At 35.0% G+C, this 144,179-nt stretch overlaps 9 protein-coding genes and 1 non-coding gene across 17 annotated transcripts in view; 3 read left to right on the top strand and 7 right to left on the bottom strand.

Moving 5' to 3' along the window:
- The window catches only part of pstpip1b (proline-serine-threonine phosphatase interacting protein 1b), a 24,841-nt gene extending 24,446 nt beyond the window's left edge, over positions 1-395 (top strand). For all 3 annotated transcript variants that reach the window (XR_012382514.1, XM_073907116.1, XM_073907117.1), the window contains one exon: positions 56-395. Coding sequence is in view for 1 of the 3 variants with exons in the window: in XM_073907117.1 (XP_073763218.1) it covers positions 56-138 (83 nt within the window). In the remaining 2 variants the exon portion in view is untranslated. The remainder of the gene's footprint in view (positions 1-55) is intronic.
- A 2,369-nt stretch (positions 396-2,764) lies between these two features.
- tspan3b (tetraspanin 3b) lies at positions 2,765-8,062 on the bottom strand. The gene is given in 7 exon segments (NM_001082866.1): positions 2,765-2,990; positions 5,119-5,202; positions 5,283-5,435; positions 5,516-5,617; positions 5,699-5,773; positions 5,875-6,066; positions 7,882-8,062. Coding segments are annotated over 7 exon segments (762 nt in total). The 5' UTR covers positions 7,945-8,062; the 3' UTR covers positions 2,765-2,897.
- Positions 8,063-10,406: 2,344 nt separating this feature from the next.
- Positions 10,407-12,188, bottom strand: nmbb (neuromedin Bb). The gene is given in 3 exon segments (NM_001128756.1): positions 10,407-10,574; positions 11,728-11,915; positions 11,997-12,188. Coding segments are annotated over 3 exon segments (411 nt in total). The 5' UTR covers positions 12,166-12,188; the 3' UTR covers positions 10,407-10,520.
- Positions 12,189-31,126: 18,938 nt separating this feature from the next.
- On the bottom strand, positions 31,127-51,861 carry alpk3b (alpha-kinase 3b). 2 transcript variants are annotated; one of them, XM_021471946.3, is made up of 14 exons: positions 51,457-51,861; positions 48,949-48,987; positions 46,278-46,399; positions 46,071-46,188; positions 41,551-44,122; positions 37,568-39,299; positions 36,680-36,824; positions 34,985-35,112; positions 34,827-34,865; positions 34,442-34,716; positions 34,280-34,368; positions 32,687-32,904; positions 32,548-32,596; positions 31,127-31,828 (listed from the first exon to the last, which is right to left on the bottom strand). In XM_021471946.3, exons 1-14 carry the CDS (start codon positions 51,591-51,593, stop codon positions 31,564-31,566), a joined length of 5,928 nt encoding a protein of 1,975 aa, XP_021327621.2. In that variant the 5' UTR covers positions 51,594-51,861; the 3' UTR covers positions 31,127-31,563. The 2 variants fall into 2 exon arrangements, with proteins under 2 accessions (XP_021327621.2, XP_017212548.3); XM_017357059.4 differs by lacking the exon at positions 48,949-48,987.
- Positions 51,862-55,215: 3,354 nt separating this feature from the next.
- On the bottom strand, positions 55,216-96,192 carry frmd5b (FERM domain containing 5b). 2 transcript variants are annotated; one of them, XM_693389.10, is made up of 14 exons: positions 95,612-96,192; positions 74,815-74,919; positions 71,631-71,673; positions 71,440-71,518; positions 71,247-71,344; positions 70,978-71,101; positions 70,748-70,835; positions 67,896-67,984; positions 67,734-67,797; positions 67,535-67,626; positions 66,213-66,287; positions 65,998-66,066; positions 65,800-65,906; positions 55,216-59,521 (listed from the first exon to the last, which is right to left on the bottom strand). In XM_693389.10, the coding sequence occupies exons 1-14, from the start codon at positions 95,711-95,713 to the stop codon at positions 58,941-58,943; spliced, it is 1,716 nt and encodes a 571-aa protein (XP_698481.1). In that variant the 5' UTR covers positions 95,714-96,192; the 3' UTR covers positions 55,216-58,940. The 2 variants fall into 2 exon arrangements, with proteins under 2 accessions (XP_698481.1, XP_073764681.1); XM_073908580.1 differs by lacking the exons at positions 71,631-71,673; positions 74,815-74,919; positions 95,612-96,192 and having other exon boundaries at positions 70,945-71,101; positions 71,440-71,491.
- Positions 96,193-97,291: 1,099 nt separating this feature from the next.
- Positions 97,292-98,635, bottom strand: tmed3 (transmembrane p24 trafficking protein 3). The gene is given in 3 exon segments (NM_001128668.1): positions 97,292-97,614; positions 97,698-97,943; positions 98,391-98,635. Coding segments are annotated over 3 exon segments (621 nt in total). The 5' UTR covers positions 98,532-98,635; the 3' UTR covers positions 97,292-97,380.
- Positions 98,636-99,212: 577 nt separating this feature from the next.
- Positions 99,213-108,204, top strand: si:ch211-107o10.3. Of its 2 annotated transcripts, NM_001199300.1 has the most exon segments (8): positions 99,213-99,307; positions 99,673-99,846; positions 100,516-100,656; positions 103,735-103,926; positions 104,259-104,420; positions 106,332-106,448; positions 106,551-106,749; positions 107,631-108,204. In NM_001199300.1, coding segments are annotated over 7 exon segments (984 nt in total). In that variant the 5' UTR covers positions 99,213-99,307; positions 99,673-99,770; the 3' UTR covers positions 107,728-108,204.
- Positions 108,205-108,930: 726 nt separating this feature from the next.
- Positions 108,931-109,009, bottom strand: dre-mir-184-2 (microRNA 184-2). Its single transcript, NR_030243.1, has one exon. It is a non-coding gene; the product is annotated as a microRNA 184-2 (primary transcript).
- A 12,047-nt stretch (positions 109,010-121,056) lies between these two features.
- Positions 121,057-129,657, top strand: wdr76 (WD repeat domain 76). 2 transcript variants are annotated; one of them, NM_001198567.1, is given in 15 exon segments: positions 121,057-121,192; positions 121,712-121,873; positions 121,977-122,045; positions 122,127-122,219; positions 123,125-123,177; positions 123,325-123,436; positions 123,525-123,623; positions 123,724-123,764; positions 123,884-124,034; positions 124,155-124,310; positions 125,313-125,425; positions 127,247-127,345; positions 127,491-127,643; positions 127,962-128,015; positions 129,230-129,657. In NM_001198567.1, coding segments are annotated over 15 exon segments (1,662 nt in total). In that variant the 5' UTR covers positions 121,057-121,141; the 3' UTR covers positions 129,486-129,657.
- A 115-nt stretch (positions 129,658-129,772) lies between these two features.
- znf710b (zinc finger protein 710b) overlaps positions 129,773-144,179 on the bottom strand; it is a 15,410-nt gene continuing 1,003 nt past the window's right edge. The window contains exons 1-5 of one of the 2 annotated variants that reach the window (XM_021477854.3): positions 136,802-136,967; positions 133,373-134,908; positions 131,258-131,449; positions 130,998-131,169; positions 129,773-130,904 (exon numbers count right to left, since the gene is read on the bottom strand). In XM_021477854.3, the coding sequence (XP_021333529.2) occupies positions 130,726-130,904; positions 130,998-131,169; positions 131,258-131,449; positions 133,373-134,908; positions 136,802-136,846 (2,124 nt within the window). In that variant the 5' untranslated portion in view covers positions 136,847-136,967 and the 3' untranslated portion in view covers positions 129,773-130,725. Of the gene's footprint in view, positions 130,905-130,997; positions 131,170-131,257; positions 131,450-133,372; positions 134,909-136,801; positions 136,968-144,179 lie in introns of those variants that run through there. The other variant, XM_021477855.3, reaches the window with a different exon arrangement.

Here is a 144,179-nt window from a genome sequence, read left to right on the forward strand (position 1 = left end):
TGTTGATGTTTATGGAAACTTGCTTAATAATGCACAATTTTGTTTTCTTTTTCAGAGGCGTTGAGAAGAGCACCAAATAAAGAAAGAAATCAAAAAAATTTAAATTTTGAAATACACTTGTTTATCTTTTTAAAGTAATTTGGATAACAAAATGCCTGCCATTTATGATGACATTGATTCACAGTAGTTTTAAAGCTATGTTAATAAACAACTAGTTTAACATTGTAAAACTATTTTGTTTAGGAGGTAAACAACATTTCTGTTTACCTTGTGCACCCCTTTTTATCAGTTAGTGTCAGTAAAAAAATCTCCATGTGCTGTGAAAAAACTGTAGACCCCTATTAGTGTTCATATGAATGTCTTCAACTGAATAAATAATGAAAAGAATCTTGAGTCATGCCATTTTCAGTTATTTTTTTATTTGACCCAATACATACGTTAAAGTAGGTACTTTAATAGTCATTGTTACACTTCCGCTAAGAGAAATGAAAAGGTGAATTAATCAAATATTGTATAAATACCTGTACATTTCATGTGTTGATAACTGTATGAGCATCTTCATGCTACACTGAACACTGTGAGCACTGTATGAGAGTTGTTATTAATGACCTTTTACATGTTTCTGACCTATCTGATAAAGTAAAATGTAACAGTCAGGTTCCAGAAGTAAACGCTCCATTCATTTTCTCCATAGGGAATATTTAAAAAAAACATTTTAAAACAATTCCAACAATGAGAAAGCAGTAGTGTGTAAAGCACACCAACTAAAATCTTTAGCTCTTACCACTGCCATGAAGCTCTTTCAGTATTTGTACATACTGTATGGATATTTTGTAATAAAATTTAAATATATTGTTTCTATAGATACAACGGGTAACTTAAACTGAACAGTTTAATATGAGTTCATAATTTTTAATTTGAGGATTTATAATGTGCAATAGCTTCATGAGTTCCTCATTTAAATGTTTATCCTACATTTGCCTCCTTGCTTCAAATTAAAGTTTGCAGTGTTATCATTCTTCTTGACGTGTAGCTAAAATTTCTTCAGGGCCCATGACACTTTAACAAAAAGATCCCTTGGAAAAAAAATGACTGGGGGAAATTTGTTCTGGAAGCAGCACTGTTAAAAAGGTGGGTAAAAACGAATGCAGCCTATGTTGTTCTAATGAAAGACGTTTAAAAAAGTTAATCAAATAAAAATGTAGACAGCAGAGTTTTGTATTGTTTACCCTCAATTTTAGTCTATTAATTTACTGTAAATTACTGGACTATTTAAAGATCTTAGCATTGAAGAATTAATTTGTACTTTGTAAAAAATAAAAAAAAAACAGGATCAAAAACATAATTTCAAGAGTTCACACTTAGCTGATGATTGATTATTAAGCATATTTGGCATGCTGTCCTGGGAGAGAGCCCTGAGCTCATAAGATCCTCGAGCCTGGGGGTCCCTCCCATTTGCAGGGCGAGAGAGGGGAGTTTGAGCTCAGGCAGGTCTTAACCTCCCTTATTTATGGCTAATGACAAATTAGAAATTGCCATATAGAGATATACTGCTGGTTAAGAGCTCAATGTAGTGCCAATTCAGATTGATAAATTAACTTATGACACCTCTTTGGACTGTGGGAGGAAACCAGAGAACCCAGGGAAAACCCACGCCAACATGGGAAGAACATGCAAACTCCAAACAGAAACGCCAATCAGCCTGTTAAGGACCTGAACCAGTGACGTTCTTGCTGTGAGGCAACAATGCTAACCACCATGCTGTCCTATAAGGGAAAGGAGGAGAAGTAGGGGTGAAAGGGGGATTATTCAAGGCAAAGATAACTGAAGTAAGAAATTTGGTTATTTATAGTTTGTTAGGAATCATCTGATTGATGAATCACGTGTTAGCTAATGCAAGACCAGCCCTGATCAATCATAAGCATGTGCTCCTCTCAAAATTAGTTCATAAATAAACTTCATTTAACAGCAACCATTTTGGTTCCACAATTACAAAAAGTTCTTTATGAACCCATGCCCTTTTCATCGTGTGAACAACAGCATTTTAATTTAATCTAAAGAATATTTTCTAACAATACAAATCTTATGTGAAATGAAAAGGTTGTAAAAGACTCTTAGTCGAACCATTCATGCCAATAAAGAGCTTTTATTTTATTTTAATTTCCAGCAGGGGGGATGCAATTTAATAACTTAAAATTAAGCTCTGTAATTTAAACACACAAAATGTTGTTTTTTTTTCACAAAATTAAACATGATGACTGTACAATTGTTTTAATGCCAATTAAAAATATTATATTACTTTTTATTATGAAAACCTTATTTTAATTACACATTATTTGTTTTCACAATGTAAGAATGCAAACCCTGAATGAGAGGCGAGGAAGATGCTTCAAAATAATGTAAATGCACACAATTTTGTAACAGTTAAGTTATCTTTTTGTCCTTCTTCTTCATTATAACTAAAAAGGGATTACTTCTACAACTCGTACTATAAATAATAAAGGAGAAAAAAATCTAAACTGTCAGCCAGTGACTCAGTTTAACATTTCTTTGGCCAAAAAACCACATAAAATAAAACATATTATCACCATGACACATGGAATCAATTAGTGTAAAATGTTTACAATACAATAAACGACTGAATGTTGATTTTCTGCTCTAGCAAATATCAGTAGTGTGGTAAATAAAGGAACAATCAGGTATTTTATCAAAGTTAGCAACATAATCCTATCAGTATGGGGCTATTCAAGCTGTCAAAGCTTTCTTTTTTTTGTCAAACAAAGCTATACTATATGTTTTAATACTAGTGTAGAAAAGTGGTAGCCTGATTCAGATTAAACCTGTACAGTACACTGACTGGGAGGACCAGCCGTTCCCATGATTCCATGCAGTACCACTCAGGCATCTACACCCGTGTTGACGAGCAGCTCGTATGCAGGGTCATGACCTCTACGGCAGAGGACCACACATGCACAAAGCAGCCCAAGCATCTGTGCAGGAAAACAGAAAACAATAAAGAAAACATGAAGTACAGTGCATTAAAAGACTATGATAATCCTGTATTTCAATTGTGTTGTCTGTTCACATCTGACGATCTTGAACATTTAATCATGTCTGACTGAAGACCAGAGATGCAAACTGTAACTGGGAACTCTTTATATTTGAAAGCCAGTGACCAATATACAGGTCTGTAAATGAAATTTTAGAGAATGATTACATAAACACACAATATATTATACAGCTAGTTTTGTTTTTAAAATTGTAAAATAGTTACAGCTAGGTAACGTCCAAAGATTTTGAGGCACTACGCATTATCAATATTTGTGACTTCTGCAGCCATGGTACTTCAGAAACGTTTCTGATTATTACCCTGGAATGAGAGTATAGTTCCTAGTCATATCTAAATAGAAAGTTGCGACTTTTCAATTTTGTTAGTCTTAGTACACAGTGTAACTACATAAGACTAAAACTTTAAATAGAAAAAATATCAAAACCCTTTGGTCATTTTTAAGTGATATGCTAATGGTATACTCCAATTCAATGATCTATGCTAAGCTAAAAGTTACCCCACCTGACCCAAAAATCAGCTGAATAGATTTAGAAATGGTAAAACTCAACTGTTTGACATTAGAGGAACTGTAAAATTCACCCATTTTTTTTTAAAGGAAGGATTTATTAGCCAGTATGCTAATAAAAATATGTTTTATTACCAATATATATTTTTTCTTAGCAGCCCAAGCATCTATGCAGGAAACAGGAAAGGATAAAGAAAACATAAAGTACACTGAAAGACTACATATAATGAAAAATTGCATATAATTTGTAAACATCTAAATATCAAACATATTTTTTAAAATGAAAGTGTTCTTTTATGGATTTATTAGCCACCATGCTAAAAAAACTTTTTTTAATAGCAATATATATTTTTTATTAGCCAACAATATATCATTCATTACCTTTTTAAAGGAGAATGACAGCACTGACGTCTTAATAAACCTGTTTTTATTACCAAAATATTACATGGCTCTCACGAATGCTTGACTTTGATTGGTCAGTATGATGTGATAGCCCAGTGATGAGATTAAATGTCTGCATGATCTTGGAAGTTTCTTCCAAATTTTAATCTTTTTTTCTTTATTGTGTATATTGTGTAATTGAGGGTGGGGTTATACTCTATTTTAATACTCCCCTTGTCATCTTTAAATTGTAGAAAAATAACAGTTGGAGAGAGAAGGGCTAAAGCCCCTGATATACTTCAAACAAAGTTCTTTTCATTCTTTGTTTTTTTTTTCAACACTTCTTTCAACACTTTTTTCAAACAATGTGACACCCCATGCTGACACCTCAAGCAGTGTTGTAAACATGAAAGCCTTCAAAATGTGCACTGTGTAGTTTGAAGATCTCCAGAAAGGGTTATCGCCAAGCATGCAATAAAGAAACCTGAATTCCACTTTGGAAACACTGGCGTTTACGCTCCAAGTACAAGATGGTCAAAGAAGGAGGAGTTCCTGAACACACCCACTGATTGCGTAATCAACACTGACCAATGGTAGTTCAAAGGTATTAAGAAAATGAACTCCCTCAAAATGTTTGCTCTGGTGAGCTGTTTCAAACTGCTGAAACACATTCAAAACCAACTTTGTTTTAGTTGGATTTTGATTAAAATTACATCATTTCAGTTTGTTCTTCATATTTGTAAAGTATATAAGGGCCTTAAGGATATTCTGCCAAAGCCTACAAATTGACAGCTTAGACAACAACTTGTAAATAAAGATTTCAGTTGTGGATGAAAGATTATCAAGGTGGATTAACTTAAAATATCAGTGGATTAACTTAAACATCCTGTATTAACTGGTCACCTCGAGAAGAACACTGTGAGCTAACAAAGTAGATTTTGTCAATTTTGATTAAATTAGGAATCTTTCATACACGCGTTTTTGCTATTGAGTAGCTATGAAACTGTTACTATGATATGTTAGTTTGAAGTAAAGAAAATACAACCATAATCCGGTGTTTCTATTTTCTGCTATTCTGTTTTACCTTCCCTGTGTGTACTGCTAAACTCACATATTAGACCATTTTTAAGACCGCTGACCTTAACTGCAAATGAGTTTTTACCTGTATGGCAGCGAATGTCAGTGCAGCCAAAATGACATACAGCATAATGTCCTTAAGCTTCTTGACTACAAGAACTTCACACCCCTGTGACAAATACACCGCATTAGTTATCATTTCATAGTTCTGGACTGCAGCTCTGTAGAAAGTGTGTGAGTGTACATTACCTCTGGGTAAAGGTCTCCGGGACGCATTAATGTCCCGGTGCAGTTGCTGATGGTAGGTTTGCAGCAGCTCACTGGAACACTGTTGTTTTTGGACTCGATAAACCAATGAGTGTTCATCCAGTCAGAGTAATTATGAATGCCACAGCAGTGAAGCTAAAAGTGAAAGATTGTATAGTTTAGATTAAACACATGAGAGAGATGACAATGAGAGGAAACTTACGGCCTTACAGTACCTGTCTCTGCACATAGTCAATGGCCCTGCTGGGAGCGTCTGTGTTTGTGCCTTTGTATTCATTATATACTTTCTGAATAGAGTGATTCACCACAGCCTCGACCTTTCAGAGGAAAAAAATGCTTTAATATTAATACTTTCTTACTTATGCATGCACATATACTTGTATTTAATTATTTCCAACCTTGGCTCTGTAAATATAACCTAGCACCACCACAACCACTTCAGTTGCAAAGACCAGAAGCAGCACTGCAGAAAACTGCAGAAAATAATCAGATGAGAAAAATCAGGACAGATTCGGTATTCAAAATCATTAAGGCTGTACGTGTGAAAGTAAAAGGGTGTCAGTTTGTTGTTTACCGTGACCAGGCCACAGCGGCTTTCTCGAATGGTGGCACAGCAGCCGATGAAACCAATGACAAAAAGAAGAGTGCCGACAGCAATGATCACCATTGCAGGAATGAAAGTGTAGATATCCTCAAAAAAATGATCGTAATCATCATATGTTATAAAAACATATGCTCCTATGTAGCACAGTATACCTGCCGCAGCCTGGAAAGAGAGCAAGTGAAATATTGTTAGTTCACAATCACACTTATATTGACATGTAGAATAACATTTGTAATTCATTCCTTCATTTTCTTTTCGGCTTAGTCCCTTTATTAATCTGGAATCACTACAGCAGAATGAACCGCTAACTTATCCAGCATATGTTTTACACAGCATGTCCTTCCAGCTGCAACCCATCACTGGAAAACATCCATACACACTCATTCACACACATACACTATGGACAATTTAGCTGACTTAATTCACCTATAGCACATATTTTTGACCTTGTAGGGGTAATCGGAGCACTTGGAGGAAAACGGGGAGAACATGTAAACTCCACACGGAAATGTCGACTAGGCTCGAACCAGCAACCTTCTTGCTGTGAGGTGATTGTGCTACCCACTGCGCCACAGTGCTACCCAATGTTTGTAATATTTTATTTTAAAATATATAGTTTTGTGTAAAAGATCTTTGTTTGTAATCTCCATTTTCTAAGATTATGTTATCGTCAATATTATTATAATTATCTCTCAAATCAAACATGCTGCTTTAATTCCTAATTCCCTAATAATTTTTATACAATAAAAAATGCATGTTTTGTCTATAAAATGTATTATTTGTTTTATTAAAAATTGTTTAATATGTCAATAAAGTATGTCAGTGAAAATGAAAAGTCAAAAAGGGCTTTAAAATATTTTAGTTTTTTACTGCTGTTCTTTCTATTTATTGTTTAAGTCAAATAAAAAAAATAAACATTTGATTTCGTTTAGAGTTATGTCAAGGTTTTTTATGATGTTAAATAGTGTTGCAAACTGTGTTTTGGAAAAAAAAAACATATATAAAGGTGACAACACCAAAACCAAACATCAAAAATATCACATTTATTTACTGAAAGGCTATCATGTAGCATGTGATGTTTCAAGAATACAGCCTCTTCATCAGTCGAATTATGAGGAGTCATGTCACACGCTATGTGATCTTTTAGTAAATTAGATGTTTTTGGAGCTTTGATGTTGCCGGCTTTATCTTTGCTGTTATGTACATATTTTGGCTGAGCACCCCTTTGAGATCAATGTACATGCTTTTGTGCATTTAACTGGAAATCATACATTTTTAGTTATTTTTCATTTCAAACCACGCAATTATATACAGTTTAGATATTAGGCTAACAGTAATGTTAGGTATTGATTTAACAATAAAGTACTAACAATTTAATCAGCTACAGCTCATAAATAACTGTAATTTAGACTGATATCTCTGTTCATCTCTATATCAAGATATTTGAAGCACTAAAAAAGCTTTAGTATTTTCTGAATAAATAAACAACATAATGCTACAAAAAATCCCTTGCATTAAACCCCCTGTGCGATAATATTGTGGAAAGACATCTTGGATTTTCCTTGCCATTGCAAACGCTAGTGGATCTTATTTTATAGACAGATTTTTGTATGATTGCGCATATAAACTAAATCTACAAACATACTATGCATTTTATGCTTAAACAGCCTTCATTAGATGATTTTGTTTTGATTGTGATTAGATAACGTTATTCGTTGCATCCATCGCCTTTACCAATTGCTCTGTACGTGACACACTGGGGATAAAACTGACAGAAATACAGAATTTTACCGGGTGCAATTTCCGGTTTAGATTCATTTTATGATGTTTTAAGTTAAACAACATATTTATCTAAAAGAATGTCAATTATGATAAGCATGTAAACAACAGCTCGTTCGCTGTAGCCCCTCTGCGTCTCTGCAGAGCTATGCCGCACACTGCCCGCTAATCGCTGCATCCCTGCTGTAGGTTACTTACCCAGAAAATCAGATTGAGGAAGACGAGAACCGTCTTTGAAGAGATCACGCCACATTGTCCCATTTTCACGCTGGCTAGTATATATTTTGATCCAGAAAGGGAAATTCACGTTAATAGCAGCTGCATATCGTGAGCGAGATTGTCAGGCTCCTGTAGTCAACAGAGCATCCAACTGGACAGCGACAGTCACGTGTCCCACTGACCTCAATACCGCGAAGAGCCGAGTGCTGTTAGTTCACGCAGGCGGTAAGACACAGTCAAATGGCGTATTTTAGACGTTATAACTCTCTTTCTAGCTTTAGAACCTGCACCAGCCCCAGTGGTGTTCATGTGGTCATTTGAGTTATACTGATAAATATTAATTTTCAGGGTTTTATATAGCGAGTCTGAAGACAGACTCGCCACTCTGACTGATTTGTCATGGTATTAGGTTTTTGAAAGCTAGCCTTATTAGCCTAAGTCATATTTATTAGTTTCAAATAAATAACATCATATTTTTTTAGTCATTTAAATCACATTTATTTTTTTACTTTGATTCTTATAGGTTATAAATATCTGGTTTCAATTAGGAGCAACAAATATGTGGCACTTATAGGACTACTATCATTTGAAAGCAGGAGAAACTATTTTTCTTCTATTTGTCTAACTCTCTTAACAATAAAAATGCAAATACAAATTACTTCCTTATAAAGACTTTAAAAACAGAAATGTGAGATATGATGTCATGTAGTGTCGTGTTGAGTAAATGGAGGACAGCTTTGGGTCAAACTTATGACTATTGTTCTCGTTGTTTGTTCCATTTGCATTGTTTACATGCTAATGAGCTTGAACTGGAATTATGTGTTGTTCTGTTATGCCACACCGATGCTTAACTGTTTTCACATTGACGTAATCATAGACCAAAATTTGACCTACAAATAGCTTATACAGAGCAGGCTAGGTGTTAATTAGAACTTTTTGTACATTGCGTACATTCTTGGGGCAAGATAAGAGCACAGTATTGAGCAATGTGTCAGTTTTTAATCTTGCTTTATTCTTACTGTACTATAGTTTAATGCTGATATCATACTTCCATTATTGTCATCATATTTTCATTCTGTTTTAGTGGTTGGAAGTTTGAAAGCTTTGTCATTTTCAACTGTTTGAACTGCTTGAGATCATTCACACAGGTAAGTGTATTTCTGCTTTTTGTTAGCTGTTCAATCATTGTGTTTATACACTCCTACACTCTTTAAAAAGTTCCAAAATGTATTTTTTGCTGCAGTTCCAAACTAATTTATGAATTCAAAAACAAGTCAAAAATACTGACACTCATTACCAAGTTTATGCACCTTAATTTTAAAATTTCATATTTTTTATTTTACAATTATCTTTTCTATGCTTTTACATTATATCTTATTGTACAACACAGTGGTCAAAAACTGGTGTGTTTATTTGTGCTTCATACTGTAAATAAATAGATGTTATGAAATATATTTTACAAGAGCAAACTAAATGTTATATTGTTTAAATATTATAGAGGTATAATATAGGCCACTTTCTAAAACTTTTTCATTCATTCATTTTCTTTTCAGCTTAGCACCTTTATTAATCTGTGGTCATTACAGTGGAATGTACTGCCAACTTATCCAGCATATGTTTTAGACAGCGGAAGCCCTTCCAGCTGCAACCCATCACTGGGAAACATTCATACACACGCATTCACACTCATACACTAAAGACAATTTAGTTTACCCAATTCACACCACATGTGTTTGAGGGGGGAATTGGAGCACCTGGAGAAAACCCATGGGAACAAGGGGAGAACAACTTTGTGGAACTTTACTGTGGAATCTAATTTTTCACATTAAAAATAGCTGCAGCAGATATCAAGGACCAATAATGCAATTTAAAAGCTTTAAAAAACAACGGAAAACACCCCTACATTACAAGGTACAGTAAATTTCTATTAAAATATATACTTATAACTGTATATATAACAGTTAACTATCACTCTACATAACAGAATCGTTTTTGGTTGTCAGTGAGCAATTCGTAAATTAATTAAATGAATACTTTTGTGTAAAGAACATTTGGAAAAAGGATCTTGGGTTACACGGAGATTCTTCAGATTCTTCACCAATAACAGATTTTTATTATGTATATGAGTGTATCTGTACAAATGTAAACATGCTCTAATTTGATACCGTAAAGTTCTTTTTTGATTGATAATTTTTAGTGGACCTCATTCAACTATGAAATCTAAAATAAATCAAATGTTCTAAATCCAAACCTCTTGTCTAGCACCTGATTTAACATTTAACACCTGATTGTTAAACCACTTGTTTAACACCTGATGTAAACAAACCTTCAATAAATAGTGACATTTCAGATACAAATTATGACACTTTTAACATTGTAGTTGCATGCAGGAGCAACTGACTTCACGGATTTGGTCTTTATTTAATACAAATCATTGAAAAAAATAAAACAATTCTGGACATCTTCTAAAAATAAATATACAAGTATAACTTGTTGCTTTTTTATGACATGGAGCTGGTTAGGCATAGTTATGAAACAAATTACAGTTGATGAAAAAGCAATTTCAAATTCCAAGTGAATTAAACTGTGAAGATCTCAGCTGACGGAAGTCATCATCATCATTTATTGTCTTGAATGTAGCTTTCTAATATCTTCATTAATATTGCAGTCTCCTAGAATGACCAGAAATCAATGTCAAATGTTGATTATGTTCTGTTAGTGATTGTCATATCAATAATAATATCAGCAGTTTTTTTGCAGTACTGACATTTTACCCAGCTGAAAAAACAGCATATGTTGATAAGGTATGTTTTGATGCTAGTGTTTATTGAAGTTTTAGTATTTAGTTTTTGAAAATTTCGTATCGTACAACACTACTTATATGTTGGTGCTGATAAGTAAAGGATCAGTGGAACCCAGCTGTACACTCTCAGAAATAAAGGTACAGGAGCTGTCACTGTGGCAGTACCTATTCTAAAGGTACATGTTTGTACCTAAAGGGTCCATAATGGTACCTCAAAGGTACATTTAAGGCACATTTGGGCACTGATATGCACGTTTAAGTTACCACTGCGGACTCTTTGGGTACAAATATGTATTTTTTGAAAAGGTACCACCACAGTGACAGCTCTTGTACCTTTATTTTGGAGAGTGTATGCTTTTTTCTCTCTCTTTTTTTTGTTGTTGTACGCTATTGTTTAAAATGCATTGTATCAACAGGGTAAACAAGCAATATAGTTTAAATCCTTAAACAAAATGAATTAAGGCTCTATTAAAAGTACTGAGAAAACAATTGTATGACATCTCTCATATTTTACTGTACAGTGGGAAAGAAATGATTCATTGGATTTACTAAATTGTTTACAAACAATCTATATGGGCTGATTTTAAACAAACAAGTTGAACGTTATAAACGTTATAAACCCATATAAATTGTTGCAAAATTGTTGCAAAACAATTTATATGGGTGTAATTTAAATGAACAAACTAAATGTAGCAATGTTCAATTGAAGGGTTTAATCTGTTAAAATTCAGAACAAATACATTATTTACAACCACTTAACATAAAAAATGTAAATCCAAGAAATCTTCTTTAAATCTTTTTTTCTGTGTAATTTCCTTAAAAAAGGTTTAGTAAATTCAATAATATTTTTCAATGTGTGCTGTTGTTCAGTGTTTTCTTCAGCAAGGTAAACAAACAATATAGCTTAAATCCTTGAACAAAATGAATAAATGACTCATTAAAAGTAAAAAACAATGATATGATGTCTCATATTTGATATCAGACAGCTTCAGATGGACAGAATGTGCAATATCGGTTCTTACCGGGACGTTCGGGCGGATGTGGCGCGTGTCGAGGTGTGTTTGCAGAGCGACTCTCAGCATCTCCTGGAAAACATCCTCGGGCTCGACCTGCCGGGCGTTCAGCGCAGCCTCGACGGCTGTCATCGTGGACTCATCCTCGGTCGGCAAGTGCTTGCTGTCCACGACACTTTTCTTCCCCATAAAATGACCTTAAGTGTCAAACCACATTTCTGTTCTATGTGTAAAGCACGTTAAATGTAGCACAACAATAAGTTATGGATGCATCTCACCTGTTGCCCATAAATTTCCTCTGGGGTTTACTTTGATCTTTGCAACTTTGTTTCTAAGTTCAGTCAAGTCGAGGCTCACTGACGACGTTTTCGAAATGTAAAAAGAGAAAAGCACAAGGTATGTGAGGAATCCACAGCAACAAAACCTGGATACGCTTGGACTGGACATTTTTGAACTCTGTCGGTGTCTCCTTCTCGGTGTCCGTCCCTCTATTAGGGCTGTCGGCGTCAGATGTTGTTTTTATATCGGGCGGATGGGAGGGATGACTGGGTGTCGTGCACTGTAATGACTTGTTGCGTTCGTTTAACGTCCAGCGAACAGATGCCGCAACGCTGTCGATCACAGCAAATCATCAGGCTCGTGACGGGAATATGAGGGAGCCTATGGAAAAGCAATTATCACTTGCCAACCGACGTGTGATATAATTTTGCAGACTCAATTTCTTTCGAACTGCAGAGTTCAGTTCAGCACCATGGACAACACTCACACCACACGTTGCTCACATGAGAGGAAAATCTGTTGAACTTGGCGTCCCAAAGGGTTTCACTTTTTACAACAGAAAAAAAAAATCAAAACCTGCTTATAAATTTCAATATTGATAACAAAAATAAGTATTATAATAAATTAATGACACATATCAAATGTCAAAGTTTAAGGTAGAAAAACTGAAGTAGTATTTTCATGTAAACTTTAATCATTTTTTTTATTTCACATTTAAATGTAAAATCGGGGCGCACGGTGGTGCAGTAGAACGATCGCTTTAAAGCAAAAAGGTCGCTGGTTCGAGTCTCGGCTGAGCTAGTTGGCATTTCTGTGGAGTTTGCATGTTCTCCCCGTGTTGGCGTGGGTTTCCTCCGGGTGCTCCGGTTTCCTCCACAAGTTTAAAGACGCCACCCACACACACACACACACACACACACACACACACAAACACACACACACACACACAGTTCACTAGTTCACAAATAATTTATAAATATAAATATTATATGGTAGCACAGTAACTCAGTGGTTAGCACTGTCGTCTCACACCAAGAATGTCGCTGGTTCGAGCCCAGGCTGGGACAGTTGCCGTTTCTGTGTGGATTTTGCATGTTCTCCTTTTGTTAGCGTGGGTTTCCTCTGGGTGCTCTGGTTTTCCCCACAGCCAAAGACATGCTATGAGTGCTTCTAATAAGCTTAATTGGCTGTAGTGTGTGTGAGACTGTATTGGTGTTTCCCAGTGCTGGGTTGCTGCTGGAAGGACATCCACTGCATAAAACATACAGTATGCTGGATAAGTTTGCAGTTCATTCTACTGTGGCGACTCCTGATAAATAAAGGGACTAAGCCGAAGGAAAACAAATGAACAAATGAATAAATATTATATATTATGTGTGTTCAGATTAATATTGTGTATATTTTTAAGACATTTATAAAAATAAAAAAGGTAATGATACTTAAATAACAAGAACACTGAATAAATAAGTTGTCATTTTTACCCTTTTTTGATTGATGATTGAATGGTTGGGTTCAATTGATGCTATTACTAGTCATTTTTTAATGTCATTTTATAATTATCACAGCGAATGTTTTGTTCATTACACCACAATGTATCCATATGTTTGTTTAATACAAAAAAAGGCTTGGTTCAGCAATCTCATCTTAAGTCTTGCAATATAGTCAAATTGTCAATACTTTCCAGATATGGTATGACATAAAGCTGACTCAAATACTCTAACACACATAAAACACAGTTTGCATTATATTAATGGCAGTCGCGTTCATTAAGGGTGCAGTAGGTGATCTGCCATAATGGTAACCGTTAGCATAATAGCTATGAAAACACCTCACCTGCCGTCTAAGCCACGTCTCCTGAAATCACGAAAGCGCACTGTAAAGATGATAATAGACAAACCACTAGAATAGATTATGTCAGTTGCCAATTATAATACTTTATAGTACTTTATAATACTACAATTCCCAATGAAAAAACTCTATTATATCTAGCACTTTTTTCAGTTCAAGCTAAACTTGTCATAATGTGCAATACTTCATGCATGCAAGGATAGCTGATCTCACTCTCTCACGCGTTTTGTCCTAAAGTGACTTTGGTGTTTGGTCGGCGGCGTGCAGGAATTACACTTATTACTAAGCCATAATTACGTGCTATTTCAGAACAAATATTTTAAGTAGCAAGGTAAACAATATAGAAGTCCCAGCTTGACAATGTTAAAAAATGAACCAATGTGATGTGAATATAAAACTTAATCTCAGTAAAGCAGGCTAGATGGAATAGCACTATTTACTTATGTTTTGTTGTTAAACTAAATAAAAATCTACATTATTGATGCAAAGGTCACTTATAAAACAAAAGAAAATAGTCACATCAATCTTTTGCCTGAAGATTTCAGTGGCTGAACAACACTTCTGTGCACATAACCCATTCATAAAACAACACAATCTACATCAGCTTTAAAACATATTATTACCTGTCTAAAGGAAATACTTCAGCCATGGTGTGTCATCCTTCATCCAGCGTGCAAAAGTAACTCCAATATTCATTTAGGATTTTAAAAAGTTTTGATTCAACATTTGTTTTAGCATGCACATGTGCACGGAAATGGCAGATCTGCATGAACAGTTGTGCAGATGTACAAATCGACATTTGTTGAGAGAGGGTTATCAGAATTTTGGAGTTATCGGCCTGACAATATTTATTGGATGAACTGTTTTGGTCTTTTGCCTTAACCAGAATATAAAAATGCATATAAACACGTTTAGATCATTTACTTTAATCATTACTATTGGAATGTGAAGAGACTTTCAACCAGCACAACAAAAAAATGTTTCTGAAGACAATCACCTACTGCAGCTTCAAGAGTCAATTGCACATGCTTTATTTTCAGGATCACTTGTTAAACAGTAACTTCATCATTAATGAAATCAACTCTTTGAAAGAAGATTTTATCCAGTTCTCCTCATCTTTATAAATTGGTTTGCCCCTGTGCATGTGTGTGTGTGTGTGTGTGTGATGTTTCCTTCACAGTTTCCAGCAGAGATTGGAGGAAGAGGGTGAGGACGCTGGATGAACTTGCCAAGGGTTGAAGGTGAAAATGCAAAGCCATTACCACCAGTGACACCTCTTTTCCCCATGGCTTGACATGAGACCATAATAGTGCAACTCCAGTGAGCAGTTTGACTCATTTCTTTTTTCTCTCTCTCTTTCTGCAGTTCTAAATACATGGGCCAGTGACTCATAAGGGACTCACTCAGCATGCCATAAAACTCAGATGTGTGGAAGCTGATGATGGCTGAATAATGCTGAGAATTTAAAGGTGCTAAACTTCTCCTGCCTCAACACCTATCTTTATGATAAGCCACATAAGAAGTAAGCTGTAGTAAACAGAATCGGAAAGAGTGTTAACTTCAGCCTGTCCTGCCTCTCACCCCTGCCATTTCGACTTTTACACACTTCTTCAAGTGTGAAAGGGAAAGCAGAGTGATTCATGTTTTATGACGCTGCAAGTGATAAACACAAACTAATTATCACGTGGCATTAGTACTTGCAATTTTTAATACGTTTGCAGTGATGTGTCCTGTGTTTTGACAGGATAAACTGAAGCTGTAGAGGCAGATCAAATTGGTCTCAGAGGTAAGAAATGTTTATGGTATTTTGCAGTACAGGAACCCACTATATAATTTTCTTCAAGTGCCATGCACTTACGCTTCATTAATAATTAAATAATAATTTCATACAGTGCACTCAATGTGCACAAACATGTTCGTATTTGTAATACTTCTATTTAATTTTTATAAAGCTGCATATAATTACATCTTTACTTCATTTCAGTTACACTTTACAGTATTAACCTGTGAATACATTGTACTTACCTAGGAAAAGTTTACTTATAAAGGTCACTACATGGGACAAGAGGTACATTTACAGTAGTTAATATACACTAAAGAAATTAAGCCAGTTCAACAACAACAAAAACATAATCCTTATTTCATTTTGCTTTTTCTTATTCACTCAACTTTTGAAAACATCAGTTGCATTGATCTAAAATGTCTGAAGTTAAATAAACAAAAAGAACTTATTTGGAAATTGGTACTAAGAAATAATACATTATCAGAACAAACAAACATAGTTTAATCGAGAGAAAAAAAAGACTAACACAGAGACAAATGACAATAAAATAGACAGAATTAGAAACAGGACAAGCAGGAGGAAAAACAACAATAATGGTAAATGAGAAAAGGATCAAAACATGGCAGGACAAACAAGAAAAAATGCTTTATAATGTTTCACAGGGAAAAACAAGACTCAGCAAAGTGTATGTGTGAATCTTTACAGTCTAGCTGTGTGTGTGTAATCAGGAGACCAGAAACTGGTTCCTCTATTTGAATTATACTGTAGTTTGAGCATTTGATCTGTCATTTAATTATTGCAGGATTTTGTTGTTCATGAAAATTAAATATCAAATACATTTGATTTCTCATTTAAGAATGCATTTTGAATTATTATTCGATTGCTTGATTTTTCATTTGGGTAGTTGTTTTAAAAGTTTGATTTATTATTTGATCTTTTTAGGCATTTGAATTTTCATTTGAATTTTGTTAAGTATTAGCCCACCTGATTATTTTCCCCCCAATTTCTGTTTAACGGAGAGAAGCTTTTTTCAGTACATTTCTAAACATAATAGTTTTTATAACTCATTTCTAACAGCTAATTTATTTTATCTTTGCCATGATGACAGTAAATAATATTTTACTAGATATTTTTCAAGACACTTCTATACCACTTAAAGTGACATTTAAAGGCTTAACTAGGTTAATTAGGTTAACTAGGCAGGTTAGGGTAATTCGGCAAGTTATTGTATAATGATGATTTGTTCTGTAGACAGTCGGAAAAAATATATAGCTTAAAGGGGCTAATAATTTTGTCCTTGAAAAGGTTTAAAAAAATAAAAACTGCTTTTAGCTGAAACAAATAAGACCGTCTCCTAAAGAAAAATGGTATCAGACATAATTCTTACTTCAACTGTATACATAACAGTTAAATGCAAACAGTCTGTAGGTAAAAAAACATTTACTGTAGGTAAATGTAAGATAAAATTCAAATTAAAAGTCTTTCTGCTGCTGTGCCCTGCCAGAAGTAACAAGTTGGCAGAAGCTCACAAAACTATTCTTTTTAACTTAATCAAGAAAATTTAGATTTAGCTTATGTAAACGTGTTAAATGTAGTTGTACAGACATTTCTACTGTTTTTTGCCAAACCAAAGTCATTTAAAGTAATTTTTTAAAAGTATTTTAAACTTTTTTTCATAGTTTTTTTTTACAATGTTTATGTAATGACTATTCATTCATTCATTCTTTTATACATTCATTCATTCATTTATTTTCCTTGGACTTTGTCTCTATTTCAGAGGTCACCACAGCGGAATGAACCGCCAGTAATGCCTAGGTACATACATAATATGTTCTTTAAATATGAAACAAAATAAAGAACTAAGAAACATAAGACATAGAAATGTAAAATATACAAATGACATGGATAACAAAGTACAAACATTACAACAACAAGCATTTCTTAGAGTACATCAAATGCAAAACTGAATAAATGTGCCTTCAACTTTGACCTAAAAACCTCTAAAGATGATGCCTCCTGAATGTACAAGACAAGACTATTACACAAGTTTGGCCCTACCAAAGCAAACGCACGCTAACTGTATCCCTTAACCTAAACCTGTCCCTAACCATAAGTACATTATACCTATTATGACAAGTTGCATTAACACTTACATTATTAAAATATACATTATCTATTGGCAGTGATGTTTCCATGAAGAAACTTTAACATCCACAGGTTACACAAATGTTTCTCTTTCTAAAGTACAGAAAAATTCTGAGGATCATTAAAATGTTTTTCATGCTATGAAATTAATGGTTCTTTAAAGAATACTTGTAACCGTTATATTTAATAGTACTGTATAATAAGGAGTGGCACCCAGTAAGGTCTTGTTTGTTTGACAATAGTTAAGAAAATGATATTAAAATGATATGACGACAGTGCATTAATTCAAATAATCAAATGCAACTTTGATATTGAACAATTTTATTAACATTAATTTCAATTGAGGAATTACAGTATGTATCTAAGTATTGTAGATTGAATACAATTGTTTTTCTGAACAGCCATAAAAAGTTGCTATTGGTTATTTAAGGTTTTGAATGTATCATGCATAATAATGTGGGAATGCATCAGATCTACAAAGTAGAAGGAAATGTCCTCCAGTACACTCATTGCAAAAGAATTGATAACATGTTGATAATTGATAATGATTGATAACACAACCTTTAAATCACATCCTTCATATTAGTTCAGTTCATTGGACAAATATCTATTAATGGGTACAAAAAATGTACAAAAAATATGGTTTTTTTCAACCCAAATTTTGGTAAAACATAGTCAAACCCAATTTCTGAGTTGAATTTGTAGATAAAAATATAACTTAATGGTTTCATTATACAGCATTTTATTTAATTTTTGGTTAAAACAACAACCTGATATAACCTATAAGGAATAGGTGTAAACTGGCCTGTATAGCTTGTTTCAGTGGGGTTAAATATTATTTTGATATATAAATAAATATATAATTTCAGTGCATTTACAATGAGGTCTTTACTTTAAGAAATAACTTTATTGAAAAAAATGTATTTCATTTGTTTTGAAATATTGTTTTTTTTTTGTTCTTCAAATTGTTAATTACATTTTTACATGTTTATTTAGAAACCTTTTGTACCTTGTACCTTTTATACCGGTGACTTTAAAAACTTTTATTTTTTGCTTCAGATTTAATTGTCACAAGGTACGTCTTTCAGCCTATTTAACCAGCGATAATGTGAAATAAAAGCTTCTACAGTGGATTGCACTCTGGAACATGATTTATATCTGAAATATCATTCCCCAGTGAAACACAGATCTACTTCACACTTTACTGATACATTCCTAATCGTGCTGACAGTCTCTTACCTGTTTATAGTGAGAATATAGATTTATTTAGTAGAATGTTTATTTAATTTTTATTTTGTAGAAATGCAAAAATGCATTGATTTCAGATATTTGATATTTAATATATGTGATACATCCAAGTATGGCACATGGTTGCATAAATAAATGCTGACTCTGCTTTTAGTGGACAACACATTACGTGAAGTTGGTTGGTTTATTTATAAACTAATTTTGAGAGGATCACGTGCTCATGATTGCTTGCAGCCGGCTCCATTATTCAATTCATGATTCACCAATCAGACGATTCCTAAGCCACTATAAGTACCCCAAGTTCCATATGACAGCCATCTTCGTTTTAAAGAATCCCCCCTTCTACCACTACTTCTCCTCCTTTCACAGATGGGTGGCACGGTGGCCTAGTGGTTAGCACTTTTGCCTCACAGCAAGAACATCCCTAGTTCTAGTCCTTACCAAGCAAGCCGACGTTTCTGTGTGGAGTTTACACGTTCTCCCCATGCTCACATGGTTTCATATTGGGTTCTCTGGTTTCCTTCCACCGTCAAAAAACATGCAACCTAAGTTAATTGACTAATCCTAATCGGCATCATAGACATGCCCCTAGTAAATGGTTATCTCTTAAGAGCAATCATTATCTGTTAATTAGCTACTACAGCAGGGGAGTTCTCGAGATCTACCTGAGCTCAAACTCCCCTCTCGCCTTGCAAACGAGAGGGAGCCTCGGGGCAAGGATCTTATGAGCTTAGGGCTCTGATCTCCCGGGACAGCGTGCCAAACAAGCTTTATAAACAATCATCAGCTAAGTGTGAACTTTGAAACTGGGTTAATAGAGAGTATTTTCACAGGTTGTTAAATGTCCATTAAAGCACCACAATGTGAAATGTCAGGGAAAGTAACTGATGGAAAAGTCATTTTAAATCAATGTCTGTTTATATGGATTGTACACCTCCTGTAAAATATAACATATCTCTTTCATTTATGGTGTTAAAATGTTTTAAACATCATCTCAGAACTTTTTAATGTGCCTTTTATCAGTTTTTATCCCTATCTTTAGAAATGTGGCGATGCACACTCAAAAATGACCTTTGCTGCATCTTTAAGCTACTTATTTAAAAAAAGTTGTAACAAAATTTTTATTGTTTTATGTACATTCCACATACATTTTAACTTTAACTTAAAATAACTTTGTAAAATTAACTTAATGGATTTGTGTTGAAAACATGAAGCAATTGTGTGGAAGCCAGAGTTTTTTATAGTGTACATAATAGTTTTGTTGCTTACAATCACTAAATCAAAAGCAAGTGTTTTATGTATACAACAACCTTAATACTGCATTCAAATATATATATATTTTTTCCTTTATTATTGTTGAACCTTTTAATGAGAAAAACAAAAACACTAATTAATAATAGTATTTCCACCTATATATCAGTGAGTGCTCATGCTGAAAATGCAGAGTAAATATTTCCAAATGCTTGTCTTTGTTATCGTGAAATGCTGTTCTAATTTCCTGCAGGGATGTTTTACTATAAAGGAAATTATTATGATCATCAAGCACATGCGATTAGGTGAGGCTGACTAAGTAAATGACGAGTATGCAATTAGTCACAGTGAGTAGTTTTAGTAATCTCTGGAACAACAAGTCCTGGCCAAATTCTTGACATCTGCCATTGTTTACTTGTGATTGAACATGATAGCTTACTTTATTGACATTTGCGAAGATATCATTGGATGTTTCAGTTTCACAACAACATCAAGTGAGTTATCAAGAGCAATGGATATTGTAGAAGAAACACCTTCATGGACAAATATTTACCACTTTAATTGCTGGGCTGGTTCCCATGGTACATCTGAAAGGTTGAGTAATCTTATCAAACTAATATGTCACACTCCATATGTTACGCTAATTGATAAAAGGTAAGCGGGTACACTCTTAGAATAAAAATAAAGTTTGGAGAGGGAATGTTTCATTTTTATTTCAATTTTTTATGTTTTATTTATAAATCTCAAAACACATTGCAAAAATATACAAAATGGACAACATTAACATGTAGCAAAAAGCAAATACACTGAAGAGTCTTTTGAGCAAAAAAAACACTAGTGCAATCTTACAAACAGAAATTACAGGTCTACAATGTGCTGACCAGAACTAGTATCCAGTACTAGGCTGGGAGCAGGGGGTGGGGACTCAATCAGAAGGAGCAGGGTCAAGCTGTAGAATTTGTACTTGTTTGTAAAGGGGTTCCCACAGTTTAACTATAATAGTGCTAAAGGTTGGTGAAGAGAAAAACAAATTTTCTCTAATTTTATAAAATAAGAAACATTTCTTATCCAGCAAGTGTAAGGACTGTAAGGGCTCTTTCAGTTCCGAAGAATTAACAGTCTAGCCAGAAGGGTTAAGAAGACTAAAGTCTACAAAATTAAAGGGTAAAGTGTGGCTGGGTGGCAGACAACAAGAGGAAAATTTGCCTCCAGAAAGAAAGCAGAGAAGGACAGGACCAAAACATACTGTAACTAAAACTAGTAGCTGAACCAGAAGAACAATGTTAACTGACCCAGCCGTGTCTGTGAGTTACATTATTAATCTTAAGGTAAAAAGTAAATCCATGCAACAACAAAAAAGCCTTTATTAAAATGTAACTACCGTCTGTTAAATGATTATATAATAAATATTATAAGAGGAGAACAAAATTAAAACCTACCCTGTACTACATACAGTATTCCATTATATTTGGAAGTACGTCATCACACTGAAATAAAAACCTTTGTCTTGTTTTTTATTATCATTTTAGCAGTATAAATCCTAGCCATTTGGCGAAAATGTGTTGTTATAAAAAAAAATTATATTTTCAAAATCACAAATCCTTTGTATAAAGTGCTTTATTTTTGTAAAATGTATAATATTTTGTAACATGTTTTCAGGTTTAGCCTGTAGAGTAAATAAGCCAACCAGCACATTTTCTCCTTGTTTTTTTTTTTTTACTTTTGAGAACTGCAGACAAAATTGATAAACATTTGTGCTTATGATATTGTGGGTGCCATGTGTGTATTAGTGTAATATAAAATGTGTTTTTTGTCTATACTGAGACATTTGTATGTGTGGAAGTGTCAGTTTGTGAAATTAATGTTGTTTCTTATCACTGACTTATCCAATTATACAAAATATTAGTATAAGAAAAATTATTTTTAGATTTTACAGTAGATTCTACTGTAGAAATCTGTATCAGTGAAAGTGTAAAAAATATTAAATACTTTACATGTGACTGTATGCACAAGAAAAAGTTAAAACAAAAGAAGTTAAAACAAACTGAATAATATTTTTAAAATCCACTATAAAGAACCTTTTACCCAGTAAGAAAGTTCTGTGGATGATAAAGATTCTTCATGAAACCATCAATGCCATTAAATAAATAAATTTAACTGTACCTACTGTTCACAACATTTCCAATGTAAAATTTTAGTTGAGTAAATCTTTCTACTGCATTGTTTAAAAATCAAACAAACTTTTAAGAAAACTTTTGCTTTATATTGTAATTCAACAAAGAAGTTTTTTTCTCAACCGTGTGAACAAGTCAGACCTTTTGCAAGCAAAACTTTATTTTTCTTTTTTCCCATATGAAGAGTTGGCGAAGCTTTGTATTGTTTATGTACATCTGATCACAGAATATGCAGGTGGATCTATTATCTACACCCAAATGAGTCTTAGTAGGAGTTTCCGCACTGTTTGCACCTTTATTGCACTGTTTGCATCTCATGACACATCATTAAATCCTTTGACAACACACACCTGCGCTGGGTTTTGTGACTCATGTTCAGCCAGACAGAAAGACAACTTTGACTGAGTCATTCCATGATTGTGCCAGTTCCTCGACGTCAGTTGTTGGGATTTTTGTTACTTATGAAATATTGGAAACATATAAAACATGAAACAAATTTGTACATACTGTAATATTTACAAGAAGTTGCAGAAATCTGGCAAAATATTTTCGAATACTTGAAAATTTCAGTGTGTTTGAGAAAAGATATAGTCTTTTTAGATCATTTGGAACAGTGTTTCTTAACCACATTCCTGGAGGACCACCAGCTCTTCACATTTTTCTTGTCTCCTTTACCAAACACACCTGATTCAGATCATTAGCTCATTAGCAGAGACTGAAAGACCTGTAATGAGTGTGACAGACAAAGGAGACATCTAAAACATGTGGTATTGGTGGTCCTCCAGGAACGTGGTTGAGAAATGCTGATTTAGAGCAACTAAAAATGGATATATATATATATATATATATATATATATATATATATATATATATATATATATATATATATATATATATATATATATATATATATTTATATATATATATATATATATATATATATATATATATGTATATAAATGGATATAAACATTACATACATAAATTGTATGTATTGTTATTTAATACTCTAAATTATTTTTATTATTATTGTTCATTTTGATTAAATGTCATTAGTAGTTTGTTGAACAAACCAAAAAAACCAAAAAAAACAAACAAATAAACACTGTGTTACATTTGCTAGGTCAGTATCTGCTAATGAAGTGTACTATCCACACACATGACATCATCGATTTCATTTCGGGCATTTATTCAGACACATCACAACAATGGCAGCATTTTTCATGAACTTTGAAACCTGTTTTCATATTCATGTGTTTTCAGTGACAAAAATGTCATTGTCATGTTAATGCCTACCCATCATTGAGGGATAAGCAATCATACTAAATTGTACAAATGAGATCGTACATATTCTTACGAATTAGCCACTACATATCAAAAAGCTTTGAATTGCCATGAGATTGTGTTGTGGTTTTTTGTTGAAGTTTTCTGAGAAAAAAGTTTTCTGAGAAACATTGTTGTGTAAACAACCCCTTAATTTTTTTATAGCATTGTAAATGAAGCACAAGCAGGAACTATCAAATAGCTGAATGTTTAATTGCTTAAAGATTTAAAGCGTGAGCTGATGTGGACAATGAAGTTTTGGACTTTGTTTTCCCTTAATGATAAAAAACTTCATTCAAACTGTGTTTACTTGTGTTATCTTTGACTACTATTGCAATTAGTTTGATGATCTGAAGCATTAAAGTATAACAAACATGCAAAAAATAAGAAATCAGTAAGGGGACAAACACTTTTTCACACCACTGCATGTGATGTGTGTTGACAGCAGATGGTAGAAGCTCAACAACAGAAGCTGCTTTGAGAAAAGTGTGTTGGTTGTATTGATTGTGTATTGATATATAACTGATAATACACAGCCAGTAGCTCTTTATCTCAAAATAAACACTGAATACTCCTCCTGAATGGGTTTATTTTGTGATAATTGCCTCCTGACTGTATGTTATTCTGCTTTTATCCTGACTATGAAATATTGCCATCACAGTGTAGGATGAAATAATTGAAATATGTGATCTTGATAAAAAGATGTATAAAACAGACGGCTTGGTAACAGGATAAACAACACAATAATATTAATAACGGCCCTGTTAAACTCTGCTGTAATCAATACCTGGGATCTGTGACAGTGTAGTTTGTGTTTGTACGAGGGTCAAAGACAAAAAAGCTTTCAGAGGTCTAAATACAGCTTTAAATTTTTCTATTAAAAACATTCACCTGTATAATTATTTACAGAAGAAAAGTTATTCAAATGTATGTCAGGCATGTTTACAACTAGAATCATTAAGAAACATTAAATAAACAGTTTACAAAAAATTTTAGTTCTGTCACTATCCCTGTACTTGTTACAAATCTTCATTCTTTAAATAGAAATAAGCTAAAATAAAATGTCATGGTACAGTAGCCATTGTACACTGTAGACATTGCACAGCCATTGAACACCATGTTATTCCTATGGTAATTAATGGGTAATATGAACTGCTTGTTTACCATGCAGTAAGGCTGGGAGGAGAGTAGATGGGGGTTGGGAGTAAATATCTCTTTAATGGACCATATTTAAGAACCACAGCGCAGCCTCAACTTATTTAATTGTAATCTTAAATCTTTAAACTTAGCCTTTTTATTTTTATTTGAATTTTTATTTAATCTTTATTTAAATACACCCATGTATAAGCCCAGCAGTTATAAGAGTTTTGATAGAAATTAATTTGTCTATTTTACAAGGTTAACAATGCAGGAAAGAAGTATTTGAAGATTTTATTGTAAAACAAAAAGAACAAATAAAAGTATACCAAACTTTGTTTTAGTAAATGCGTTTAATGATATTTGAGGTTAAACTAAATGGTTTACGTGGGTAATATTACAAAAGGTTAATAAATAAAAAAATGTACGTATGCTGTCAAAATGACAAAGATGTTGTCAACATGCTCCAAAAATGTAACAAAATTTATCAGGAAAAAAGCATGATTTGACACCATTAAATTATACGAATAGTTTCTAGTCATATGCTTTTAATTTTTGTAAAATAAAAGTAAATTCAGCATTTTACTTTATTCTTTATTTAAAAAATTAATAAATATTGTAAGCATTCGTTTTCACATAAATCTATCTACTATGATTTAACACTTTTAGACATTGTGGTGGCACAGTGGGCAGTGCTGACACCTCACAGCAAGGTCACTGGTTCAAGCCTCAGCCGGGTCAGTTGGCATTTCTGTGTGGAGTTTGCATGTTCGTCCCATGCTGGCGTGGGTTTCCTCCGGGTGCTCCGGTTTCACCCACAAGTCCAAAAGACATGCGCTATAGGTGAATTGGGTTGGCTAAATCGGCCGAGTGTATGTGTGTGAATTTAACTGTATGGATGTTTCCCAGTAATGAGTTGCAGATGGTATCTGTTGCGTGAAACATACTGTATGCTGGTAAAAGTTGGCGGTTCATTTCGATGTGGCGACCCTTGATTAATTAAGAAAATAAGCCGAAGGAAAAATTAATGAACAACATTATTATGCCTTTATTATATTAATAAACAAATATTAAAGTAGACTTATTTTATTGTGATACTTTAAATGTCTTTGACCCTTAAAAAAACTAACCATGCTTTTACTACAAATAAAACAAATCAAAAATACAGTGGTATGGACCACTGGTAACTTAAAACCAGGCACACACACACAAACACACACACATGGTTTCACATACAGTGATGCTATTTGTATTGTGTATTTCTAATTGACTTGAATAAATATCTATTATCCCAAAATTTACCAAATTAGCCCACAATGATCGTCACAGAAACCTAAATTATTAAGCGCTGACTTATAACCTTTGATCTACTCTAGAATCTTTTAAAAAGCATTATCATATAATTAGCCAGTCATGGATTCATTCAAGAACGTTTAGCCTTTTCTGTGGTTGAGATGCACAGCGCAGAGGCTGTGAGATTGTTATCTGAATGTCAGAGCAACACACAGTTCACGCATGCACACGGTCTGCAGTGCCAGATTATCCCGGTAGTGACAGGTCCCACATAGACGCACTCGCTGCCTCCAACTTTACTGGATAAGAGATAAAAGTTGCTAAAATGCCAGCGCTATTGTGACATTTCACAAGCTTCGAATGCTTCTAATACAATTCCATATTTAGTGCAAAAATTACATCCCGCAAGTCATCTTGATTATTAAAACGATGACAGTATAATAGACCAGCATATGAGTTTTCCTCGAAAAATTTCGACCTGACATTTTAATTACATGGTCGAAGGTGGATCTTTTAAAGGGCACCTATCATGCAAAATCAACCTTTGGAAGCTTTTGGGACAGAAATGTGTCTACTGTAGGTATAGTGCATACAAAGTCATATTGGAGTCAAATAAACACAACAAGTCTCTTTTTTTATTCCTGATGATAGACTAAGATCGGCGAAACGGTGGCTCAGTGGTTAGCACTGTCGCTTCACAGCAATAATGTAGCTGGTTCTAGTCCCAGCTGGGTCAGTAGCCATTTTTGTGTGGACTTCATTGTTCATCGTTGCAGTAAACTTCACAACAACTACCTTTTGTAGGGATGGTTTACAGTTTAACCCAAAGAATGACCAGTCTGGTAGATGAAGAAGTGCCGGAGTCACGAAGCCAGCTTCAACACTCGCAATGAGTTCCTAGGCCGCTCTGTTTACAATCACCAATCAATAACAATTATACTCTCACATAACGTCATTAACTGCGTCATACATATAGGTGTTCCAACCTGATTGGTTAAAACACAGATAGACTAGAAAAAATTTCCACGTGGGGTTCGTGCGTACAATTCTGAACAATATCTAAACATAAACGTCAGACATCCTTTAGACTGATTAGAGCTGACTCCAGACCTGTGAAATTGATCAACAATCAAATATAACACACACACACACAAAGTATAATCTGTTTCTTATCCAAGGCTGAGTGTACTCTCAGCCGTCTTAATCAAAACTGGTTAAAAACCGGTATAATCTACATTCAGGCAGTTATAATTACTTACTACACAAAGTCTATCTTGAATAAAAAGTAGAATCACTTTAAAAGATTTAACCGTAAAAATAGCAAAATCACTTTAGACATTTTAGACAGTATTAACTCATAGAAATAACAATAGAAACAGTTGCTTCCAGTTCTCAGCCCTCAGTTCCACTCAAGGTCTCCGTGACCTCTGACCTAGTTTGATGGCTTCTGAAAATAGGTATAAAGAGACAGGCAAATGCACTGAACATTCTTATATTAAGCAATGTGTTAACTTATTCAATAATTAAAATCAATTCACAGTTAAATACTGAGAAACAGTATGATGAGAAGGATAAACGTTGGTCCATGATGAGACGGATTGGAAAGCAGAAATCCGAATCTTTCACTTTAATAATCATTACGAAACTTCCTGGTTCGATCTTATAGTCCAGTGCATATTAAGTTTATGCAAAGATGCGATACACATCATGAGGTGCGTATGACATGACTGGAGTGAATGGCATGGCGCAAATTGACTGTTTGGTCGGTTTGCAGTAATGTGTTGTTTGCACAAATCTAAAGTTTTAAAATCTGAACTTTACCGAAAAAGTCATGCCAAGTTAACCAATAAGGAGCTTGTTTTGGAAGCAGCTGTCTCCCAGCCAGGTGCTCCTAGAGGAGTTGAAGAAACTTTCCAAGCTGGGTGTGCCTCTGAAGGATTTGATGGACTTGACATGACATGACATGAGCAGAGCTACTTTCCCAACAAAATCCATGTCAGTCATTTTGCAATAAAGCTTTAGTGATTTTGTGTATGTTGTGCGGTGAATTCACATGTGGATGAAGCAAACTTTATGCGCAAATGAAGCAAATCTTGGTCGAGGTCTGGTGTGAACGCTCCATTACTGTGGTAGTTGTGACTGTGGGTCTCTATCATGTCTGAGTTGTCAGCATAAACACATTGTGCTGTGTTTATCATGACATCTCATGCTGGGTATCCTCCTTTTGAAGATACAACCTTGAACAGTGGGTGGGGGAACCAGCTCATTTTTGTTTAAAAGCACAGACATAAAGAAGCTACAATTTCCTTGACCCCAAAATTGACATTTTCAAGAGGGTGTAATAAGTGATCTGATGGGTATTTTGATCTGAAACTTTACAGACACATTCTGGAGATGCAAAAAAACGTGTTTTACATATTGTAAAAAGGGCAGAATTGGTGCCCTTTAATTCCCACATGTGGAGATTTATTAGTTTGCCCGTTGACACTCAGTCTAGATTCATTTTGAAACTAACCCTTATCAGTTCGTAGCTTTCCCCATTAATGTGCTTCATCATGACGTGAGCAGACAATTATGCATAACTACATCCTTGGGACTATAATTAGGCTCCCTCATGGTAGGCATTTGCAAAACCATTGGCAAGAATATATATTCGTTCATTCAGCTAATTTATCACAATCAGAGTATATAACAATGTCTCATCATCACCAATGCTCCGTTGGATATGTGAGACTATGTTAATGCATTCCACACACTCTTCTCGGATCCTGTCTAGATTTTGGAATGTTTCATTTTGCATTCATAATGTTTTTTTTTTCATGTGTCATTTTTTTTTTTCATTTTGCTCAAACATGAGATGATTGTTAACATAGTTTGATAACATTTCTGTCTATTTTTGAGGAAAACAGTCTCTAAATACATTTAATGAGTAACATACATGTTGAATACAAAATCCATAAAGCCTTCCTTTGAGATATTTTTTCTGTGATGTTTAACATAGCAAGGACATTTTCACATATTTTTTTATTTATTTTTTCTTCTGTAGAAAGGCTTATTTAAATTATTTTGGCTGGAATGAAAGTATTTTTTTAGTTTTAAAAAATATTTTTAAGGTCAATATTATTAGAAATATTATTAGAAACAAAATAAATAGCAGTCATTTGCCTACTTAACCTAATCTGCCAAGTTAAATGAATAACCTAATTAAGCCTTTAAACTGCACTTTAAGCTACTACAAGTATGTATCTTGCAAAATTACTAACAACTAACCAAATTGTATGTTCTGTCATTGATTAAAAATTATGATTAAAAGTGTGTTCTCCACATTAAACAGCATTTGGAAAACATATTAAGAGTAATAAAAAAATTATAATAATTAAAAAAAATTTAATAAAAGGTCTAATTGTTGACTTCAGCTGCACATTAATTTCCTGATATCTCAGGACATTTCACGTTGTTTTATTTTTTATAAATAATTGGTCCAGATTAGATTTATTCTAGTCATGTGTGAAAGCGGTTGCATTAGTTCTGTTGACTGGAAAAACGTCCTCATCATTTGTTTCTACAATCACAATTTACTGCATTAAGATGACTACTGTTCATTTGTTTACTAACTTAGAATTACCAAAACACAGGAAAACATGTTTCACTGACCCGTCTAATGGCATTTAACTGTAATTTAAATATGTTTGGATATTCAAATCACATTCTGGTGATGTGACTCTTCCTTACTTCTCTTATAAACAATGTGAAATAGAGCAGATTAATTCAATTACTCTTAACTTAAAGCTCATTTAATTGACTATTCCATTCCGTGACGATAAGTCAAAGCTTTTTGTCTTATAAACGTTTGTTTATATAAGACCGAACATATGAAGGATTTAATTGCCACAAATTTTCCTATTAAATAAGTCTTGTCACATATAATTGTAAGGGCCCATTAACAACAAAGGCCAATAGTGATTACAATAATTATTTCATTATTTACAAATGATTCAATCAGGATTTAGTAGTTTTAAAAGGCTACAAATAGAAGGCAAAACAGACCAATATAGATTAAAATTTTAGACATTAAACTGAATTCTTGGATGAATACTATTTATATATATATATTTTTTCAGTAGTAGTTAAGGATATCTACTGGTTATATCCACATAAATGCAACAACAAGAACTGAAATTAGATGCCATGATTCTTTCAATTCCTCTCCTCTTTAAAGCATCTTATCTACACAAAAGCTTTTTTGTACTGGCTTTACATCATATAGTAGAATGTTTGCATCCAAACATCTTACAAGACAACTTTAATCCAAGGCTTTTTGTGTTTTTCCATCTTTCGAGATCAAAATCTACATAGTGTTGACTTCACAGGTTGTGACGTGGCAGTAGACCACAGTAACCGATGACAAGATGATGTGTCATGATATTCATGAGACTGTATGTTCTTCTCATATTTAGATTACATTACATTTTCCCACTTTGGTATTTGATATTCTTCTTTGTTGGACTTTTTGGAGATCAAAAATAGAAAAGCTGATTTTAAGATTTCCCTCTCCTTGCTTTTTTATCTCTCTTCACCTGCATGTGAAAGTTCTCTTTGTTTAGCTTCCATCCCATTTTCACTGAGGCCAAAGGCAGATATACTGATGGATCTCCTGCATATTCTACATAACTAACCCAGTGAGATAAGATACAAAATAAAAAATTGCATGGGATGACAATCGATTTAAAAAATGTCATCTCAATCTGTAGCTGACATTCAATCAGTTTCTTGTTATTTCCTCCTCTCACATCAAGCTCAGGCCAGGTTTGGAAAAAAATATATATATACTTTGCTTATTTAAAAAAGAAAGTTCTCTGATTCTGACCGCCTCTTTTTGTTTGTAAAGAAGCAAATAATTTCTTCTGAAAAAAAAAAAAACACAAAATATTTTAGAGTGTGTATTATGAAATACTGAGGCATTTTAATGAGCGTTCATTAATTTAATTTCTTAAATATATATTTCAAGGGACACATTATCCATGTTCAATTAACAAATGGAAATAATCTAAGCAGTAAAAGGTCAATAATAACTTAATCTAAATTCATGTTTTTAATCACTATTTACAAAAAAAGGACATTAACCAATAGCATTAAACTTTCTTAAGAAACAAAACAAAAAACATACATACAAAAGCTTTATAGCTTTACAATGGATTCTGCTGGGATCACTGCAACTGGAAATATATGTTATGTTTCTGGATTCACACATTTCATAAAAAAAGTGTATTCTGATATGATTGTATTTTAACTGCAGATCAGTGTGATCTTCGGTAACAGACAGATCTTCATATTTTGGCTTAATTAAAACATTTCCATTTTGAGTTAGGTGGAGGTCTGAGGGTTCGGTTTGCGGGATAGTTTTGGGCTTTTAGTGGCCTTGCGTGAAATTTGGGGACTGGAGGAGTTGTCTGCAATTCTCCGTTGTAGCAGCGGGCTGCTGGAGCCCTTGGATCGAGACGGAGTCTGAAGGGTTTCTGGGGTTTTGAGAGATCTGAGGTTTAAGAGTCCACAGAAGTAATTACACTGATGCTGAATCTGGAACTGCTCAAAAACCCGTAGATTAGCTTCACAGGGAAAACCCTGATACCTGTGTCAAAGTAAAACAACATGAAAGCATCGTGAAATCACACCATAATATCAAAGCTTTTCAATATACTGTATATAATGTTTAAATTATTTTTAATAATGTTTAAAAACTATTTAAAATATTTTAATGTGTATGAAATAATGTTTTTTGTGTGTCTTTTAGTCTTTCATGTGCACCAAAACACAAGAAAAGTAGTAATTTCGACTTAAAGACTTATTTCTCCCAAAAGTTATCAAGACAATGTACAATGTATTTCTCAGCTTTTATTTACATATGAACAAAATCTTAAGTCAGAATTTGCCAGGGGGGTGAATAATTTCGAGCTTGACTTTATATTTGTAGGAAAAGCCAAAATGACAAACTTTGGCAGATCCATTGATAAATGCATTCTCAAGAAGGTGTAGAAAAAATTGTATGCAACTGCAAGAACAAGTAAACGATGTCTGCATAAGTGATATTATTATTGTTAAAAACCTTGAAATGTCATGTTCTGATTGGTCAGACGTTCTGACTGACCAATCAGAATCAAGTATCTTTACAAGCCATTTCAGATAAATCAATCTAAATGTATATTTGTCATATTTATCACCTCATCTGTCAACATATTGCAGAGTTTGTTTGAACATATCCTTATTATTTTGATCAGATGCTTTCTTAGCTGAAATTTCTGTTGTTTATTCAATCCGACTTTTAAAAGTACTACAGTAACACATACTCACCCCTTTGACCTGACTGCTACTCCAATGTTTGTCAGTATTGTGTCAACTCCTGCAGCATATTAAAAAAACAAAAAAATCATTTTCAACTAAAACTAGCTATAAACCATGCAGAATAATTAGACTGGTATAATAATTTTACCCTCAAGTCTTGAGAACAGCACATTTCCGCTGGTCCACTGGTGGATCCAGTGCTGGAGAGATGAGCACTTTTGTCCCACCTCTGACTTCTCATTGATTACCAGTGATCCACTGCGATCCAATCCACAATATCGCACATAGACCCCTTTAAGCTCTGCCTCCACTGTTGCATAAGGAACACTGCTTGCTGGCCAGTACGTGAAGTAGAGAGGAATTACCCTGAAAAATACACATAGTGACAGTGACAAAACATGATGTGGAATCAACTAGTATCCTATGCTCTTAGACCTTGATGTACTGTGATAAAACAATATCATTGCTGAGGCTACACTGTTAACAATTTCCTGTAAAATCTACAGTAACTTACTTGCAGCGGTTCGCCAGTGACTTACTGTAAATCAATTACAGCAAAAGCACTGTATTTACATTCACAGCACCACTTATCATGCTGTATACGTATTTAGAGTATAACGTATGTGTATCTTTGCTGTAAATTATACAGTAATTTTCACAATGCAACTTTAAAACTTATTTTATTTGTTTAATTAGCAGGGACAGTGTACATTAAATAAGCATTTCTGCAAATGCACCAGAAATAGCCAGAAGGCTATTTTTCATCTGTTGTCCCTGAAACAGCCTAAAAAACAATACAAGAATTATACAATCAATCAAACAGAGTTAAGAAGTACTAAAATAGACATAGTTATGTAGATGTTAATAAAAAATGAATATATGTATATACAAATTAAACTAAAACACCAACATTTTGTAATAGAGATAACAATAGTTGACTGACACATTTAAAGAACAGATCATTAAGAGGCACAAATGGAAACATGCTAGGTTCATTCTAATAAAGATGATGACACGCCTGATTCTCTACAAACCAGATTTTTAAATGTTTTTTGAATATATTAAAGGAGTTTATATCTCTGATGCTGCCAGCGATAGAATTCCGCTCTTGTGCAGCTGTAACTGAAAAGGCACCCTGACCAAAGGTACTTTTCCGGAGTGGGACAATACAGTCTCCTCGGGCTGCCCCCCGTGTTGCTCTGTGTGTGGTGTTCCTGATGTTTACAAACTGACTGAGAGGTGGGGAGGACAGACCATGAATGATTTTATGCAACAGACAAATGTTTGAATACCTAATGACAATTTTACAAAATAACAATTTATCTTTTTGTAAAACGTTACAATGATGATGTCTTCGAGGCTTTTTATCCAGTATTTTATTTGTCTGTTTGTTAAGTGACTCTGGGTTTTAGTGATGTTTTGTTTGCCTGTGACCAGGTTGTTAGACAGTAGGTTATATGTAAAATAATCATTAAATGCATGAATATTTTAACTGCCGGCCGTGATAAATGTGACCTTATGAACCGGAAATTAGATATATTAAATTTAACACGGTTACATACCTTTTTAATTTGTGATTTAAAAGTTAATTTAGAGTCAATTTGGACCCCAAGATATTTAAATTGAGTTACAATTCAGTAACATACTGCATATTTGTCCTACAGTAAAATACAGTTCATATATACAGTTAAATATTGTGTAATTTACAAAAATAGTGTAGAGAAAAACAAATCTGGCTTACTCCAGCACTCCACCAAAGCTCTCTATCACCCTCGTTTCTGCAGCAAAGATTTTGAAATACTCTCTGGCCAAGTTCTGAATACGACACTCCTATAAATGACAAGCATGTTAGTAAAAAGTTTGAAAATGTTTGAAATTTACCATTTGTAAAACCTTCTGTCACCTGTTTTGTGATTTGGAGATTCCTTTCAGCCAAAACTATCTCCTCTCTGCTCTCATATGCAATTGGGCTCCGCACTTTCATAAAACACGAGCTGCCTGACTCAAACACAGGATCTAACCCATAGATGACTTTCAGGCGTCTGGTTTTGTGTTCGCATCCCAGTCCAACCTGAGCTTCTTCTGTTGTGACGCGGCCATAAAACTTTGAGCCCCAGCCGCCTGCATCGGAAAGACCTTTACTGAAGATTAGTGGAGTCATCTCAATCTCCTCCCCAACTGCGTATGAGAGAGAGAGAAATGGTAAAAGAGACAATGAGATTTATTGTGTATATTCACAGAGTGAGTGCAAAAAAGAAGACTGAAAAGCACTATGCAGTTTTTATTACCTTCCTGGTGCTCCTCACGCACGAACATATTAGAAAGAACTGTCAAGATGTAACAGACAACAGAATTTTTTTTTAAACTTCTGCTCTAAAAAATCTGAAAGAACTGTTTCTAATTGGTATTTTTCACACAGTAGAAAGATAAGAAGAACATATATTACATTCTGTGCTGAGATGGTACTCTGTGGAGTCTTTGCCATATTCGTTGGTAATGGTGCATCTGTAGACTCCACTGTCTCTTTTGGACATCTTTATAATAGCTAAGCACACTTGAGCCTCATCTCCTGCACTAGAACAAAAAACAAAACAATATACCAGCTGAGTACATCGATATGTTCAGCTTTACAATAATACACCTCTTGTTATTGAACAATTAGCCTTTGTGATATGTAAAATTTGTACATTAAAATACATAAAACTAGCTTTTATTTGAGGTTAATGGAATAATACACCCTATTTTCTTTTTTTTTCATTAATAACCATCCAGAAAGTGTATAATTTGCCTACTTTTTTATTTAAATATACTCCTGTTGTCACTATTATAGTGGTATGCAGGTTTGCACTGTATGTCACACAACTCACTTATTAGAGTCAATTGTACATGTAAATTAGACCAAGATACGCAGTTGTAGCTGATGTTTCTCATTGGTCATGATAAACAGGGAAAAACATGGCAAACGTTTAGGCATTTTTTGTTTATTTATTTTAAATAAGAAATAAGAAGTTATCCATTTTGAATTTTGTCCTATTAATGAACAATCCATTAAAATAAATTTATTTCAATTAGGCAATAGTTCACAAATACTCATGGCAACAGATTGTTCCTATAAGTCTTTTGGAACTGAATTACTAAGAGAACAGATTTTTGAGTATTTTGATATCCTTAAATTGTTTTTTTTTTTATTAGACTAGTGATTTACACAAATTCTTGCATATTTTTTAACTGGACTAGTAATTTATACAGATTGCATGACATTTTGTTTGCTTCCAAGGACAGCTCCATACAAAGGTGTTTTCTTGGTATGATATCAGACATGAGTTTTCTCATATTTACTGCAAATTAATAACCCATAGTAAATTATTAATTAATTTTAGATTGATAGACTCAAATACATCAGAAGACAGTAAGTAAAATTATTTTCTGCGGGACACCACTAGGGGTCAGTGAAACTCTAGGAAGGTTTTTATTTTTATTTTTTATTTTTATTGCATTATAACACAATTACAATGAGGCAAAATTCGAATAACAACTTTCATATACATTTATAGAACAGAGCACAAATAATAAAATCAATAAAATAGTAATACAAAAAGATACACTTAAACCATAGAATAGACACAGAAACACAACTACACTTACACCGGCTCTTCTATTAATTTAAATTTATTTCAATAAACTTTACAGTCTTCTTTCACATTTTGATTGTATCAACTTTAAAGATTTACTTTATGGCCAAAAATTCATTTTACTAAAAATAGTGGTTTTGTTTTAGGGCACTTGCATTTATGAATATAAAATTTCCCCAAAATTAGAATATTGTTCAATACAAATTGAATATTAACATCTTTCCCAAATAAACCAAAGAAAATATTATTTTTAGAAAATAGGGAGGACAACTTGAAAGAAATCTTTAACCACTCGAATGACTCAGACCAAAAGGTTCTGCTATTAAACATTCAAAAAATAAATGTGCAGTCGTTTCAATCTCAACCTCACAGAATGTACAATTGTTGTGAACAAAATTAAATCTATGTGTAAGAAACTCTGAAGATGGGTAAATATCATGATTTTTTTTTTTGAGAGGTAGCTTTAGCTTTGAGAGGTATTGGGAAAACTCTAAGAGGGTGTACATTACCTTCTTTTTATTTCAGCGATCTCCACTTCATCCTTAAACCACCTTATGGTTGAGTCACTTACTATGTTGAAAAACTGACACCAGAGTTTCAGATGTCCAGAGGCATCAAACACCTCTGGTCGGATTTTGCGGATAACCTGAGGAACTGCAGGGAAGAGTAAAGAAGTAGATATATAAGACAAAACAAAACGGCAAAACAAAACAAAGCACCATGACTACGAGTTTGATACACAAGGAATGCAAGGTGCACCCAAAATGCCTGAATGTAAATTTAGCAAAATTTGACTTGATTTATGGCTGTTTGTCACATTATTGTATGTTTTTTTCAAGTATTCAAGCATGCTGTTAAAGGGGTATTTGCACACAGACTTTTATTTTCAGTCAGCCAGCCACAGGTCTTCTGGTGAATTCCCATACAAAATCGCTGCGTTTAAGATCTGATTTCTTAAAAAAAAAACAGCCATCTTCTCTTCCTGGCTGAGAAAAACCACAGCATTAAATAATATTTTTCTGCACCATGTCTTTACAATATAGAAATACATTTTACCCCAGTATTTTCAATAAAATTTTTGCACTCGCCTAATGGCGCCTGTGTTTGATCGGTCTTTCAAATCTTTTACATTTGAACAACTAAATTAATTAGACAAAAAGTCTGTTTAATTAATTGTATTTCATTAACATTACAACATCTATGCTGAAAAAGAAGCTTATGAAATTGAAAATAGTCACTTAAACCTTTCACCAGAAGTTCATTATTGGCTGAAAAACACAAGCATTTTTGATCAGAGAATTCAGCTCTTCTATCAGTTGTGAACTATTGTTTACAGTGATTTTTATAGCCTCACTGCTGTAAGTGTGTGTTCAGCATCTATTCCATCCCATCTTTACCTTTGAACTGATTTTCTTTGTCTTTCTCTGTTGATTTAGGCTTGCCGTTCTCAATTCCCACAGGTTTTGGCTGGTCATTCAGGACAGTCCTCCTGGTGAGGCGAGGGGACTGCGTTTCCAATGATGTCATCAGTGGTGAGGTACTGACTGATTGTGATGTAGATGCAGGTTGTGATTTCAATTTGTCCCCCTGAAATGTATCCATATTTGCTTCTTCAATAAATTTGGCCATTCCTGTTTCACTTTTGTCTGTTTTAATCTTGGGGAATGATGTGGTTTGATCTGTGCTGGTGGTAAGTTCACTCTGGGTAGAGTTGAACACCCGATTGCCTGTATTATTCAATGGGATTTTAACTTTGCAAGTTTCAGTGTGTACTTCTGCAGAACTGACTTCTTCCTCACGTTCATTGTTGTCTTTATAGTTTGTATGAGGTGCTGCGGTGAACGTAGAACATCGGTTTGACACCTCAAGCTCAAATGCAGCTGACCTCAATAGTTTTATGAAGGAGCCAGGATCAGTTTTAAACGTAAGATCTGTTTTTGTAAGATCACTGGTTTCAGTTAAATCAGATTCGTTTGACTTTATGCATCTGTCAGCATTTGGATTTTGGATAGTGTCGTCTTTTTGTGTGGTAAAGTCTGATGCAACCTTTTCAGAGGAACGATGATTTAATAATACTTGAATTGGATTTTCTTGACTTAGTAGTGGTTGATCAGGCTTGTTGACTTCAGAGACTTGTGAATTCTGCGACAGATCAAACTTCTCATTATGCAGACTTTCAGATTCAATAACGGCTGTGGTTTCGTTAATGCTGTCTGTGCGATTGGAAGTATTTGTCACATTAGAGGTTACTGCATTTACTTCAGTTCTCATTTCAACAGTGCTATTTTGAGATGTGCTATCTACATCTGTAATATATATTGCAGGAATGGTAAATTCTGTGGCTGAAGCTTTTGAATGTTGGGAGAGGAATGTAGAGGGTCCAGAATGATCATTAGCTTTTTGTATAGGGTAACTTTGTATCTCTTTATAAGTTTTTTGGGGTGCTTCAGATGTGGTTGCATTAGACTGTTCCTTTATGTTCATTTTAACAACGTTGTCTGTAGCTATAGGAGAAGATCTCTGAAGTTCTCTGTCATTAGTTTCTTTGATTGAAGACCCATTCATGGTCTGTTGTTGAATTACATCTGAGCAAATTTGTGCAGATTCTGCAGCAATGTCTTTAATAGTGGAATGGTTTGATTTTGCTGTCAACTTCTCTTTAGAAGTGCTGCTCTGCACATTTGAGTTGATCTCATTTTCGTCCATATTTTGTTGAGATGCAGGTCTTGTTTCACTATTGGGTTTATCTGACTCTTTAATGAGTTGGTTTTCAGCTTTGCTTTCCTTCTTACAAGTGTTGGTTAATGTTTCATCTCCTAATGAGGGACTCATTGCTGTGGGAACTTGGCCGTTTTGGAGCTTGTTTGAAACATGACCTGAAGAGATTTTGTCACTCGGCTGAGTGTTTTGAGGCCCAGTGACAAGTGTACTGCGCTTTGTTGATGCCGCAGACGGGTCACCTGCTGTCAGCTTCTGTTCCTGTAATGCACTGGCACTGACATTGGCACCTGCAGTGGCCTGGTGCATCAATGTGGGTTGCTCTTTTAACTCCTTGGCTACTTCCTTATGAGTTAGAACATCTTCATGAGTTAGTGGCTCTGTGGGCTTGGTTTGAGTATCAGCTACAACCTGAAATCATAAAAGTATATTTTTATTTTTAGAAACTTTAAGGGAATAGTTTGGCCAACATTGAAAACTCTATGAAAGTTTAATAAGACAAAAGAATGTTTCTATTTGAAGACTATATTCCATCTGCTTGTTAAGTGTGTGTGACGTCATGCGAAGTGGTTTCCAGATGCAAGCGCTCTATCAAACTGTATGGGGCACTCAACCGATGATAATAATAAACTTTACAAAGATATACTACTTTTGAAAATCCCAATCAAAATATATAAATAGGGAGTTTGAGCTAGGGTTCTTAGAAAGGAAGGAGGAGTAGGGGTGGATGTTGGGATACTTCAAAACGAAGATACCATGTAAGATATTATGGTTATTTGAACTTAGAATTGACTGATTGGTGGATTGTGTATTCGCTAATGCTGGACCAGCCTGTGTTCAATCATAATTTTACAGTTAAACTATTGTCATTTATTTTTAAGCATTTTAAAATGTAAATTATTACTGTCATACATCATTTTCAGCATGATTATCTTCATTGTCATATGACCCATCAAATATCATTGCACTGTGCTGATTTGATTTAGGGCTGGACGAATAATCGAAAAGTAATCAAAATCGACATTCAAAACCTATAATCCATAACATTTTTCCAGGTCGATTTTTTTCAATTACTTTTCCTACTGCATTTGGGGTCACATGTCCCCACTCTGTTAAGCCTTTAAGACAGCATTTTTTCCTTTATAATAAAATTATTATTTACAGTAAAATATTTGTTTACAGAAAATGCAAAAAATGCAGGGGTTATTTTATCTAAAAGAGATACTGCTGATTTTTTTACTTTTAATTAGAAAAACATTAAAATATATATTTTTTCCAAAAGTGAAAGCTATTTATTTATTTATGAGTAAAAATGTGATTATTTGTTTTAGGTAATGTGTATTTTAATTTCCATTGTTCAGCATTAATGTCCAATAAATAATCAAAGATAATAGATAGTGTGTGTTTACTTTTTCTACTGCATTTGGAGTCACATGAGTTGTCTAAAATTTCAGATGTTCAATAATCAAGTTATGAATTTCAAAATTCTTATTAAAAATAAGAAATTAAAATTCAAAACAATTTTTAACGGAATACAGATATTTAGAATTATGCAGTTGCAATTGTCAATAATTCAGTTTAACACAATTCACATTCAGATTGTTTTGGCATATTATTAGCTCCATATATGTGAAGGCTGCGCCGTCCGTACACATGCATGCGCTTGGCAGAAGTATAATATCATAAAAAAATAGATTGATTATAGGTTTGATTAATCGCCCACGCCTAGTTCCACTCACTTAAGTAGTAGTTTACCCAAAATTGAAAATTCTGTACCTAACAGAAACTGGTTATACCCAACCAATTTGAGCTTTTTCTTCTTTTTGTCAAACACAAAAGAAAAACAAAGATATTTCTCATACAACATGATTAAACCAGATGCTCTGTTTCGTCTGCACTGTACTAATGCCAGATCCCCGACCACTGTAAATCTGCAGGGAGATTTTGCTTCTTAGCACTTGAGTCATTAATCTAAAATCAACAGAACATTGTGTTAGCAGAACATCTTCAATATTAGCACTTGATTATCTCTCGTTTATCTAGGATAAAAGAAAGAAACAGACAAAATAAGGGGATTCAGCTGTACTTTGTTTGACACACCCATGTATTACATAATCCAAATGCTCTGGAGTAATTATATGATTATTACAAGTTAGAAAGGGAAGCCACCTGTTTTCGGTTGACCAAGTCTGTCTGAGCTTCTTATTTAGCATCCATTGCCTTGGGGAAGCTGTTGCACTGGCCATATGTAGAGAGTATTTTAAGGCTTTATGAGATCAGAGAGGAATGTGGGATATTAAAAGGAGAGCAGCTGGCCTGTCCACAGCACCTACAGCGTGCACAGTAAACTCGTATTTTTGCATCTGCTTTTAACACGTCATGTGAAAACAGGTGATCGGAGACAGCAAACATATGTGATGGATCTCAGGATCAATATACTTTTGTGTTCCCTGAAGCCACAGCGTGCATAGGGGAATACTATTATTGTCTGTGACTCTACTTGTGTGTCATTTCAGATGGGTCTTGTCACATCATCAAAGTTGTGCTTGCGGCTCTATTTATAGTTTATGATTGTGGCTAAGGAGGGGGTATACTGGACTCACTATCACTGGGAACATTACACCCGCATGAGGTCACGGCCAGACCATGAGGAAACACTCACCGAGCCCCGAAGAGGGCGTCCAGATACATTCCTCTCCCCTGTGTCCACATTGACGTCATTCCCGCCACAAGAATGAGGCAAGATCTTCACTCGTGTACCTACTTGGTTTCTATTTCTGTGGTCATCAAAGTCCACGTGCTTGTTGTCTGCATGTCTTAGATTGCCATTCTCTAGCGACTCTTGAAGTTGCGTGTCAGATGATTTAGTTGGGTTTGGATTTTCGACAACCTTGTTTATCTGGTTTGTTGTGGAAGTCTTCAGCAAAGTGTTATTCTGAGTTGGAATGGGTTTTAGGACTTTCTTTGATTCTGAGGCACTTTCTTTGATTGTCTCTGGCTGTTTATCATTTGTTTTTGTGTCTATTATGTCCACTTTTGTTTTAGATTTGAACACTGATGTTTCTGAAGCCCCTTGAAGTTTCTTTGATTGTCCGTAAAGCTGTTTGTTTGGGTTCACAGAATGTTTTTCACCAGTTTTTGTTTTTGTTATGTCCACTTTGGCTTTTGATTCAGTCACCGATGTTTCTGAAGCACCCTGAACTGTCTTTGATTCTCCATAACCCTGTTTGTTTGTGCTCACAGACTGTTTTTGACTTGTTTTTGTGTCTATTATGTCCACTTTGGTTTCAGATTCAAACACTGATGTTTCTGGAGACCCTTGAAATTTCTTTGATTGTCCAAAAACCTGTTTGATTGGGTTCACAGAATGTTTTTCACTGATTTTTGTGTTTGTTTTGTCCATTTTGGCTTTTGTTGCAGTCCCTGATGTTTCTGAAGCACCTGAAACTGTCTTTGATTCTCCATAACCCTGTTTGTTTGTGCTCACAGGCTGTTTTTCACTAGTTTTTGTGTCTGTTATGTCTACTTTGGCTTTGGCAGACACTGAGGCTCCCGGAGCTTCTTGAGCTTTATTTGATACTTTGGAAACATTTTCATCTGTATATACTGACTGTTTTTCACTCTTTATTGTGTCTTTTACATCCATTTTGGCTTTCGATTCAATCACTGAGGCGATCTTTGCATCTTGAGCATTTTTTGATTCTTCTGTGACACTTGTTTTTGTATTTGTGTTTGCTGACAATTTGTCACTCTTTCTTGTGTCTGTGATGTTCACTTTGTTTCCATGTTCCATCGCTGAGGTGATCTTAGCACTCTGACTTATCTCTAACTCTTCTGAGGCACATTTGTTTACTTTTACTGGTGTTTCTTCAGTTGTTTTTGTGACTTTATTGAGCATTTTGTTTCTAGATTCGGTCACTGAGGCCATCTGAGCACCTTGAGCTCTCTTTGATTCTTCTGAAACACTTTTGTTTGTGTTCACAGATGGATTTTCAGTCTGTTTTATGTCAGTTTTGTCCGTTATGTTTCGAGATGAAGTCATTGGAACATCCTGAACTTTCTTTAACTCTTCTGATACACTTTTGTTCAATTTCTCTGTAAGTTTCTCAGTTGTTTTTCTTTCTGTTATGTCCGTTTTGTTTTTAGGTTCAATTGCTGAGGCATTCTGAGTTCTCTTTAATTCCTCTGACGCATTATTGTTCACTTTTACTGCAGTTTTTTCATAGATTTTTGTGTTTGTTACATAATTTTTGCTTTTTGTTTCAGTCTCCGGGGTCATTTGAACATCACTGGCTGTCTTTAATTCTCTCAAGGCACTTTTGTTCACCATTACTAACTGTTTTTCAGTTGTCTTTGTTTTTGCTATCACTGTTTTGTTCCTAGATTCTGTCACCGAGCTGTTGAGAGCACCTCTCTTTGATTGTTCGATAGCAGTTTTATTCACTTTTAACGACTCTTCTTCAGTTTTCTTTCTGTTAGTTATATCTATTTTGTTTCTAGATTTAATCGTTGAGGCAATTTGAGCACACTGAGCTTTCTTTGTTTCTTCAGAGCCACCTATGTCAGCTTTTACCAACAGATTTTCTTTCTGTTTTATGTCTGTTATGTCCATTTTGTTTCTTTGTTCAGTCTCTGAAACCATCTGTACCTCTGTCTCCTTAACGGATGTCCCACTCTCAGTCACCATCTCTTCCCTTCTTCCATTTGGTCTATTTTCCTTTCTTCTCTCAGTTGAGATTTTGACCTTCTTCTTAACATGTTCATTAATCTGTTCACTTGTGGCATTGTTTACAGTATCATGGATATACGTTAGCTCTTGTCTGTCTTTTTCTTTGTTTGTAATCTCTTCAGAATTCGAGATGCCATGAGGCACTGCTGCTGACTCTTGATTAGGAGCACTGAGTCTGTCACCTAATGAAGGTGTTTGACCGAGAGCGTCCACCTCCACCCCTCTATTCTCTGAAGGACTGTGAGCTTCACAATTTGGCTGTACTCTTTCAGGGCTGCTCATCCTGATGTGCTCAGAGGATACTGGGACAGTCTCTATACCTGTTCTTCGAGTCTCCTCCTGTTCACGGCGGCGGTTCTCATTTCGCAGTTTAAGCTTTGCAAAATAATTTTGATGAATCTTGTACTCGCTCATTGTTCCCACTTCCAACACTCCTGAACAGGATACGATGCCTCGACTGTTCTGTGCTGAAGCTTGGTAAATTGCAGCATCATCCAGAGAGCAGCTACAACAAAAATAAGCACTGTAAATGTAAGGAATTAGTGATATTTTATAATTTTCAATATAACAGTACCAATTTTCAGGATAAAAAACGTATCGTAATAATAACAGTAAAATATGCAATAAATCTTTGCAATGATTTATTACAGTAGCATATGCCAATACAATTTTATATTTATGAGCTTGTTTACAAACAGATTTAGTGACATATTTTTATTTTAAATTCACTTTGTGATATCAGACACAAGTTTTAAATCACTCCTTTTTGATCAATATATATTTTATACATAAATATACTTTATGTTTATTAAATACCCAGGAAGGCTTGAAGAACTGAAATAATCCATTTGTTTTTCGAATTCTATAAGGACATACTACTCGGCTCGCATACTGATTTTAGCGTACTATATAGTATGGAAGTATGCGGTTTCGGACGCAGCCTTTATCTTTTTTGCTCTGCAGCAGTGATGTTTTTTTCAGTAATCTATATGTGGAGATTATGCGAGAGGGCGTCCTCTAGCGTCCAGTATGAATTAAACAGAAATATCATTGTAATGTGTTATCATAACACTATTTCAGAAAATTCTGCTTTTGGAGACTATGGAGCCAGATCAGCACATTTAAATTAAAACAGCACATTTCACAGCACATTTCAGAAATCCACAACTCCAATTCATCAATTCAAAAGTAAAAAGAAAAAATATTTCCCAAATGCTGACAGATATGCATCTTATCTTAATACATTTAAAATGTTTAAACAATTATGTACATATAAAGTTCTTGGATTACTTTCCTTGTACATTTATGAATTATGTTAGATCTGTTTATGAACCACTAAATGTGCATTTGAAAATGCTCACAGGAGGAGGAGTCCTTTGAGTTTGTGTGTGGTATTTTTTAGACCTTCCTGGCAGGACATGATTCATACATCTATTTTTTGGAAAATATTCTGTTTAGCCAATCGTGGTTAGTTTTTAATCCACCAATCAAAAAGCTCCTTACTAAACAAACTCAAGAAGCTCCACCATTTAATCATTATTATTATATATAAAATAATTTGTTTTAGCTGTAACATTAAATATTTGTAATCAAAATAAAATCATAGTAAGGTGTTTTAAGCAATTTTATCTCAACAGACTTGCAGAAATATTTAGACACATCTAACATAAGGCAAGGCAAGGCAAGTTTATTTATATAGCACATTTCATACACAATGGCAATTCCAAGTGCTTTACATAAACAAGAATAAAAGAAACAAGTAAAATAAAAATAAAAACAAATAATAAAAATGCATAAAAACAAAACAAAACATAAAAACAGGTAAAATGTGATATGAAAGAATGAAGAAGAAGAGAAAAACATAATTCATAAATGTACAAGGGAAGTAATCCAAGAACATCATATATACATAATTGTGTAAACATTTTATTTGTATTTAGGTAAGATGCATATGAGTAAGCATTTGAGAAATATTTTTGCTTTTTACATTTGAATTGATGAAGTGTGTTATGAACTGAAGTTGTGGATTTATTAATTGAGCTGTGATTTTTAAAATTTTATGAATGCAAATGTATTATTTTTGAGACTGATCTGGCTCCATGAGGGACCCAATCTTCTGCAAAGTTTATTTTCTGTCTGGTCCTGAAAAGCTTCCTGAATAGCTGCTTGGGTGTGTTTGATTATGGTTATATGGTTGGCCTCTGTTGTATAGTAGGCCAGTATATCCAGGAGCAGGGTTGAATATATATATATTCTCTCAGGGGATTTCTAAATTTATTTATCTCAGAAGGTACTTATAAAATATATTGTCATTAATATTATTATTGCAATGAATACCAGAAATATATCATAATATCTCATATCGCCCATCCCTAATGAAAGTATACTACTAAATCATAAACAACATTTTATTTTGTTATTTTGAGAAAAATGTTTCTCAGAAAAGAGCATACTTGTATATTTGGAGTGTGTGTGTCTTGTCATCACGTGAAATTTCATATTTGGGCAGGCCGCAGTATCTGTCCAGCTGGATGTCGTCTTTGTACCATGTTACCTCAGGAACTGGGTAGCCTGCAAATGTGATGGGTAAAAGCCAAGAACTTAAGATTTAGAGATTTTTCTGTCATAATATACATTGATTTCAGTTTTTGCTTTTGTACCTGAAACCACACAGCTGAACTTGACATTAGTCTCTTCAGACACTGCTTTGGATTTTAAGGTGGACTCAAATGTTGGCTGTATCTCTTCGGTTAATTGAGCCATGACACTGCACAGAGTGCTCCTAGAATGGATGTAAATATTGCAGATGATCTGAGGCTATTTGCAAAGAAATTTTTCATGATCATCAGCACCGCACTGAAATCACAGTGAGGATTGTTAGCATTAATGGCATGCAAAAATATATTTGTGTTTATACTGGATAACATTCGAATTCTATTTGTCAAGTTCATTGTTAGTTAAATTAGCTTAGTAGGTGTTGTGAGACTGCAATTCAAGGTATTATGATGTAACGGAAACATTAATGCCCTTACAAGTATTATCTAATATAGTGACATCACAAATTGATTGTTTCTTTAAAATCACCACTTCTATGTCCGTTCTGAATGAATAGTTTTGATTATAAAAGCATGATATTATATGAGCAATATCACACGAGCAGTGCGAAATGGCTAGATATCAGCACTGGTGGGAGGCATGCGTTGGCACTGCTACAAGTGTGATATTGTGTTTATACAACAGTTTGATGGCATAATTGTGTTTATAAAACTGAAAATCAAACACGGAGAGGCTAAAACCCTTTTGTATGAGGAACTACTTTCTTCCGCCATTCCTTAACATCTGCAGCTGATGTCAGAACAGCAGGAGCCGTTGCTAATTCACCAAAGTCATTTTAGAGCTAGTTGTAATTGTATGAACTGCATAGTTGCAATCTAAACAAATAAATTCTCACTTGAAAAAGCCTCAAAAGTACATTATGTTGTCCAACAGCTGCAATATATTTGTCAAACTGTAGTTAGTTTATTCATCTGCTGTCACTCTATGTGTGGCGGAGTACTACACAAAAAAGAGGAGGCTGTACGAGTGCTGTTATTATAGGCATATTACACAAGGTATATCCAGCTGCAGAACTGCAGACCCACACATGTTTCAGACAAACACACAACCTAGCACACAAGATCTAGGCAAACCATATATGGTTAATGACGGATCAGTCTTCTTCTATTTTTTTTTCTATTTTAACGACGACTAACGTCTTCGGAGCATTTTCGCCACCTGCTGAATTTTACAAATATTGCGATCAAGACAGCCTGTGTTATGATTGCCATTCATTAGACTTTGAACAGTTTGGGTTTCCTATTTCAGTCATTATATCATTTTTATACCTTAACTATCATTTTAACATCTCTGCAGATTCTGAACTCAAATTATGTAAGGAAAAATATTAAGTTAAACACCTATGATTTTATTCACGTATCCACATACACAAAGAAAACATAATAGACCATCTGATTGTATAGGATCAAATAATAAACTAATTCAGGATCTTAATGTTATCATACTTAGTTAAAATCATTTTGTAGTAAAATGTAAAAAAACAAACGTGTCACATTAAAATGAATTACTATAGTTAATAATTTAAAATTTATATACTTATAAACTGATTCATTTGTTTGTATTACTATATTTGTTGCAACTATATTTATCACAAATTAACAGTACTTTACACCATATAACAATATAAAAACAACATTTTACTTACTATAAATGACTATACATATTTAATGTTAGAAATTATAAAAAAAAACGTTATCAGAAAATTAAGCTAATAAATACTTTTCAGTCGCTGGAGTAAAATAATAATAGTGTTATACATTTATTTAATGTGCAAAGATTTTTTATTACATATAAAGATGTATTACAGCCTATACATATTTGCCATTATTTCCTTCACTATAACAAATCCATTATATAAATGAAACCTGTAATATTTTGATCGCTTATATTTCTCTGAAAAATGATTCAGCAAGGCCAGCAATCGAGTATCTGCTATATTGAATCTGTCAGACAAATAATGACTGATCATCTATGATGACTGATAGAAAACTGTTCAGTCATATTGAATGCCGATCAGAAACAATGTTCCCCATTCGCCGTATTTGTGGAATATTATACACTATTGTTTATTGTGTACAATATTTATTAACAATATATATATATATATATATATATATATATATATATATATATATATATATATATATATATATATATATATATATATATATATATATATATATATATATATATAAAATATATTGATGACAAGATCTGAGAAGATGCTAATAACAATATCCGTTGTAACCATATTTGGTGTGCCTAGATCACGTGTGCTGGATTGTGTTTGCCTGAAAACGTGTGTGGGTCTGCAGCTGGATATTACTGTATCACACGGCTATCAGCCAATCTGATTCAGGAATCAGACAGAACTGTTGTATACAATGCAATAAATGCAAAACATAAAAGAAATATAAAAAGAGAAATATTGCTTATTATTGTAAGATTGTACATTTTGGGGAAGCTGTTATCTTGCCAAATTATTTGTGTGCATTTAGCATACTTACAGCAGCATTTTTTCATTATGAAATGCTAATAATATAATCCCAAAATTGACTTTTTCTAAAAATCTGCATGGACAAAAAAGTTTGATAATCAAGAAACAATATCAAACTTAAAAATGACAAAACTTTACATTGCCCTTGTGCTTCTGCCATAACTTAAAGGCTGCAAGCATTTCAACTTGTTAGTTCTGGTTAACTGTTATCTGTTTACCTGGATGGCTTGAACTGAGAGAGTCTATGGCCAGCATAGCTAAGCAGAGATGAAGCAAGCACAGCAATCCATCAGTCATGCGCGCAAGTTTGCTTTAGTGAAGAACCAAATCAGACATAATCATATGCATATGTATTCTGTATTTGGGGAATTCTACTGACAAAACTAATTTAAATTGCAAAGTCACAATTTTTTGTATTCATAGCAGAGATGTCATACCTATTTCAGTATTTAATATTAAAAAACTTTTCTGTGATAAGTTGTTGTGCACTGCTGTATGCTAAAAGACATTTATTATGAGTGACCATGCAGACTATTTATTTATAACATTATGACCTTCACGCAAGCCTTTCCAGAGTCCGACAGAGCAGTTGTGAAGCTCTGAACTATTGGCAGTAAAACAAGGAAATCTAATCACTTATCTCTACTTAGAGAGGGAACTGATTCTCTAAATCACACTGTGTCACAATTTGTAGGTGAAAATATTCTTTTTAATGATTTATTTGTTCCTTCAGAATGATTTACGTTGTGTAAGCTTGAATTAATGCATCTAAAGAAGCTTGTCACATTTAGTATGATTTGTAAGTTTTATTTAAGCCTGTTTATGTAGATTAACATTTGAACACTATTGCATTACTTAAAACAGCCAATATAAATGAGCATTTTGAAAGCAGTCATTTAAAAGGAGCATTGATCTGCATACCACATTGTAGGGCAGATCAATAAATAACAGTAATAAGCTTCAAGTATTTTTTATTTTACACAGATTAAACAGGTTACAGGTTAACAGACTGATGTAATAAATGTGACAACAGTCAGTCAGTGAGTGTTGCTAATATGTCTCTCTGTGAATGAGTGGCAGTTTCATTTACTACACTAAACTCAAACACGTGAAGCTCATGTTGTTTTCAGCATCTGACGTCATATTTTATGAGGGCTTGAACTTCATCTCCTAAGATGCTCTGAGATACTGTATACTTCACAAGGTCTTTTATTGTTTTACTTGTGAAAATCCATCATCATAAACTGAAAAATCACTGAAACTTAAAGGGTTCCACAACAAGCCATCAAATTAAATAGTTTAACTTAAAGAGATGGTGATAGAAATGTATTACTAATTCATTGTATTACTAAACTGTCATTCTTAAAGTTAATATAATAATGGTATTAAAATTATGCTACCACCATTTTTTTACCCAAGATATTTGTTTAATTCTGTTAAAAAATAAAGACATTGCTGTTAAATTAATTGCCATATTTTCATTTGATTACATGCAAAAGATTGAGATTGTATTAAATCTTCATTCAGTCTAGAGAAATATTATATAGATGCCATACACTCTCACAAATAAAGGTATCACTGGAACCCTTTTGACTGGTACACTTACAGTTGAAGTCAGAATTATTAGCCCCCGTAAATTATTAGACCGCTTGTTTATTTTTTTCCCGAATGTCTGTTTAATGGAGAGAAGATTTTTTTTCAACACATTTCTAAACATAATGATTTTAATAACTCATTTCTAATAACTGATTTATTTTATCTTTACTTTGATGACTGTAATTAATATTTTACTAGATATTTTCCAAGACACTTCTACACAGCTTAAAGTGACATTTAAAGGCTTAACTAGGTTAATTAAGTTAACTAGGGCAGGTTAGGGTAATAAGGCAAGTTGTTGTATAACATTGGTTTGTTCTGTAGATTATCGAGAAAAAATATAGCTTAAAGGGGCTAATAATTTTGTCACTAAAATGGTTCATAAAAAATACAAAACTGCTTTTATTCTAGCCGAACTAAAACAAATAAGACTTTTTCCAGAAGAAAAAATATTATCCGACATACTGTGAAAATGTCATTGCTCTGTTAAACATCATTTGGAAAATATTTTAAAAAGAAGAAAAAAAATCGAAGGAGGCTAATAATTCTGACTTCAACCGTACTTAAAGGGTACATATTAGTACCAAAATGATCCATATTGGTACCTTAATGAAACTGATTACTGCATAAAAGGACCAAATTGTACATTATGTGAAAGTATTAGTTTATTAAAAAGTACAAAAATGAACTTTCTGACAGAGTTAATCCACAGTGGCAGCTTTTGTACCTTGATTTATGAGAGTGTAGGGCCCTAAATTAAAATAGTAGCTTACTTTACAGAGTATCATTGTGAACAAACAAGTTATGTTTACATTCATTCCCAAGGACTAACACACATATGAAAAAGTATCCCTCTCCCCCATAAACATTAAATGCATATCATGATGAACACTGATTAAGAGGAAAAAATATAGTGATAATATTATGGCCGTACCCCCAGCTCTGTTTCAGGGTCAAGTGCTTTACATAAAGGCGCAACGGTGATTGTTGCAGGGATTAAACGAGCAACCTTGTAGTGATCAACTCTTAACATATTTTTAACATAGAATCTGTATCTTGTTTAGACTAAAAACATAATGTTTCAGCATTTAATGCTACTTTGATTTGAACACTAACTACAGTGTATGTACCTGCTTTCAGATCGGACACTGCTCAGGTAGCTCCTACAGCCAGCTCTCCTGCTCTGAGAGCTGATATCACTGTATCCACTGCTGTAAGACCTTCCATCAGTGGAGAGTGAACGGTTTATCAGCCTTCTGGAGCTCATCTTCTCAAGCTGTAAGTGTCCACATGCATTCACTCAGAATCAGCTGCTTGTCCAGCATATGTTCTTAAAAATGTCAGCATGAAAGAGTTTGCTCTCCTAAAGTCAAAGCAAGCCGCAAAAGTCTTCCGTCATCACAGCCAGCATCCCAACAGTAGATTCCTCAGTGGATTTAGTCTTTGCCGGACACTGGATCATGGGTGTTTGCTCAGTGTTTTCTTTCTGTGCTGCTGGACTCCTGGGGTGGTGCACCGGCCATAAGACACTACTGTTTCCAATCAGTCTGCAGCTTGCGTGGCCATGAAGGCTAATTATAGCATCGCCGCAAATAGGCACACAAGCACATCACATTTTCCAAAACTGACTCACTAGACTTTTTTTTGTTTTGTCAAAAACATCACTATTTTTCTGAAATCCACAATAGATTTTCCTCTTAGGATTTGTTTCGAACTAAACCTCATTAATATGCTCCCAAGTGGATATTTAGGAGGATGTGAGGTGTTTATTAGTCCTGTAGTAACCCATGCAGCATACTCCTTAAATGGGTTGTCTATTGAAGCAAACCTACTCGTCTGCCTGATGGCATTTCTCTGAGCTCCATTAAAGCTGACTGTAAAGTCAGGCATCTGAGGACATGGCGTTTCTTTCCAAGCACCACAAGGCTGTAGTTTCAATGGACATCCCAGGATGATAATTTTCATCCCATGTGGATGAGCTGAAGTATGATTAGCTTAATGAGGATTTTGACTTGTGGTGCCACATCTAGACGATCATCAGAGCACACATGAAACATATGAAACCAGTTTAAATCATTCAAAATTTACTACATTTGTATGGGCATTGGGCAAATTCCCCTGCAGATTTAACCCTTTCATGCATGGTGTCCACATTCATTCATTCATTTTCTTTTCGGCTTAGTCCCTTTATTAATCTGTGGTCACCACAGCGGAGTGAACCGCCAACTTATTCAGCATATGTTTTTACGCAGCGGATGCCCTTTCAGCCGCAATCCATCACTAAGAAACACTCACACACGCTCATTCACACACATACACTACGGACAATTTTAGCTTACCCAATTCACCTGTCCCGCATGTCTTTGGACTTATGGAGGAAACCAGAGCACCCGGAAGAAACCTACGCGAATACGGGGAGAACATGTAGACTCTACAAAGAAATGCCAACTGACCCAGCTGAGGCTCGAACCAGCGACCTTTTTGCTGTGAGGCAACAGTACTACCTTCTGCGCAACCACGTCGCCTTGGTGTCCACATTTGTGGACAGTTAATTTAACTTAATTTAAGCAGTATTGCAGAGTGGCTACTCTCTTGAATTCCAGTTATTCTTTGCTTGAGACATCATTAATCCAAGATGGCTGACAGTGATGGCTGTGTGCTAAATGCCTCAGGCATATCTGTGAAAAACTTTTATTCAAGAAGGTCAATTGAGGTAAAAAAAAAAATAATAAATCAGTATGTACAGTAAAGTATGATGAATATGTTAGTAATTTATAAAATAAAATGTAGGGTAAAATGTAGTTTTTATTCACCAAAAACTAAGTGTCCACATATGTGGACGTCATGCAACAGAGGAGTATGGTTGCATAAAAGTCCTTTTTTCTGTAACCTGCTAATGTATCTATTCTATTTTTATCAAAGATGTTATAAATTGGCTTATATTGTAATAAAACAGGCATTTAACAAATATATCAACATAAATAGTCATTTAAAATGACATATTACAGCATTAAATGGCACTTTTACACATTCATATGGAAACAAATTTGCATTTTGCCTTCTAAACAGGGAAAGAATAGGTCAAGAAGACAGTACAGAATAATTAAGACTATTCCAGAGTACAGTAGCAGTGACAGCAGTGATGTATTTGCCAGAAAATAGCATACCCATACTGCAAACGTTTCTGCATAAGGAAAAAGTAGTTATAGTCAATTCAACTGATTTATAGCACTGACAGACACTTTGACCTGGTGTTGCTCTCTGGGAGTTATCGAAAGTCTATGACCAGAACTCGTTAACATACGAGATGCCACTGTGACATTCCAAAGCATGCTTCAAACTAATGCTAGGTGATTTACCGTTGTCATTTTTAAAATTTTCTTCTTTTAAATTTCATTTGTAATTTAAAAAATGTGTTTTTTTTCTTTAACAGAATATGCTAATTAGGTCTAAAGCAAGGAGAGTTGTTGCATAGCCTGCACTAGATAACATCACAGGCAGATATGTTTAGTCTGTGTAGTCAGATTATGTTAACTATCCAAAACAGTTTTCCTGACTCCAGCTACAAGGCTTCCAATAATGAAAGTTTTGTTATTATTTACTCACCCTCGTGTTGTTCCAAACCCCTGAGACCTCCTATTTCAGCCTATAAATAAAATAGTAGGGATAGTCAATTCAACTGATTTATAGCACTGACAGGCACTCTGGTGTTGCTCTTTGAGAGTGACCAAAACTCACAAACTAGTTCTATAACTGATTACTGTTTTCTTTAAAGAGCTAGCTGACGGCTAGTGATGATTGAATAGGTGACGATTGAGCACTGATGATGAACACTAGCTGTTAATAAGCAGAAACAGAAAAGAAACACACCTAACTTCAGTCAAAGCCTTAGATGAAGTCAGCTCAAATATAATACTCTTTGCCCTTATTTAAAGAGGGACAAATTACTCTCTGAACTTACACTCTGAACCAAGTAAATTTTACTCAGAGGATTTTGCTGTGTAGAAGGACTTGTTAGAGTTTAATCTTCACTTTAGTTTGAAGATTTTGAAGATTTTCATGTAATGCTTTGAGTTTTGAGATTACCACCTTGGCAGCTTAATTGGTTTGTTTCTTTTCTCCATAAGCAATACCTGTCCTAAAATTAGTTCTGAGATCAGGCTTAATCGACTGTATATGTAACTCATGAAATATTCTTAAAAATGGCTCTTTTAGTTCATTTAGAATAACTTCAAATAAAACTAAGGACTTAGAAATGTACAACACATATTAGACATATATGATATTATCAGACCTTTAAGTTTAAGTTTAATAAAAATACAAATGTATTTAAACTTTCATAGATAAAGTCATGTTGGACCAACTCAGTTTCATTTAATTGTAAATAGTTGGTGCTAAATAAATTTATTGGATGGAAATCCTGCCCTCAACTAAACTAAGTTCATCCAATGAGTTATTTAGAATATGCTAACTAGTTCTAAAACCATCTCTGAGGAAATCAACCATTTTATGGCTTTACGTAGAGTAGATATACTGACATGAAATATTTTTAAGTTCTGTTAAGTTTGACATTGAACAAAATATGCAAATCTGTGGAGATATTTCTGATCAGAGGAGTGTTTCTGCCGACTAGTGGTAATGGCTCATCACTGCAGTGATTTCAACAGTATTTTTAGATTGATTACTCCAAATACATTAAGATATTAGCTAAAAGTCTCAAATCAGCAAGGCTACATTTACTGATATTACTAAGAACATTTGGAGTAGTTCCATTTATCTGAGGATGAGAATACAAAAAGATTAAAGCCAAAATGTATATATTACAGACATAAATGATGTGGAATTCAGTTTTTTCTTTCATCACTGAAACACAATAAATAGTACTTAAATTTGGTTTGGATAAGGTTTATTTATTTAGAAAAAAACATAAAAATATACTGCTTTAATGTCTTCTTAATACAACTCATTTATGACATGAAATGAGGAAAAATCGAAGTGTAATTTACGGAAAATAATAATAATCTGAGGATATGGAAGATCACTGGGCTCAGGCACGGCCAAGTCGTTGTATAACAGTGTGATTCATCATCCGTTTCAGATTGTCTTCTGAGCTACAACATTTATCCATTTCAATCGGCTATTGCTTTGAGTGAAACTTACATTTTGTAATGCCTGAAACAGCGTCCATCAGCATCAGTATTAGATCAGACGACTTAGCCATTCACAGTTTACGGGAGCTGCTGATTTACAGTACTGGCACAGGGCCAGACAAGCCATTAACTAGCTCCAAAGTTACTGAATTTGCAGCTTTCGATCGTATTGTTGCTCTAGCTTAACAAAAACTGTTGTTTCTGGCTTGTCAGTGTCATGTATTGCTTCATTTCTTTTAGTTCACATTATTACCACCACAGAGACCCACATGTCAGGATTTCGAAGCAGGTGTTTTCATTTGTGCTGTCATTGTTGCATACTGTTGTACTAGGCTACTTTAAGAAGCGCAAGACACACAAGCGACACACGATAAAAGATTTACATCACACTACGTTGCTGTCTTGTATTTTAGATTTTTCAACTTTCGAAACACCCTTTTTCTTGATATAGCAAAGATGTGTAAAAAAATGTGCATATGCTTTAGCTTTGTTGGATTCCTTCAAACAGATCTTGAATTTACAATTGGTTTGTTGTTTTAATTACAATCTCTATAGTGTTAGAGTAGCACAACCCTTTACTATAGTGTGTGTCTTATGAAAGCAAAAGAAAAGTAATGTAAATTGATTATTCAGCCATTCTGTGGATTCATTTGGATTAAATATCCAACAAAATCATCATTAACGGAAAACACAAAACATTTAAAGTTTGAAAATTAAGGCTGTGCATATGGACGAATCAGGTCTCCTAAATTATTGATGCCTGGTTATAAAAAATTATTGAAGAAATTATTAAAAATTCTATTTTTTTTCTGGCTTTCAGACATTTCACATAACTTTTTCCATCAAATGCACTTTCGTCACCCACTTTAGAACATTCACTTCTCAAGGCCATCTTTTATTTAATAAATATAATTGTGATAGAAATGTTTAGGATTAAAGCTCAAGCTCAATTGAAAATACACTAATGCAACTTCTTTAACATTACTTCTTTAACAGGTGGAATTTAGTTGGATTAGGTATCTTGAACTAACAATGACCAACCATTTTATAGCATTTGTAAGTGTAGTATTATCATTGTTATTTCATTTTTGTTCATAATTTAATTGCGTTAATTTACACATACCATATAGCTCACAATGTTAAAAAAATAGCTATTGTTTGTTAGTTCATGACATCTAATGTTAATAAGCTGGCTTTAGACTTACAATCAAGTTTATAATATGGATCAAATTTAAAGCCTTTACCATCATTTTACACTTACATAATACCTCATCTAAAATCTTCCCAACCCTCACACAATCTTAAGTCACACCAGTCTTAGTTCACACAAAAATAGCAGTTCTGTCATATATTTACTCAACCTTGTGTTGTTCCAATTCCTTTAGACTTTGGTAAATGAAACACAAACAAGAAATCCTCCACTGAATTTTCATTGATCCCATATCGCACTAGATAATGGTGTAAAAATGACCTGGGTCTGAGGTTTTGTCCACTTACAACCGCTTTCAGAGGCAGTCTGTAACTCAGTTAATGTTAATGCCACAATTGACATCAGTCTGAGATTGTCTGAACTAAGGTAGCCTGTTTGAACACAAAATGCAAAATGTGGAGCTGTTCGCTTGTAAGAAACCAATCTGACCCAATGGAACGAGCATGCAGGTCTTATCACAATATATAATGAGTTATATGATGAGTTTTTCCATTTTGTACAATGGCTGAAAAAAAAAGATTTATTCATTTGCAAAGACTAAAATCCTGATGCAAAGACATTTGAAATCTTGAGTCTTGCTTAAAATGATAAAACAATGTAACAGCTGCAGTGACAGCCACACAGAGCTGACCATTTTTGGTTTGTTTATAAATAAATTTTTTACATTACAAGATGTGTTATTCCTGGGCAAACAATATTTTAAAAAGCACAAAGTTCTCACAAAAGTGAGCAAAAGTGGACAAAGTTGTATAGACTTAAACACTACAGTGTAAAAAATTATATGATCAATTAGTCATAACATGCATGTGTTTTTAGTTCGTTGTAACTTATTAAACTAAGTTAATCATATTCTAACTTAATAAAGTTTAATTGTTTTAAGTCAGTTTACCATAATATAAGTACAATGGATTCATAGGGTTAATTTGATTTGGCTTAAAAATGTAAGGAAAAATTGATTTTTTACAGTGTACAGGTGAAGTAAAAATTATTAGCCTCCCTATTAATTTTATTATTATTTTATTTTATTTTTTTAATTTTCCCTGAATGATGTTTAACAGAGCAAGGAAATTTTACAGTATGTCTGACAACATTTTTTCTTCTACAGAAAGTCTTAATTGTTTTATTTTGGTGACAATAAATTTTTTTTTTTTTTTTAAAACACCATTTTAAAATGGTCAAAATTATTAGACCCTTTAAGCTATATATTTTTTTTTCGACAGTCTACAAAACAAACCTTGGTTAAACAATAACTTGCCTAATTACCATAACTTGCTTAGTTAACCTAATTAACCTAGTTAAGCCTTTAAATGTCAATTTAAGCTGTAAGGAAGTGAATTGAAAAATATCTAGTCAAATATTATGTACTGTCATCATGGCAAAGATTAAATTAATCAGCTATTATTCATTCATTCATTTTTTTTTCGGCTTAGTCCCTTTATTAATCCGGGGACGCCACAGCGGAATGAACCGCCAAATTATCCAGCATGTTTTTACACAGCGGATTCCCTTTCAGCCGCAACCCATCTCTGGGAAATAAATCAGGTATTAGAAATGAGTTATTAAAACTACTATGTTTAGAAATGTGCTGAAAAAATCTTCTCTTCGTTAAACAGAAATTGGGGGAAAATAAACAAGGGGGCTTATAATTCTGACTTCAACTGAATCTGTTTGAATCATTTACTTGTAATCCAATTAAAGACGTCTGTATTAAATCAGTGCATCATATAAAGTGGTCTTATCTCTTTACAAGACTTGTTTTAAATGGTTAAGTTTATGTGAATTCATTTTACAACAGTTTTGTAACTTCTGTGTTTTAGTTACCTGGAGTTCCAATGGATGGACAAATATATTATATGTCCACACTAACCCAAATCTTTGGATTTGGAACAACATGAGGATGAGTAAACACAGAATATTTGTATGATCTATCCCAGCCCCTGTCTATAGTCTGATAATGGCATCAGTGTCTTTAACTGCAGTATGAGGTCTTTCTGGTCACAGTCTGCTTGAGTGTAGATTCTGTTTAAATGATAAATAAAGGTTGAGTTGGTGACAGCAGCATTTAAAGAGCTACAAACCATTTTTACCCAACTACAAAGTAGTGCTGCAGAGAACAATTTCACAATAACTAGAGCTGAAACATACACAGTATTCTCGTCTTGGCATGATATTGGGAAGTCCACGGCTTTGGCTATGTAGATAATAATAATTTCATTTTTTATAATATTAATGCTTAGAATGTCCCACGTCTCATTTATTTATTAATGAGATGCCCTCCCATCCAACGCAGCTTACAGGCCAGCCAGCGCCTAAGTGGGCAAAAGTATTCATAGTGGAACTGCTGGAATTCGGGTGTCCTCCGAATGTCCCTAAGAAAAGCCAAGTCCAGCTCAGACTCTGTGAGCACAATAAGAAGCAGAAGCAGGGCAAAGAGCAGAGCCACAGTCACTAAGAAAAGACGGGCCAAGCTACAGATGAACTGATTCACCCCTTCTTCTGGGCTGTGTTGGGTTGGCCGGCTCTTCTCCAGGTGTGAGCGCTTCCCTTTGGGTTTGACGCCTTGTGGTCTGGCTTGGTTCTGAGAGCACTGTTCTGTTCCTCCTTCCTCTTGGATGTTGCGAGGGCCATTTGTGTGGCGAACCTGAGCCGGGTCTGATGGGTCATTGGACACCGGTGTGGGAAGAACGCTGTCAGAGGGACTGTAGGAGTCTTCGGAAAATTCAGCTGTCCCGCTTCCTCCTTCTGCTCCATTTCCTTGGGAGCGCAGGAATGAATTGGAATTGGAGACGGATCGGACTGGTGTGGAGTGGCCACTGTCACGCAATGATTCCAAACCTGAAAAGAGAGTGTAGATGTTAAGTTAATAAGTTTGAGCATTGAGAATGATGTTTTGTTTTGTGTTAGTAATCTTCAATCAAAGTCTGACCATTTGCTTCTTCGTTTGGAGTTGCGTTTTTTCTCTGTTGTCATTAGTTTAATGGCTTCAGCCAAAATATTCTTAAGCACACCCCATTTATCATTAGCTTGCTATGAGGGAATAATGGGGAAAAAAGAGAGCCCTGTCCCCTACTTAAAACTGTGTTTCAGTTGAAATTACATCAACATACTGGAAAAGAAGTCTCATAAACGTCCAGCTCATGTAGACTTTAATATATTATTGAAGAGCAAGAAAAGGCCCTTTTTTGTCAATAATATAGTCTTGATGGTGGGTATGTTGATAATGTAATAATAATATATTGAACAAATATATATATATATATATATATATATATATATATATATATATATATATATATATATATATATATATATATATATATATATATATATATATATAATTTTTATAAGGTTTATAAAACATGAATAAACAAACAAATAAATAGTTCTGCTTATTACCTATACTGTTAGCTATAGAAATGCTTATTTAAAGTATACACTTTGTTTTTGAAAGATTTTCTAGATCGTGAAAATGTACATTGCTAATTTTTATTCCTTTTTATGTTTTTATTATTTTTTTATTTATTGGCTAATATGCACAAACATAATAAATATCAGCATCCACATGGTAATGGTAAGAATAAGCACCAAGTCAGAAATTATTTTGTAACACTGAAGGGTGTGTATGTTGTTTTCCTGTCTTAAATTATGAAAACATGCAAAATAATAATACTTTTAGGGTCTTTAAAGTCATGCAGACCACATAATAATTTTATATATATTTTTTTTTAATTCAGGGTGGATTAACATTGATCTTCTATTCAGATTTTTTAATTAGATATAAAACACCCTTGCCACCTAACACTACCATTTATGACTGTACTTATTTCTGTTATTATGTATATAACTTTCTTTTAATTAACTTAAAACACCTTGATCCGTCTTTTTCAAATTAACATTATCTTATACTGTGTGTTGGCTATTCATTATGATTTTTATACACATATTTATGCCTGTATAATTAATTGCGGTGAATGCCAATGCATTACTCTAAACTGTGATATAACGTAGCGAAATAGGAAATAGATCTTTTATTTTGAAATTAGCTTCCTGTGTAGTGTAGCATTTCTAATTATTAGGGAGCCAATTTAAGCCAATCATATTAACAATTGTGGCTATGCTTAATGTAACAAGCCAGCTAGAGCTCTGTAAAGTAAAGCACACTTCTGTGATGCTAAGAAGAAGACTTGTGATTGAGAGGCTATAGAGTCTTTAGCCATTTTGTTAGTGTGTCCACCGCCCATGCCAGAAATACTGGTTTAAATCTGCTAGAGTTGGAGGGGGAGTTACACAAATGTATTGTATTTATCGCATAAATTTACTGAACTTCATGTACAAGCTAAATGACAAACAGTGTTTCTAAAGTCGCCCGTTTAATGTTGTCTATTGGTATGGCCAGATAAGTTTGTGGTAAATCTGCTTCTTCAGCACATTGCTGTCAGCAAAGAGATGCTCAATTTGCAGCAAGTTTCAGAATGTTTGCTGAGCTAAACACAATAAAAGTGCTTAATATCAGTCCAAGCCAAATTATTCAAAGTAATATAGCTGAAAAATCCTCCTCATGCAGTCACCAAGTTGCTTAACAAAACAGAACAGACTAGTGATGTCACTAATCATGTCAAAAAGTATGCGATATCAAACACACTGTATAATAAAAAATTACCAATAATACTTTAAATACTTTTTTACCTCTTCTTCTTCTTCTTATGAAACAGAAAATCTAATTAAATTGTTAGTGAGGAATAAAAAAATGTTTTTTTAACATTAGTCCTATTCTATTTTCTCCTCAAATTATTATTATTTACATAAGATATTTACATAATGACATAATGTATATTTTTAACCTGGTACATATGTATTAAACTCAGCATGAAATCAAAATTGTATATGTATATAAACAATGTATCTGTGCATGTTTTTAGAACAATTTACTTGCCCTCATAATCTTTAATAAAATAAAAGGAGTTTCTCTCTCCTGCTCAGAATGACTTCACTTCTGGTCACATGGAATCACTTCAGGCCGGGCTATTAGATCCCCTTTCTGCCCAGCTTTCGTCCTTTTATCCCTCTTCCTTTATTTTGTTACTAACACCCATCTTTCAATGATCCAATCGGTTCACAAAAGTAAAAAATCTAGGACTGCCCTCCTTTTTTTCGAATTTTAGTACCGTTTCAATTGGACATACATCATGATATTGGAACAAATTGGACAATCTTAACTTCTGTTTCATGTCGACTTTAATTGTATACACTAAGTATGCACGTTGTGCATGTTGTAGATCTAAATAAACCACATCACTAAAAGTAGCTCCACCCACAACACATAAAAGCTAAAAACAGCTCATGCTAACAATATTTGCTATCCAATCCTCAATAAATTAGCACTTTCAAACAGAGTCGTGCTGAAATAAGTGGAATGCTCAGCTGTTTAAAACGCTATGAGCTTTACCTGCAGTGCTGGCGGGTTGATCACCAAGTCTGGATGAAGCTCCAGAGGAAGTGGAGGAGCTCGGCAGAGCTGGGAACAAAGGGAGGGCTCCTAGAGCTTTCCCTAATAGCCTAGGACCCATCGTCAGCACCCGTACCTTCACATCCCGGTAACAGTGGTTGATCATCCGCAGGTGAACGTTCACCTTCGTCTTAATCCGTATCAGACACTTTACCATGATTTCTGAATGGAGCTGCTAACTTTTGTAATGTTAATTTACTTTAACGTCACCTCAAAAGTATCACCACAAGACCCCTGTCCTCCCTCTATCCTCCTAAACCAAATCCACATAACACTATACTGTGTGTGTTTTAGGAAATGTGAAAGCGAGAACACTCTAAAGCCCTAAAGCCCTAAAGCTCCCTAAGTCCCTGAATGCCCAACAGCACAGCTGCCCTGTTCGCTTCAACCCCCTCGAACCCATTATGGGCTGTAACAAAAGAGGAACACACACTCATTCTGACAACAAACACATGACATACATGGATAGGCTGTCTATTTATAGACTATTTATAAATAGTATTGTTGGACAAGGTAAAGTCTGTCACTTCTTATTGTCTCACACATTGCCATGAATGCCCACCATGCACTGAAAAAAACTGTACTTTTGTTGTACAACTAATTTTTACAGAACGAAGCATTCAGTTTTTGGATTGCCCCGTAATGCAGTGATCATTCATTCATTAATTTTCTTTTCGGCTTATTAATCCAGGGTCACCACAGCAGAATGAACCGGCAACTTATCCAGCACGTTTTATGCAGCGGATGCCCTTCCAGCTGCAATCCATCTCTGGAAATAATGCAGTGATCAATGAACCTAAATTTTCATTAATTATTCTTAAAAATGTATATTATTGTGTCAAATTCACAAAGCAAATAGTCATTTACAAAAAGTAGCTTTAGAAAGAAATATTTGGATTCAACATGAAATTAATAGCAAACTATAGGGCTAAAATTGCTTTTATCTTCTAAAATAAATAGTAAAATATTTAAATATATTTAAAGAGCATTTATTGCAGGGACAGAATAGTTGGGTCACCAACATTCTTTGAAATACATTTTCTGTTTTGCAACAAATAATTAAAAATTCTAATAATAATAATTCAGGTTTTTTTAAACAAGTAAATTTACATTTTTGGGTGAACCATCTGTTACATGTGCATTATGATGCGAGTTAAAAAAAATGTAACATAAGGACTTGCAAGAGGTTTTAAGGTGTATTAGATCCACTTTTATTTGTAATCACTTAGAGAGACTCAATATAAGATTTTACATAGGCTGCATATGACACCTGTTTTATTGAATAAAATGGATCCTTCTGTACCAGCTCTTTGTGTTAAGTGTCATACAGAGCTTGGGACATACTTGCATTGCTTCTGGAGGTGCAAACTCATATCAAGATTCAGGAACTTTGTTGCGTATGACAATAGCACAATTTTATCAAATTAAAAAATAAATATTTTGGGACTCATTTCTAAAACATAAGCAATGTCATTGACCCTTGACACAGAAGGTTAATTGTTAGATAAACTGCTACTTGCGGCAAGAAAATGCATCCGTATTAGATGAATAAAAAACATTTCCCCCACACTGATACAACGATACAGAGAGTTTTTTCCCCATGAGCCGCATGCAGCTGTCCTTAGATAACATACAAAGTTTTAAAAATCATATGGTCTCCTTTTATAGATCACCTGCCCCCACACTTGAGAGAAATGGTTTTGTGTGTCAATTATGTTTTTATTTTTATTTTATTTTTTGGAGAAGAGTTGTTGAAGGATTTTTTTCCCATTTTGGTTTGTTTTAATGTTCTTTTTTTCAAATGACAGGTCTATATTATAGGAATGTGATGGGGAAAATATATATTTTGTTTCATGTGCCTTTCCAGAGAATTTGTGACTAATTGGTCACCAATATTAGTACTTATAGATGTTATGATGTTTCCCTTTTTTCTGTTTTTATTTCCTTACCTCCATATATCTATTAGCTTATTTACTTATTTTTAAGGATTACCATAATTTCTACAAAACCATTGCACATTTTTCTAAAACTTGCCTTTGATTATGTCTGTAAAAGCACATTGTACATTCATTTTTATAACCTTAAATAAACATGTAAAAAATACTCATTATTAAATTATTTTGTAAATCTATACAGTATATTATGATCTATCATATAAGTAATTAACTTGACAGGCTAGTGTCTGTTTTACTTTAGAACTGATCGTTAATACAGAGCAGAAGCTAGAATCAAACTTAGCTTAAACTCATTTGGCTTAAACAACATTCGCACTTGTACAATAACAACAAACACAACTGTAGTGGCATTTGGCTGTGTCAGTAAAGTGACTGGAGCAGGTGAACGACTGGTCACATTGTGCACAATGACAGCAGCTCTCAGGTTACACACAGAGCACAAACAGAGGGATGGAGTGTATAGTGTAGTTCATAATATAACTATCAAGAGCACAGTTTTGATCATTTAACAATTTAAAATGTATTGCACACTGCAGACCGAATCAAATTATTGTCATTTAAAAGCTAAATCGAATGTAAAAAGCGATGGTATTGTAGGGGCTAACACTAAAAATGTCAGTTTATCATACAATAATTAAAAACACAATAATGAATACTACCGTGAGAATAAACCAAACCCAAAATCTCCAGGGTGCTTTTCATTACATACAGTATGCATCAATATAAGAGGAGAAATAAAATCACACCACCAGATGGCAGTATTTCAGTGCTTATAGACCAATAAATCTTACTAAAAAAAAAAAAAAAAAAAACAGAAGATGGACAGCATCCCAAATCATATTCTCCGGTGAGTATCTACATAGTATGAATAAATAATTACTTCATGGCTGCTTTATACTAGATGTTTTGTTTTATGTAAAACCCTAACAGGTAAAGGTATTTGTATTGAACAATTCTGCCAAACAATATATTCATATATAAAACCATACTTTATTATGATATATTAGTAATACTAATAATGTAAATACTATTTTTAAAACACCATTCAGGTTATATATTTCACATTCAAAGCACGGGTATTTATAGAGTCTTATTAAAAGGGTTCCATTTAGCAACCAAAACGGGTTCCGCTATTGTTAGAAGTTGAAAAATCCTAATTTGGTAATAATACTACTAATTCCTTACATTTATATAGCGCTTTTCTAGACACTCAAAGCGCTTTACACATTGGGGGGATGTGTTTATCCACCAGTACTGGCAGTACTCTTGAACTATTTACCTTTACAATAAGTGTCAGTCGTATGCACACTTTAAAATTTCACCAAGACAGTTGGTCATCTATTTATTTATTGTGTACTCATCTATAAGTGAATTCAGACCAACTTCTTTTGTTACATAATTTTTTTTCACCTGCTACATCTAGGAAAGTATGGGATATCAGATGCATCCCTTTACTTCCTTTAATTCAAATTCAGTTTAATTTTGGTAGGTAGTGGTAGGATATGATTTTCGTGTGTGTGTGTGTGTGTGTGTGTGTGTGCAATATCATTAATCTGATATAAAAATCAATAGAAGTCTTAAAATTAGATATCCTGACTAATAAGTTTTAATAAATATAGTGTTTTTCTGTGCTTGTAGATGCATTGGCATACCTTCCATGATGGAAATATGGACGGCTCTCCTCCGTGTTCGGGGGACGCTGCTTTGTCGTGGGCCATGTGTGATGGATGGACAACTCCTGCTGGGCACCATCCCAGCCCTGGACACACAAAAAGATGCAAAATATCAGCCGACATACTGTCAAGAACATTCAAAATGTTCAAAAATCAAGTCAGTGTAAGAAGACTGGCCTGTGGATCTCTGGAGGCTCTCGTCTGATTTTGGCACTCTGTTCCATCACTTCTTTGGCCACTTTACCACTTTAAGGTAAATGATGTAACCAACATATAAGCAACACTTACGTATAATCCTTTCATTAGCATTTGTTCACAACACAGGCCTAATTAATTAGAGCTGACGCACTCATGGGGCTCATTTAATAAGCGCCAGAGCAGATAATACTCACCTATATCTAAAACGACTCCCTTTGAAGAAAAGATTACTACTGGATACGGTGCGAACTTGACTGGATTTCTCAAACCTGAAATGTAAAGAGCTATTTTCAGACTTTTTGACGGTACAACATTGTACCTGAAGAACCCCCTACACTGGCTATTTCCCATTATATTTACTATTACGTTCTTGCTTTAATTAGGACAACAACATATACATGTATTTTATAAAACTTTTTTACAATAAAAATATCTAACAAGGCTTATTAAAAAATGTATATCAAGATATTCTAAAGACTTCAATAACAATATTTTGTTGTTCTATATATATATATATATATATATATATATATATATATATATATATATATATAAGACTTCAATAACAATATTTTGTTGTTCTGCGATATATATATATATATATATATATATATATATATATATATATATATATATATATATATATATATATATATATATATATATATATATATATATATATATATATATGAATAGAGCTTCACCAGATGGCTTGAATGGCTCTATTTGGAAAGAGTTTATCATTTTAAATTTATTAGAATGATTCTATGAATAACAATCCATGAGCATAGAGAAATAAAATTAAGAAAAATAAACAATCATAAAAACACACATAAACAATGTGTGAATACTAAAAATAATTCAAATGGTACAATTTTTTTATTCCTGAATGCTTTCAAAATCATCACATGCCTCAAATACACATCCAAATGATACATTTACAAACACAAAAGTGCATATCCTGTGATGTGTCTATTGCGAATGATCACATTGTGATATCGTTGCTGAAATAACATATTGTGCAGCCCTAGTGGGAACACAACATATTATGGAAGTCAAGGGCTGATGCTTTTCAACATTCTTCAATATATTGTGGATGATTGTGTTCAACAGGAAAAAGAAACTCATACAGGTTTGGAGCAAGTGGAGGAAGAGTAATTGATGACAGAATTTTCATTTTTGGGCGAACCATCTCTATAATCTGCAGATTATTTGAAAGATCCTTTAAATGCAGTGGAGTTTGGGCCAACTAAAATCAAGTAATATTTTGAATAGAGTAATTAAGTTAATATTTTAAAAAAAATCTCTGGAATCTGAAGCTGTTTGTTTATTTATTTATTTTTTTACAGTACTTTTTAATGTATTTTTCAGGAGCTTTGGTTAAAAAAAAAGTTTCTGAGACAAGAAAATGTTATTTAAAATATGATTCATTTGAAGTTAGGTAGCTCTTGGATATTTAATAACAAATTAAATCATAGATAAGACACAATTTAGCCTAATAAAAAATGTCACTCACTGATAGAAAGCTTGGTTTTCCACTCCACACTTCCATAAATGCTTGCAGGCCTCAGGTGTTGGAGCAAAGTAAGTCAAGATAATCTTCTGATCCTTAGTAAAATCACAAGAGGTCAGTTAAGTGTTTAGATTTATTAGGCAAAATATGAACCTTCAATAATGCTAATTTTGACTTTATTTTTTCTTCTGCAGTCTTTTACCTCTTGATGAGTTGCATATATGTGAAATGTCTTGGCCTCAAATTTCAGTTTGGTCACCTCATTCCTGTACAGTTTTTTAAATAAGAAATACCGTCACAGTCATTTGATCTTGATTTCTAAGCAAATGAAAATGATATGAGAGATTTATTTCTTCTCTCTTACCATTTTAGGAAGTGAATCCTCCTGTTACCCTGCAGCACCACAAAGCCAAATGGGGTGAATGCGAGAAATGCTGTATTGCCAGACACATCCTGTCATCAAAAAAGAAGAAGAAATTACTGTGCGTAAAAAAATTACTGCAATCTTTTTCAATGATGAGTTTATTTATAATGTATTTCAAGAGTACTCTAAATGTACTATAATTCATGCATAATGCCTTATAAACAATGTTATACTGTGTTGCATCATCTCATAATTTTACCCACTAAAAGTTAGGTTAAATTATAGATAACATTGAAATATCTCCTCGTTTCATATTTTGATATTGCTTTCTTAAGATCTGAATAGTTTTACATTATGGTCCTTCATAGCTTAAAGTGACAAAACCAATACCAAAAGCTTCACTATGTGCTTATAATATGGAAACACTTTAGTATAGAGACACTTTAGTATAGAGAGTTTGCATGTTCTCGTGAGTTTCCTCCATGTGCTACGGTTTCCCCTACAGTCCAAGACATGCGCTATAGGTGAATTGAGTTAGCTAAATTGTCTGTGGTGTATGTGTGTATGTCTTGGTCTTCCAGGTTTGGGAGTTGAGCCTCACCTCATAAAAACTAGATGTTGCGAAACACCAATTTAATGTGGCTATATATCAATTTTGATATAGCTGGCCCTGGTAGTAAGTAAGCAAATTGCGTATTTTATTAGTGCTTAATAATGCGTTTTCCCTGATCATATTTTACATCCGGCGACGCAGTGGCGCAGTGGGTAGCACGTTCGCCTCACAGCAAGAAGGTCGCTGGGTCGCTGGTTCGATCCTCGGCTCAGTTGGCGTTTCTGTGTGGAGTTTGCATGTTTTCCCTGCGTTCGTGTGGGTTTCCTCCGGGTACTCCGGTTTCCCCCAAAGACATGCGGTACAGGTGAATTGGGTAGGCTAAATTGTCCGTAGTGTATGAGTGTGTCTGAGTGGATGTTTCCCAGAGATGGGTTGCGGCTGGAAGGGCATCCGCTGAGTAAAAACTTGCTGGATAAGTTCGCGGTTCATTCCGCTGTGGCGACCCCAGATTAATAAAGGGACTAATGAATGAATATTTTACATCCCTTAATTCCAATGTCTGTTTTCACATAGCTAAGTTTGCGTTTAGTTTAAGCAAACTCTGAAAGTGTAATGTGTTAAAACCAACACACATTCTTGAACCTGAAAACTTTGCTTAAATTAAACGCATGGTAATTTAATTAGCAGGTTTTATTCTGGGTTAGAGTTTAAAAACCCAAACCTGACTGAACTAATATGTAACACATATGTATATCTGATTAAATCTGATTTAAAAAAATATTATATACATTTGAATTTCCAATTAATATTAATAATGACTTAAAATTAAAATTTACATTTAAATATCTACATATAAATTTGCTTTAATATATAAATAGATGAATTTCATTAACTAAATTTTATGTGTAGGAGTGCCATGCGTTTAATTTAAGCAAATCGAGTTTTCAGGTTCAAGAATGTGTGTTGGTTAACACATTACACTTTCAGAGTTTGCTTAAACTAAACGCAAACTTAGCTAGGTGAAAACAGACCTTGGAATTTAGGGATGTAAAATATGATCAGGGAAAACGCATTATTAAGCACTAATAAAATTTGCAATTCGCTTACTTACTACCAGGGCCAGCGATATCAAAGTTGATATTTAGCCGCATTAAATTGGTGTTTCGCAACATCTAGTTTTTATGAGGTGAGGCTCAACTCCCAAACCTGGAGGACCAGGACATACATAGTTGGTTGCATTTGGAAGGGGATCTGCTGCATAAAACATATGCCAGAATGGTGGTTCATTCTACTGTGGCGACCCCTGATATACAGTTGAAATCAGAAATTTACATACACAAAAAGGAACATAACCATTTTTTTAAATGTCTGATGGAAAATCATACTAAACAATTACTATTTTAGGTCTGTTAGGATTACATAAATGATTTACATTTGTTAAATGCCAGAATAATAAAAGAATAATTAAAGAATTGATAATTTTCTCTGTTATAATATTTTATTTTTATGTCTGCCCCAGCATTGTTTATTTCAGTTTTTATTGTATATGCATTTAAATTCATTACATTTCTGATAGTGATATTTCTTAATCCTCAACAGACAAAGGAATTCTTGAAATCCATGTGGTAAGAAACAAATCAAACTGTCTTCCTCATGTGTTGTATGTTTGGCTGCCTGCTATACACATTACACTTTCAGCATGTGCTCCAAAGTTAATCACAAACTGTTGGTTAAACCCTGATTTAACAGAGAAAGTTTATATCAAGCATTGTGAAACCGCTTAACCTGAGCTTAACCAGGTTGGATTTGTTTGGTTTTGTCAAGCTTACTTTTTATTATTGTTATTATTGTATTGTTGTTATGATTATTCATCAGATCATACACTGAAAAAAAAAGATTCCTTGGATTCACAATTTTATTTTTTTATTTTAAGTTAAGTGGTTGTAAACTATTTATTTAGGCTGGATATAAATAAACCATTTAAGTTGAACATCACCAAATTTAATTAGTTTGTTTAAATTCAACACATATAAGCTATTCGCATAATTTTTAGTATACAATATATTATTTGATTGTTAATAAGGCCATGTGCAAGCATTATAACTCACTAAAGGCATCTTTAAAAGGCGGCACAGAAACCAAATCTGAAGTGTAATGAATTATCAAAAACTTATATTTATGCAAATCATTTCACAAACAGTTTAATGTGGCATAGCATCTTTACACTGAATACCCTTAAAAGGCATCATAGAAAGTGTCATTTCCTGGATAGTAGCAGCTGTTTAGTTTTGTCACTGACCTTGCAGGGATGTGGATCTACTCCATATGTTTCAAGAGTCTGAGCTTTCCTTAAGAAATTCAGCTCAGACGTTTCAGGACTCTGACCACTGTAGGGAATAAACACACCAGTTAGCTGTCTGGGTTTGTTCTGGGAGATAAATTGCATAAATGACGTTTCATCTCTCCATTAAAGTCTCTCTAAGAAGAATGACATACCGCATGTGACAGGCTAATTGAATGAAAGCTTACGTCAGCTCAGATTTGTGGATCTCAGCAATGCGGCGCTCCAGGCGCTCAGAATGCTTAGGGAAAAACTGAAACTTAGAGCTGTATCCTTCCGGATGCTTTCCCGGGTCATAATCTCCAATCTCAGCTAAAAAAAAAAAATATGACAATGAAACAAAACCAGAGTCATCTTATCTTCCTTTGACGTCACTCATATGCAGCAAAGCTCACAGGATTCTATAATTAAGCTAATATTGTAAAGAATGGCTCCTGTGACTGTGGTTTGCTTTTACCCTGCAGTATGAATGCAGCCAGCGTTGCAGCGTCTGAACTTTTGCACAGGAGTCGGCCATGATATAAATCTCTTTTAATCTGTAGGAAGAGCAGGTATCTGAAAACAGTGCAGAGCATAAATTGAACCAAACAGTTTGTTGATTGGAAATGTCATATTTGATGAGAAAGGGACCACATTGTAATATGCAATACCTAGTGATCTCTTCTTTAAGTGCCGCAGGGTCCGGGGGATAGAATTTTACACGTAAACACATAGTGTACGGCGGCTGAGCTAGGACACACAATGTTCATGTGCATGTAAACAAGCAGACACTGTAAATGTTTGGACAATTGTATGCAAAGATTATCCTTGTTAAGGATTTTCCACACACGGTAAGACTTACATCTCATTTGTTTGGTAATTGGCTTGCTGAACTCCAGCCAATGCTGAAACAACAAAATAAGAAAGAAACAATGTCTGGGATGTAGATAGAAATTCCAGTTAAACACATTATGACCAGTCTTTTCAGCTGATGACACATATTACATATCGATTGCATCACTCCTTTAGGCTCTTAGTGTAAGTGTGTGATCACTGGGTTTCCTGCTTCAAGCTCATGCACAATCATTAGCACTGATACGTTCATCAGGCATGGGTTATTAACTAGTCAGAACTTGATTGGATATTAGCATGTGCTTAATGTAAAATAGAACACAGCTTGATGAATATACAGTCTGATTAAGAAGTTAGTGTGGGATGTACTGTTTTAAAGTCCTTGTTTTTGTCCACTTCAGAATCTACTTTAAGGTAACTAGCAGTGCAACCCAGTAAATTGACTGTACTTCTACCTCAGGGCCTCTGTTACATATGCATTAAAATATTCATTAGGCATGCAGCGATGTATCAGTCAGTAAGATATATATATATATACAGGTGTATATATATATACAGTTGAAGTCAGAATTAGCCCCCTGTTTATTTCTAATAACTGATTTCTTTTATGTTTGTCATGATGACAGTACATAACATTTTACTATATATTTTTCAAGATGACACTTGTATTAGGCTTAAAGTGACATTAAAGGCTTAACTAGGTTAATTAGGTTAACTTGGCAGGTTAGGGTAATTAGGCAAGTTATTGTATAATCGTGGTTTGTTCTGTAGACTATCGAAAAAATATAGCTTAAAGGGGCTAATAAATTTGACCTTAAAATGGTGTTTAAAAAAATGTAAACTTAATTTATTTTAGCCTAAATAAAACAAATAAGACTTTTCTCTAGAAGAAAAAAAAATCAGACATACTGTAAAAATGTCTTTGCTTTCTTAAACATCATTTGGGAAATATTTAAAAAAGAAAATCTAAATCAAAGGGGGGCTAATAATTCTGACTTCAACTCTGTATTTGTCGATATTACATTAATTTACAAAAAATATTATTTATTGCCATTTTTACAGTGGTATTTACAACAACAATATAAAATATTCGGATACTGATAGCTTACTAATTACATGGAGGAAATGATCTGCAAGTTTATTGAATAATCCAGCATTTTTCTTGGGGCAAAATCAATAAATAACTGCAAAATAATTACAAAATATCAGACCAGAGTCTAAAATGTACACAATCAAGGTCAGATATACAGCGGAAGAGCAACTGGTGTGCTCTATGATCAGTCGCTGGCGAAAAAAAAAAAAAAAACATTGGTTAGTATAGGCTAAAATGTCTGGAGCAGAACATTTTATAATTTACACATACTTTATTTGTTATATTATTAGGTGAATGTATGCGAATATATGTTCAATTAAAATTACTGTTGTTAAATGAAATATTGAATAGCAAAAATCACCTTTTAAGATTGTCATATATTGTATTTTGATCATAGCTTGTGCCTCTCCTAAAATGTTGGAAAGTTTCATGTTAAATTGATCCAAGCAATGTTCCTTAATAGAAGTTTAATGGATAAATGTAAGAAGCTGGTACTATATACAGTACTGTGTGCAATTGACCAATATTGTTATCAGTATTAAATACAGATTGGCTGAAAGTTCCAGATTTATCTGGATTAGAGAGGCCTAAACTAGGGCCTGCGGGCAAAAGTTGGCCCATGGTAACCTATGATTTGGACCACCATTCCATCTGAGAGGAGAGGGAGAATTTGGCGGAGGGTTGGGGTTAATGCCTTTTTAATACACATTGTCATCCATAATTTAACTTCACCTTTAATTTGTGAGTTTTGTTTTTGAGCTGCAAAAAAAGAACTTAATTTCAATTAACTGTTGTAAATTAATCCAATTAAAAGGTAAATAAATAAAAAATGGGCATACTGTTGCTCAATGGATAGACCACAATTCAGAAGTCCTCAGAAAGCAAATCAAGGCAAAGGCAGGTGCAGCTTGACTAGTGTATTCAGCATTAAATTAATTCTTATTATGTTTTCATAACAATATGTTCGTTATCAATATATATATATGTAATACATTAATACATTTTAAAACTGTAATACATTTTGATATATTTACCCACGGCCCTCAATCAAGTTTGGTTTTTTGCCCTACATAAGAAAAGGTTTGGAAAACCCTGATCTGGATGCAGCTTTGATGATGCAAGCTGAGACTGCATATTTCAGAGATGCAATGTCAGACACAATGCACTCAATGGAGTTAGTGACATCACTGTGAGGGGAAGGGTTAGGGGCAGTGGTGTAAAGTAATACATTACAAATACTTAAAGTACTGTAATTGAGTAGTTTTTCCCAGAAATGTATGGAGTAGTTTTAAAAATGTGTACTTTTACTTTCACTTGAGTAAATTTTCAGTGGTGAATCTGTACTTTTACTACACTATTTTCCGTCATTCTGCAGTCACTACTTTATTTTTTCTTGTCTATGGGGATTGGCTAAAGTAGTAATAACAATTAGTGATTCATGTCCAATTAAATCACACATAAAAAACTAAACTGCATCATACTGAACAACCTCAAGACACGGAGCTAACCATTTGGAAGCATTCAAAGTGTCCAAGAAGATGCCCAAAATCACATGCAATGACCTAGAGACTGTTTAGACTGCATGTTAATTGAAGTCTACTGTATTATGACGTGAATGGCCTTAAGAAATCACTAAATGCACTACAGAATGTTACGTTTTGACACACGCACAAATTGCATGTAAACACATCAGACTTTAACAGTGTAATACTACTCACTACTCCTGAGTACTTTTTGATGGGTTACTTTTTACTCCTATCTAAGCAATATTTACAACAGATACTTTTACTCTACTTGCACTACATTTTTGGGCAAGTAATGATACTTTTACTTGAGTAATTTTTTTAATACTCTTTTCACCACTGGTTAGGTGAGCGCATTAAAATGCAGTGGATGCAGCTCAGATTGCAGTGCTCCAGGTCTGCATTAAGACCCCTCTCGAAAGTTTTTTCATTGGTTTCAGTATTGGCCAAACAAAAAAATCAATGCATCCCTAGCGTCCACTCTAACTGAAGTCTAACCATTGTGTCCGATCTTAATCAATATCACTACTTTCCACTATTTGGTACTCCAGCTATTTCGTATGTATATAGGAACTCACCCTTTGCTTGTCTGGGTCCACAAATCGGATGCCAAAGTAGTCTTTCTCCAGCAGATTCAGATGCTGACAGACCTGCTCAAACAGCCAGTGACCTTTTGCATCCCTCTGGAAGAGAAAGACATGGAATCAATGAGACAGTGTTTGAACATAGAAAAATATTGGATATCTGTTAACACATAACATATCTGTTTTAAAGAGCATCACTTCTCACTTGACATCACTTAACCTACTTTGCTGACATTCAGATTGTTTAAATATAGCTTAATTTACTGTTTAGAAATGGAAAAACAGGAATATTTGCATTTTAAAAATCAACTTTAAAGAGATTTTATTCTAAACATCCATCTGTGGATGTTTGACTGTAATGTTAATCAAATTCACTCAGTGATGTCTAAACGTTCGTGTTTTATGTAGAAGTCATTTTGATGGAACAGCTGCAAATAGGGTCACCATTACAAACAAAACATCATGAAAAGGGACCAACATCTGTTATTTCTTTAATATTTGGCACAAAACAGATTCAGGCTACCCAGATTGTCTCTGGTGATTTCTAACCTCATGTATTTTATACCCTTGAAAGCATTGACTAGAACAGCTGCGAATATACAGCAGGGTCACTAAATCAGACAAGGCAGAATTAGAGGATACAGTCTGTTACCCCTCTCTGTTTCACGCAAAATGATGGTTTTTACCCGAATTCTAAACCAGCAGGCATTTTGGATAACACAGCATAACACATCAGTGGTTTTACACCCTTTATTTCACACAAATTGAAATGAATGTTACCCAAATCGTCTGTTGTTGTCTAACCTTGTGTATTTTATATCTTTAGAAAGACCTGTTTCATTATGGACTTTAATATTTAATCAAATTCTCCCTAGTGACTCCTGTGTTTTATATCCTCGAAAGCACTTTGCTCTGATGCAACTGCAAATATACAGCAGTCACTAAATCCAATGAGGCCGGTTTAGAGGTTACTGAAAAATCTTACCACTCTATCTGTAATTGTACGCCTTAGAAAGCATTTTTGCTTGTGTAAACAACTGCAAATTTAAAGCATGGTCACCAAATTCGACAACACAACATTGAATATTACTCAAATTTGTTACCGACCTCTCTTTATTAAAATGTATTTAATGCTACCTAATTTTATTCTGGTGATATGTTACCCACTAGTATTTAATGTCCTAGAAAGCATTTTGCTCTGATGGAAACAGCTACACATATACAGTATAGGGTCAAACCATCCGATTTAAATCATCAATTCAGGATTAGTGTCAGGGTATGGGGGTGGATGGAGAGGAGGCGAGGACCCAAATGCAGGAAATGAAGGATTTTATTGAAAAAATAAAACAAAAACAAAACTCAAATCTCCCCATGTGGGGAAAAACACGACATTATATTATATACTAAACTAGACTTGGTCTTGAACTAGGCAAGACACAAAACTCTAAACCACTGTTGTAGAACCGGAATCAGCATACCTCATACAACAGGGAAAGGAAACAATCAACAAAGGACCAGCAGAGAACAGAGCACACTAGGAGAATAAATAGGAAAGACAAACCAATAAACAGACAGGCGGACAGGTGAAAATAATAATTACAAACAAGATAACAAGGTGGGTGGGACAAGCAATAGACGGGAGAGCGCATGACAGAGACGAGACAAGCCATGCGCTCACATACAACAGGACAAGAACATGCAGCCAATGAGAGAACTCATTAACCGCATGTTCATGACAACACAAACACAACACTGAAGCACACGACAAAAGCACGTGACCACAATGTAAACACAGAGCCACGTGCTTTGACAACAGACGCACACGATGAATGAAAACACTCACCGTGCGCTCACACACGCAGCGTGCATGCTTCATCCCAGCGCCGACCAAGACCGAAACCAACAAGACTGAGACGCTGGGAATGAAACACCACGCTGCTGACAGACGAAAACACAAACACGAGTACAAGAGCGCACGCATCTGAGGGACGCAGAGCGCGCGCGGCCGCATCAAGCAGGAGCGCGCACACTCTGCGTACACCCACGACGGCGAGCGTGCACACAGAGACAGAGACAGGACCAGACATGGGTAGTGTCCGAGCTCTGCCACCAAAACAAGAATTTACAAGACCAGAGTAGCAGAACCCTGACAGATTAGAGGTTATCTAAACCAGTTACCTTTCTCTATTTTAGAACAATAATGGATGTTACTGAAATTCACTCTGGTGATGTCTAAGTTAACATCCTTTATTTTATGTGTTATTTTTTATGTGTTAAAAGTAACAGATATACAGCAGATTTTTTATTCTGTTACGCATCTCTCTCTCACAAACAGTGGCTTGTAAAATCCTACATTTTGTAACAAATCAAGAGGTAAACAACTGAAATAAAAGTCATTGTATATCCTATAAGTAATTTTGTCTGAATAGCTGCAAATTTACAGCAGCTTCACCAAATGCGACCGCATAGCATGACAGGTAACTGAAATCTGTTACCCTTGTCTGTGTTATTTATTTTTATTTTTTTGCTAACAATGGCATTACTGTAGCCCAAATTCTCTCCAGTGATGTTTAGCCCCTGTGTTTCATATTCTTAACCATTGTGCGCTGTTGGGGATGTGTTCATCCAGACTTTGGCGACAACTTTCTCTGTGTTTCAGCAAATGGAATTTTTTTTGGTGGCAAATCTTATTTCATTTATTCATTCATTTTCTTTTCAGCTTAGTCCCTTTATCAATCCACATAAAGCGACAGCAGAATGAACCACCAACTTATTCAGCATATGTTTTATGCAGCAGAGGCCCTTCCAGCTGCAACCCATCTCTGGGAAACATCCACACACACTCATTCACACTCATACACTACGGACAATTTAGCTTACCCAATTCACCTGCCACGCATATCTTTGGACTTGTGGGAGAAACCAGAGCACCCGGAGGAAACCCATGCCAACGCGGGGAGAACATGCAAACTCCACATAGAAAAGCCAACTGACCCAGCCGAGGCTCGAACCAGTGACCTTCTTGCTGTGAGGTGGCAGCAGTACCTACTGCATCACCGCTCAACGACAAATCTTATTTTAACACATATTTTTGGAAAACACTTTGAAAATTTTCCAAAACTCAACAAACTGCAATTTGACTACCCTTTCGTTATGTTGGTGGCTTTTCCCCATTAACTTTAATGACATTATTTTATTGTAATGCCATGACACCACATAATCATGCATTCTTGATTGTTGGTGGTTATTCTTGTTAGGAAGAGGTCAAATGTGTAATATTTACTGTTGATCACCAGAGTGTGTGAGAGTGTGAGAGAGACCTTTGCGCACTTACGTTGATGCATTTGAGAAAACCAAAATAAGCTCTCAGAACATAGTTTACATAGTAAGTGTATTTCTGCACATATACTACTCTCAGAAAATAACATTTCCCCCAATAGCTGGTGTGTGGTGAGCGCACTGGCGTCTTTGTCCTGTGGCTGCTGTCGCATCATCCAAGTGGATGCTGCACACTGGTGGTGTGGAGAGACCCCCCTAATGATTAGGAAGTGCTTTGGGTGTATTATGGCCATACACAATAAATGAGCTAAATAAACACGCATTACAACATTACATCTGTTGTTTGTTTAAAATACTTATTTAACATAAGCTGAGACAACACAATTCTTGAGTTGTTGTTTTTTTGGGCAACTTAATTGTTTCATGTACGATTCAATAGAATTTGTAAAAACTAAGTTAACTTAATTCCTTCATGTGTGATCTTCAAGTGTATAATTTGCTGATGTACTCCATAGATCTCCACACAAAAGCCAGATTCTTTTTGCACAGGCCTGTCTAAAGAAGCCAACTGATGATCAACAGTAAAAAATGTTAAAAACCGCTGTTTTATAATCTATATTAACCCTTGTGTGATGTCCAGTCTTCGTTTGGCCACAAATTTCTCTGTGTTTCAGCAAATGGAAATATTTTTGCTGACAAATCTTATTTTGGCATGTATAAAACTCAACAATATGCTCTGGGCTGTTTTTTTTTCCAATTTACTTTAATGACATTTTTTGAATGCAATGCCATGACACATATAATCACATATTCCTTATTGTTAGTGGTTTTCTCTGTTGGAAAGAGATAAAATGTGTCATTTTTACTGTTGATCACCAGAGTGTGTGAGAGACCTTTGCACACTTACCACACAACAGTAAAATATTACAAATGTTACCTCTTTTCTTAACAGGGAAAACCACCAACAATCAAGAATGCATGATGGTGTCATGGCTTTGCAATCAAACAATGTTGCTATAATCAAAATCAATGGGGGGAAAAAGGCACCAACATAACGAAAGGTAAGTAAATTTGAACAGGACACAAGGGTTAAGCCTTCTTTTTTGTAAATAGCTGCAATTATCAGGAGGTTCACAGAATCAACCATTTAATTCTGCACTCGAGATTACCAAAATCTGTTTATCACCTTATATGTCATATATGTTACCCATATTCACTCATAGAATATGATCCAGTCATAGAATAATAGAAAGCCTTTAGCTCTGATAAAAACAGCTGCAAATACAGCTGGGTCATGGAACCTGGCAACACATCATTATAGGTTACCTAATCTGTCACAATTGGACTGATTTCAATTTGAATTCAGTTCAGGTACATATATTTTACAAAATTAGCATTAGAGGTTATCTAATCTGTTACAAATGATTTGTTTAAAATGTTTATTAAATTCAGGTGCATATGTATTTTACAAAAATGGCTTTAATGCTACCCCTAATCACCTTTTTCCACACTGGTGTCTATAATGTCCTGTATTTTGTATAATAGAAGTAATTTAGCTCGATGTGAACAGCTGGAAATACCCCTCGCCCCCTCTGTTTAAGTATTTTATTACAGTTTTGAAAAGTTTTATTCTTCAAGCACAGGTGGAGGCAGTAATAATTACAGAGAAAAGCTAAGGAGAGATGGTGTGAGCATTTTCTTGGGCTTCTGTTTAAGTCAAGCATTATGTCTCTTGCTCCGGAGGGAGCTTAATATTTCAGAATCTCTCTGGAGACATCAGAGTTCAATCAAATATTAAAATCACACTGCACTTTGAAGGCATCTTAGAAAGCTTTAGAGCCGTGTGATAGAGGAAAGACAGATTTTAAAATAATCATTATCTGCAAAAACCAGTTCAGAAAAGTGAGAGATCAGGGTCAAGGCAGCTACTTTCAGCACTCTAAACAGACAGACTTGAGCTAGCAGACTGGTATATCGGGCACATACATCTTTACTGCAAATGGTTATGGTTTCTGTGGCCCCTGGCCAGTATACCAAGTCAGATCCTTTTAAATCAGTTTGGTAAGCCTCAACCTCTCAATCTAGGAGCAGTTGTAAACAGACTCTATTAGGACTTAGAGGGATAGCTCACCCAAAACAAAAAATTCTGTCATCATTTAATTAACTTTCACTTGTTCTAAACTTGCTTGAGTTTATTTTTTCTTTTTCTTTTATTTACTCATTTGTTGTCTATAACAACCTTCCTTTCGAGGAAAACAAATGATACTACTACTACTACTTTTTACTGTTAAACAAAAAAGAACTTATTTTAAAATAACTGGAAACCAGTAACCATTGACTTGCATAGCATTTGTTTTCCTACAATGGAAGTAAATGGTTACAGGTTTTCATCTGAATAAAGAAACTCATGCAAGTTTAGCATCAATTGAGGATGAGTAAATGGTAAGGATGAGTAAATTTTCATTTTTGGATGAACTATCCCTTTAAGAACTAGTCTGACTGTCTAGTATTTTGGAAAAAATCTGTTGTCTGGAACCTACTGCTCATAAAAATGCTTTGACTGTGTGTAGTAATTCATCAGCAAATGATTAATAAAAACTTTAAAACACAACAGGAGATATAATTAGCTGCCAGAAAATGCAAGACAACCACAATTACCTGATTGTAATTACAATTAAGGTTAATAAAAAGATACTTTATAATTGAACCCTTTCACTTTTTTGGCTTTTAGTCATCATAGTTGGGTAAACATGGAGAGCAGTAAATGGGAGAGTACCACAAATATTATTATTTTTTCCATTACAACTTATATAATCAACTAATAATCACCAAAACTCCATGGTAGCATTTTCTCAACTTTCAAAAAAACATTGACATTAAGTATTTTTTAAAATAATTTAATGCTGTAATTTGACAATATATATATATATATATATATATATACACACACACACACACACACACACACACACACACACACACACACAACGTAAAGCTTTATAAATGTACATTTTTAATCAACATATTTTAGTATTTTGAAGATTTAAGATGCTAATAACCTTAAAACACATTGTCAATATCTTGTGAAAATGTTCTGAATTTAAAAGTGTTGTAAAGCAACTTTGAAGACACACTTTTGTGCGCAATACATCAACTGTACATCAATACATCAACTAACAATCAGCTGTTTTGCAATAATTGAATTTCTGAATTGAGAGTCAAGAAAGTCAGTGACTACGTTTACATGGACATCAGTAATCAAATTGTTTGCCCTTATCTGAATAAGACAATAATAAAATTAAGGTGTTTACATGAGTTGCTTTTTGATTGTTCATTTCATGATCCGGTTTTACATGTTATAGCACATAATTCGATTAATGTCATTACGTCACCACGCTATCCACATATCCTCCAGAGTTTCATGTAATTTTGAGTGTTTTGTTGACTTTAACTGCAGTCAGCACTTTCAGTTTCATTCAGGAACATGTCATGCATGTACCCGTGACAAGGGGCGCCGCTGGTCGCCACGGGCCCTCTGTCAAGTGATCGCGGATGAAAGTGAAGACCATTGTCCGGTATTCTGTCTACATTGAAGTTAATTCCATTTCGGTTTAGTTCGATTATGACCTTAATCAGATTAAATTAATCATTAATCACTGTTTACATGGTAGACTCTTAATCAGAGTGTTGTCTTAATCGTATTAAAAAATGAATTATTGCTATCCATGTAAACATACTTATAGATTTAGCGCCCAATTCATAACAGCACTCTTTGTTTCTCAGTAGTATGATTCGAATTAATGAATAACCATTACCTGCTGCAGCCAATAATTTTATGGTAGGTTTTAAAATAGAATTGAATTAAAATCTTTACAAATAATATTTAATTATGTCACAATATATACACAATATATATTTTATGCTCTTCCAGCTACAACCCAGTACTGGGAAACACCCAAACACTCTCGCATTCACACACGCACTCACATACTACGGCCAATTTTGTTTTACCCAGTTCACCTATAGACCATTTCAATGTGGTGATGTCATTGGCCCATAAAGATTTCCTGCTTGTTATCAAACTATTTCATAACTGTAACAAGAGGCAATTCAATCATAACTTAATGTTAAAACAGCTCTCATATCATTATTTATAAATATGTGTCTCTTTTTGGATTCTCAGAAGCTATAGAAATTAAACATGTAAAACAGGAAATACGTTGGGACCACTTTTATTGATTGTTTCCCTTAAAAATGGTCTATAGTGCATGTCTTTGGACTGTGGGGTAAACCGGAGCACCCGGAGGAAACCCACACAAACAAGTGGAGAACATGCAAACTCCACAGAGAAATGCCAACTGATCCAGCCAGTACTCCTTGCTGTGAGTTAAGAGTGCTAACCACTGAGTCACCATGCCACCCCAAACATTCTTTTTCATTCTTTCATTTTCTTGTCGGCTTAGTCCCTTTATTAATCCGGGGTCGCCACAGCGGAATGAACCACCAACTTATCCAGCAAGTTTTTACGCAGCGGATGCCCTTCCAGCCACAACCCATCTCTGGGAAAAACATTATTTTTAACAATGTTAAATAAAGTAAATTGAAAGTCATTACGTGGACAAGTATGGTAACCCATACTCGCAATTTGTGCTGTGCAGTTAACCCATCTAAGTGCGCACATACAAACAGCAGTGAACACGCACACCGTGAACACACAGCCAGAGGCAAACCTTAGGCAAAAACATTTCAGCCACGGATCAATGTTTGTTCATAACTGAGAAAACCTTGCTAAATTTCTAAGATTCTCCAATGACAGACATCACAGATTGTGCAACAGCACGTCTGGGTGTTTACCAGAAATGTAATTATAACAATTTTACGGTAATTTACCAGGATAATGCTGTGTGTTTGCTCGGTTTAGCATGTGCAATTATAACACAGGGATAGCATGAAAGCACCACCTGCAGATATTACACACAGCAGCAAAACGGTAAATCAGGCGGATATTTTAATCATTATTATTTTATATAAGTGTGCTCATCATCAAAAGGGAGGCAGAGATCATGTCAGAAACTACAAGCAATGTCTAACACTAGTCATCTCACTGTATTCTTAGATTTACTCCTGATAAAATATTCAAATCAGCTCCATATCAACATCATAAACAATATGAATAAATAATGCCTTTTGAGTCATGATAAGGGAAAACTATAGTCAGAGATAAAGGTGCGATTAGCGTTTACGAAGGAAAGTTCATGAGAATGAGGTTTATATATGGCTCATATGGTAGGTAAAAAGCAGACTCTGGTTATTGCTACTACTTGACAGCTAAATATAGTCGTGTATAGGGAGATGAGTGTGTTCTAAATGAAATTCTTCCCTCTCCCCTGCCCTCATACACACTTTACACTTTAAATACTTTATATGCAAAACCACAAGCCTTCCACATTATGATTTAGACCACTGCATTAGTGTGTGTATTGAAAGCTTTTTAGGACGGAGTGATCTGAGTGACAAAATGATCCACACAATATGGCCAAGCACATTCTTCTATTCAAAGGCATGCACTAGGTTAGATCAATTTTATTTGTCCCACATAATATAACCTTTAAGAGATATCAATGCTTGAATCAATCCAGAGCAAATATGGTTATATTTTTAATCCTGGATTTGAAGTTTGATTAACTGTAGTTAGGGATGGGCAGTATATTGAGTTTGTATACAGAATAATTAGCCCTCCTGTATGTTTTCCCCAATTTCTGTTTAAGGGAGAGAAGATTTTTTCAACACGTCTCTAATCATAATAGTTTTAATAACTCATCTCTAATAACTGATTTATTTCATCCTTGCCATAATGACAGTACATAATATTTTGCTCGATTTTTTTAATGATGTTAGTATTCAGCTTAAAGAGCCATTTAAAGGCTTAACTAGGTTAACACGTTAGGGTAATTGGGAAAATCATTGTATAATGATGTTTTTTTTAGAATAAAATGCTTTTATTCTAGCCAAAATAAAACAATTAAGACTTTCTTCAAAAGAAAAAGTTTATCAGACATACTGTGAAAAATCCCTTACGCTGTTAAACATCATAAGTTAAATTGGCCGTAGTGTATGAGTGTATGCAAGAGTGTGTGCGTGTTTTCCAGTGTTGGGTTGTGGCTGGAAGGGCATCCGCTGCGTAAAACCTATGCTGGATAAGTTAGGGACTCATTACGCTCTGTCAACCCCAGATTAATAAAGGGACTAATTCAAAAAGAAAATGAATGAATGTTAAACATCATTTGGGAAATATTTGAAAGAGAAAAAAATCACAAGACGGCTAATAATTTTGACTTTATTGATATATATTTTTTCTATATGGTGGCAATACTGTTTATCTCGAATAGCAGTAGTTTGATACAAGCATGTCTAAAAAATAGTGAAGAACTTGGTAGCTTCTGAAGGGAAATTGTATAATCCCATCTGTCCTAAATGTGAGTCAATCTTTATATTAATAATCATAAAATAAATAAACTTTAAAATAAATCATAATATATAGATTAGAAGTATATATAAAGCATCAGATGATCTGGCTGGCTAGATGTTTTACTAGAATATGCATATTCACCCTCTTTGAATGGAAGAAAATCATGAACATGTCATAAACATTCGTTACACTTTATGGCTAACAATTAACTGTAATCAAAACAGTTATCTGCTAGATTTTAATGTAACAGTGTTAGAATGTCATAATAACCATAACCATAACCATTTTTTGGGCATCATGTGTAGCATAGTCATGGTTCACTACAGTTGTTTTATGAAAATTGTTTCATTAGATGAGACTGAGCAGGATGTTAAAAATGTAAATCAAAAAATATTATTTTTTATGCAAAATTAAAAATACAGAATACACATTGAGTCCAGTTTTTTTCCGGTTTGTAAACACACATACTATTTATTTTGGACTAACTATCTGTCCACACATTAAGCACTCAAAAAAATTTCTGCTACTTGTTTAAACTACGTATTTAAATTGAGCTGAATCAACACAATTCTTGTTTTGGGACCGCTTAATTGTTCAATCCACTTAAATTTGTACAAACAAGTAAGTTAACGGGATTTGTATTGAGACAGTATGAAGAACTTGCGTGGAACCCAGTATTTTTACAGTGCGGGTTATTCTAGTCTTTTAATTCTTTCTTCTGATGAGAGGTTTGGTCACTTCAGTTTTCAGTACTAATTCTCTTTAACATTAAGACACTGTGAGCCAAGACAGATCCTTAAATGCTGCAGTGCTGAAGCAACAGCTCATTGAGATTCTCCACATTATCCTGTCCTCTCATGTATTTGTCTTTTGTAAATTATCAACCTTTTTGGAAGACTTTGAATGAGTTAGCAACATTGTAATGTTCTAGAAATCACAGATTTAAAACAATCAGCTTCTATTACTATGGCTAAAAGGGTCATCACTAGGGCCAAACAGAATGTAAACATTTTTGCTATTTCTGCAGAGAGTTTTGTAAAAATTCTGCAGATTTATGCTAAATGATTTTGGGAGTATCACAACTCAAAACTTAATATATGATTTTAAAAAGAAAATGCCTTTTCAATTTTTATTTATTTTTTACAATGCCAATCCAATTAAATCCACTTATTTGGTAAACAAAGCAAGTCTCTCATATAATATATATCTACTAAAAGACAGAACATATTACTTTACAAACTCTATTGAAAATAAATCATACCAATATTTACATATTATTGATATTGATATTTATTCATTGGGATAAACTCCTTGAGATGTACCATCTCAGTTTCAAGGGGGTCCCACAAATTAATCACAATCACATAATAACAACACAAGAAGACAAAACATAATTTACACAACATCCAAAAAACATGACATAACATCAAAAAATAATAAACAAATAAAATAAAGTAAAATAGTAAAATTAGTCAATATTCTAACTGAAATCAATTTAAAAACTTAATAAATATAAGTTTAATGTGTGTAACAATATATATTATACACATTTACACAAGTAAATGCATAGACTCAATGATTGGCTAAAAATCTGTGGAAATGTTTGGGCCTAGTTTGGTCATCACTTAGGCCTACATCAACCTGCTGTCAGATGGTTTTAGTCACTTTAGATTGTCTCACATATTTATTTATGTATATATAAGATTTTATTATTCTTTCTTTATAATCGTTATTTAATTTTCCTTTGGCTTAGTCACTATTTCAGAGGTTGCCACAGCTGAATGAGCCGCCAACTATTTGACATATGTTTTATGCACTGGGAGCCTTCCAACCTAGTGGGGAACACCCATGCACACACATTCACACGCACACAGTCAGACTAGAGCCCCCAAAGAAACCCCACACAAACAAAGGGAGAACATGCAAACCCAACACAGAAATGCCAACCACTGAGCCACCGTGCCCCCACATTTCTTTATATAATTATATCATTATTTACTCCTCTTAGTGACTTCAAAATTTAGGTTGTTCACTAATTTTAATTTCCACCGTATTTCTAAATATGCACACCCATATACAATTAATTTAGTCATATCAGTAGCTTGATTAACAGGTGATTTATTTTTAAAAAGCAGGATGTCTTAGGAGAGCCAACTAGCTCTGCAATGGAATTTATAATCTTTAAAGCTATTTACACTGATTTCAATTTAGCGACTGCCATACTAGCTAGTGCAACACGAACAAGAACTTAGTACCCTTTCAAATGCAATTTCAAATATAGTGAGTTAACTCTCACAAACAAAGATTTCATTGCTTTGAAGTAACCAAGAAAAATCCCCTGATAAATCTCAGCATAGGCTGTAAACTACTTCTATATTAAGCACATCTTCACAGAATGTCTCGCATCCTGCAGTATTTAATCAAATCATCCATCAAAGTGTAAATTCACCCTGACCTGCTTTATCTAATCATCTTATCTATCAGTTGCATAACCTGAGGATCATATAGGCAGCGTGCAAGCAGGAGAAAATTAGCCAATCGGTTCTTATTTTGCATCTATTATACACAGAATCTAGCTAAGTCGTTAAAAAAACTCATTAGTTGAGCTATGAAGTCGCCCTTTCCCATTTCAATGTACTGGCAGGCACACTAAATTGTGGGGGGCAAGATACTCAGATTATCTAATTCTTGGTTTGTTGTTTGTCTTGTAACATTAGATCAAGTCAGGAACAAAGTCGGAAAGACACGCACTGCCACTGCTGCAGGGAATGTGAGAAGAGGATTTGGAAAATGAGAGTAGGCACATGAATAATACCTTTATATTGTCTGACAGTCAGAGAGATTCAAATATGCATGTCTTGATTTTCTATCCAAGAAAGACATGTAAGACAATTCAGTAAGTCATTTCAGTGAGCTGTTAAATGTAATCTTCATTTAAATTTGTGAAATCTAAGGTTAGGTCATGCTGGAATTTCCATTGGATGTCTTTTAGAAATTAAATCAAGGATCAACTTTGATCTTTTTGTGTTCTGCATATTGTGATATCTATATTATAACATGAAAATGAATACAAATCATTTTGTTATTTTATCATGAATGGATTCTGTCACCCTCATTTTTTTCTCCATTATTCTGTTTTGATTTGGAGGGACTGGCTGTGGAGGTCCAATGAGGCATAGGAACTGGCCATACCCTACGGTCGTTTAACAAATTACACAGTACGATGGGTTTATAATAGCCTTCCATTTTATTTATTTCTGTTCAGCACAACAACTGCTGGACTACAGTGGAATATATATTTTCATTTCCAAGTCATAATAAATATGGATATATTCACAGGTCATGTATTGCTAGTGTCCTTTGTCTTAAAAACTGCTTTAATTCTTCGAGGCATAGATTCAGTATACTGGAGATTCATACTTCATAATTTGTAGTTGTCACAGATAAATCTGCTACATCTCTATTATGTGAATATTCCAATGCAATCTCACAGCAATTCGTAACTTTTTGATTTAGTGGCTAATTTGTATGAATTCGTACAATCTAATTTGAACAATTTAATAGAATTTGCTCATCACCCAATGACTAATGGGGTTAGGGTTGGCATTGGGTGCCACGCCTCATTTTTAAAATCATTCATTTTTGTACAACTGAACTCAACTTTGTACAACTGTAAAATACTTCCGTTTCCTCGCGAGATCAGGCTGGAATATTCTGTTTAACTGCATCACAAATATGCTTTTATGGATTGAGACTCACTGTTTGAGTATAGTGAACTCAGTCTGGTTTTCATTACAAATTTGTTCAAAACCTTTGTAAAGTTTTCTGTGTTTTTTTTTAATTAATTCCGAATTTTGTTTTCAGGTGTGTTATTCAAGAATTATGGAAAAAAGGTCACTTAAACTTGGGAATAGACACAGATGAAGTGGTACTGACGTTATAAAACAGTATTTCACAGAGTAGAACTGTGGATTCAGAATTTCTAAATCAAAAGATCAATCTTTTTTTAATTGTAAAATATTAAAATAAATATTTAATTATAAAAAAGATGTCAATTTTATGTACACCTAGTGACCTGCAAAAGCTGTTTCCATGGCAGTTTTACAAAATATTCCATTTTTAAACTACCCTAAAAACCATGTTGTACTGCTGGAATTAGCTACTGTGATATTGGTGCACTGTGGTCATAAAGGGGTGGACATGGCCAGCATTAGTTCAAAGGTAAGCTGTGGCATTTAGGCAATGCTCGGTTTGTATGTAGTGGCCCAAACTGTCTCAAGAAAACACTCCCAACTTTAATAAATCCCAACCACCAACCTGAACCTGAACTAAATGAAAAAATAGTATATTTGTTCACCAAATCCTGACCATATCAGCCAAATTCGGCACCAGAAGTTAAGACTCATGACACTGAGTTTTACGATAACAGCAAATTTTGATCTGTTAGGTGCCCCAAGGCTGTATTCTAGCCCCATGTTATTGTATCTGTGTATGCTTACCTTTGGATCTGTATATGAGAAGTATGGCATGTGCTATCATTGTTATGCTAATGACGCTGTTCACCAAACCCAAATCTTGGTGCTTTGCAACTTATGTCAGGCAATATGTAAAAAATCTAGGTGTGTTGTTGGACAGTGTTAAAGCTTGATACACAAGTCAAGCAAGTTGTAAAATCAAGTTTCTTTCAGTTGTCAACCCTGGTGAAAATGTCCTTTCTCTTTTTTACTAACTTAGCAAGAGTAATCCATGTTTTTGTCGCCATGAGACTGGGTTATTGCAATTCTCTTTATTTGGGGATTAGTCTTACCTACAAATGGTTCAAAATGCAGCTACCAGAGTCTTGAAAGAATATTGCCCTCTTTCTTCAGTCATTACATTAGCTACCTCTCTGATACAGGATTAATTAAAAATAATCTCTTATTAGTTTTGAGGACTTTAAATAGTTTAGTACCTTCATATCTCACTGATCTTTTGACAGGACACTAAAATGCAAGAGCTCTCATGTCTGCCAATTTAATGCTTTTAGTGGTTTCTAAAAGTAGGCTAAAGTCCAGGGGTTATTTAGCATTTGCCAAAGCCCCTCCATTTCTATGGAACAGTCAACCTGTAGAACTCAGAACTGATCCAATACTATCAATTTTTATGTAAAATCTCATTTGTTTGATCTGGAATATTTTTCGTTATTTATAATGTTTTGTGGCGCAGTAGTTAGTGCTGTCGCCTCACAGCAAGAAGGTTGTTGGTTCGAGCCTCAGCTTGATCAGTTGGCATTTGTGGAGTTTGCATAATCTCCCCGTGTTCGTGAAGATTTCCTCCGGGTGCTCCGGTTTCCCCTACAAGTCCAAAGACATTCGGTAAGGTAAATTGTCTGTAGTGTATGTGCGTAAATGAGAGTGTATGGGTGTTTCCCAGTGATGGGTTGCAGCTGGAAGGGCATCCACTGCATAAAAGATATGCTGGATAAGTTGGCGGTTCATTCCACTGGGGCAACCCCAGATAAATAAAGGGACTAAGCTGAAAAGAAAATGAATGGATGAATGTAACGTTTTCTTTTATGGTTTGCTGCATTTATTTGTGACCATGTCTTGTCGTAATTCTGTAAATTGTTTGCTTTGTACAGCACATTGGTCAACTATTGTGTTCTATAAATTAATTTAAATGTATCATATAATTAATAGATATTTTTAAATTTTACTTTTTTCTGCTGTGCAAATTTGCTGTAAGAATTGTATTTTTAGTCTCCTATTCATACTGTATGGGACAGGAGCAACAGTGTGGACTTTTGCTGCTGTAACTTATCTGCTTCAAGGTTTTATGTGTTCAGAGATGCTTACTTTGCTTATCTGCATACCTCGGTTGTGATGCAAGTATTATTCAATCGTTTATTTTCCTTCAGCTTAGTCCCTTATTTATTAGGGGTCGCCACAGCAGAAAAAACTGCCAACTATTCCAGCATATGTTTTAAGCAGCGGATGCCCTTCCAACTGCAACCCGGTACTGGGAAACACCCATACACACTCATTCACACACACACACACACCACTCGTACACTGCAGCCAATTTAGTTTATTCAATTCACCTCACTGAAAAAAAATATTCAAAGATGATTCCTTGGATTTACTAAATTTTTTTACGTTAAGTGGTTGTAAACAATTTATTTGGGCTGAATTTAAACAAACAAATTAAGTTGAACATTACTAAATTGAATTTGTTTGTTTAAATTCAACACAAATAAATTGTTTGCAACAGTTCTGCATGCAGCACTTTTTTATAGCGCATGTTTTTGGACTGTGGGGTAAACCGGAGCACCCACGCCAACATGGAGAGAACATGCAAACTCTGCAAAGAAATACCAACTGGCCCAGCAGGAACTCGAACCAGTGACCTTCTTGCTGTGAGGCAACAGTGCCACTGAGCCACCATACCGCCCCAATGTGAGTATCAATTTGAATAAATATTGCCTTTCCATCAACCTGAACCAGTTTGGATATTCATCTCAGATCTCTGCCGTCCACAAAGCATTTTTGCTCACAGAACTGACGGACAGTGGATATTTCCTCTTCTTCAGACCATTCTCTGTCAACCCTACAGATATCTGTCTGTGAAAATCCCAGTAGATCAGCAGTTTCTAAAATACTCAGACCAGCCTGTCTGGCACCAACATTCATGCCATTTTCAAAGTCACTTAAATCCCATTTCATCCCTATTCTGATGCTCTTTTGATCCTCTCATACATTCCTCAATGCAAGCTGCTCTTATTGGCTGGTTAGAAATTTGTGTTAATGTACAGCTGAACATGTATACCTTAGAAAATGGCAGTGAGTTACTGTGAAAATTAATTATCTTGGTTATGCGAATTTGTGCCCTTCACTAAAAAACTGTCTGGCTTTGTGTCGTGAATAACAATGAGGGTCTGCTGATAGGTGAAACTTGAGGACTCTCCAATTCAAAAGTGTGAGATGAAGAGCGAAACAATCCCTACGATAAATAACCCTTCCTGCAACTGCTCATAAACACACATATTTTATACAGCACCATCTTTGTGTGACACAAGCCTCATTACATGCACAGCTTTTCTCTTTTACCATCTGGAAGCAGGAGAAGAAAAGATACAATACCATTGTTTTCATTCCACAAAGGACTTGATTGAAGTTATTGATAATTTGCATTGATAGAATAGAGAAGCCACCAAATGCAAGTCACAGTGTCTCCCGTTCATGCATGCTACTGCGAGATATGAAGCAAGAGGAAGCAATTAGACACATAAGATGTGCCTTCCTGAGGACATGCCCTCAACCACTGCGACTTTTATATCAAGTTAATTATGATTCAGAAATGCTAATTAGAACAATGCAGCCCAGATAGGATAAGTCGAGAATAGTGTGTTATATAACATATTAGCTGGCATCCTTCATTTAACAGGCATGTAGCACTTGTGGCCAGAGTATAAGCATGGAAAGCAAACGCTGACCTACACAAAGGTGAGCTGTGCGATGAAGGTATATGTGTGAGCATCTCAAATATCTGGTCCCTAGATGTGTGACTGTCAGGAGCCAAACACAGTCAGCAGTCTCTCAAAAGAGGGAGGCCATATTTCACTAATAAGCATTTCATCACTGAGCGAACTCCACTGTCCTGATCAATCAGTTACAGAGGACGACCCCAAGTGGGACAGTGGAGGAAAGGACAGGATAGGGATGTGTCTGTCTGAGTGAATCCTGTGTTGTAGATGCTACACTATGTGTGTTTGCACAGATCCTGTCTGACGAGAGCAGGAGCAGCTGGGAAGCGATGATGGAATCGGCCTGTTGCCATGGAGACCACAGCATCACACAGAATTCCAAGGACAATGGAATGTCACGATGTGAGTCTGATATTCCCAGACACAAGACAAACATGACCTCACACAAGTGCTGCCATCAGTGAGGACCAGCAGCAAGCGCAGCGTTCCAAGAGTGAATGATTCATGCGGTGAAATCCACTGTCTAAATAACTTACAGCACAGAATGCTACTGATCCATGAACTCACAGTATGGTTTGTTCATGTGTTCATCAACTAAGCTGAATAGTCATACATGGTCAACTCTGTCCCTACATAGTCTCTCTGGGTTGCTTAAATGTCAAGGCCAAAAGTACCAAAATTCATACAATTGTGTAATATCTACCATCCCTGGGATGGTTACGGTAATGGGCAAGCTTTCAAAAAATCATATATTTTCATATACCTCAGTTTCCTTTGGCTTAGTCCCTTTATTCATCAGAGGCCGCCACAGTGGAATGAACTGCCAACTTATCCAGCACATGTTTTACCAACACAATCTCATGGCAATTCGTAACTTTTTCATTTAGTGGCTAATTCGTACAAATTCGTACAATCTAATTCGTACATTTTAGTACGATTTGCGTATCCCCCAATGACGGTTGGGTTTAGGGGTGGGGTTAGGTGCCACGCCTCCTTTTTAAAATCGTACATTTTCTTACGACTGAACTCGTACGAATTCGTACGAATTAGGCACTAAATTGCTAAAAACGTAAAATACTTACGTTTTCTCGTGAGATCAGGCTGGTTTTACACAGCGGATGCCCTTCCAGCTGCAACCCAGTACTGGGAAACACCCACCCACTCATTCACACACATACACTACGGCCAATCTAGTTTATCCAATTCACCTACTGTATACTGCATGTCTGTTGAGTGTGTGGGAAACCATAGCATCTGAAGGGAAACCCACACGAACACGGGGAGAACATGCAAACTCCACACAGAAATGTCAAATGGTCCAGTCGAGGCTCAAACCAGCGATCTTCCTGCTGTGAGGTGACAGTGCTAACCACTGAACCACCGTGCCGCCCTTGTTTTCATATACTTCACATCATACAAATTGAAATTGAAACTATCTTCAAAATGGTTATGTTTCCCTGTGAGATCCCTGTAAACCAGGGGTGTCCAAACTCGGTCCTAGAGGGCCGATGTCCTGCTGACTTTTGCTCCAACTTGCTTCAACACACCTGCCTAAAAGTTTGTAGTACAGCTTATTAGCTTGTTCAGGTGTGTTTGATTAGGGTTGGAGCTAAACTCTCCAGGACACTGGCCCTCCAGGACTGAGTGTGGACTTGCCTGCTGTAAACTGCACCAGCACATGGATTGAAGCACAGGACCCTACAGCTATACTTTCTTGTTTATTTGTGTATGTGTGTGTGGCAACACTAGATTTAACACTAGATAGAGATATATATTCACTATAAAATAAAATAAAATTTTTTGCATTATAATGCTTATATAAATGCTTTATTCTACATTGCCATTACTAATCATTCTCCATAAATAAACATAACAGCTTTTTTGTCTAATTTAATGAGAACTGTCAGTGAATGAGTACGTTTACATGGACATCTGTAATCAAATGATTTGCCTTAATCTGAATAAGATAATAATATGATTAAGGTGTTTACATGAGTTTTTGAATGTTCCTTTCATGATCCCGTTTTACATGTTATAGCACATAATTTGATTAACATCATTGCGTCAGCACGCTATCCACATTTTCTTGTTTCATGTAGCCTAATTTTGGATGTTACATTTTTGATTTGTCAACTTTAACTGCAGTTTGGCACTTTCACTGTCATTTACAAACATTGCATGCACAAAAATCATACCTGAAGATAATACTTTGATTAAGCTTGTCTATTAACCTTTAGCACACTATCCAACAACACACCTAGAATGTCTGTACTGCACTTTAAGAACATGACTGAAATCGCCATACTCCACATGTCTTAATCTGATTTCTGTTGAGTTCGATTAAGAGCTCAATCAGATTAAATTACTCTAAATTTTATGTTTACATGGTAGACTCTTCATCAGAGTGTTGTCTTAATCGTATTAAAATTGTAGGCTATTATTAGCATCTATGTAAATGTACTTATAGTCACTAATGTAAAATGTGAGTGCATATATATATATATATATATATATATATATATATATATATATATATATATTTATTTATTTTTTTTTTTATTATTATTATGTAATGTGTGTGGGTGGGTGGAGAAAGGACAGATTGCATAGTGTCCAGTGTCCACAGTGAATTTGTGGGTCAAGAATGTAACTTTTAACAAAAAGGGGGCCTTGAGCAAAAACCCCATGCACAGGGCTTAGAATTTCTAGCTACACCACTGGGAACAACACTGCAATATTTCAGCAACTGTTGTTTATACTGAACATCTGTGAATGCTTTGGCCCAAGAGGAAGCTCATTAATAAAAACACACCCAAAACCGAAATAGCACCTAAGACATTTTCATTGCTTTCAAGTTCCTCTAGAAAAGAAAAATATATATGCTGCTCCTCTCATGGTTTTCTGACAATATATCATCAAGATGACTCATTAAAACAAGCACAAACTTCCCATTTACATTAATATAAAGAAGCAGCAATGCATTCAACTAAATATAACTCATTAATCACATTTAATTTCACAAATGAATCTGTTTCCCATTCATGATTTTGGGCTGCCTTAGAAAAGCGGTGTAAAAACACATCCCCTGAATGCAGAGATGCAGAGCAGAAACAGTCTGTGTCTAGAAACACATCTTTTGAATTGCACAACAATGTGTCTGGCCAAACAACAGGAGATCTGAATCACCATTACAGTGCACTATTACAGTGTCTTCCAGCATCTGTCACCGTGGACAGTTCGCCCCGAGAGCCAGTTTAATGTATGAAGGAAGCCTTTGCACTAGTGTCTCATCCCACTGATGTGACTCTCTCGGCACTGTACGTGACAGGTGACCCGCCGCTCTCTAAAGGCAGCAGACGGGTCACAGAAACTATGATTCACTCAACGCGCAAGCCAAAAGAAAATTCGTAAGCCGTTAATTAGCCATTACGCATTGCAGCCCTTGTGCAGCGTCCAGATTCGTGGAGATGCTCGCGGATTTTCCCGCTTGAATGCGCAGCATCAGCATCCTGAGCATTAAGACACGTGTGTCGGAGACGGGGAGCACCCGACTGTGCTGATGAAAACATGTTAATACCGACCTGAACCGTGCAAGTGTATTCCGAGTCGTCCAGCAGTCGCACCGTGCAGTTGAATTCCCTGTCAAGACTCCGATCGCTGCCACTCATCAGGCGGCTCAACATATTGGCCAGTCAGTAGAGACGCACGAGCGTTTAGGACGAGCGCAACATGTCACTCACTGCAGACATGTCAGACAGACCCTTCTCGCTGACCACAAGCCTTTTTGAGTCATTACTCCCCATCGTTATCCTTTGGGCTGGACGGTGTGGTCTCCCCTGCCGGTGGTGGTTCTATGCCAATGTTGGAGGTAGTCCAATGCACTGAATAGACTCAGGCACAACAGCCCATCCATATTCATGCATTATTTCTGGGGAGGGCTGAGGCGGGCTGTATTCATAAAACTAGAAGCCAGCGAGAGTCGATGTTCCTAAATGTTTAGATTTATTTCTTAAATATCTGAACACTATTACGAGTTTCTGTCCAGAAAGGCGTATTTTTAATTTATTTACTTTACATATCTATGATCTGCTAAGAGTGTCTTGTTTATGAATATCTGGGATTCCCTGTTTTCTTGAGAATTTTTATTAAATCCACTGAGGTCTTTCCTTTAGAAATCTTTCCTGGTTTTCTTGCAAAATAAGTCAATAAAAAATGCAGACGCACATCCCCAGGCGGCGAAAGACTCATTCAAAATGCAAATGATGCTCTACTTGGCATCAAGTCTGCATTTTCCTATAAAGTAAGTCTTTGATATGACTGTGATTGTATGATATTTAGAGGAGTCATAATCCAAAACTTTGCTTTTAATTATTAGGGTTACACAAGGCAGAGGTGTAAACAAATTAAAGTAGAGCATTAGTGACTTGATAAATCAATAAATATCAATTCAGTTCAGCATCTAACGTTGATGTATGCAAAATGGGATCGATATTTTGAACCGCACATTAAGTTGATGTTTGAGTTTGACTCTTAAATATGGGACAGACAAATATCATAATAAAACAACTCATGCAATCAATATAGAACTGTGCTTTTATTCATTCAGTTTACATAAGGCAGGACTATGAACAACTCAGTTTAATGGTGTTAATAACATACTAAATGATATATCAAATCACTTCAACTTCATAGGTTGAGGTATGCAAATTTAAATATATGTAACAATATTTTAAATTGCACATAGATTGAGGTTTCAAAAATATGACTCAAAATTTTTTTTACAGACATCATGTAAACTTTTTAAAGTAACAAAGTTGGGGAAAATGTGCAATTCTGCATGCAGAAGGCACTTTCATATTCATATATATATATATATATATATATATATATATATATATATATATATATATATATATATATATATATATATATATATATATATATAAATTCCATAGTCATATTATTATAGTCAGCACAACAAACTACTTTGTATTCTATTTAACAGTGTATATTAAGGCTTTAGGAATTTAAAGTTGACACACGCACACACACAGTGGACAACACAGAGGTTTTCACAAAATAAACAACACCAGTACAAACCAAGAACAAGTCAGAATAAAGGTGCAACATTGCTGCAGTATTAAGCAATGCACATTAAGACCAATTTGAAAAACTATACAGGGTACTCAATTCTGTATATATCTTTCAGTACATTATCGCTAAGGCATTTTGTTTGACATAGAGGTAATTTTGGTTGGATGCAGGCATTAAATCAAGGTTGCTTGTTTTATGGGGAACAGACTGAGGAATCAGCTGGCTATTGTCTTCATGGCAGCTTAGTGATTTAAGTCTATGTGCTGGTGGACACACCAGTTTTCTTCTCATTGAAGAAACTCTTCAGCATAAGCACCTGGCCAATGCAGACTACAAACAGGATGACGGTCTCCCCGATGGACCAAAAGTGCACACGCTCGTGCAGGTCCTCTGCTCTGAGACGATCCTGAGCCTCTCGAAGACGATACCAGGTCTGAGAGTCTGAAACCACTTTGAGGATCTCGTGGATAGACAGGCAGGCTGACTCCATCTGCATGATTTATTCAGAGATTCATATCAAATGCATTTATGCAGCGCATATGCTTGTGAGTGAATGCTGCTCGAGTTTCTCACCTGTGTGAGAGCTGTGGCTCTGTTCTGGTCAGGGAATAGCCGGTCATCCTCTCCGCTTCTGAAGTCCAGGTAAACAGTCTTGTGAGAGAAGGTTGAGAACTCATTGCTGAAGCAGACCTTGTACACTCCCTTCATGACTGTTGTGTGGGAAAAGCTGTCATACTGCTTTTTTCGTTCCTGATACAGCATGTTATTTATTGGATCTGTCACAAAACAGTCCACATCATAGTTTCCTCCGGCAATAACCTATATGAAAAGATAAGTGGTAATACTGAGAATATGTTTTTGCCCAAAAATGGTTAACATTGAAGTAAGGTTGGGTTTATATTCACACATTCGGTCAGGAACAACTTGTGACATACAGTACTCCCTAAATTGTTTACCTTGGTACTTTGAATTTTGAGTCTGAAATCTAGTGCAAGTTTGACACATTAATGCAACATTAGCATTAATTAATTGACTGTGCGAACAATGTACTTTGATAGTCATTGGCTGCATATATATTATAACTATTTAGAATTTGCAAAGAATACATCTCTGACATTACATTATTAAGAGCCACATAATAATAGGTAAACAAACCTGGACAACCCAATGATAAACATTCACTTGCACAACATCTAATGGCCCACATATTACATTTAAGCAGACAAGTAATGCACTAAAAGCCGTTGTCGGAGTAGTTAACGTTACCTGAAAGTCAATATCAAACTTGACTCCTTGCTCTAGTTCCTCGTAAAAGCATTGCTTTTCGTTATCGGGCAACTCAAAAGTTAATTCGGTGGCATTTACAAAGGCTATGTACACAGCCAAAAGTAAAAAGGAGTGTCTCATTATGTTTAAGTGGACAGAAATTAGATTATTCGTTAAAATGTGCAGAAAGCCTCCTCCATTAAGTTTCCGCAGGTTTGCCTGAACGCACTCAGCCACTTGACAGACCGATGCAAAACATCACTGACGTGGCAGGAGGACGGGGGACTTCCGGTTTTGTTCTTTCAAAATAAACGAAGGCACACATTTTACATTGATTTGTGCACAGATTTAACATATTTTATTACTATTATCATTATTTAAAATATACATTTATAATGCTATCATGTAAAATACTTCGCGTCTTGTAAGACTGCACGTGATTTATCGCAGTATTGTATGTTAGTGGATTATATTTATAAATGACCAGACATTTAAGAATATTTAATTTCGGTAATTTTCGATACTGGTTTTAAAAATTTTAAATCAAGTCCATTAAAGTTACTTAAACTAGGTCGTGAACATTCCATAATTAAACGCTTTCGTTGTTGACTAAATAACGGATGGGAAAGACACTTAGCAAAGCAAATTAATATTAATAATAGTAAAAAACAAAAATATAATATTTGAACTAGCACGGTTTCAAGCCTCGGCTGGGTCAGTTGACATTTCTGAGTGTTGATCCTTCTAATCAATGTTATCTTATCATTGACCAGGAAGAAAAAAATAGAACCTTAATCACAGGCATGTAGTACAAGGTTACCCAAATATTTGTTCGTCCATGATTCAGTTTCTTGGCTCAACAGAAAGCTCATTAAATATATTTGTTTTAACTTTTATAGCAACTGTAAAAAGAAAATGTAAGTAGCACAGACCATTTTGTTCTGTCTCATAATTTACCAGGGAAGGAGTTTTTAAACAACTCATGCTACGGATCAGTGTTTCAAACATGTAATTCCAAGGACACCACCCTAAACCTTTGATACTGTGGGCAACAGTAAACAGATTGTTTCAAGAAGAGAAAGGGCACAGTTGAGGCCCTCGGAGACGATTGAAACTATTGTTAAAAAATACAGTTTTAAAATATTTAATGAAAGTTTTAAACGGTGTCTGTGCATGACAGCCTCGTGTTTTACAGTCAGTATAAGGGCTCTTATTTTGAAATGTAAGACTGAAGCACGCGAGTCTACAGTAGAGTTTACTTCGAAGTGCTCTTTTCCTGTAGTGTGTAGAGGCGGAGACCTGCGTCTGCTCGGACATTTCTGCTGTTGAGGAGCACCTTATGTCACAACTGGACTGTTAAAGTGTCAACCAGGTGTAATTATGCAGGACTACGCAAACGCAGTGAAGGAGTTTGTAGAGGACCACTATACAGGTGTCACATTTGTCCTAATTACAGGTAAATCATTATGTTACTTTCATGTTACAAACCGTTTAGGAAAAAAATGATGGCTTCCGTGATTTATCATGTAAAACACGAGAAACACTGAATGACTGAATGAAAGATTAAACATATAAACATTATGTACGTACAGGCTATACATTAAATATCACATATACGTCATGCAACAGTTACGTAACTTGTATAGTGTTTCTCTTTCTAGATATGTTCAGCGAGACTTTAAAGTATATGTAAATCTTTTAGAGCAATCACAAAACAAAAAAGCACTAAAAACATGTGATGCTCTGAAAACATTTAATTTCATATAAATGTAATTTTACTTTATTTTGTATATATATTTTCTTTCTTTTTTAGAATCTATGTGAAATTTAATACCTCTTGTTCTTGTGGCATTGAGTTAAAAAAAAAGTGCAGATTTTTCTATTTGAACTTCTTTCTCTGTAAAATGATTGTATAAACATCTGCCATCATGATGCCATCTGAGAACCCTGATACAGTTATTATAATGGAGAATGTCTTAGATATGTCTTCTTAACACATCATCTATACGTGTTGCATATGTCCTGAACTAGATAACCTTTACCTGTACTCTTGAGATAAGAGTGTTATGAAAGCAGGCTAGAGGTGACAGAGATGGTGAGAGGAGTAATGTAAATGTGCCGGCAGGTGTCGGTCTGTTTGGATTCAGGAGATGGCTGGCCGGTGGAGTCTGCAGGAGCAAAGCCCGTCTGAACGGAAAAACTGTTCTCATTACCGGAGGCAACACTGGGATCGGTAAAGAGACAGCGGTGGACATGGCCAAGAGAGGTCAGATCATTTAAATTGAGCTCTATGTATGTTTTTTTTTAAGTATTAGCCTATTCTACTATTAAGTAAAAGTAAGCATATTCATTGCAAAAGTTTAGTTTATTCATTCATTCATTTTCTTTTTGGCTTAGTCCCTTTATTAATCTTAGGTCGCCACAGTGGAATGAACCACCAACTCATCCAGCATATGTTTTATACAGCGGATGCCCTTCCAGCTGCAACCCATCACTGGGAAACATCCATACACACTCATTCTCACACACACACACACACACACACACACACACACCTCAGACAAATTTCGCTTACCCAATTCACTTATAGCCCATGTCTTTGGACTTGTGGGGGAAACCAGAGCACCCGAAGGAAGTCCATGCGAACACAGGGAGAACATGCAAACACAAAAATGCCAACTGACCCAGCCGAGCCTCAAACCAGCGAGCTACTTGCTGTGAGGCAACAGCGCTACCCACTGTGCCACCACATTGCCCAGTAAAAAGTAAAACATTAAAGGACTAGTTCACCCAAATAGAAAGAAAAATCTGTTATTAATTACTCTCCCTCATGTTGTTCCAATCTCCTGAGACCTTTGTTCAACTTTGGAGCATACATTAAGATATTTTAGATGAAATCCAAGAGCTCATTCATTCTTTATTGACAGCAAAAATATTGCTAAAATATTTCATGTGACTCCAGTGGGTGACTGTAATCATACCAAGCTCCAAGAACATTTTTGTGGGGCAAAAGAAAACTGCAGATAATGCTTGTTTTCTCTCCCGCGTCAGGTCAGGGTTTCGCATATACTATGGGCAGTACGTCATATTCCCCTTAGAGTCTGCAGCATGACAAATAAGTATTGTATTGCCCAGGGACAATATTTTTGCCAGGGACAGTTATTCAACTTCAGGCCACTGTAGCAATCAGTAAATGAGAGAGAACGAAGGCAGAAGAGGCCGGCCAGATTCATCACAAGCACCTTCTGGCCAGTCTGCCCCTGGTTTTGCCCGTAGTAAATGCGCACCTTTATCTGATGTGGAAGACACTGGCAAACAAAGTCATTTTTGCAGCACAAAATTGTTCTTGGAGCTTCATATAATTACAGTTGACTCACTGAAGGGCATGTAATGTTTTAATAAAGTTTTTGTTTCGATCTCTGAGTTTTGAACATCTCAGGACCTTTGCTGACTATGGAGGATGAGAGAGCTCTCATAATTTTTGTTCTAAAGATGAACAAAGTGATTTGAAATACAGTGGGTTTGAACACGTTTGATAATCCAATTCAATTCATCTTTATTTGTATAGTGCTTTTACAATGTAGATTGAGTCAAAGCAGTAAATTGAAACAGTGTAGTTGAGTTTTCAGAGTTTAAGTTTAGTTCAGTTCATTTCAGTTCAGTTCAATATTCACTGTTGAGAGTTCAAACACTGAAGAGTAATCCATCGATGCGCAGCTCTACAAGTCCCGAACTATGCAAGCCAGTGGCTACATCAGCGAGAAAAAAACTTCAAACATAGGGCGAAGGTGAAGGAGAAAAACCTTGAGAGAAACCAGGCTCAGTTGGGAAAGACCATTTCTCCTATGGCCAAACGTCTTGTGGAGAGCCGCAGTCTAGGTGCCGGAGGCTGGAGAATGCTAGATGTCAGCATAGACTCGTCTGTCCCTGGAGTCTCACAGGAATCAGACGCATGCTCTCTACTCCTCCATGACCACCACAGCAGCTGCTACGGCCTGGTCCGGGAATGTGGAAACCTTGGGTTCATCTCGTTGTGGGTTATGGATTGCATCATTGGTGCTGCTTAGTCTCTGGGGGGCTCGGGATGAGTATCCCCAGGTGGAAATAGAGAATAAAGAGAATAATTAGTGTAGCTGCTGTTCATAGGGTATATAAAAGAGATGCAAAAATCTGCGTGGAGCACATTCATGCATCATACTGCTATGTGATGCATTGAGTGTATGATAGGTTTTTAATCTAGTTTTGAACGTCAGGAGTGTGTCAGGAAGGCTATTCCAGAGTTTAGGAGCCAAAAATGAGAAGGCTCAACCTCTTTTACTCGACTTTGCTCTTCTAGGTACTACCAGAATCCCTGAGTTTTGAGTTGGATTGTAGGGAGACAGAAGGTTGGTTAGATAAACAGGAGCTAGATTATTTAAAGCTTTATAGGTAAGAAGCAATATTTTATAATCAATACGGAACTTAACAGACAGCCAGTGTAAGGAGGATAAAATTGGGGTGAAATGAGCATATTTTCTAGACCTGGTAAGAACTCTAGCAGCTGCATTTTGTACGAGCTGAAGTTTATTAATAAGTTCAAAGTTGGACACACTTTCCAACCCTTTACAGTTAATATTAGTTTATATTACTATTATAATATTAATTACTATTAATTACTATTATAATTAATTTATATTACTAATATACTATTATATGATGTGCAATACAGTAACTAACACGAAGTAACAGTGTGTAGCGGGTTATATTGTATCTCTCCACTTGCACACATTGAAATACTATTGAGAAGAAAGGGGTTAACATTTGTTTATTGTTTTACATGTAGAGTGCCCCCTCTGTTATCTTAAAAGAAAAATTACTTAGGATGTGTATGAAGAAGAAGCCAGTGTGCAAGCAAGGGCTGGTTGAATGTCTCTGTGCTCATTTTTGTTCTTACTGTTTTTTCACAAACAAACAATAAATCATTGAAAGATATATAAGAGTCAATATTTATTTACAAAAAGCAGAGGAGATGCAAAAGACAAGTTACATTTGCACAATATAAATATTTTTTATCAATCTTTGTGAAAGTCAATAAATTTTTTTTGTCTCATTTTACATTCCATTGGTGCGACACGGTAGCACAATCGCCTCACAGCAAGAAGGTCGCTGGTTCAAGCTTTGGCTGGGCCAGTTGTCAGTCTGCGTGGAGTGCGTGGTGACCTCTAAAATAGAGACAAAGCTGAAGGAAAATAAATGAATGAATAAAATGTATAAATGCTGTAGATTATTGTTTTATTATTAGTACATTTTAACTAGCCAGTTGGCTATTCATTATACATACAGTCTATAATCCTCCACTGTTCAGGTGCAAGGGTGATCCTGGCCTGCAGAGACATGGGTAGAGCACACAAAGCTGCAGAGGAGGTCAGGAAGAGGAGTGGAAATGAGAATGTGACTGTGAAGATGCTGGATCTGGCCTCTTTGCAGTCTGTTCGAGATCTGGTCAAAGATGTACAGCAGTCTGAAAAAAGACTGGATATCCTCATTAATAATGCTGGTAAGGAATGTCACGCAGATTATTATGCTAAAGAGTATTGTAAGAAAGCATTTCATTTTTGACTATCAAATTGCAAACCATCAATGTATTTTTTTCATTTGTATTTATTTATTCAGTTGTTTACTCATTAATGTTTATGCAAAATTTTCCCTGCTATTTAATTTAAATTTTCTTATATGTTATGTTATCATATTTATTGTCTTTGTTCCTTACTATGTTATGTATTAACAGTTTATTCATAAATATTTCTTTCTCCCATTTATCGATATTTGTGCATTGATTTATTCATTTGTTTTTACTTTTATTTATTACATTTATTTTTCTGCCAACAGGGGTAATGATGTGCCCGAAGTGGCATACAGATGAAGGTTTTGAGATGCAGATTGGAGTAAACCACTTGGGCCACTTCCTGCTTACAAACTTGCTTCTGGACCTGTTGAAGAAGTCAGCACCCAGTCGTATTGTCAATGTGGCCAGCGTGGCCCATGAGAGAGGTGTGAATACACAAAATGCTTTTAACTGAAATACTCATAACATATCAAACTTGTTTGTATTCCTTAATAGTCTTTAATTTATTGTAAGCATTAGTTACCCAGGAACAGCACTAGCCACTGGCAAGGCTTTAATTAGATTTTTCTTTTGTATGATTTGTGATTCTATAAAAGCAGTCTAAGGCAGGCTCTGTGTTGAGAACTGGTAAAAGCCAAACAAAGCACAACACCAAACAGTCTGGGGTGCATTTCGGAAAACCATTGTTAGCCAAATTATGTCACAAGTTCCATCGTTTCGAACATACTTCATTGAATAGGCATTTCCCAAATACATCAATTCAAGGAACATTCGCAAACTGCGTCGCAAACTTGGATCTCTGGAGCTGTAGTTAAAAACATGTTCCTGGCTGTGTTCTATTCGCAGTTATCCCCCCTATGCCCTATTCCTTTAGAACATTCTAACAATTAAACTTAGAATGATTAAAGAAAATGCAATAAAGTCATCAGTCTTAGGTATAATTTGCTTTCAAAGTATTTGTACAGTTCAGTTTTAGCGATCTTCATGTTTACAATAGCGCTCCCTTCGCAGTGAACTTTAAAAACATTGAAGTCATTTTGAACGCAGCTGTAGCTCATGAAGAAAGCTATAGGTGACCTATTATTTAAAAGTGGAATTTACATTATGCCTCTTAAGCTTGTGAAAACAAAAACAATAGCATAATAATAATGGTTTTCATTTATAGTAGGTTATTAATTAAGCATCTGTACTGTATTTGACGTGAGTCTGTTGGTTAGAACATTTCTGCAGTGGCTTGAATGTGTCAAGTTGTAAAAGTAGACTTTTCAAAAAAAAAATACATCAAAAATATTCTACTTAATAATAATAATAATAATTATTATTATTATTATTAAAGTATGATTTTTCCTTTAAATAATAGATATAAAATTTCATTTCTTTATAAGTAGCCTCATTATTTATTTATTTATTTGTTTATCTGATTTATACATGGTATTAAATTACGAATTAGCTTGTGTTTTATAATAGAATATGTAATGTTCTCAATATTATTTGTAAAGGAAACATAGGCTCTATATGTGTAATTTACATATATTTCAATTAATATGGAAAACGAGTGCATGTTTTCACTAAAACTAATATTGGAATTATATTTAATGCGTGTGCATGTAAAAAAATATAATTTGCACAAAGAAATAATGGGGTTCCTCTCTAAAGAAGATGTTACCACCCTGTTTAGAGCATCATTTTGGGCTTTTTACGTTATAACTGACGTGGTTCAAACGATGGATCTGTGACAGAGAAACTACGGCTTTTGGGAAACACTCGTCACTACATCGTTCTTTTCCCAAATGATGCATCATACTATGATAGTTCAGCTACGAATTATGTTGATGTTTGGGAAACGCACCCCTAAGTAACGGTGCACTTATCACTTGTGAGGCTTGCTTGGCTTCAGTATATTTGCTTCCAACCCAAGTTCAAGGCATCGATTTTTGGTACCTTTAGAAAACCCTGTCATTGACTCCAGCAACAGTGACAGTAATGTGGCCATTGTTGCTTCAAAAAATCCATCATCCGCCCAGCTTTCTTGTCAGGAACAATTCCTACTCCCTATTCCTATCTATCTACTGCAGGGGTGGCCAACACTGTTCCTGGAGAGCCACCTTCCTGCAGATTTCAGTTGCTACCCATATCAAACACACCTGAACCAATTAATTAGGACCTGAACACCACGTGATAATTATATGTTCAGTTTTGACAAAATGTGGCAATGTAGGTCAAATGTAGGTCAAAGTGCAGTCATTGTAATACTTCATAATGTAAATATTTATGTATAATTTTTATTTTGGAGCATGTAACCCATTGAACCTTTCATTTGTGTGTGTGTTTGACAGGCAAGATTAACTTTAATGACATAAACATGGACAAAGACTATGATCCGTACCAGAGCTATTATCGGAGTAAACTGGCTAATGTTCTGTTTACCCGAGAACTAGCTGTCAAGCTAAGAGGTAAACCATAAACAAATGTTCTTTACTCTTACAGTTTTAAAAAAACATAGATGTGACACTGAACCTTACTGCGTTTAAAGATTCTCTCTGTATATTATTCAGACACAGGAGTGACCACTTATGCTCTCCATCCTGGCGTAATCCGTACTGAGCTCGTACGACACGTTGTCTCCAATCTCTGGAGGAAACTCATGATCCTTCCCTTTTATTTCTTCTTCAAAAACCCTTGGCAGGGAGCTCAGACTACTATCTACTGCGCAGTGGACGAGAGTCTGAAGCACAGCAGTGGTCTTTACTACAGGTCAGTGGCTCTAACTGGGATTTAGGAAGTTTTTTGCTTATCACGGCATGTGCAGATGTGTGACTTTTAATGGACAACATCGTAATTATGCTGAGAGATATGCTAATACATTCTGTCTATTTGATGGTCAAATTGTTTGACATTTTATTCTGTTTTTGTTCATAAATTATATGCACAACTGAGTAGAATCAACTTTTTATTCTATAAGAAAAGATGAGCATAAACTATAAAGGAAACACTTTAACGGAATAAATTCCATTATATGCACATAAAAAAAAAGTCATGTGATTTTGTTATGAGAGATCATGTGATGATAAAAATGTGTGCGAATAGATAAACCAGCAGGCTGAGCACATTGTAAAGCATCTGAAATGTTGTTTGGTCATTCTAAAATGCCTTAACCATCTCAGTATTAGTGTTATTATATTATTAATAACCTCCAGAACTGGCAAGTCTCAAGCCTTCAAATACCACCACGTGGTCATTGCGTGTCGGCATTGCCTTTTGAGACGCAAGTAATTTATTAAATAAAGAAAAGATTGACGCAGCTTCTGCTACCGCAGAAAATCCTTTTTTTGATAATTGACACCAGGTAATTTATTTGCACGTCTTTTATGCGATAATCCAGTTTTGTGCATAAATTTAATTAGCATCTTTAGTGGAATTATAGCTTATGTTATTCAAATGAACCACAGTATTACTGCAATCACCAGACTTTATTTGCTTGACCCAGTGTGAACGCACTCTCAGTCTTTTAATAATTTTTATTTGATAATGGATAAGAACAAAACGGCTTGTTTGTAAAGCTTTTATTCACAGTGTTATTTAAACATTAACATTCAAGTATGATCATTTCACTCTGTTATTTGGTCATTTTGCAGTGATTGTGCACCTAAAGAGACTGCTCCTCAGGGCAGGGATGATGTTGCGGCCCGCAGACTGTGGGATCTCAGTGCTTCCATGGTGGGCCTGGCTTAAGACAGCACCAAATCGCTCTCATTTAAAAAAAAGAAAAGTGTCACCTTTTATTGGCTAATTTTCACATTCCAAGTTTTCACACCAGCACTTATTCTTACTTTATATAAAGTACAAAGAGCCGGGTTGAATGTTTCAGCATGCAGGATGACGTATCAGAGAATTAACCAAAATGCCTATGCAATAAAATTGCAACTCGACGTGTGAATGTATACGTTAAATAATTAGTGAGATTTTATATACTGCAATGCTATTAGTCAATGCATAGCTTTACAAATTAGACATTTGATCTAACTTTTAATTTAAAGTAATTTGTGTAATTTGATACAATGTATCATTTTAGTGTAAAATCAGGTTTTACAAAGTCTTTTTTTTAAATGCTCAAATTAATTTAATTGCTATTCTGTATAAAATATGCCCCAATTTTTACAAAATGCTGTAGCATGACATCTGGAATAAAAAAATTATTTTTAATGCCAATTGTCTTCGCTTCAAGAGGGTTTATATGAAATTCAGTTGCTTACAGAATGTTTTTATTGTTTGTCATAAAAAGATGATCAAGTCGCACAGACATGCTCTGCCAGTTTAAAAAATCAAAAAATTAAGAAAGTATATATATATTTTTAAATGTTAAGCAATGTTTTTGATTGGCAATAATCAGCCTATGACAAACCTATCCATTCCCCATCCAATTTTTTTAATATTAACTGTTCTTTCTGGAACAAAAAGGTCTTTTAATATCGTTATGCAATGCATAATACTGTTTTTAACCTTTTTAAGAGTATAGAGATGAATGTAATTGAGAAATTGGTAAAACCAAATGAATCAGAACACTGAATTTACTGAATATTCACATTTGAAAATACAATATTCAATGCAACCTACAAGGTTATACTGAGATTTCCATATACTGTACATATACATGCATATACCTGCATTTCATTATATCTTTAGTAAAATATTTAGACAAATATCCAATCAAAAAATGAGTTCTCACTCAATTAATTAACCTTAATTTAATATAAATGGTAATATTCATAAATATAACAACAAATGACAGAAAAAAAATCAGAGAAAATCAGTATCTGTATCAATAAACACATTAACAACATCAATTAAGTTATATGCCATTTACAAAAAAAAAAAAAATGCAATTTGACCACATTTTCTGACCTGAGCACCCAGCGGACACAAAGCTGTATGTGTCAGCCACATGCCCTTATCAGTTCTCCGTCCAACGGATTCACCATCGTTAGCTGGGCTGGAAAAGTGATAAGGAGATGTGAGCGACCATTTGACCAAATACTCAACAGTCTCACTGAGAACTTCCACACAAAACTCCAGCACAAGATCCCACCTGCTCTGTCGTCCGTCTTCAGGACACGTCTCACCACTGCATCTGACATTACCCAATTCTGAAGAACATCTATGACTTTTCCTGCACCTCTCAGTAGCTTTCAGCCAGGATGAGTCCAAGTCCGCCTTGCACAAGCCATAGATCTGAAGCAGGAGATCTGCTTGGCGAGCTGTACGTTTGCCACTGTGGACACACCCCACACATGAGTTTTATTTCCTCTCCACCCCACCTATCCGCAAGCCAACCTTCACACGCTATTGGTTCACATTTGGGGATCACAGGTCAAACCCCCTTAGCAGCGAGAAGTGGATGTCGATTTGCTGCTTGTGCTGTCGGTCATGAACAGATCGGCCAATGGAATGGGAAAGGCCAGGTCTGGTGGGCGTGTCCATCCCAGGTGTGACTGAAATACACATTCCAGTGTTCGCATACCTGTCTGCCCATCTCCTCCTCTTCTTCTGCTTCCCCGACTGCGACACACCCTCTTCAGGCAAGAAACACAACACTTCCTGCTGTAGTTTTCATGGGCTTTCACCTGCCAAAATCACTCAGCCTCACTTGTCACTGACTGCCAGATAAGAGATCAAGAGATAAGAAGTTGTACGTAATGATTTAAAAGCTATAGTGGGAGAAAATTTGAAGAGTAATTCAGTCCTTGGCATTTGAAATATTAGTTAATCCCCAAAATAAATTAAGTAATAAATAAATAAATTCTGTCAGCTTCTGTTTACTCGCTATCATGATGTTTCAAACTTGTATGGCTCTTTTGTTCTTCTAGTGAACACGAAAGGAAACTTTTTCTCCCACTTTTAACTACTCTACACTTGCATTTAAGTGTGTTCTCCCCGTGTCTGCTTGGGTTTCCCCCACAATCCAAAAACATGCGCTATTGGCCGTAGTGTATGTGTGTGAGTGAGAGTGTATGGATGTTTACCAGTACTGGGTTGCAGCTGGAAGGGCATCCACTGTGTTAAACATATCCTGGATAAATTGGCAGTTCATTCCGCTGTGTCAACCCCTGATGAATAAAGAAACTGAGCACAAGAGAAATTAATTAATTTTCTTTTTAAATCAAATATTTTAAATGATTTTTTTAAGTACACTTTTGACCCATCGCTTACACCCTAACATATCAAATCACTTTTATTGTCAGATCATCAGCAGCATGTGTTTTATGATGAGTGAAAAGCGTAGGCGCTTGCTCAGACAGCGCAAAATACAATGACATAATCCAAAACAAAATACTATTATCAGTTATATACAGTCTGTGCAAAAGACAGTTAAAAATGTCAAAGAAAACAAACATTACAGACTTATGTAGACGCAGATAGACAAGTACACAGTCAAAAGGTGTGCTCATGTACCCACCCACTAATACAATGGTTCTCAAAGTGGGGGTCGGGACCCCCCGAGGGGTCACGGGACAATGAAAGGGGGTCGCCTGGTGGTTTCTAAAAATCTATTTATTTTTATTAAACCATAAGAATTACCATATTTTATCCAAAAAAAATAGTCGTTTATACCATATATAGTTACTATAGTAGCTTATAGTTACTACTTCTATTGGATTGCAACCCCTGGGGTAATTAAATTGTATTAAAGACACAGCAATAGCGTCAGATGCAGCAGATTTCATAACACCCGGTTAAACTTTGTGCCCCATTTCCAGCTCTCATACATAAAAAAAAATTAAAAGAAGACTGAATGGACTTGGGTCCATTGGTGTGTGTGCGCCATTGCATGCAAGGTTTCTGTATTTATAACCACCTCAGAGTATATTGGGGGTCGCGAGTCACTGGCATTGTCATTTTGGGGGTCGCGGCCTGAAAAGTTTGGGAACCCCTGCACTAATACATAGATTTACTAAATTTATGAGAATTTCTAATTTTACTTTTGGTTGCATCTTTATTTTGTTTGTACATTGTTGTAGCACTTTGAGTTTAAGAAAAGTAATTTAAAAAATGTATTATAATTCCTTTATTCATTTTCCTTCGGCTTAGTCATTATTCAGAAAAAAATTACTCAACTGTATTCAAAAACTACAACAACATTCATTCAATCATTTTCCTTCAGCTTAATACCTATTTATCAGGGGTCACAACAGAGGGATGAACCGCCAACTATTCTAGCATGTGTTTTTTTTGCAGCAGATGCCTTTCAGGCCGCAACCCAGTACTGGGAAACACCTATACACACTCATTGACACACACACTCATGCACTACGACTAATTTAGTTTATTCAATTCACCTATAGCCCATGTCTTTAGACTGTGGGGAAAACAGGGAAACCTGAAGATACCCACGCAAACACGGGGAGAATGTGCAAACTCGACACAGAAATGCCAACTGACCCAGCCGGGACTCGGACCAGCGACTTTCTTGCTGTGAGGCAACAGTGCTAACTACTGAGCCACCGTGCCATCTGTTGTATATAATAATTACAATTATAATATATAATAATATATAATAAATATTTTTGTATTATTAATATGTGTAATTAATTTGTGCAATACAATATGAATGTAAGTCCATTGCTTTAATGTTTTTCTGTAAGTGCATAGTAATCAAGCCACTTAATATAAAGTGGGACCAATTCTATTAAGGAACACTGGACCCCTGTAGATTTTTACTTTATGGGTTTTATTTTATAGAGAGAAAGAAAAAGGTTTTATCGGAATATGAAATTTCCATTTTTGGTAACTCTCCATTTAACAGCTGCAAGCAGTAACATGCATTGCAATCATCATCATATTAAATTTTCCCCATGCGCAGATACACCGCAGAAAGCAGGGTGTGTGTGTGTGTGTGTACAGTTGTATCTCCGAGTGGAGTGAGAATGCAGGTTTGTAGCATTCCAGCGAATACAAACTCACTGTATGACGAGTTAAAACAAGTAAAAAGCTTAATCATCCCTCAGTGCAGCTAGGAACTATCACCTGCAATCATCTGTAATGAATGTCAGATGCATAAAAATATATATAATGCTTATGTCTGGTACAAGATAGGCTGAAGGGCACACACATACACACACACGCACACAAGGGAGGGGGCCAGAAAACCTGTCCAACAAATTAATTCACGCTCGTCTCTCAATTATGACTCAACAAATGCTTCACACATGGCATGCTGTGTATTGGTTTATTCTTAACACTTATTGGACTAAAACGTTCAACATGTATAATTGTTTAATATAATTGAATTATATAATTCTATTTGACATATTTGTCAAAATTGAGTTATTGATATATTTTTATTAAATAACAACTTTTTACATTATGGGATGTTTTTTTATAAGTTATAAAAAAACAAGTGTTACACACATACTGTCTGCTATGGAATGCAAAAACTTTGAAGCTCAATATCTCAAAATCATTCAGAATGCAGATAGAACCTTATAATTCTAAGGTGACGAAATGTTTTACAGTTAGAGCTTGCTTTATATTCTTAATAATAATACTTTTAATTTAATGGCACCTTTCTAGTCACCTAAGGTCACCTTAGAAAATACTAACATGTAGAAAAAACAACTATTAAACAACACATAAAAGCAATGGAAATATGTTTTAAAAAATAGAAACATATCTGAATACAAACATAAATATCATAAATACAAAAAAAAAAAAACACAAATAAGATCATTAAATATAGTCTTAGGGAAACTTCCCATATAGCAAAATTTCTCTGGCCCACACAATCAGGTTTTCCTTTGCCCACATGCCGCAGTGAATTACGGTACATGACTGGACCAAATCTGGCTTCCAGACAAGGGCCAAGCACAGACCATATCTGGGCCAAGTCTCAGCCAAGTTAATAACTCATAACTGGGCCTGAACTGGGCCAGATAGGTTGGTGTGTCACGATTGCAATGAAATTGATAAACCCATGGAGTGATGCGCTTTAGGCACACTATGGGCACGCTTTTTCTCAAAGTGACCTGATTGGTAGAATTTTTTTTCTTTACTCAAAAATGATTTTAGTGTATTTTAAATGTGGGTCAAGACTGGCCAAACTCACATGGCCCAATAATCAAATTTTTAAATCTGGGCCAAATACTACGTTTTTCATCTGGCCATCTGTATGCCAGTGCCGGATGAATGCCTGCTGTGCCAGCTTTTTGCCAAATCTGGGCCAGAATTCTTTGCTACTAGGGTTGGATACATAAATTGGTCTTAAGAAGAGATTTAAAAGTGTGAAGGCCTACACTCAAAACATTGCATTCCTACCATTTATAACCTGAAACACAATAATAATCCAAGCTCTGCAAATCCAGCCAGAGGCGCTTAGGAAGAGAACTTGGATTTTGAGTTCTCTGATGAACACTGGGAGCATGTTCTTGAGCTCACACATACCTCTTCTATGTGCAAGACATGGGCTTATACAATGTAAGATTCTACATCGGGTTTAATACACTAATGCTAGACTTGCTAAAATATACCCCTCTGTCAGCGATGCATGTAATAGGTGCAAACAGTCACCAGTGAATCTCGTCCACATGTTGTTGGAATGCCCTAAATTATTTGATTATTGGACTAAAATATTTAAAACTCTGAAAGATGCATTCGACATAGATCTGGATACAAATCCACTTCTGGCCATTTTTGGGTTGGCAGTAGATGCTAACCTTTTAGCAATGGCTTTAGCTTTTACTACTTTAATAGCGAGACGTCTCATCCTTTTAAAGTGGAAACAATTAGACTATCACTTACTGGTTCTTTAAAGAAGTTGTGGCGCCCTTTTTTAGATTATCTGCTGGCAAACTCTTGATTCTTAAGCTGAGCAATAATATATGAATAAATATTTATTTTTAATTTTTTTATTGTATGTTTCATTTTTAATTTAATTTATTATTATTATTATTATTATTATTATTTTATTTATTTTATTACCCTTTATTTCCTCAGTGGGAAGTTAGAGGCTGTTGAGGGAGGGAAGTTTTCATTTGGGGTAGTGTTAACATTAACAGGGTAATTTTAAATTGACTGTTATGGTTGATATTCCATGTAAGAACCTAATAAAAGAATTTTTTTTAATAAAAGTGTGAAGGCCTAGCCCTAACCCTAACCTAAACCCAGTAGGAAAATGAACTGCTGAGTTTTGAACCATTTGGAGTTTATGGAGGAGTTTTGGGTTTTCTTCAACCTCCAAACAGGAAATCTTCGAGCAATAATTAATTATTAAAAGATTAAGAATAACTGTATTATTTATCAATTGACTGCCTTTTTTCTTTGTATCAGTGCCTGAAATTAGATTTCTGTTTTTAATTAAAATTAACAACATAGCAAAGGCATTTTCCAGTGATGGGTTGCAGCTGTAAGGGCATTCGCTGCGTAAAACAGATGCTGGATAAGTTGGCGGTTCATAATAATGGGACTAAGCTGAAAAGGAAATGAATGAATGAATGAATGAATGAATGAATGAATAAACATAGCAAAGGCTCCTGTCACTTTAAGACAGACATACAGATCCAGTATATGCATCATTTTGTAGATGTTTTCTGTTCATTTGAGACCAAACTAATTTAGTTATATGAATATTACATAAGTTTGGCATTTTGACATCATTTTGAGTATATTTGATAGCACATACAAGGTAAAGAGCGAATAAGTTTATACTGTATGAGGTGTAGATCAGATATGCCAAATATGCCTAAACACAGAACCGCAGTGCTACTTTAAATAATAAATTGCATTCAACAGATACAAAAGTAAACTATGTAAAATATTTTAGCTAGCAAACTATACACTGTAAAATGCTGGGTTCCACACAGTTCTGTCATGCTGTCCCAACACAAATCGATTAAGTTACCTTTTTTAAATTTACATATTTTAACATAAAACAATTAGGTTGTCCCCCCAAAAAACTTAAGAAATGTGTTGTTTCAACTCATTTTAAATAAAAGGTTTGAACAAACAGTAAAAGTCATTTTATGAGTGTATCGTCATTTGTCAATAAGCAAGAACATTCACACACAAGTCACACACTTTGTCATGCACCAACACTGTGAATATTATAATAATATATCTGACATACATTTTGGCACCCAACATCATACTTTTTCTAGCTCACGATAACCTGAATTCAACAGGATATATCACATGATTTATTTGCATACAGAAAACAGCTTTACTTTGTTAAAACCTTGGTGATCTAAATTGTTATTGAGAATAATGGTGCATATCAAGTAGTCAAGTATTTTAAAAGCAAAGAAATAAAAAGTGAATAGGTCTCTCAAAGAAATAATAAAAATTTTTTGGGTACCAGTTAAAATGAAATGACAAAATAAAATTAATCAAAATATGGAAATAAATGAAACACGTTTAATTAAAATTCTGTCTGTCTTTGTCTGATTTGATATCTGCCGCTCATTATAAATGTTTTCAGTGTCTTGGAGCAACTCATTTGCAGTAATTAAACTTCCCAAAACTCTATATCTATCTTTGTAAGTGCTGTAAGCTGCTAATAATGCACATTTTAAAATAGAAGATGCAAATCAAATCTCTAGTGCCATAGTTTTATATGATTCCCCATCCCTAGTTTTTAATGATAATGGTCAATATCACATTTCCCTACCAAAATAAAAACTCTATGGTTTCATGTCAAACATAAATTTGAGGTGATTTTAAAGTTAATGTTACTCTTAATGTTGCAAATAATAATATTTGACTGACAAATAACACATCCCAAATTAGTTGTTTGATGAAATCATGCATGCAGATTAGTGGCTGGTAATATATATATATATATATATATATATATATATATATATATATATATATATATATATATATATATATATATATATATATATATATATATATATATATATATATATATATATATATATAATCACAATATAAAAATTGGCTTTTAAATTCAAAACATGTCAAATAAAGAAGACAAGCATAAAACAATTGCAAAAGCAAAAATTGCAAATTGCTGTTTTTTTTTGTAAAATACACTTACAATACATTACACTTTGCCTGTACTGTGGAGAGGAGAGCAGTCGTTCCGCCTGACTGCTTGTTGTGCGAGTGATGGTTAGTGATGTCTTAGCATGCCTGTGTCAGGGAAAGGGAGCCAGTGACTATGTAGGCTTTGTGGTCGATTATCTAGTTGAGTTCCTCTGGATGGTGTGAAAGTCGCATGCAAAGCAAACAAGCTTCATTCGTGCTTTATCTGATCATGGAGTTCCGTCCAATTCAGACAGCAGATTCACTCATGCTGATAATAGGATATGTGCTAAAACATCTTCAGCACCGGAGCAGGATTACAGAACGCACATTCCCAGCATTACTATCAGTCATCTCCTGTTCATCAATCTAATATAAAAAAATAATAGTAATACATTATATTTAGGTTATTTTGGGAATATGCATATATGTTTGAGATGTGAAGAAAAAAAAATAGTATTGAAACCAAACTAAACATTTTTAAAAACATTCATAATATTATCCCTATGAATACACACACACACACACACACACACACACACACACACAGACAGACAGACAGACAGACAGACAGACAGACAGACAGACAGACAGACAGACAGACAGACAGATAGATAGATAGATAGATAGATAGATAGATAGATAGATAGATAGATAGATAGATAGATATTAATTTAATTACACATATTTTAAATAGGAAGCTATACAGTATTATATGTGTGCATTTACATTAGATCAGTCAGTACTTGAACCCACGGTACCTACTGTAACGGTCCCAAAACTTGTACAGCCAAATTTATGTTACAGAAAAATATTAAATAAAAAACAGAGGAAAAATAAAGAGAAGCAAAAAAATAGTAAAATTTTGTTGCAGTTTTGTAGGTTGAGATTGAGATTAAAAAAATTCAAATTTTATATATATATATATATATATATATATATATATATATATATATATATATATATATATATATATATATATATATATATATTTTTTTTTTTTTTTTTTTTCTTCTTCTTCTTTTTTTTCCATATATACTTATATTTCTTCAGTTGGCTACAGAACAAACCACTGTTATCCAATAACTTGCCTCATTAATCTAGATAGGCCTTTAAATTGCACTTTAAACTGATGAATAGTATTTTGTAAAATAATGAGAAAAATAGTAAACATTAAAATTGTATCGTGGCAAAAAAAGGAATAAATTAAGTATTAGTTGTTAGAAATTAGTTGATAAAACTATTGTTTAAAAAATGGGTTGAAAAAAACATACATTACATTTTTGCAAAAATGTTTGTTATATATACATACTTTTATAATACATAAATAATATAAATTTTGAAGAAAAAAAAATTTAGGGTATTTTGTTTTGCTTACATTCAAACCAGCTACATTCAGTACAGGCAACCCTACAAAGTATTGAGTTGCATATCATCATTCTATTGTCATATCCATTACATATTGTGCCTTTCTCATATTTTTTGACCACTTTATAAACTATAGTGAATAAACAGTGGTAAAATGAGAAATGTTGAAGATGTCTAAAACTATTTTGGTCTGGAAGTGCGGGTCTGAGCGTGCGGTTGGGTCTCCGGGACTGCAGCTTCATAATGTATAAATACGGTCCTGTACTCATTTTTCACCCACTAGAGGGAGACACCTCGCTGAATGATCACTGTGCATTTCATTGTATAGAAATTGTGATATTATAGAAATAATATGACAGTAAGAAAAAAGTAGTACCCTAAGTTAGTACGTTGTAACTAAATCTGAACAACCAGTGCAACAGTTAAGTCTTAGTTTAATGAGAAACACACAACAGGCCTAAAGATTTTTTTTTGTATAAATTGGAGTAGACCAGGGATGAAAGTGAATATGAATAACTTTGCGTTTATTCATGTTAGATCTCTAAAAATGTGATACACTGTAGCCACATTGTCTACTATAAATATAATGAACTTATTAAATATAACTTGTTCTACACAATCTGTGATTTATGCCAAATACAAAGGTCCTTTGTTGCAGTGTACCAAAGTACTGGGCTAAAGTACTGGGTAACACTATCTGAGAATAGATGTAACAGTCAAGTAAATTGGTGAAATAATATCTACAATTCTCCAATATATCTGGACGCAGCCTTTATGATGCAAGCTGAGATTGCAATGATAGACACAATGCACTCACGATGTCACTGTGAGGTGTAGGGTTAGAGGTGGGGTTAGGTGAGCCTATTAAAAAGCATTGTATCCAGCTCAGAGTGCATTATTAGTTCCATACTGCAGTCAGATCCCTATCCATTATCCAGTTAATGAATTACTTAAAAGAACAAGATGAGTAATTAAATGAATAAATAATTTTCCTTTGGCTTATAGTTGCTGATTCATCATGGGTTGCCACAACAGAATGAACTGCCAACTACTCTGGCATACCCAGCTGATGCTCTTCCTGCTACAAATGGGAAGCACCCATACACTCATGGGAAATTTAGTTCATCTATTTCACCTATAGCACATGTCTTTAGACTGTGGGGGAAACCAGAGCACCTGGAAGAAAATCCATGCAAACACGGGGAGAACATGCAAACTCCACACAGAAACCAGCGACCTTCTTACTGTGAAAGTGTTAACCACCTAGCCACGTCACTTAAAATAATATATTTAAAAAAACAAACTGTGCGTCTGTGCATTTGTGTGTGTGTTTCTTTTGAAACTTTAAACTTGACATTGTAACAATTTGCTGTGTATGTCAGTGAGTGTATGCACTTTTAACATTTGCCATTAAAAAAGGAACATAGAGGAGGAATTAATACATTTCTGAATTAGGGTTTGATTGTTTCAACTGTTACATCTACAGGACCTCCTTTTACAGCATCAATTTGTCTTGGGAATGACAGATGCAAGTCCTGCACGGTGGCCAGAGAGATTTTCTGCCATTCTTCTTGCAGAATATTGGCTAGGTCACAACGTGATGATGCTTTAGGAAAACGTTTCCTGTCTCGCCCCTCTAAAACACCCCAAAATGGCTCAATCACATTTAAATCTGTTGACTGTGCAGGCCATAGGAGATGTTTAACTACACTATCATGTTTATCAAACCACTCTGTCACCAGTCTTGGTGTGTGTATTGGTGCGTTATCATCCTGATGCACGACACCGGCTTCAGGATGCAATGTTTGAACCATTGGGTGATCTTCCCTTGAAAATGACATGCCCATCTAGCACAATTATTGAGCCCAGAGAATGCCTTGATATTGCAGTCCAAACCTTCACGTATCCACACCCATGCTTCACGCTGGGCAAGCAACAGTCTGAGTGCTACACTTCTTTGGGGCTTCTCCACACTGTAACTCTCCCGGATGTGGGAAGACAGTGAAGGTGGCTCTTTTGAACTTTTTTATATGTCATCCATAATGCATTGCAATGTGTTGAGCAAAACTGTGCTAATACTCTAACAAATAAACATTCACACTCTGCTCTTACTGAAAGAATGTGCAATTAATTAAGATTGGCCTCCTCCAACACTAAACTGGCAATGTTTCAGTTTCATTGTTCAACCTCTGTATATAGAAATTCTTTTACTTCAATATTTGAATGAGTGAAATATAAGTGATAAACAATATTTTAGTCTTAAATAGTTTTCATTTATTCATTTTGTTTTTGGCTTAGTCCCTTTACTAATCTGGGGTCGCCACAGCGGAATGAACCCCCAACTTATCCAGCATATGTTTTACGCAGCGGATGCCTTTCCAGTCGCAACCCAACACCGGAACCACCCATACACTCTTACATTCACACACATACACTACAGCCAATTTAGTTTATTCATTTCACCAGTACCGAAGCACCTGAAGAAAACCCACGCGAGCACAGGGAGAACATGCAAACTCCACACGGAAATGCCAACTGACCTAGCCGGGGCTCGAACCAACGATCTTCTTGCTTTGAGGCGATTGTGCTACCCACTGTGCCACTGTGCTGCCCCAATAGTTTTCATCACAAATTAATTAAACAGTATCTACATATATCATTTATTTACGATGTACCTGTTTGGCTTACTATATGTCAGTACTGCATTACAGTAGTGTAGAATGCATTTTCAGTGATTAACTTTCCTTTAGCTTAGTCACTTTATTCATCAGGGCACGCCACAGCGGAATAATCCGCCAACTTATCCAGCATGTGTTTTACGCAGTGGATACCCTTCCAGCCACAACACTGGGAAATACCCATACACACCCATTCACACACATACAGTACCTATTTAGTATATTCAATTCCCCTACAGCGCATGCATTTGGATTGTAGAGGAAACCGGAGCACGCGGAGGAACCCCATGCCATCACAGGGAGAACATGCAGACTCCACACAGAAATGCCAACTGCCCAGCTGTCAGCCGAGGCTCAAACCAGCAACCTTCTTGCTGTGAGGAAACAGTGTTAACCACTGAGCCACTGTGTCACCCTATAGAACGGGTAGTTCAAGCAAAAATGAAAATTTTACATTTAATCATTTATCAGACTTATCCAAAGCGACTTACAGTTGAGGAGACATTCAGCAATTCAACAAGAAGAGGCAGTACACACAATAAGCAGGAATTATGCAAAGGAGCTGTTTGTGCTCAGAGAATTAGGTGCTAGATTTTTTTATCAGTATTTTCTCACCCTCAAGTCAAACCTTTATGATATTCGTTCTTCTCAAAAAAGTGCATTTTAAAGAAACTAAAGAGTAATCATTAACTTCCATAGCAAGAAAAAATAGCCTACTATAGAAGTCAATTGTTAAATGTTTCCAGCGTTCTTCTTTGTGTTCAACAGAAGAAAGAACCTCAACAGGTCTGGAACAAAGTGTGAGTGAATAATGACAGAATTTTCAGCTTTGGGTGAACTATCCCTTTAATTTATCACCCAAACATGAAACGTCACGTTAAAACACCTCCCAGACCATGAATATTGAAGTTGCTCTTCTGAGATTGTCGAATCAACCTTCGCTTTTTGGATGTCATAACAAGCAGGGGGCGGGGGCAGTTACGAAACCGCTCGTACGCGGGAGTTTTCATAACAGCTTGATTTCAAAGGAAGTGTGTGTGTTGAATAACCTCGAGAGCGTAGACATGGATACAGATAAAAGTGATTTAAGTTTAGAGACGATGAAGCTTTTACAGGTGAGCCGAGGTTTGCTCGCTACTAAATGTTTCTCACTTCCACACAATATATCAATAAAACACGCGCTGATACCTTGCAGTGTGTCTTAGGTCTGCATGCATGTATTTATGCTTTAACGTTACTTAAGTGTTCTGTACTGGTAATGTTAGCTTGCATGCTGTTGAATTGACGTTTGATGGACAGAAAGATTCAACTTTTTACCTCATTACACGTACAGGCAAATACAATTGCCAAGTAACGTTACAGCTGAAAGTTGTCGGCGTAATGTATTGAAATGTGTGAGGCACGATAGTAAAGACGTTTGTATTTGAAAGAAAATAAATGTAAACACTGTAACGGGCGATTAAAAGCGATTCGGTGAGTGCTGTAGCGTTAGTGTTTATAAAGAAGTTTTGAAATTACAGAACCTGCTGCAGCAGCTAGTGATTTTAGCGCCCCCTGTCGGACACAGTGCTCAGACACACCGCTGCTGGTTAATAAAGTTATGCGTTCAAAAAAATAATTGTATCTCTTTTTAGGAGAGGACGCCGCCTCAGAATCCTGGAATGGACGGGTCCGTGCTTCGGACGTCTCGGCGAATAAAAGAGAAACAAAATCAAAGGAAGAAACAAAATTTACCCCCAAAATGTCTGACCTTTAGGTCTGAGGTGAAAAGCACCAAAAGAGTCGTCAAAAGAAGGGTAAAGACATCTTTTGTTGACCATTTCAACCTCAGCTGTGTTTTTGAACATATATGTATATTTATTGAGTTATATGTTATATCATTATATATTTCATCCCTAGATAAGTGGCAGTGAAAAAGAAAAAGAAGTTAAGAGGTCAAAAGCAGACCCTGATCATGAATCTCTTCCAGTAAGTACAGTCAGTAGTCTGACTAGTCTGCCAAAATGTAGACTGTCCACCTGAAAGGCTTTTCTTTGTCCTGTCAAGCAGGGTTATCGTGAAGGTTTGTCTGAATATCAGCTGGAGCGATTGGAGAATATCAGAAAGAACCAGGCCTTCCTCAATTCCCTGAATCTGACCGAGGTAACTTAGCGAGGCAGCAGATTTAAAATGTTGCATTCTGTGTCTTTGTTAGTTGTACACGTTTTCATTTTCATTACATTTTCAAGGTATCTGCAGGGTCTTAGAAAGTCTTGAAGTCTCTAACATTTTAAAAACAAAAGTTTAGGCCTTAAAAGTCTTGAATTCACTAAATTATTGTGTTGTAGGTCATTTTATACAGGTCTTAATTTCCCTCTGTCCAAGTAAACCTGGCCAATCTGACCAACACCAATCACCTATAATCCATCTCAAAACTTTTTTTAATAGCAAAAATCAGTCTATGAAGGCAGCTCTCTGCCAAAACGTGCATAGGTTTTTAAAGGATTAGCCATGTGAATAAAGGGTTTTTAATGTTTTTTTTTTTTTTTTTTTTTTACATTTTTTGAGCGCCTTGGACTGATTTTTGCAGTTTATTCTGATGAATCCCTTACCCAAAGAGCACCAACACATTATTTAAGCTACCCCTGAGCACTATTTGTTTGATTTAGTTTTTAAACAAAAAAATATATATTTACGTTTTTTATTGCAAAGGGACACAATTCACAGCAGTTTTTAGACATTTTTTAAAAGCAAATTCTCCAAATTAAACTACCCAATCAGGCAAAGAAAATTAAAGCAACACATACCTTTAGATGATCTTCCATTAATACAAAAACTATTTACAGAAGTAACCAGGTTATAAGAAAAAAATGCTTAGTGTTTAGCCCTGTATAAATCTAACCTTTAAGTCATAATGGTCTTCAAAGGATCCTAAAAAGTCTCAAATTTGATTTGATGAAACCTGCAGAAACCCTGAGATTGACATGCTTGACTTTATACCCACTTATTTATGTTCAGTATTTTGACATGCTTGACTTTATACTAATATGAATGCGACTTGTTTACAGATTTCTGAAGCTCTGAGACCCAAGCAGAAGCCTACACAGAAAGGCCTGAAAAAGTAATTGTTACTTAATGTACATATTGTGACAAATGTACATAATTAATATATTGATGGAACCTTTTTAAACCACTAGTATTATTTTCAATTATATTTAAAGGTATTAAAAACATCTCACTACTAAAGATATTCTATTATTAAATTTAGAGAAAAGACCCAAGTGGAGATGCTTCCAGTTCGAAAGTCACTGCGGTTACAGAATAAGGGTCCTCAGAGTACCACTGCTACAGAATTTACCTTTCCTACAACCTATGAGCTTGTAAGTCATGTGTCATTTAAAAATAAATAAATAAATAAATAAATTTACACTGAAATGAATTGATATGAAATAAAACTGTCCTTACTAGGAAAAAGAAGCTAAACCCCCAGGACCTATTCCACTGGACCCTATCAACTTGGACGAAGATGCCACCTTACCTGATGATTTGTTAGATGTCTGGAATGAAGTCAGTCACATGCTTAAAATATTCTTAAGTTAACCACACATTGATAATATAATAATGACTTAATAATAACCCAAAATCTGTTTGATTTCATCACGCTTAGGTCCCGTTAGAACAAAGCACAGGAACACCAGATTTGAAATCGTGAGTAGAATCTAATAAGGAAAGAGAGTTTGCTTGTGCTTGTAATTTTGCAATTTCTTCTCTCACTTAAGCAATGAATATATTATGTATTGTTAAAGAATTGCTGAACTTGTTTTTAGGTATGAAAGAATGTTGAAGAAGTTATCTATTGATGACAGTCGTGTTGTGAAAGTTGTGAAAGAACGAATCTGTTGTGCAGCTTTTCACCCTTCCTCAAACTTGCTAATGGCTGCAGGAGACAAATATGGCCACCTGGGACTCTGGAGGCCGGTGAGATGAAGAGAAGAGAAATTTGTGAAAGTTGCATATTGGGAATGAATGACTATTTACTAATAACTGTTCTGAATTGCTGTGTTGTGTTTATGATGATGTAAACTGTGTTTTTTTCAGGATGCTGAATGGGGGGATGATGGTGTAGTCTGCTTTGAACCCCACTCCCGTGCAATTACTGCCTTGGCTTTCACATCTCAGCCGTGCAATCTCATCACAGCGAGTTATGATGGCTCTGCACGCAGCATGGACCTGGAGAAGGCTGTGTTTGATGAGGTAAAACAGCTAATGTACCATCAAAAGACACTCAAATATTAATAATCACAGTAAAAAAATAATATTCAGCTATGATGAAGATTAAATGTTACTAACGTTGTTAGAACCTATATATATGCACCTGCATCTAGCAGGCGAAATGGTAGCTCACTGGTTAGCACTGGTTCGAGTGTTGTTGAGTTTGTATGTTGTTCCGGTGTTTGTGTGGGTTTCCTCTAGGTGCTCCGGTTTGCCTCACAGTCCAAAGACATGCGGCACAAGTGAAATAAAAAAACTAAATTGGCCATAGTGTATGAGTGTGTAAATAAAAGTGTATGGGTAGTGGGTTGCAGCTAGCGGGGCATTTGCTGCATAAACAGGGTGTTTGTGGTGTCTTAAAATGTCTTCAATTTCAAAAGCTAAAATTTAGGCCTTAAGTTTTAAATTCACTGAAATATTGTGTTGTAGGTTTTAATCATTTTAAACTGGCCTTGATTTTCCCATGTCTAAGTAAAGCTATCCAGTCTGGCTGACACTCAATCAACTATAAACTTTTCTCAGAACTTTTAACTTTTTATATTTAAGTTTTTTTATTGCAAAGAGACACAATTCACAACAGCTGTTAGACATTTTTACAGCAAATTCTCCAAATTTAATTTTCTAATCAGTTAAAGAAAACTAAAGCAACACATCCCTTTACACGATCTTCCATTAATACAAAAACTATTTACAGAAGTAAACGGGTTTTTAGAAAAAATGCTTTGTGTTTAGCTTTGTTTAGGTCTAAAATGTCATTCATAATGGTCTTAAAAGTGTCTCAAAAAGTCTTAAAATTGATTTGAATAAATCTGCAGAAACCCTGGTAAAACATATGCTGGAATGGTTGGTGGTTCTGAAATGGAGACTAAAAAGAAAAAAATGAATGAATGAATGAATGTATGAATGCGCATCTAGCAAATAGGCATCAAAACCTTAAAGTGTGCAGTCTTTAGTGCTTCACAATATAACATCTCTATTTTGCAGGTGTATCGCTCATCCTCTAGCTTGAAAAGCTTTGACTTTTTGTCAAGTGACTGCTCCACCTTGCTGTTTGGTGAATGGAATGGAGACGTTGCCGTTGTTGACCGTAGAACTGGGTAGGACCAACATATATAACATGTTTATAGATATTTATACACAGAGAATTATTAGCCCTCCTGTGAAAGTTGTATTACTTTTCAAATATTTCCCAATAGAGAGATTTTTTTTAAAAATGTAATAGTTTTAATGACAAATTTTTAACAGGTAATAGGGTATATGCAGAATAACCTGGGTCTAGTGCTTCCGGTGAACTGTATGCAGAAAAGTTGCGTGTTTGAGGTCTGTTTTCTTTAAAAATCAACCATCACTGCCTGATTGATATACAATATAAAGTGGGTCTCAGATTGTACAAGAAACGCTGCTTTAAATGAAATTTTCCCACGCCATAATATGGACATTTATTTTACTCCAGTGTTTTTGGTGTTTCTGTGCTCGCTAAACGGCTTTTCATATCGTTTTACACTTGAACAACTAAATGAATGCCGAAGTCTATTTCACTGATTGTATTTTAATTACATTACAACATCGATGATGTAAAAGGAACCGTATAAAATTGAAAAAAGTCCCATTAACTGTTCACCGGAAGTTTATTGGTATGGGAAAGAACACTAGCTGTGCATATAACCTATTTCTATTGTCGTGATAACAGTGCAATTCAGGGTGTCTGCGGGGTCTTAAACAGTATTTAAAGTTGATAAATCAATTATGAGAAAATTAAAGAGAAAATGAGAAAATTAAAGCCCTTAAAAGGTATTGAAAAGTCTTAATTGCATTTTTAAGAGGTCTTAATTTTATTTCAAGCATCGTCCAAAGTGTTTGACTCCAAAAAAAGTATATTCCATAAATATATTTCATTTCTTTCTAATATTAACAACGGCGTGCTCCATCCACGTGATTGGTTCAGGTTGGGCGCGTCTGGTTAAGCTCCTCCGTCTGGGTGATGTCACGTAATTTGCGACAAACATGGGAAGGTGATGTGATGCTCTCCACATGTAGAGAAACAATAGAGCGAAACAGACGGCGAAATGGGAAAATGTAAGTTTGCGTACTCCTGGTTGGAGAAAGAAGAGTTTAAACAGTGGCTAAAGCCTGCCGCTGAAAACAGCCACGTAATTTATTCTTTCAAGCTTTATTTCTTCAAAGCTGGTCTTAGTTCTGTTGCATGGTTGTGCATCATTAATTTAACTACAACTGTTTTTTAACCACTGTTTATTAAGTTAAAGGTTTTATACTGACTAGAAATTGAAGTGGCGATGAGCTCTTAAAATATTCCGAGAAGGTCTTTAAAAAGTCCTGAAAAGGTATTAAATTACCTTCAGGATTCCTGCATATACCCTGATATTATTTTACAGTTTATTTAGCTAGATGCTAGCATTCAGCTTAAAGTTATATTAAAAGGACTAACTACACTGAAAAAAATTATTAAAGGATGATTCCTTGAATTTACTTATTTTTTTTAAGTTAAGGGGTTGTAAACAATTTGTTTATGTTGAATTTAAACAATTAAAATAAGTTGAACATTACAAAATTTAATTTGTTTGTTTAAATTCAACACAAATAAATTGTTTGCAACAATTTTGCAGACAGCATTTTTTCAGTGTAGGTTATTTATGCTAATTAAGCAAGTTAGGTTTGTTTGTTGCGGCTCATTGAAAAAAATAATGATTTTTTAAGGGGATGATGATTTTGTATTATAAAACCTAAAAATTCATTTTAGAAATTTAGAAAGTTGCTTTCCAGCCTAACCAAACAAAATCTGAACATGTTTCTTGTTCTGTTAAACAGCACTTGGGAAATATTTGAATAAGATAAAAAATTTCACAAGGGGGCAAATAATTTTCTTTACATTATAACTTATGAATGAAATATAATTGCAGGAACTTGTGTGAATCTCTTCATGCCATGACTGCAGCTCCTCTGCGAGGTGTTCATGTCCACCCTGTGCAGCAGCATTACTTTTTAGTAGCAGAGAGCAGGTAATACTTCTTACCTGTACTAATATTTCGGTTCATTTTCACAAAGTAAATCAGCTTTTTAAGTTACTGATTAAAAGTTTGCATGCTATGCTGACTGAAGCTAATTGTTTTTGTGTTTTTTTGTTATATTTGTCTTTTCTTTTAGTTTTGTGAACATCTATGATTTGCGCCATCTGAAAAAAAGGAACAGTCCAGCAGTGTGTGAACTGTATGGTCACAATCGCAGTACCTCCAGTGCCTTTTTCTCCCCACTCACCGGCAGCAGAGTCCTGACCACCTGCATGGACGACTGCATCAGGTGCCCAGAGATCACAAATGTCACTGCTAGAAGCGCTCACATTAAATTTTAGATGTTCCTTCATTCTGTCTTCCATGTCTAACAGTAGAGGGTGCCAGAGTGTCATGGTTAAGATTTTATTTGATGTATTTGAATAGGTTGGATTTATGTTTTTGTTTTTTAAACCGTATGAACTATTTGTACCTTACTATCATATTGTCTTTCAAGAATTATAAATGTCATCTGTCCTCCAATTATCATCTCTAGAGTTAATGAATGCTGAACATGATTTATGATTTGTATAACAAATGTTATTTTCCTTTTGCTAATTTATTTTAGGGTATTTGACAGTTCGCAAATAGCTGGCAGGATTCCTGCACTAACATCAATTAGGTAAGTATAGTTGTTGTTAAAATGTAAATGCTCTGTTGTAAGACATACACTAGGAGATTGAGTTCAAATCAAAATTTATAATCTCAAAAGATGCAATAAAGTAAAAATCTCTGTTTTGAGTCATACACTACGAAATTTTGTTCAAATCAGAAGGGATTCAATAAATTAATGAAAAGTGAGAGTGTTGTGACAAATTTGTATACTTGCATTATTTACACAACATGGTTTGGAATATTTTATTCATCTCATAATCTGACAAATTTGTTATAGTTTGCACATTGTATCGAGCACCAAATTAGCTATTAGAATTAATTTTTAGATTTTAAATTTAATTTGCGAAGGATCATGTGACAATAAAGATGGCTAAAATCATTGATGATGAACTTTGCAATAGCGGGAATAAATATTTGAATAATATTTACAAATTGTTTAAAGTTTAAAAAATATTTAGATATTCCACAATATACAATGTGTTTATTTTATTTTCAGGTGCATCATTAGTGAGAAAGAGACTTCTTTCAAAAGCATTAAAGTGCTGTTTTTAAATTAAAAGACAGAATCAGCAGGGCTGTAAACATAGGCTAAGCAACATAGATAATGCACTGAGGCCCCACACTCACAGTGGCAACAGAAGTTCTAGAACTTGTCTTTTAAATAAACCCATTTATTAACTGTAGTAACTAAACAAGCCGTGTGCAGTGATATTCTCTAAATGCATTCATATTTTACTCAAACTACACAGATGTAGAATAATACAGAATTATTTAGTTGAATAAATTTGAATTATTTAAAAAAATAAAAGTTTATAAATTTAGATTTAAAATATAGCTTGGCCATTTCTAAGTGTTATTAGTATTTTCTTATATGTCCTATTTAATTAGTCACATTTAGATAAAATGTTTAATATACATATCTTTGCAACTCATATCTCATATACCTTTTTTTTTTTTTTTACACTAAAGTACAATTAGACTTTTGAGTTAAAGTCAATGTCAACATGCATTCAAAATTACAGTTTTTAGTCATTAAAATGTCTTTTAGGAGACCATCAAAATAAAGGTATAGCAGCAGTTTACAAATACTTTAATTACTGCTAGTTGGAGTGCTGTTGCAAATTCCCTTCTAGTCTCAACTGAACTAGCAAATTAAAGTTTTACCTTTTTTTAAATTAAAGATGTCTTTAACTACAGACTGATAAACTGATTTTTGTGCAGGCACAACATGCAAACAGGCCGGTGGTTGTCCAGGCTGTGTGCCGTATGGGACCCCAAGCACCAAGAATGCTTTGTGATTGGCACCATGGACAGGCCTCGTAAAATAAAGGTATATCACGAGAGCGGTCGCCTGCTCCACACTTTACAAAACACGGAGCACCTGACCACTGTGTGCTCCGTCACAGCATTCCACCCTAGCAGGAACGCTCTGCTTGGAGGCAATGCAAGTGGGCGGCTGCACATCTACACTGACTGATTTATCAACTAGAAAAGATTGATTGCTTTACCTGTTGCTTTATTTGAATGTTGCTTTTCTACTTTCCTTTTATTTACACACACACGGCACTGTTGTTTTATATCAAATATGCTGTTGTTTATGTTCCTTTAACCTGATATATGTCATATTAAAGAGTACTTGAATAATCTTATTTTAGCTTTATTTCTTTCTTTGAAATTCCTTCTTAATCTTCCTATTTTTAGAACACATCCATCCTGAACTCACACACAAACACATTCATTTAATCAAATTATCATTCACTCCAATAAAGTAGAACTTCAAAAAACAAGTTTATTTAGTAATCTACAGAGTTGCCTTGAAAACAGTTTACTATGGATGTCACACAGGCTTTATCTCCTCTAGTTAGACAGGAACTCAAACAGTCAGTGATGAAAGAGGCTCATCGTAAGCAATTAATTGGCTTTTTCAAAGTGCAAAATAAATAGCAAATCAATACAAAGGAACAGTAATTCTCCACCCGGAAGCTGTTAAACCAAACTAGATGAAGTTAAGTTCTGGCAACGGTAGTGGTGTTTGGGAATGGCCAGCGTACGGTCCTGTACCAGACGAAGTGCAGTAGCTTTGGTACACTGGGCCTAGGCACACATCACTCATTTATATATGTATATTTATTTATTTTTGTACCCACACAAACCTATCTACTCATGCAGATATCCAACCATTTACATGGGCCTTTGTTTTCTTTTACATTAGGAGTTTCTTTGTGTTTCTATGACTTACTGTAAGTGAAGGCAATATAAATCAAAATAACAGAAGTTATTAGACTGCTCTGAAGTACCACATCGATGAAGGCCACACGGCTGCATGCACCTGCTATTTCCATATTCCCAACCAAACTTATTTTTGGAGGACTGTGTGCTTTACACAAGACTGCATGTGTATGCACCTGCATAATGATGAGGCTAATGTATTGGGCAGAAATGTAACCTTGTGATCCACAACGTACTAAAAACACAGCATTGATGTTTGTGGAGTCAAATGACTCTTTGCAAACCTTCAGTCTGTTTCATAAGAGACAATCCCGAAGTGGCTACTCCATGAGATCAACCCCAGGAGGTCAAGATGGCCTCCAACAACCTGCTCTTCAAAAAGGCGAGCAGTGGTTCTCATAGGGGAACATCTCAATCAACTCATGGTTGATGGGTGCCAGCGCAGGCCATTTATTACTTAATATTATCTCAGCTTGACTTGTTTTGTTTTATGCTGTACTGTAGTTTCCCACATCCTTCCCGAAGTTGTAATAGTCAAGTTCTTGGATGGCAACCTCGGATAGCTTTGTTAGATTTGGGGCATCATTATTTTCCATATTCTCTGGTGCTGTGAAATTAAAGTTTTCGTCTTCATAGTCCTCATGGGGCTCCATGTCTGTTGGGCCATCTGTACCAAAAAATCAAAGTGAAATTGATATTGGAAAATGTCCATAACTGCGATGTTAGAGAATGTTTGCTAAATACTGATGGAATCTCTCACCTTGTCCATCTGGAGAGACATCCATTCCATGTTTGACCTTCATGTGTCTGCTGAGATTTCCCTTCAGGTTAAATTTACTCGAGCAGTACGCACACTTGAAGGGTTTACTGCCTGCATGGAGGTGCATGTGGCCCAGAAGGTTGTACATTCGGTTAAATGACTTTCCACACACCTGTGTGGAAAAGAAGTCAAAAGAGCATTATGAAAGACGCTGAGGAATTGTCACAAAGAGGTGGTGTGAAGAACGTGCTAAGCCTAACCTTGCACTTGAAGGGTTTCACAGGCAGGTGTACGATCATGTGAGTTTTGAGGGTCTGTTTCTGGACGAAAGATTTGAAGCACACGTGACACTGAAATGGCCGAACACTGGCGTGGATCAGCATGTGCCTCTTTAGGTTTGCAGACAATGTAAACTCTCTGGCACATACATCACACTTAAACCCCTTTGTTCCCTAAGAGGAAAACAAGCACGAACAACAATTGAAATGGAATGTGAAAACATGTTAGAAACAGCAAGTTGTAAATAATTTGAAATTATAGATAGAACATTCGTGTTACTGATTAGCATACCTAAGAACTATTTATGTTTTTGTTTAAAGTGATAGTTCACCCAAAAATGAAAATTTACTCACCCTCAACTGGTTCCAAACTTCTAAGAGTTTCTTTCTTCTGTTGAACACAAAAGAAGATATACTGAAGAAAGCTGGAAACCCGTAATCATTGCCTTCAATAGTTTTTGTTTTCCTACTATTGAAGTCAATGGTTACATGTTTTAGCTTGCTACAAAATATCTGTTTTTGTGTCCAACAGATTAAAGAATCTCATAAACGTTTAGACTACAGGTCTCAAACTCAATTACTGGAGGGCCGCAGCTCTGCACACTGGAGTTTTTCTCCAATATTAATTAAACAACGCTGATCCAACTAATCAAGGTCTTCAAGACTACTAGAGACTATTAAGCAGGTGTGAGTTAAAGCTAGTTGGAACTAAACTATGCAGAGCTGCAGCCCTCCAGGATTTGAGTTTAAGACCACTGGTTTAGAATCATTTGAGGGTGAGTTAATTTTCTTTTTTGAGTAAACTATTCATTTAATATACTACTGTTTTTAAATAGTGTGGGATTGAATTTTCACCTTGATCTCGCTCAAAAATAAAAATATTATCATTATTCACTAATCCTCAGCTTGTTCCAAACCTGTTTGAGCTTCATTCTTCAGTTGAAAATAAGAGTAACACTTTAGTTTAAGTACAAATTCTCACTATATACAGGAATCAAACTGAAATTTAATACCTTTTAAGACATTTTTAAGACTCTTTCCATACATATTAAGACCTTATAACCACTTTAGGATTTAACCGGAAACACTGTAGAGATTTTAACTTACAGTATATTTACTAAATATTAATTAAAAAAATGTATCAAAAACTAAAACATTATTCATATACTGCATAAAAATCTATAAAATCCAGCTAATTCAGCAGGTTGACGCCTACAGAACTGCAGAAATAACAGTGTTGCCTTGATTACTGCAGTAAACAAAGCAGCATGATGTCAAAGCTAGCAGGATTTCATAAACTACACAGAATCCGGATATTAGATTTAATTAGATTAGATTCGCAGATTTAATTTAGGCAAACTTTAGCATACAACAATACAATGCATAATCAAAATGATATAAAATTAAACACCTAGCAAAATACCATTTAAGACTTTTTAATACTTTTTAAGAGCCTTAAATTTCTCTAGATTGATTTATTAACATTTAATACTTTAAGACCCCGCGGACACCCTGTATAAGATATTGGCTGTTTATTAGTACTTATAAACTACATATTCTGCATGAACCTAATCCCTAATTCCCTACTCCAACCTAATACTTAAACCACGACCCTAATGACTATTAATAAGCAGTAAGTTAAGAATTTAAAGCAAAAATCATAGTTAGTGTTTTATTAAAAGCGAGAATTGTACCTTAAAATAAAATAGGATATTGTTAAAAATGTTTTATGTGAAAAAAAAATTTGTGAAAAATTTAGCAATGGACTTTCATAGTATTTATTTCCTACTATGCATATCAACGGCTCCCAGTTTACAACACTATTAAATATATATTTTGTGTTCAACACCGAAAAAACTTGTAAAGGTTTGGCTCTACCTTACCATTTAGTTCTAGATGTTGATCTAAATTGCAAAATAGGCAGAACTATCCATCATTAGCCAATGCCAATAATCAAAACAATAGCTGACCAAATGTAAAATTAGCTGAAATACTACCATTACTTATGTAAGACGTGACCTCGCCATAGCATAACATAAAGATAACAAACAAAAGCAAGAAAAGAGTTGATCAAACGTGTAATAATTCTCTCTGTACCTTGGTAGCGCGGGTCTGAGGTTTGTTTGTCTTGTGCGTGAGGGAGTGCTGGCGTAGCTGATGCAGCTGAAGAAACTGCAGGCCACACTGACTGCAGGAGAAGGAGCGTTGCGTCTGGTGCTTCAGCAGGTGATTCTGCAGCTGGCTGCGGTAAGCGAACGACTTGTTGCACTGGCTACACTGGAAGGTGGAAGGTCCTTGGTGGCTCACCTGGTGACGCTTTAGGTGGGCATAGGTTGGAAACTCCATGCCACACTGCGAGCAGACGTGGCATCGACCTCGTTCATGCTTTACTTCATGAGCACGGAGTTCACTGGGGTAAGCAAAACCACGGCGGCAAAAGCGGCAACTGTAGGGCTTGACGTCGGTGTGCTGCAGCATGTGCCGCTTCAGGTGACTGGTCTGGGTGAAGCCTTTCTTGCACACAGTGCACTTGTGTGGCCTTGTGCCTTGGTGTGTCAGCAGGTGCGTCTGTAGGTGGCTGGGCTGCTTAAAGAGTTTGCCGCAGTGTGGACAAGCGTGTGGCTTTATGCCATTGTGGCCAAGGATGTGGGTGACTAGATTGTACTTAGAGGTGTAAGACTTCTCACACATGCGGCACTTCCATCGTTTCAGGCCTTCGCCAACATCCACACAGTAAGACTCGTTGATCTGGATGTTGATGTCCAGTCTGTCGATTCTGCGGCCTCGGGGTGCCTCCCCTTCCACTGGCTCTGTCCAAAACATCCCATCGTTGTTTTCATCAAAGTCCCCGACCCCTTCCATCTCGCCACCCTCGTAACCGACCTCATTTGCCTGAAAATAGCTGCTAATTTGCTCTTCTCCATTTCCGGCTTTCCCCATGCCGTTTCTTCCATTGTCTCTGTCCTCTGCCACTTCATCTACTCCTTTCTCATGTGTATGGCCCCTGTTGCGTGTAGGCACCTCATGAGGTGCATGATTATGTCCGTGGGAATGCGAATGTAAATGTGGGTCAGGTGGAGAGAGCGTACTCTTGGGATCTCGAACGCAGGTGGTGCTGCAGTTGCTGGACTGGGATTTGGGCAGGACCCTGTAGCTGGTGGGGTCCACCATCTGCATGCCTTCTCTGGGAACCATGTTATTCATCATGTGAGTGCAGGAGGGCAAACCTGGGGTAACAGACTCTCCTTTAACATGCAATGCCATGTCTTGGTGCCCTACAGGAGGCTTGGTGTTTTCAGGTTGCCCCTGCCACCTTCTCTCAGCACAGCTGGAGTGCATGTGGCCATCCTCGCCCAAATTTTCCCCAAGGTAGTCACCGTTGGCACCTATAAGTTGGTCTGCGTATTCGTAGTCCATTCTCTCACCCGGCGGAGCAGGGGACTCTTTGGGGTCTCCCGTGTAGAAGCCGTTGGGGGCGATTGTGGCACCAAAGACCTCGTTCTGGGAGATGAGTCCCAACACAGCAGCTTGGGCCAGCGACAGGACCACCACAGGGTCTGTCTGTGTCCCTGCGTCCATCTGTTGGTGCATGGCCTCAGAATAACATCTGACCAGCCGCTGTGTCTTCTCCTCCTGAAGAGCACAAGCACAAGTAGATTAGTTTAATATGACTACGGGTTTAGCTTGACGTTAGAATCTTTTTTCTTTTATGGAAAATGACATCATTGTTTGGAAGTTTGAGATGCATTTACACTATGTTGTAATTGAAATTTTTTTTTTTTTTTTGTGAATAACACAGCATCAAAAACCAACCTAAAAAAAGACTCAGTAGGTGATTTACTCTCATCTTTGGTCACTGCCAGGAACATTAGAGTCTACATACAAGATGTAAACATTCTATTTTGTGATTATCTACTTGGGCTGCACGATTAATCGAAAAAAGATCATGATTCTACCCTACACGCAATCTTAATGTTAGAATATAATGTTGAATATAATGCAAGAATTCCCACGCTGCAAAAATGGTCTAATAATGAAAACTTCAATGAATATTCAATGAAAACTCAAACATAATAATTCAACTTTATAATTATGAATAGTTATATTCTGATGTCATCATTTTACTGTAAATTACCAACAGGACATATTGAAAGTCTGTTAAAGTCCACCATAATGACTATACAAAATTTTGACCTACACACACAGGTCTAATATTATTATTGATGTTTTACCATATGTTTGAGAATTAACAATAATAATAGCCTACTCATATTATCCTTTATTTTACATCTACAGAATCGTGAGAAAATCATGATTTTAATTTTAAGCAAAAAAATCTTGATTCACATTTTAGCCTGAATCGTGCAGCCCTATTATCTACTGTATATCAGATACATATTGTGATATATATTGATATATATTGGCCCACGGTAACCTTTGATTTGGCCCACCATCACATCTGAGAAGACAATTAAAATTTAATGGAATTTCTTATACGTTTGTTTTATTGTTAAGCTATAAAAATGCTAACTGAAATTAAATGTTTCAATTTAAATGCTGTAGTTTAGATTAATTATGTACATTTACACTAGATCCCAAACTCACACCATTTGTTCAACCAATGTTATTACATCTGCTTGTGCAAAAAAAAAAAAAACAATTGGAGTTTTGTTTGGTACTACGAAAAAATACACCATCATTTGCAGAAGTCCAAGTTCTCACTCAAAAACAAAAATTCTGTAATAATTAAAATTTCATTCCAAACCTGTATGACGTTTTGTTAACTAAACTTCCACTTTAAATCTTATATTGTCATTGTCAAACTTCTCATGGTCCAAATAATTAAGTCGGTCAGGGTTTGAAATGACAAGTTGACAAAACAATTCTTTTTTACACAAACCATGTCTGTAAAACACACTAACACAGTCAGCACCCTCTAATTTCCATCTCACTCAACACAAAACCAACATTCCCTCAGACAGGTGACACGGTTTACTGAAGAATCCACACCTTAAGGAAATTTAATCTCCACTTGCGCATCATGCAAATCTTGAAACAAAGGTAATTATGTAATGAGGATTGTGCTGGTAGGCATTTTCAACTGTACGTCTAAGTGCTTTTAAAAGACAGGAAGAGTCTGAGGAAAAAAGAGAGAGAGAGACAGACAGCAGGGGTGAACGAGAGAGTTAACAGAAAGAGAAGAAAAAAGAGAGGGAGGGGCAGAGTGGCTGGATGAGTGAGTGACTGAAAAGCAAGAAAGAGAGCGAATGAGAGATAAATAGAAAATTTGAAAAAAGGCTTGAAGGATCAGAGTTTAAGAGAGACAAAATTGACTCAAGTTTCTAAACTGATTAATTAAAACATTGCTATAATTAAAAAGACGAAGCAATCAAATACATGTAAAAACACAGGCCAAGCCATTTCGTAAGACCTCTCACTTAGGCCATCTAGTTTAGTGACTACAATCACATGTACAAACAAACCGAGCCCTCAGAGGGCATCGGAGAAGTAGCAAGGGGAACTCACCACATTTTTCTTGGTCTGTGGCTTCAGGTGTTTGAGAGATCTCATCCTGAAGCAGAGTCAAGGGTTTGAGTTCACACGCTGCCCTCCCTTTTCATACATTATATGTTCTCTGGACCAAAACAGACACTCTCTCCTCTGTTTCTCGTACTCTCTCTCTCTCTCTCTCTCTGTTCTCTGTGTATGTGTGCTCTCTTTCTCTCTCTCTCTCTCTCTCTCTCTCTCTCACACACACTCTTTTTCTCTTTGCTTTCCCCTCCCCCACTTCTCTCTCTCTTTCTCTCCCTCTCTTTGGCGCAACCAAGCACACACATACACTGCTCTTTTCTCTCTCTCTCTCTCTCCCTCCCCCTCTTTTCATTCTTTTTTTTCTTTTGCTCATTCTCTCTATCCTTTCCTCTTACTCTCTCAACTGTTACTCAGACATTCTCTCTTGCATGCACTTGTGAAACGCGTTTGAAAACACAAAACCTCGCGCTGTGAAAAATTAGCCATAAAGATACAGGGATGCATGTAAAAAAACAGCAAGCACACAAAGAGAAGCTGTGTTTGCCATAGAAGGGAGCTGCAATAGAAGTATATAGAGAGGAATACATGCATAGAAACATGAAATACACCTGATAGGAGATCAAAATAAGAACAGAACAAACAGATGGGGAATGGTCTAACTGGTGAAGTTATGAAAGCAACTCTTTACCAGTCTATCTAGCCGTCTGACAGAACAGAGGATGCGAGAGCACACATGCATCTGAGAGAGTCTGTGCCAGACGAGGACCTTTTGGCCTGTGTGCTGCTGAGAAACAAGAGCGTTCAGCATGGCTCTGTTTAAGGCTCAGTAGACGCTATCTGATGTCCGTCTACGACGTCTATATATGGACTCACTTATGAATATCCATTCTGTTGAGTTTGTATGACACATTTACGCTTCACTTTTTTTAACAAACAACAAAGGAAGCAGGGAATTCATCTATTGTCTAACTGCATGTTATAGATCTTATTGCAAACAGTAACTTAATCTTTTGGTGACTTACTGTTAGTCAGACTTCTCCAATAATCTTTCTGCACAAATTCATCCGCTATCTTGCATTCAGATCTGCCTCCTTCTGATAAGCGGTATTAAAAAATCTGAACCCTTGCTTTGCATTTTCTCCTTTTGAATGAAAGTCCTTCAGACACAATGTAACATCATTGTACAATTTCATGTTTGAAGACATCCATTTCGGTTCATATCACAATGGACTAGCAATAGTACATACATTAAGCGGTAAGATACATGAGGGTGTGCTGTAGGGTAAATGTTGACGAAAAACACAAAAATTTCCTGAAAAATAGTTTGGGTTTTTGACTTCCATGTATAAACATTGCAGTTCACACAGATCTCCAAACACAACTAAAAATGTTCTATGAATGTCAGGCCAGTAGATGGTTATGATGCTTTGTGAAGTAACACGACACACCTGCAGGCTTTTATGGAAATAATCATTCCTGTAGTCCACCATTTTCGTTTTGCGCATATCTATAATCTGAAAACACAATACACACCCAGCAAGCATTTTATGTTTTTTAAAGATGTTTAATAGTTGTCTAAACATAGTCGTCTTGGCTAAAACAAGGCTAAATTTGGGCTGTCAGTAAGAAATCTAATAAGACGTTTAAGAATAGACCAAAATTAGACTAGTCATCAAATAAACAGAAATGAATGACTACGCATATAAAGTCTGTCTGATCTGTCTATTTGACGACTAGTCTAGTTTTGGCCTATTCTTAGACGTCTATTAGATTTTCACTGACAGCCCAAGTTTAGCCTTGTTTTAGGCAAGCTGTCTACGTTTAGGTGTCTATTAGACATCTATTAAATACAAAAGATTTTGCTGGCCATGCACATCATGTGCATTCACTAAATCCTACTTTGGTAGTTAGAGAATTTTTTCTGAAAGATCTTAAAATGTAGTATTTTCTGGCCCCAAAAATGCTTTTGTTGTGTAAATGAACGCACAAAATAAATTGGTGAAACCATATTTAGAGTCATGTTAACGTACCTATATTCAGGGCCAATCGGTGTGCATTATTCAGTTTTAATCTCATTGCAAAACTTTTATAAATAATCATGAAAAACTTTTATTTTGCAACTCGTATCCATGAGATCCAACAAGAGCAGAGTCTGTGTGAATTTTTGCAGTTTATATTGTGAAGAGCTTTATGAAGCATTCATCCACAATGAAATTCATTCTGCTTGTGTTTCACGAACGAGCCTCATTTTTCACAAGTGATTAAAAATATTTTTTATCTGTGAGATATAATTATCCCTTATTCCTACGTTAATTTGCAATTACTGACTGAGTATTGATTTTTAATGGATACCAAAATAAGTAGATATACCTCTATATAAAATGGCTGAGAGAGAAGGATTGTGAAAGAAGAGAAAATGGAGGGATGAGGGAGGAGAAGGGAAGCCTTTGCCAGTAAGGAGAGAGAGATGGAGTGAGAGAGGGAGGGAGATATTGTGAGAGAGCAAATGGTGAGAGAGCAATAGAGGGAAAGAGGGGAGGAGATAAAGAGAACAGGAGAGGGAGGGCAGAGAGAGAGAGAAAGGAGGGAGGGGAAGAGAGAAAGAAAGAGAGAAATGGCAAAAGACAAGAAACAGAGAGAGTCTCAGCAAAAAGAACGATAGAGGAGATCCTTATGAGAAAGTAAGAAAACGTGAGAAGTTGAGTCAGATTGAGTTTGTGGTGTGGGGGGTTTAAGAAAAGAGTGGAAAAAGGGAAAGAGAAAGAATTCAAACCATTGGGGGGAAGGGAAGAAAGAGACAGAACATGACAGGCAGAGAGAGACAGAAAGATTGAAAGGCTGTCCCCTGGGAAAGGTCTGCTATCTCGGCGAGATAGTGTGGTGACAAAAAAATTAAATACCAAGGAATTTGGTTCAACAGTATGAATTCAAATTTAGTGATGACAAATCACAGGATGCAAAACATCTAATGTAGACATTAGCAATTCTATTAGAGTCAAAAAACACTACCTATTACTGTAATACTGGAATTGTAAAAATATATATGAGTCAAATGCTTTTCATATTCAGAGTCTACACAAACCAGAATAAGAGACCTGATTTGTGTATAAACTGTTAGCACTGGGCATCTTACTAAAACCTTTAACGTAAACTAAAAAGCACTGGCTAACTAACTAATTTAACTTAAATACAAACAGATCCTGAGGCAAGCAATATAACACTAGCCACACACAATCTAAACTACGTCAAGTTGAGGGTTAGAATCTTGGATATAATGGATTAAACAGTTCCCGCAGTGAAATGTAGGCCTTGGTTATTTGGTAATCAGATGCATTTTTATAGTGTGAATAATGCTAAATACAAAGTGAGTTCTAAAATGTTTGAGCTTTTCCATTTAGTCTACTATTTGGGCACTTGCACAGGTAGTTGAATGTGCAACAGCTTTGTAGATGCTTTACTTATTTGCTCAGATTTGTTCAATAGCCACTAAAGGGTGTCTGCCTACTTACATAATTCTTATATGTTACAGGACGTGTTGTTTAAGTGTGATAGCCATATGTGATTCACACCATGCCTTTTGAAAAAGTTTGGTTTAAAAGAGAAAAAAATTGGAAAAGAAAAATGTTCTCTTACTATTTCGGACTGTTGTCTACTTTTATTTTCTTATGTGATCTTTGAGAGCAATTATTTAGAAATATTAAATGGAAATATCAGAAAGGGGGCATACAAACAATCACTGATAGACTGTTTCAATAAAGAAATCAGAAAAAGTGGACAGGCCGGCAACATGAATGTATTTCCTTCATCTACTTGTGATCCAATTGACCAAAATGCAGGTGTATACTAGGGTTGTCGCGATACCATTAATTCATCTTATGTTGCTATACCAGCTGAAGAATCATGATACCAAGTATTATTGCAATACTGTAAATCATAACTCAAATTATAAAGAAAATTGTCAGAATTACTGTTTTACATGTTATAATAGGTCTTAAATGTAATTCATAATTCCCTTATTATTGAAAAAAGTATTATTTGCAAGTCACGTCACCTAAAATTCATTATTTTTGTTTTGTTTGTAGATAACTGACCAACAAAAAAATACATTAAAATAAAGATACAAACCACACCAAATAAAATTTGTTACAAAAGAGCATTTTTTCCAACAAAATTAAGCTTTATGAAGTGGTCAAAAATTGTTTCAATATTTCCTGTTGCTATTTTGGGTTTGTCATCTATTGTTTTGTCAGTCTTATCAGGTAACAATCCAAAGTAATTCAAAATTTCACTGCAAGTAGTTCTTTTTAAGAGATTGTTGCGGTTATTGTAGCTACTAAATCCTATTGAAAGGAACAGATATGAACCGATTCAGATGTGCAGTTAAAACGTCAGAAAACATCAGAAAACTTGCACCTTGAAGGGCTTTAAAACAAACACGCGAGCGTTTTAGTGAATTTCCACATCCAACATTATCTATCGTAGATAGACCATTAATGACGATATACCGTTTACAAACTACAGTGGCACCGCTAGCATTTTGGAGCCATAGTATCGCAATACTACCATTGTACCAGGCAGTAAACCATGCAAACCTAGTGTATACAGAGGCATATTCTGCTATCTAGACCTTCAAATTTTAAAGTGCCTCTAATCCCTAAAGCAAGACATTCTTAAAAGCATACAGTTCCATTTTGACATGAAATGACGTGAAAACTTTACGACAGTGTTAAACACCAAGTTTTACATTCAGAACATTAACTTTTTTTTCTGCAATGGAAACTAGTGGTCTGTGGTGGAAAAAAATTATTATCTAGAGCCAAATCACTTATAGGGTATCTTCCAATCTCTTAAACTAAACTTTATCTATTTTCACACAGACACTTGACCAAAAACTTTGTATCAACACTACATTATCACTAAACACTAAGATTAAAAACAAAAAAAAACAAATGTCATTTATGTGCTATTTTTACACTTCAGGTGACTAATATAGATCCCGGCCACATGCTATTTTTGATTAATCACACAGAATGAAAGATACCGCCTTGCCTTATTGCATTTACAGTTTTCAGAGAACAGTAGGGAGGATTATTACCCAGACAAAGAGTGTTGTTGCATGATTCACTGGACAATGTTTCCAATAGCATCTAGGTCAGTCAACCCTAATGCTGGGCTATAGACATATCACATGATAAGATTTACAATAGAAAGCAAGGATAAAGGTTTTTCCTTATAGCAAAGTCTTTAAACAGTCACAGTGATTGCAGATTTGGATATTCCAGAGCTCATCATTACAATTATTACACATCAAGTACTTATGTATGAATTTGAGAAGACATACAATGACAACAACAGCGGTTATATAATACAGCCATATAATACATTAAGCAAAAAGCACCACATACTTTCTACCTCTCCCAAACAAAGCATCTCAAGTAGTGAGACTTGTTAGATTTGTGAAGGTTATTATTGCAAGACTGATACCAAGGTTTAAACTATAAAATAAAATAAAAACTATAAAATAATAATCATTATTATTAAACAGACCTTGTGTAGCACAAGCTTCTGTAGACCTACCTGTTTCACTGAAAAGGCTAGTTCAGACCAAACTGCTTTTTGAGCTGTCTTAACTGAATATAACTTGCACAATCTCAGACACATCTTAAAATATGGCAATGTCATTGTTTTGCCTCAAGACACACATGCGGTAATGTGTCTTTCTAAAGCATTTTTATAAAAATCTGCTAAATTGTCCTTATTAAATCAAATATTAGTCCTGGTTTAAACCAAGTTCTCTCTGTTAAACTGGGCCTATGTGCTCAACCATTATGTCAACAAATTATTGCCGTCACATGTAAATACATGTAATCAGCACATGCAGAAATCTGCAGATTTCAGCAGATTTTTAGCCCATCGTTGATCCTATGTATTTACTTGTGTAAATCTGTGTACATTTATATTTATTCAGTTTTTAAATTCATTTCACTAATATTATTTTGATATAATAATAATAATAACAACAGTAAAATGTTCATTTGATTTATTTTCAATACAGTTTGTAATGTAATATTTTCTGTCTTTCAGTAAAGATATTATATGAGAGAGTTACTTTGTTTACCAAATAAGTGGATCTAATTGGATTTGCATTGTTAACATTAAAGTTAAAAATGTATTCTTTTTATGTCTTTTTAAGTTTAGTTATGATACTTCCAAAATAATTCAGCATAAATCAGACACATATATATATATATATATATATATATATATATATATATATATATATATATATATATATATTTTTTTTTTTTTTTACAATATTCTCTGCAGAAATGGAAAAACATTTTCTGCACATTCTGTCTGGCCCTACTAATGGCTGATACATCCACCTTATGTTTCAATGCAGGCTGTGCTATATACTAAACGTGAGGAAATTACATAAAAAAAGTGTTTACAATTAAAGGAAAACTTTAAAAAGGTCTGAAATGTCGAGAATAATAGGTTTTGTACACTAAAAAGAACTGGAAACCATAATTTCGTTTACGAATAACCATGCATAATTTTACATGAAAAATCAGATCGGTAATGTCGACATACTGTCATTTACATAAATTGTAAGAATAATAATAATTATTAGTTTCTCATATTTTGTGAATCGTGGGTGTTTTATATTTATTTATGCTTTTTATTTATTTGTTATTAGATAAGTATATTAGAGTGTAAGGTGACTAGAACTTTTTGAAGTTCTTTGCTTGTGGTGACTTTCTAAATAGTCAAATTCAATGTATAGCTTTAAGGTTATATATATAAATATATATATATAAATATATATATATATATATATATATATATATATATATATATATATATATATATATAAATATATATATATATATATATATATATATATATATATATATATATATATATATATATATATATATATATATATTCTGTTTATATTTTGCTCACAAAAAACCTGTCTTTCCATTTTTATCATTGTTACAACATCAATATTCCTACAGTATGAAGAAAACAAGTGATTTTTCTTTAAACAAGAGTGTTTACTTCTGAACCTGACGTGTGCACCTTATTATGCGTGCTCTTCTAAATTATTATAAGGTGCATGGTAATTGGCGGTCAATGCTTGATTGTTGTTTTGCCAAACAGAAATAAAAATTGTTTTAAAAGTGATATCCTCTGTCATAATGATAACATGGGCTTCTCCGATATCACAGAATTAAAACAAAATGAGTAAAACTAGTATTTTATCAGCTTACACTAATAATAAAACATTACCACATCACCTAACAGAATCATCCACTTTTTAGACATACAAATAATTTAATATATACACAGCATTTTTAGGAATAAA

Source organism: Danio rerio, chromosome 7 (assembly GCF_049306965.1).
Source record: "Danio rerio strain Tuebingen ecotype United States chromosome 7, GRCz12tu, whole genome shotgun sequence".
Lineage (NCBI taxonomy): Eukaryota > Metazoa > Chordata > Actinopteri > Cypriniformes > Danionidae > Danio > Danio rerio.

What these genes read in the sequence shown, in the direction of transcription:
- wdr76 (XM_021477578.3), top strand. Translation starts at nt 121,142, where the DNA reads ATGGATACAGATAAAAGTGATTTAAGTTTAGAGACGATGAAGCTTTTA. An exon ending in GTTGTTGACCGTAGAACTGG is followed by an intron (nt 125,426 to 127,246) that starts GTAGGACCAACA and finishes ATATAATTGCAG; the next exon opens with GAACTTGTGTGAATCTCTTC. An exon ending in CCTGCACTAACATCAATTAG is followed by an intron (nt 128,016 to 129,229) that starts GTAAGTATAGTT and finishes ATTTTTGTGCAG; the next exon opens with GCACAACATGCAAACAGGCC.
- si:ch211-107o10.3 (XM_005168869.6), top strand. Translation starts at nt 99,771, where the DNA reads ATGCAGGACTACGCAAACGCAGTGAAGGAGTTTGTAGAGGACCACTAT. An exon ending in CACATTTGTCCTAATTACAG is followed by an intron (nt 99,847 to 100,515) that starts GTAAATCATTAT and finishes ATGTGCCGGCAG; the next exon opens with GTGTCGGTCTGTTTGGATTC. An exon ending in TATCCTCATTAATAATGCTG is followed by an intron (nt 103,927 to 104,258) that starts GTAAGGAATGTC and finishes TTCTGCCAACAG; the next exon opens with GGGTAATGATGTGCCCGAAG.
- alpk3b (XM_021471946.3), bottom strand. Translation starts at nt 51,593, where the DNA reads ATGAGCTCCAGAAGGCTGATAAACCGTTCACTCTCCACTGATGGAAGG. An exon ending in CACACACTCCAAATATACAA is followed by an intron (nt 44,123 to 46,070) that starts GTATGCTCTTTT and finishes TTTTTGTTGTAG; the next exon opens with CTGCTCTCTGGATGATGCTG. An exon ending in GTACCATCTCAGCACAGAAT is followed by an intron (nt 34,866 to 34,984) that starts GTAATATATGTT and finishes ACATCTTGACAG; the next exon opens with TTCTTTCTAATATGTTCGTG.
- frmd5b (XM_693389.10), bottom strand. Translation starts at nt 95,713, where the DNA reads ATGTTGAGCCGCCTGATGAGTGGCAGCGATCGGAGTCTTGACAGGGAA. An exon ending in TAGATCCACATCCCTGCAAG is followed by an intron (nt 67,985 to 70,747) that starts GTCAGTGACAAA and finishes TTTTGATGACAG; the next exon opens with GATGTGTCTGGCAATACAGC. An exon ending in GAGCCTCCAGAGATCCACAG is followed by an intron (nt 65,907 to 65,997) that starts GCCAGTCTTCTT and finishes TTGTGTGTCCAG; the next exon opens with GGCTGGGATGGTGCCCAGCA.